The sequence below is a fragment of the Gymnoscopelus braueri genome (assembly GCF_963280865.1).
Source record: "Gymnoscopelus braueri genome assembly, chromosome: 20".
NCBI classification, from domain to species: Eukaryota; Metazoa; Chordata; class Actinopteri; order Myctophiformes; family Myctophidae; genus Gymnoscopelus; species Gymnoscopelus braueri.
Genome location: NC_137622.1, coordinates 25,625,335 through 25,740,044, shown reverse-complemented (window position 1 = coordinate 25,740,044; position 114,710 = coordinate 25,625,335). Strand labels below are relative to the sequence as shown.

The 114,710-nt window shown below is 41.1% G+C and overlaps 5 protein-coding genes across 10 annotated transcripts; 4 read left to right on the top strand and 1 right to left on the bottom strand.

Moving 5' to 3' along the window:
• Window positions 1-12,166: 12,166 nt before the first annotated feature.
• On the bottom strand, window positions 12,167-45,629 carry ctbp1 (C-terminal binding protein 1). 2 transcript variants are annotated; one of them, XM_080416310.1, is made up of 12 exons: window positions 45,600-45,629; window positions 27,797-27,951; window positions 24,600-24,744; window positions 22,726-22,829; window positions 21,977-22,079; window positions 21,098-21,222; window positions 20,440-20,529; window positions 20,007-20,137; window positions 18,732-18,859; window positions 17,368-17,482; window positions 14,745-16,912; window positions 12,167-14,102 (listed from the first exon to the last, which is right to left on the bottom strand). In XM_080416310.1, the coding sequence occupies exons 1-11, from the start codon at window positions 45,604-45,606 to the stop codon at window positions 16,717-16,719; spliced, it is 1,299 nt and encodes a 432-aa protein (XP_080272436.1). In that variant the 5' UTR covers window positions 45,607-45,629; the 3' UTR covers window positions 12,167-14,102; window positions 14,745-16,716. The 2 variants fall into 2 exon arrangements, with proteins under 2 accessions (XP_080272436.1, XP_080272435.1); XM_080416309.1 differs by lacking the exon at window positions 45,600-45,629 and adding an exon at window positions 40,228-40,681.
• Window positions 45,630-49,572: 3,943 nt separating this feature from the next.
• maea (macrophage erythroblast attacher, E3 ubiquitin ligase) lies at window positions 49,573-65,816 on the top strand. 3 transcript variants are annotated; one of them, XM_080416305.1, is made up of 9 exons: window positions 49,573-49,647; window positions 53,921-54,103; window positions 55,257-55,460; window positions 56,250-56,372; window positions 58,724-58,800; window positions 59,016-59,124; window positions 59,694-59,827; window positions 62,093-62,288; window positions 64,263-65,816. In XM_080416305.1, the coding sequence occupies exons 1-9, from the start codon at window positions 49,579-49,581 to the stop codon at window positions 64,356-64,358; spliced, it is 1,191 nt and encodes a 396-aa protein (XP_080272431.1). In that variant the 5' UTR covers window positions 49,573-49,578; the 3' UTR covers window positions 64,359-65,816. The 3 variants fall into 3 exon arrangements, with proteins under 3 accessions (XP_080272431.1, XP_080272433.1, XP_080272432.1); XM_080416307.1 differs by lacking the exon at window positions 49,573-49,647 and adding an exon at window positions 50,992-51,074; XM_080416306.1 differs by lacking the exon at window positions 49,573-49,647 and adding an exon at window positions 51,015-51,155.
• Window positions 65,817-72,548: 6,732 nt separating this feature from the next.
• Window positions 72,549-77,300, top strand: LOC308075531 (heterogeneous nuclear ribonucleoprotein A0-like). Of its 3 annotated transcripts, none has more exons than XM_080415468.1 (3): window positions 72,549-73,826; window positions 74,910-75,053; window positions 75,365-77,300. In XM_080415468.1, exon 1 carries the CDS (start codon window positions 72,626-72,628, stop codon window positions 73,607-73,609), a length of 984 nt encoding a protein of 327 aa, XP_080271594.1. In that variant the 5' UTR covers window positions 72,549-72,625; the 3' UTR covers window positions 73,610-73,826; window positions 74,910-75,053; window positions 75,365-77,300. The 3 variants fall into 3 exon arrangements, with proteins under 3 accessions (XP_080271594.1, XP_080271595.1, XP_080271593.1); XM_080415469.1 differs by lacking the exon at window positions 74,910-75,053 and having other exon boundaries at window positions 75,365-75,467; window positions 77,201-77,282; XM_080415467.1 differs by lacking the exon at window positions 74,910-75,053.
• An 894-nt stretch (window positions 77,301-78,194) lies between these two features.
• hnrnpa0a (heterogeneous nuclear ribonucleoprotein A0a) lies at window positions 78,195-79,782 on the top strand. Its single transcript, XM_080415980.1, has one exon. It carries the CDS (start codon window positions 78,254-78,256, stop codon window positions 79,166-79,168), a length of 915 nt encoding a protein of 304 aa, XP_080272106.1. The 5' UTR covers window positions 78,195-78,253; the 3' UTR covers window positions 79,169-79,782.
• A 2,312-nt stretch (window positions 79,783-82,094) lies between these two features.
• On the top strand, window positions 82,095-110,904 carry klhl3 (kelch-like family member 3). Its single transcript, XM_080416308.1, has 15 exons — window positions 82,095-82,166; window positions 86,009-86,170; window positions 86,931-87,037; window positions 87,443-87,564; window positions 90,577-90,739; window positions 90,853-90,962; window positions 93,040-93,156; window positions 94,458-94,607; window positions 96,635-96,752; window positions 98,809-99,006; window positions 102,278-102,379; window positions 102,938-103,066; window positions 104,403-104,543; window positions 105,221-105,364; window positions 105,694-110,904. Exons 1-15 carry the CDS (start codon window positions 82,114-82,116, stop codon window positions 105,720-105,722), a joined length of 1,845 nt encoding a protein of 614 aa, XP_080272434.1. The 5' UTR covers window positions 82,095-82,113; the 3' UTR covers window positions 105,723-110,904.
• Window positions 110,905-114,710: the final 3,806 nt, after the last annotated feature.

The window sequence follows — 114,710 nt, the reverse complement described above, 5'->3', positions numbered from 1 at the left end:
AGACCATGAAAGTCGATAGCAGAATCCTTGAACTTGACCAATCATGGAGCCCAAAACCAGAGCGGCGTTCTTCTCTGTGGCTGAACAGCAGCACTGCAGCAGCTCATGGAATCATACAAGGAAGTAAAATTTATAATAAGCAAGAGAGGAAACACAGCCGCAATAAATATAGATCCAGGGAGAAAGCGTGGCAAAGTATTGCAGACAAATTAAATGCACAAGTTGTCCAAAAATATGCAATGAATTTATATACAAATCCATAAATATATAATTCAGTTAGGCTTAAACATAAGGAGTTTAAGTGAATGTTGGAATTATAATTACACACTTAGAATAATTTTCTAATTTCTAATTTCTAAAATCGAAGATCTACAAGTGAAAAGCTTGCCTTTTGGCGGCCGGGGGTTCCCGGTCCACGGGGGACAACGGGGGGCCGGGGGTCAACGGGGGTCCGGGAGTACCCGCCCCCCGTGTACTCCCGGACCCCCGTTGACCCCCAACAGAGGTCCGGGGTATACGGGGGTCCGGGGGTCCACGGGGGCGGGGGTCCGGAGGTACACAGGGGGCCGGGGGTACACGGGGGTCCATGGGGGGCCGGGGACCCCCGGCCGCCATAAGACAAAAACATTTCGGGCTTGTAGATCTTCGATTTTCGCATAAGAATTGAATAAGTGTGGAAAAACTCATTGGTTTATGATTGGAGTCATTGGACTAACAGCTATTTCACAAAACTTGAAGAACGAGGCACTGGATTAATAAAGCTTGGCTGTTAGCCTGGTCCGGACCAGGCTAACTTCACAGCTAAATTGCCATGGTAACTAAGGCAGGATTGCTTCAATTTTCTTTTGTGAAACAGGATCATGGATAAACATATCCAGGTTTACTGGCTAAGTTAATCTGCCGAGCTAACTCAGCTTTCGTGAAACCGATTCCTGGATAATTTAAGCCAGGATAGCCGATTAAACCCGGTTTATCCCTAATCCAGGTTTCGTGGAATAGACCCCTGGTCAAGATAGCAGCGATATAAAACAATACTCACAAGTTCAACACACTAAAATATAATATGAGTATATATGTATATTATTCCACAATAAAAAAACATTAAGAAAGCTATTCAAACATTTGGCATCTCAAGAAAAACATTGACATTCCTCTTTCACAACATATTTTATGATGTCCTTAAATACATTAATGGAGATAAATGTGTCCAATTTGAGATCATTTTGTAGATTATTCCATGACCATGGTGCACAGTAGGAAAATGCAGTTTTCCCCAGATCTGCCCAAACCCGGGGAACATTAAAAATCAACCTGTGAGTTGAGAATTTGGCACCAAACCAGTTAGCTGTCCAGTTATGGAGTAGAATGCCCTGCTTCAATACAGGTATCATAGCCAAGTTCCTGTTTCTTCTTGAAAACAACAACATTGGAGTTTACCCTAAAGCGAATTTCGCCCACTTCTTTACATCTGTAAACCAGTGGTGATGTGATAATGAAGTTGATTCTGATTCTGATTCTAAATTAAGTGTTCAAAGAGTAATTCTGACTTTCGGAGTATTGATTGATTGACAGTTTGCAATTTGTACAGAGGTGCGGTTTACAATGATCGTTAAAAGGATAACACAAAAAGCCCTAGGCATTAGGGGCTTGTTTCCATTGTGGTCCTGAAATGCAAGGCAAGCAATGCCAGTTAGCAGCAACAAAAACGTTTTATTTATTTTATCTGTACACGCATTTATGATGCAAGTCACGTCAATAGGAGTGTCTCCCAAAACGGGCCTTCTGGAAAGATGGTCGGAAACCCGGCTGTTATTAATCAGTCTATGACGGAATCTTCCCTGCCATCTGTATTTGTCCTCCACTTATTCCCTGAGCAAAATAAAACTGGGTTTGATTTCTCAAGCACAATGCTGGTCACGTCTCCAGATTGTTTAATGTTTCTAGGAAAGAGCTGAGTCAGGGTCAAGTGGAGTTAAGAGTGCTGCTGTGGTTTTATCTTGGAAAGACAGAGAGTGTTAAAAGAAACACTGACTTCTGTTCTGCGATACAGCCGGTATGTAAACACTACATGACATGTGGCTCATTAATTATGAGTAACTACTAATGTCCTGGTTTGACTTGAGATAAACATCTCTACATGGCCTTAGAATTTGAACTTGTTTGTTAAATGGCAGACTTTGCACAATTGACCAAAGCTGAGACCCCCCCCCCCCCCCAAACACACACACACACGCACACACTTGTGTTTTTCAAACATGTTCACCACTTGGTCCATGTAGAAATACTCTGTTACAAGTAAAAGTCAGAAATTCTAAATGTACTTGAGTAAAAGTACAAAAGTATTGGCATCAAAATGTACTTAAAGTACCAAAAGTAGAAAGTACTCATTATGCAGAATGTCCCACTTCACAAGTTTTCAAATGTATAAAATGAACACACAGTATTACTATAGCAATAATACACTCGAGGCTGTGCTATACAGTGAGACATTGGCACTGGTGTACTGCAGGTGTACTGTAGGTATGAGGCCAAAAGGCAGAGCATCGTAGATAAGCACACCAGTGCCAATATCGAACACGTAAGCACGACCCGAGTGTATTATTGCGATTATACCACACTTTTCATTATTACCATAATATTTATATTTAGAAAGAGCGGTCAGGAGATATCAGGAGATATCGGCACACAGAATGTGAGCCTCTGAGGTCAGGGCTTACTGAAGTATAATATTCTGCAAAGCACCCATCTCTGTAGAAATATTTTGCCTTCAATATGTGCTAGATTCAGACTCACTGCTCACTGGGACAATATCATATGCTTTACTCATAATCTGAGTAATGCCTGGCAGTTGTACATGGGTGAAAATGTGATCATGGTAAGGATAAGTGGCCCAGCCTCGTGCGTGCGTGCATGCGTGCGTGCGTGCGTGCGTGTGTGTGTGTGTGTGTGTGTTTACATGTGCATGCCTGTGTATGTGCATGTTAATTTGTTAGTATGTGAGGGTTGATTGTTTGTGTGTGTGCGCCTGTTGTTGTACACCACATGGCATTCATCAGCTGTCAGCTCCTCCTAACCCAGACACTTGTGGGCAGACAAAACACACAAACACCCAGCAACCTGGAGCCTGAAACTGGGTCACCACCTCCACAGACTTGTGGGGGAAACACATGTCAAGGGAAAATGTGACTGTGACCCCAAATGAACAGCATAAACAGAAGAAAATGTGACTGTGTGACCCCAAATGAACAGCATAAACAGAAGAAAATGTGACTGTGTGACCCCAAATGAACAGCATAAACAGGAATTAAGAGATGATTTAAGTGGATGAAATCTCAACATTTCCTGCTTCCAGACTCACATCTAACAAAGGAAACAAATGACAGCCGCTGGTCCTTAGACCCTCAATGGAGCCAGGAAAAAAATCCCAAGAAAAATAGCCAGACCAATATTGGTTTGGCCGATATATCGGCCATTAGTAGACTTTTTATTTTTACAACATTGCTGTTGGCTATTATGCAGCCGATGTGTCCCGATTCCCCCCAAAAATGGTAGGGATGGGAGTGAACTGTACATGCATAGAAGAGAAAAACAAATATTTACACCCTGGCCTGTTTTCCTGGTGAAAGCTGGAGTAACGACTCTAAAAGCATGGCTGACCTCAAAATACAACTGGGCTTAGTTGAACACCTTGGTAATAGCACCCCCCGCCCCACCCCCACCCCTCCTTTTTCTGTAAATATACCTTTTGCTGCTGCTGTAGCTTTTACTGTTCTGTATTGTATGTATTTTACTAATGGAACACAATGCAACAAGCCCCCTGGGACTTTTTGTGTTATGCTTTTAGCATAACTTTTGATTGTACTACCTGTACTGTTAACTAACTAGAAAGTAATCAATCAATCAATCAATCAATCAATCAATCAACCAACCAATTAGTGGGGTCTGTTAAGTCCACAGGGATGTTGTCATATAACATAATGATGCAGTCTGATGCAGGTCAGTTGAGGACACAAAGTGACCTTCATTAGGAGAAAACTGCATGTAAAGTTGCCTGGGATGTAGAGTTGCACATGTCCTAACATTTACGTCTTAAGCCTAGTTCAGATCAAAGATTTGCGATGAGACAAGACCATTTTAAACCCGACTCGTACAACAGTGTCTCATGCTGAACATAGCCAATCTGCAAGCTCACAACGTGTCGCAACACCGTCGTACCACGGAGCATGAATTAGGCATTATAACATTGCAGAGAAAAATCTAAGCGGTCTGAATGACCCCTTACTCTGTCTCTACTCCATTCTCCATTCTCTCTCTCCCTCTCCATTTTCTAAACCTCTTTGTGTCCTATTGTCTCTCGTTCCCTTTCTTTCGTCTTTTCGTTCCTACAAATACTCACTCTCTTTCCAGTGGCCTGTTTAGTCTTCATATAAAATATCGCAGTCTCCTCCAACTTTATGTCTGATCTCAAATAAAGCCAGTAGGCCACAGATAACACCATAATCCATTTTACAGAGTCAGGTCAACAGTGAGAGTGAGTCTTGCTGCCTCGTTAAAGCTTTGACTATAGCACAAGGAATTCAAAGGCATGAAAGCAACAAAACCCAGACGGCCAGACCAAGGGGTGGTTGATGAATTTAAAGGATCAAGGTTTTTTTTTGTTGTGTCTTGTGTACAGGTGCATAAGAATAAAAGTCCTTTGTTCCTCAGGTATCGTGTATGCTGGTCCTTGTGCACTTAAGGTGCTTGAAGGTGCTTTGTTGCCAAGGCTGCCAGTGACCTTGGCATGTTTTTACACACAGGCTGCCTTTTACCGCAGACAGGCAGGGTGTTTCTCATGCTTATTTGACTTTTACCTGGCTTGTTCGTTCAGAAACCTGATTGTCTGGGAACAGTAGCTGCCTGGAAGTATCAGTATACTCTGCCTTTAGCTCTGTGGCTACGAAGCCAGCTGCCTCCTGGTAGCATCTGAAACATTCTGTGGTTGGGGCTGCAACTATCGATCATTGTCTTAAAAAATATTCTATCAATTACTTTTTCAATTAATTAAAACATTTTTATATCAACACATTGATTAACCACTTTATTCCATACTTTGTCGTGCAGAAATCTTAAAAATAGCAGATCTACAATCTCACAATGTGTCTCGATACGATGCATAGAGACGCTAATTGTTCAAATTTAGTGAAAATAACCGATCTACAAGCTCACATCTTGTAGATCAACTTTTTTCAAATGTTTTGCCCATAATGCCCAAAATAGGGATTGATTATTAATCGATAATTTTCTTAAATAATCTTTTATCGATTATTCTTTATAATATATTACATTGATTAGTTCAAACTGCTGCACCCCTAGTTGGGATGGCTTTGATCTTTGATAACGACCAGATGTCCTTCATAAAGGGAAGCTCACATCCACTGATGTGCTCGGCTGTCTGCATGATCTTCTGCAGTATTTAGCAGTTGAGGTCAGTGCATTTCCCATACCAGACAGTGATGCAACAAGTCAGGTTGCACCTTTTGATTTCAATAGTAAAAATACGTTTTGAAATATTACCCTCTTAACCACTTAACCAAATCCTCTATACTTAGTCAAATGGACCTGTAGTTGCACTGTACTTGGTCCGCAATTTCCCCCCAATTTCTTTTAACTTCAGTAGGTGTCCTACCCACCACCCGGGTCGAAATCTTTCAATGAAAGAGTAGAGAAACCATCTCTAACCACTGCATCTATGCTAGTTACTGAATATTAACATACTCTTACTGTATAATAACAATGTCTTATTCATTCAAAGAAGTCCCTAGCTTTAAATCTTTCAATGCTGTATTGACTCAGTTTGATTGTGTGATCTTCAAATTCTTTCTATAGTGTTAGAGCTAAGAATTATGAGCTCTAAGCTGCAGTACCGCAGCTCAAAAAATTGCTAATTTGAGGCACAAAGTAACAGTCGTTGGTGAGTTGCCACAGTTGTTGGTGACCTGCCACTGTGACTGCCGGGAGAGTTGGTACCTTTTAAAAAGCATCAGTCAAACTTTTACAGTGGATGTGGTTGGTGTTTATAAACCACCAGAGTTTTCTCCACTAGTCGTTTTTCTTGGAACAGGAGGAAAAAACAGCATGTAGGCCATTCCATCCTAAAAGTCTCCACTGAAATGGATACTGCACGGTCAAATATGGAGTGTTCATTTCACTCTGAGAGTGTGAAAATGCCCCATAACGGGTACATTTCGAACCTCTCAGAGTTAAATCAACATGCCGGATTTTGTTGTGTAGTAATTAACTTCTAGCAGGTGGGGGAGTATCACCCTCAGGCTGAGTGGCTCACCCACCCCTTTTTGTTTTAATAGTGTACTCAATGCTGCGGTGACCACTGGACCCTGCAGTCTGTCAGGGTGGTCACAGACATTGACAGCAGTCTGCTTCTTGTTGGGTTTATTTGGATGGTGAGGAGAGGAAAAAGGTCTGAAAGGAGCGGGATAGGGAGGAATAAAGAGTTGCTGTGATGTGAGAAGAGGAAAGGAAAGGAGAGAGAGGAGTTAAGGCGATCCAGAAGGGATGTCTGAAAATCTACTGGTTTCCTCCACGTCAATCACAACTGAACCCAACTGGACTCACCAGACACGCGCACACACACACACACACACACACACACACACACACACACACACACACACACACACACACACACACACACACACACCCCACCAACAGAGACTGAATACATCCATATGGTACCACCACCGCAGACGCACAGTAAAGCAGGAACATACATGACAAGACCGTGATTTAAGTATGGAAAGAAAAGGTATAGTGCAGACCTCCAATGTCATTGCTGTAATTGAGAATGCATTGTTTCACTTCCACCCAACCGACATGCCGCTTCCTGCACGCTACGGTCAGAAAACGCCCTCCAGCGACAGCCTAACAGCCTGGCCATCGCTCCAGTCCAAGTGTCCCAACCTTGTCTGGATCAGGGCCCACTTGAAAATCTTGAAAGCGTTCGCGTCCCACCCATCTGACCACTTAACACAGCAGCTGAAATCTGGTCAGATGGGTGCATTTTCAGAGAATTATCATTTATTTTAATGATCAATCAATCATTTGTGTTGGATCAATGGAACCATCGTAGTATACTTTTAAGTTCTTATTTATTGGTATCACTATGAAAACACATAATTGTCTTTAAATAATATTTTATTATCATTGAAACCTTAGTGTTGTGCCAATTGTTTTGGGGGGGGGGCCACTAGCAAAACCCTCCTGGCCCACCAGTGAGCCCCCTCCCACAGGTTGAGAATCTCTTCCCCCTCCTGGCTCTCCAGTAGTGGAATGACCTCCTTCGGTCAGTGACGACTGTCTGTCACTCCATTTTCCACTTCTCTTTAGATAGATGTTAGTAGTTTTGTTATTTAGAGCAGCAGTTCTCAAACGTTTTACAATTTACAATTTAGGCATTTAGTAGACGCTCTTAATTTACAATTTAGGCATTTAGCAGACACTCTTAATCCTGAGCGACTTACAGTAAGCAAGGTAAACATGAGGTAATACATGTATCACATGCATAGTAAATAGTATTCTAGGATCATAGGTAAACCAAGAACCTATCATCAGTCTAAAGTTTCTAAACAGTATAATATCAAACATTTTAATAATCTGTACATTGAAACTATACACACTATAGGATGCCAGGTCAACAAATGAACCTGCCATCTGTCTACATAACATTTTAACCTTTGCATAAGCCTGCAAGGTCGTCAAGGCTAGGGTCAGTGCTATGGGCTATAAGGTGGAGTCTGAAGAGGTGAGTCTTCAGATTACGACGGAAGCTTGGGAGTGAGTCTGCAGTTCTAATTGTTTTCACAATTTGGGAGCCAGAAGGGAGAAGAGTCTGGGACGTGTGGAGCGTTGTCCCGGATGTTTGAGGGAAGGCTCTTCCCTGTGTTAGCTGATCTGAGTGAGCGGGAGGGGTAGGGTTGTAAGGTTGGATCAGACTTTGGTTGCTTTGTAAGCCAGCAGTGTTTTGTACTCTGTGTGGGCAGTAACTGGGAGCCAATGGAGGGAGCGGAGAAGGGGCGAGACATGTCAAATTATGATGTTTTTGTCAGTGGACCCCCATCTGAAAAGAGTTTTTTCCAGGGAAGGGACCCCATAAGAGAAGATTTGTGTTGTTTAAAATGTTCAAAGTTATTTTCACAAATCTTCCAAATTGTAGCTGATCTACAAGCTTGTAGATCGGCTAATTTTGAATAGCCAAAGTATCAAATAGAGTTAAACCAATTGTGATTATTAACCACTTTGCTGTGGACCCCACTTTTAGAACCGCTGATATAGAGACTTTGCTAGGTTTGATGTGTAGACCTACAATTGGACTTGCTTTGTGGCATGTGCTTGTTTTCATAGAGTTCTAAGTCCTCGACTACTTACCCTTTCTGACCTTACACTTTATAAGTTGCTCTGGATAGAACATCTGTTAAATGCTTAAATTGTACATTTCCGATCACGTTTAATTTATTATTATCTAGGGCTATTTTAAAATACCTTCTGCTTTATGTTTGGCAGCACATTATGACATGACCTAGGACACTGCATTTAAAAGGGTAGTTCACTTTAAATCACTTCTGGAGTCATTTTAACATCTACTCTGGCTTTTGTCAATATTTAGATATTTGATTTCAGATACATCCCCTGCTATACTGTATAAGCCCATTATTTTAATCATGTTAAACTCATTAAAAATACACATCCCTGGTTCTGGTGTCCTTCTAATATGTGAGGGGGTCGGGACACAAAACAGGTTTTGTGTCCCGTTTGTAGGAGTGCAGGAGTGTAGGAGTGTTTGTAGGAGTGCTCCGTTTTGAACAAAATGCCTCAAATCATGAACACAGCAAGCAATTGCCGTAAAATTTGCACGCACATTCCCACTAGGCCGAGGAAGAAATGGCACTTGAACATTTTCAAATGTGGCGCTATAAAACTTTGTATGCACACTCCCTAGAGGCCAAGGAAAAACTTTTCACATCTTTTCACAAAACTTTTCACATCTGCCTTTTATAGCGCCACCAGGAGGCCGACTTATGTAAAACAACTTTTTTGATATTACTACTTCAGATTGTATCCAAATTTCACGCAAATTGGTACACATGATGTCTATAGTCATGTAATCAAGACAAATCTGTTAGATTTTTCACATTCCATCCTATTGGCTGAGATTGACATGAACACAGTGTCCGATTGCGGTGTAACCTTGCACGCACATTCGCTGCCTGTGTGCAGCCGCGCCCCCATGTGACTCACGCTCTCATTGGCTGCTGACAGATCTCAGAGTGGAGCTTACTATGAAACCAACCCGATCGCCCCCCAAACACGGTGAAATAGCACGGATTGACAAACGGCAATTCCGTGCATAGATGACTAGGAACTCTGAAACTCTGGGCATAGGAGAACCATATCCCCCCCCATTAACTTCAATACGAGGCGGAGGCAGTCACGTGACTTTCTTTCTACGCTCTCCCCATCACGGTGAAATAACACGGATTACAAGTCTGTAAATACACAATATTTTCGAGCTGCGTTCGCTTCCCGCGTTCGCGCGTCTTACTTGTTAATATTACTCCTACAAATGTATTCCAAACATCACGCAAATCGGTACACATTATCTCTATAGTCAAGTGATCAAGACTGATCCGTCAGATTTTTCATATTCCATCCTGATTGGCAAATTCCGAACATTGCTGGCCCACAATAACCTACATGACCTGGCGGAGAGCTGTGCTCCGAGGAGCGCTTTTACTTTTTTCTCTTTTCTTTTCATCTACAAGCTCACAACTCGTTTCGATGCAACACTTTCTGAGCTTGTCGATCTAGTCGGATATTTCCGAAAAAAAATCTCTAATCGTGGTCGGTCCCTGACAAAAAAAATATCAGATGGGGGTCCGTGGCCTAATACATATACATTTGGGGGTCCTTCACATGAACCAACGCCTTACTGCAAATCTCTTTTCCTAAAAGTTTCATCAAGCTTTAATGAAAATGTCCTTAGTTCCCTATCCTGCTCACTGGAACGCACCTTTAGGCCCTTTTCACTGCATCTGGTTCCCATCCTGTTGAAAGTTTTCAAGTTGAACTATCCTGGAGTTTCCAGCTGTCAGAGAGCCTGCTCCAATGATTGTAACTCTGAATGGAAGAACCAGAGGGTGGAGAGAGGGATGGACGGGGGAGGGAGAGCGAGAGAGCAGTTAGAGAATAGTGTGCAGGAAGGACGAGAGATGGAAAGACAAGAAGAAGGAGAGAGAGAGAGGGAGGTTGAAAGAAGGGAAGAGGAGCAGAGAGAGGTAGAGATGTCTTTCCGCCGTCTGTGCCAGCAGACGGGTACGGTCGGTCCAAGACGAGGTCTTGCATAATTGGGACGATACAGCCTAGCAGCCACTGCCGTGTCCCTTATACCAGCGGTTCCCAAACTCTTTAGCTCGAGACCCAAAAGAGAAATATGATCTCACCGGGACCCAAACTAGTGAAAATAGCTGATCTACAAGCTCACAACGCGTCACATCGCAATGGCTATTTCTTATTTCTTACCTCTCTACGTTTTTTTAATCGATTTTCTTAGATGGTTTTGAAAATGGAATACATTTTCTTGAAAATTATTTGAAATTCCCTTTTAATGTTTTTTAATTGATTTCTTAGTAATCGAAAAGAAATGGGATGTGTACTCATAACCCTTAAAATGGGTCTGCGTCCCCCAGTGTTTGGGAAACACTGCCTTAGACAAGAACATCACTGTGATATCCAGAGCACTGATACAGTACATCTAAACTGAGAACTGGATTACAATTTACAATTTAGTCATTTAGCAGATGCTCTTAATCCAGAGAGATTGACAGTAAGCAAGGAAAATACAAGGTAATACATCAAATGCATAGAAATAGTAATCTAGGATCGTAGGTAAACCAAGAACGTATCATCTAAACAGTAGAATATCCCAAAAATCTATAATCTGTACATTGAAACAATACACACTAGGATGCCAGGACTACAAATGACCTGGCATCTGTCTAATAACATGCATCTAGCCTTTGCATAAGCCTGCAAGGTCGTCGAGGCTATGGCAAGTCCAACGGCAAGTGCTTCGGGCTAAAGTGGAAGAGGTGAGTCTTCGGATCACGGCGTAAGATTGGGAGTGAGTCTGCTGTTCTAACTGCAATGGGGAGTTCATTCCACAGTTTGGTAGCCAGAAGGGAGAAGAGTCTGGGACGTGTGGAGCGTTGTCCCGGATGTTTTAGCGAAGGTTCTGACAGCCTCACTGTGTTAGCTGATCTGAGTGAGCGGGAGGGGTCGTAGGGTTGGATCAGACTTTGAAGATATGGGGGTGCCATACCTTTGGTTGCTTTGTAGGCCAACATCAGTGTTTTGCTCTCTGTGTGGGCTGCAACTGGGAGCCAATGATTTATGATATATCATAAAGATATAACATACTATATGTATCAATAGACAACCGTGACCAGTGACTACCTTTTTTTTAGGTCTCTCAGTGTTTTATAAGTGAGCGTCAGTCTTGGCATTAATGGAATATGATTAATATTTTACAATACACAAATATTCAGGGCAGAGATATACATTAGTTGCATGTGATTTATGTACCAACATGTACCTGTGTATAAATCTTTTCCGGTACTTTATTTCTAAGCCTGTAGAGTATGCCTGAGCAACATTTTGCAGTTGACTTGTGTACTCTCAGTATGGATCTGACAGCTGCACTTCTGACATCTAGTGGACAGAAACATAACTTCATATTCAGAACAGGAGGGTGACAAATGTTTCCTTTCAAAATGTTCTGTCAGTTACAAAGTACAATTATTTCTAGTAAGTATTTCTTTATACCCAGTTTTTACTGTAATCCTCATAAATGATGAAACAATGCAGATCTTAGAGCTGGAGTAGAGTGATACAACCCCACCGCCATTTTTACACTCTTGAAGTATTTTATTTTATATAAGTTGCAAGGAGTTGCATTGGTGTGGACTGGCCTTAAGAATGTAATGTTATGTATGTGAATAATATAACTCTAATTTATATGTGCAGAACAATCCCAGGTTGGGCGTTAAGATATTTAGACCTGATAATAACAAACGTGTGTTATACATGGGGTCTGAACCAAGACAAACTCCACTACCTTTCCACAGTTTATTTCTTTTTAAAATAATTCATACAAATGCATACAGTCACAAACATATCTTTGTCAGGTTGTCAGTTTTTTGACCAAAAATAATGATATTTACCTTAGAATATAGAATATGTATACTGTATATTGCTACGCCTACTACTTTACCGTAAAGGGGACCAAGATAGGTAACAGTGGACAGTTTATTACTACCAGGGATGGAACCTCAACACAAACTGGAACATTGTGAATCCTATACTCTGCTGATTTGTCTTGTAGCTACAGTAGCAGTTGCCATTGGTTCCAATAGCAAATGTTGGAACGCTAACAAGCTGTTTTTGTTTTTTCAGTAAATCAGTAAAACATGACAGTGTCTAGGAAAAATAACAGACTATAATTCAGAAATATCCCAGCAAACAATCAAATCTTCAGTGTTAATTCCATTTGTATACTCTCAGAGGTAAATTAACACTCACTGGATTTTACAGTGCATTCTTTCGAGGACTTAGGAGCACTATAGCCTAGTAGCAATGTTTGGCTATTACTTAAGTACCATGTCCAGACACCATTCAAAAGAACTTAACATTTCTTTCCGTTTCCATCCCTGGTTGCTACGGTACGTCTACTATTTTACCATGAAGGAGCTGGTAGTCAACAGGGTCCTGTTTGGACTACTCAGCAGTTGGCAGGACTGACCCAAAAGCACCACCACCGAACTAGCCTGCTCACCTCAACGACACTTATTCAGGAATTCGGTTTAAAAAATAAAATGAAAAAAACAAAACAATTTATTTGTTTTGTTTTCAGATGTTCCTACTGGTTTCTTGACCTTGCCCAATTAAATAATCAATTTTACGAGGGGTACTCTTGGTGGCAAAGTTCCTTCAAAACATGCATGAGTTATTAAGACCCTTTTCAAGGTCTGAACACGAAAAGTGTGGTTCAACACAATTTTGGGACTTTGTGTAATTCTTTTTAGTTGTATATTTAGCTGGCAGTGTTTGTAATGGTGCTTTGTAGAGCGTCCCCCCAAGACACAGATACAACCAAGTCACATTGACACAGGCAGGCAGAACACCATATTTACACATAGACACAGAGGCCACGAGGGTGGCTCGACGGCATACTGACGGACCCATCACTCTCTAATGCTTCATTTAAACTCTGTTGTACGACGGTGTCCCATGCCGAAAATAGAAACTATTTTCGTAGTTGGACGCCATCGTACGACTGAGTATTAATCAAGCTTAGCAGAGATCAGTGAAATGTTAAAGGGATGCTACATACTAGAACCACGTGGTTCAGATCCAAGTCAGTACATTTTGGCCATGCTATAATGAAAGACAACAATCCTGGTCAAAAGGAAAATCAAAACAAAAAAAATCATTGTGCATATTTGACTTTTGTTATTTTTGTATTCAACCATTGCTTGTTGCTCTCACTAGTGGTTCGTTACTCCCTTTTTTTGAAAAATTGATGAAATTGAGCTTTTGACAGCCAGTTCTTTTTTACAGCCTGATGTCATAGATTAAAAAATTAAACGAAACTTTTGAGGTCGGTTTGGCAGCAGACCAAAATATACAACATATGTTTGGCTTAACCACACACACACAAGCACACAAACGCACGCTCGCTCGCACACACACAACGGCCCAAAGCTCACCCTATTATAAACCTAATGCCTCAACTTTTTTCCTGTACCTACTCCTGATGTCACTGCTCCATTGTGACTATTACACTGATGACTTTGCATCCCTCTGTGTAACATATCCACTCAACCACTTAAACCCTAGACTTAGTTCACTGAAGTCCCCCTCTATACTCGGCGCCCTTCTGTTTTCGCTCTACACTAAATATATTCTCAGAAAATAGCCGATCCACAAACTGTGCATTTTGCGCTTGTAGAACGGCTATTTTTCACTGAATGTTCACCCGAGAATAAGGACTCTTAGTCAGGGGATATTAGCAGAATATTTTCCAATCTTGGAATAAATTCCTTACCAAAAAAAATCTTCGCCAATGTGTTTGTCTAGTAACACATCTCACAAAGACTGAAATGCAGTTTCCCTAGGAGAATTTTTGACAGCTCCTTAAAGTTGGGGTACCCACCATAACCTTGGTTAAAAAAACAAATCAAAATTTAATTCTGTTTTAAGTAGCATGTGAGGGGTCAAACTAGGGTGTTTTTATGATTCTGAATCCATTGCAAGCATTTGTTTTGCACCAAAACGACTCCTTGGGCTAAAAACGGCCATAGCCATCCTTTTCCAGGTATACTTTTTGTGTAAAAAGCCCATTGAGATTGGGCCGTTTTTAGCCCAAGGAGTGGTTTTGGTGCAAAACAAATGCTTGCAATGGATTCAGAATCATAAAAACACCCTAGTTTGACACCTCACATGCTACTTAAAACAGAATTAAATTTAGATTTTTTTTTAACCAAGGTTATGGTGGGTACCCCAACTTTAAGGAGCTGTCAAAAATTCTCCTAGGGGGACTGCATTTCAGTCTTTGTGAGATGTGTTACTAGACACCTTTACAAACACATTGGTGAGGAATTTATTCCAAGATTTTTTTAATATCCCCTGACTATCTAGGGTTCAAGTGGTTAATTAAACTGGGGATGCAAAATGCTGTATGTGAAAAGTAGCAAATTTGGTCTTTGAAATGCATTCAGATTTCCCCCATGTCTGTCAGACGGTTCTATTATGTCCATAGCTAGAAGGATTAATCTAGTAACAAACAAAGCAGCATGAAGCTAAAAGCTCAGTTGAGTTTCTCGGCTGCTGTCCACCATTTGTATAGTTCAGTATATTCTTTATGCATGTGCTATCCTTGGAAGTTATTGTGTTCTTGAAGTGGACAGTAATAGTTTTGTAAGAAGTGGTTAAACTTCTGTCAGAGATAGGCAGAGGGCAAGTAAAGATACTACACTCTAAGGGAGCAAACTGAGTGTTTTAGTCACCAACATAATAGCATTGTCTGTCTGAGAAACCAAGCTAATACTTTATACCAGTGGTTCTCAAACTTTTTCATGTCGAGGACCCCCAAATTAACATGTATTTGGCCATGGACCCCCATCTGAAAATATTTTGTGCCATACAAGATTTGTGCATGATTTTTTTTTGGGGGGGGGGAAATAGTAGATCTACAAGCACACAACGCGTCACATCGCAACACGCTGTGAGCTTGTAGATCGGCTATTTTCAAATAGCCAATGTGTAGGGTTAAAGTGGTTCATTGATTTTGATGCTATATTAACTAGTTTTGGTCCCCCAACCCCACTTTGAGAACCACTGCTATAACATAATTTATGCTTTTAGGATAAAGTTGTAAAGGGTTTAGGATAAAGTTGTCCCAGACGAGCATACCATTTTGCCACCACCCTTAAGCCATCCAACAAACCCTTTAGTTTGGGTCAACCTCAGAAAGGTTTACAGTACACAGTCTGAAGAGCACATTCATATGCTCTTTATTCAACATAACAAACAAAGTCAAAATTTGAATCAACTTTAGCTCTTTTTTTATGTAACGGGACACGAAAAGGCAAGCAGGTAGAAAAGAAAACAATGCACTAATTGGCATAGAGAGGACTCTAAAATCAATTTGAAATAAAAAGTAAACACGGGAAACTTAATTTCCTGAGAAGGTGTGCAAAAAGCTGCCTCTTTTTTGGGGGGGAGGGGCGTGTTAATTTATGGAGACACACAAACAAAAAGAAAATATACTTTTCTAACCAGTTTGGCTACATTGAGAGATCACATCACTCATGTTTTTTTAAGACTGCATACAAACATCAGTTTTCTTTTTTTTAAGTCTAAAAACTGTACATAGACAGGTTACATTCGTTTCATAACCCACTACTTTTGCTTGTACATCAAACTAAGGGAAGGACACAGAAAATAGATAAAGAAAGACATGAAACCCGCCCTCCTAACTTTGGACAAACTACAGTCTAAGGACAGCAGGATTTATATATCTCTTTTCATTTATTTCCCCAGATTGACAGGTTATTATTTTATCTTGTTTGGGTAAAACTACTTTGGGTGAACTACTGCTGTAGTAACCGTAGGTGCAGAATAACGGTGAACTTTGATCCCACAAGTGGGTGTGTCTCAGGGTTTCTGGTCGTGTCAGAGGACAACTGCCTTGCTCCCTCGTTGGGGCACATGACAGCTATCCCATCATCCTCTTCTCTTCCTCATCTTTGGGGTCTGAACTGGCCACTTATGAACTGGTCGCCGCTCGACCCGTGAGTTGTAAAATCGCTACTCGGAACTCAAGCTGTCAATCTATCACTCTACCAATCCTGCCTCTAAATTACTTGTTGCTAGGGAACTTAATCGCAAACACACTGGTTGCTGTGGAAACCACCGGTTACCAGGCAACATGGACACGTGTGTGTGTGTGTGTGTGTGTGTGTGTGTGTGTGTGTGTGTGTGTGTGTGTGTGTGTGTGTGTGTGTGTGTGTGTGTGTGTGTGTGTGTGTGTGTGTGTGTGTGTGTGTGTGTGTGTGTGTGTGTGTGTGTGTGTGTGTGTGTGTGTGCGTTTTTCGTGTATGGCTACAGTTGGTCGTTGAGGTGCTGCTCTCTGTCACCCTCTGGTGGTTTGACGGTGTTCTGGCCAGGCGACGGGGCGTGGGGAGGGTGTGAGGCTGCGGGAGGCAGGGCGTGTGCCATTGGCACGGCACTGGGCATGATGCCCTCCACGGACGGGGGGAGGCCGCCCGAGGCCAGGCTTACTACCCCTGGAGGGTACCTGGAGAAACAGAGAGAGGAATTTAAGTAAGGAGGGACAGAGAGAGATAGAGTAAGTTATATTCTTTTGTTAAAATAAGAGGGCTTTTCCACTACGGTTTTGTGTTCAGTGTTAAATAGCTCTGTATTCTGATTCTGAGTACTCTTTACTGTGGTGTTTGTTCAGTAACAGGGATCTCCCTGTCTCTCCAGCTCTTTAGTAAACACAAAATGCATTTTCAGTTCGGGATACCAATTGTATCCAATCAGGTGAGAGAACTCACACAGGATACAGATTAAACTTGAAATTGGAAGCGATGACACTAAGAAATGAATAAATCGGCAACCCACCTGAAAATGTATTTTCTGTATATTCTGTATATATTAAACTTGTGCTGTTTTGCATTTTTGTTTAATAAAATATTCAATTCAAGGCGTGTTTAGAAGCCTGTAGTGTAGATGGTTGGCTGTGCGTACCTGTAAGCCCCATTGAGTTCAGGGTGAACGGTGGCAGGGTCAACTCCTGCCCAGTGGTTGGTCTGTGTTAGAAACTCCTTATTCACACAATTCTTTAGACTATCTGGGATACGACCTGAGAGAGAGAGAGAGAGAGAGAGGACAGAGGGACAGACCAAGAGAGTGCAAGAGTCGAGACAAAGGAAGAGAGCCAGAGACGGGGAGATAATTAGACATTATTTTAACCAAACATGGCAAGTATAGCCACTACAGTACTGTCCTTAAATTACTTTAATTAATAATTATATTATAATATTATACTTCATTATGGAATTTCACAGTGAAGGTCATTGAATACAAGACTCAATATCCTGTTACCATTACCATAGTATCCAATACATATAAAGTGTGTGTGTGTGTGTGTGTGTGTGTGTGTGTGTGTGTGTGTGTGTGTGTGTGTGTGTGTGTGTGTGTGTGTGTGTGTGTGTGTGTGTGTGTGTGTGTGTGTGTGTGTGTGTGTGTGTGTGTGTGTGTGTGTGTGTGTGTACTGTAATGCAATGCAGTGGTTCTCAAACATATTCATGTCAGCACCCCAAAATCCATGACATGGGCACCCATTTGAAATTATTTTACGCCAAGGAACCCACATAAGAGACGTTTTTGTTAGATTAATAGTTGTACAACTTTCTTTTAATCTCAAAACAAATTGGTTGTATGTATCGTCTATTAATATGCGGTGTCCTGTCAAAATAAAAGTAAAGTATGTACAGTACGTATTGCAATGTGCCATATTGTGAGGTTGTGGATCAGCAATGCTAGGTAAATTAAACTAGTGTTCATTTTACTGGGGACCCCCCCAGAACCCAGAACAACTTTGAGAACCACCGTTGAGGCTCTGTACACGTAAGAGGGGCACAGGCGTACAGCAGTGGTTTTCAACCCTTTTTATATCAAGGTCCATTATTTATTTGGCATTTGAGCCACGGACGACCGTTTGATGAGATTTAGCCTCTCAGAAACCAAGACTTTTGCAGAATATTTTGTTATCGTTGGATAAGATTTTGTCCACAATTCCATGCTGTATTGATGTTGGTACCATAGGAGAGATAACAGGCAAACGATGATCAAAATAAAAATTATTCTACGTTCTCTAATTGTGTTAGACTTCTTGTAAATTAAGTAATGCAGATGTTTAACAATAATGTAACTCTTGAGAGCATAAAATTTTACGATCTCAAGAGTTAAAGATCTAGAAGGGTCCATTTGGTTGCCAACTCTCCATCATTTTGCTGGGGACCACCTGGAACCCCCTCAAGGACCACTGGTGGTCCCCGGACCACTGGTTGAGAACCACCGGTCGTACAGTGTACGAGTGTGTATGTTACCGGTGATGGCTCGTCGGATCTCCCTGGCGGCCTCTTCCCTCATCTCCAGAGAGGCCTGTTCGCTGTACCAGGCAGCATGCGGCGTGCAGATCAGGTTAGGGGCGTCCTTCAGTGGGCCCTGGCTGAAACTGAAGATGCATATTACACATGCTTAACCCATTCAATCTGGGAAAGCATCTGTGTCATTTTAGATGTCTTTGGCTATTTTTAAAGAAATCGTCAAAATGTGTGCGAAAATTGTAATATATACATTTTTAACTCAAATCTTTGCTTCTGGGGGTCCCTGGAACAAAACATTTTGAGATAAGGGGTCCGCGGTCAAATACAAATCATTTTGGGTGGTCCTTGACATGAAAAGGTTTGAGAACCACTGATTATAGCAACAAAAGTTGTTTTAAAAAAAGAAAATGTTAGGATTAGAAGACATTTGTAGAATCCCCAGAAGCAAAGATTTGAGTTACAAATGTTCGCTTTAAATATATATATATCTTCAAAAGAAAATAGCAGTTTTATCTACTTAGGCATATTGGTCGGTCCAGTCGTTTGATAGAGTCAACAAGACAACATTAAATAGAGCTTACATTGATTAGAGCTTTACATTTCAAAGATTTTCACATTCATATACAGAGTTCTAGCTTATTCTGACTATTGTAAACGCGATACCTGTTGTTGTTGGTGATGTACACTAGTTCTTGTCATCTCTGTCGGGTGTAAACCTCATATGTCCAAAACTGTTACTTCAAATTCAAAAACGGCAAAAGTAGCTGATCTGCAAGCTCGATACGCTGCGTGAAGCGACGCGTTTTGAGCTTGAAGATCTGCTACTTTTGCTATACTTTTGATGCTTTCGTGTGACACTGTACTATGATCAAGTAGGGCATTCATTTATGGAAAAAAAAGGCACCTAGGCTCCTAAGTAGCCTGACGGTGCATCGCGGGTTCGAGTCCCGTTCCCGACGATCTTTACTGCATGTCTCTCCCCATCTCTCTCTCCCTGTTTCCTGTCCATCTACACTGTAAACTATCAATTAAAGGCAGAAAAGCCACAACAAAAACATCTTAAAAAAAGTTTAAATAAGGAGATAAGAGGTTTCTGCCCGACAGCAAGGTTATGCAAAATGCAGTGGATTCGGTGATGTATGATGAATAATAGGAAGCCTGCCTCATCCAGAATGTTATATCTGTGTGTGTGTGTGTGTGTGTGTGTGTGTGTGTGTGTGTGTGTGTGTGTGTGTGTGTGTGTGTGTGTGTGTGTGTGTGTGCGCACAGTGTTACCTGAAGGGCTCTGTCTCGTGCACGTCCAGAGCAGCTCCACGTATCCTGCCCTCCTTCAGAGCTTGGGCCAGGGCCTTCTCATCCACCAGGCCTCCCCTGGCTGTGTTCACCAGGAACGCACCCTGACGCATCTATCACACACACACACACACACACACACACGACACACACACACACACACACACACACACACACACACACACACACACACACACACACACACACACACACACACACACACACACACACACACACATATATATATATGTATTTGGCTGCGGACCTCCATCTCAAAAATATTTTGTGCCACTATATTGTGATGCTATATTAATTAATTTAGCTGGGTACCCCCTTTGGTGGAAAGGACTCCTGGGGGTCCCCGGACCCCACTTTGAGAACCAGTGACATAGAACACATAAACCAACACACACACCTGTTTGATAGTGAAGTCATTGATGAGGTGGTGGTTGTGTTCATTCAGGCTGCAGTGTAGAGACACGCAGTCGGAGTGGAAGAGCAGGTCCTAAAGAGAGAAGAGTTCATGTACTCACTCAGACTGGACATCGCCGCACCACCGGCCCACTTGAAAATCTTGAAAGCGTTTGCGCGGCCCACCCACCTGACCACTTAACACGGCAGCCAATAGGCACGTGCATATTCAGAGCATCTTTATTTTAATGATCAATCGATTGTGTTCCGGCGCAGATCAATGGAACTAACGTAGTATACTTTAAGCATCAGATGTTCCTCTATTTAATCTCTCAAGACAGATTCTGCTAACAGCAGAATCTGTCTTCAGACATTATATAGAGGTGTCAGTGTCAGCACCACTGCCCTAAACATGTAGTGTTGTTGTTATCTATATTACATATAGTCTATGGTGCCATTTCCGTCATAACTTCTGTGGTGGAAAGTAAACAGTAAAACCTGAGTGTTAATGCTCTGAAAGCGTGTGTGTGTGTGTGTGTGTGTGTGTGTGTGTGTGTGTGTGTGTGTGTGTGTGTGTGTGTGTGTGTGTGTGTGTGTGTGTGTGTGTGTGTGTGTGTGTGTGTGTGTGTGTGTGTGTGTGTGTGTGTGTGTTTGTGTTTTACCTGTAGCGTTGTGACCCTCTGTAGTCCCAGGGACTTATCTACTCCGTCAGCCAAATATGGGTCATAGAAAATCACATTGAAGCCGAATGCTTTGGCTCGCAGGGCTACCGCCTGGCCCACACGACCTACACACACACATATGACACATGCACACAGCATCCCTGATTAGTGAATACCAAGTGTTTTATAGAGACTAAATGCATCCTATGCCCTCATTACATTTAGTCTCCCACATGTATTACATAATGAGAATATGCCCGAGCATTTATTAGTGAAAAAGCTCTGAGTCGTGAAAGGAGGAGGTTTGCATTCTGGTCCTGCTTCTCTCTCACTGCCGACAACTCTCAGGAAATTCAAACCCTGATTTATACTTGATTATGCACCAGTGTCGCGCTCCGGAAACAGCTGATTTACAAGCTCACAACACGTCACACATCGTGAGGTTGTAGATCAGCTATTGTCCGCAAGCGACACCACCCGCAACGAAGTATACCAAGTATATCAAGCCTAACCCTGTGCCCAGAATAAATGAAAATAGAAAGGTCTGAAATGCATGCACTGACACTTGCTTTCCAAACTTAATATATTATATCGTTGCTGTCCGGCAGAAACCTTGTATCGCCATTTTTCAACATTTTATTTTTTAGTAAATTAATGCCCTAATTCGTAGCAGATCTACAAGTTCACAATGTGTCCCATTGCGATGCACTGTGAGCTAGTAGATCTGCTGTTCTTTTTGTTTGTTGGTGGGTTTTATAAACCAATGAAAAGTATCAACTTTTACACGGGTGATAGCAACGATATGTAACTATTATAGTTAGAAGTTCAATGCCAATACTGTTCTGGTTCTCTGCATATCTTAAAACGTAATGTACCCACCGAGGCCTATGAGTCCCAGTGTTTCTCCTCTGATTCTTGCGGCTCCCGATGCGACCTCTCGTATCTGTTCCACACTCTGGACCCGCGTGCCCTCCCGGAGAGCCTGGTGCACAGAGCGGATGATTAACACTGCGCACCATAAAACATGATACACAGTGAGGATGCTCAGTAGGAAGAGCAGGGCAATAAATACCCTGCGAGGGTTGAGGTCACCATTCCCTGTGTGGGTTCAGTGGGTAGTTAACCACACTTTTTTTTTAATGGTTTAAATTTGTTTGTTTTTTTAATTGCAGATCTATAAGCTCAGAACACATTGCGATGCAACGCATTGTGCGCTTGAATATCTTGAAGTATATAGGGGTTAATGGGTTCTGTTCCTCCTGATGCCTTCCATGCTAAAAGTGTATGCACTCATGTTTGTTTCAAACGTTGGATAAAAGTGCTGACCAAAATGGCATATAGTTTGCTATCCCTGTATAACTATACAGAAGGTAGTATCTGTATGAAATTAACATATTTAGTGTCAAACTTGTCAAATCAGCCAATAACTAAAATGGCTGATTTGGCATATTACGATGACCATCTATAAGTTCAAATACCTCCCATTTGCTTTGCAGTGAGGGTGAAGGTTAGGTGAAGGCTTTTTCTTTCCACGAAAGACTGAACCTATCATTGTTCTTTCATTGAAGGTTGCTCTAAATGTGAACATTCGCTAAAGTTCAGATCAAGTGTAACCACCCCCCCCTTACCTGGTGTAGCCAGGTGGTCCGCCGATACAAGGTCAGGATGTGGCACAACGTCGAATCAGCTGTTTCCTCTACAGAGGCCGCTGGCATGTTACACACAGCGATGCCTGTTGGACCAGAGCAGAGGTGAGCAAGACTGCTGGCTATTGTGTGAGGGAGGACAGCATGTACTGTCCTATTTCAAAGATTCAAAGACCTTATTTGTCTCATACTTATGCACAGTTAAATGTCAGTACGGCAGCAACCGAGTAAATACATGATGCACATAGCAGTAAGTATTACAGAATGTGGTGAACTATAACAGTTCTGCCCTCTATACAGTATGTAACAGCGTACAGCTTATGCAAGGGGATTTTGCGAGATAATGTCCAAAAATGCTGTACTTGATGAGCGGGTATTTACAGGGTAAAGACAGTTGCCCTGGCAGTTGGGTCGTTGTTCAGAGCTGATAGTCTGAGGGAAAAACCTCTTTCTGTGTCTCTCTGTAGTGGCACTGTATTTAGACTGGTGGAGAGAGACATGGTGAGGCTGTGAGTCAGTGGCTCTTTGAACTGATACTGCTGGCATTTGAGAAAGTATTGCCACCTATTGGCAGAAACATTCATGGAAAAATAGCTTAAGTTTGTGTGAGCTATCCTGATTGGTAGAGGTACAGGGATCATGCACTGATGTAACGTGAGCAGCTTCCTTTCATAGGTATTAGGTCTCATACTGCTGTTTATAATAACCAAGAGGAGAGTGTTAGTAGATAGGGCTGTGCTCCAAAAAATCGATAAGGCAATATATCGGATATCGTATTCATTTCCGTTACGCGTTTTGATGCAGAGGCTATACCGTATCGCTACGGTACTTTGTGTGCCGCGGCTTTGAAAAAAAAAACAAAGTACTCTGATACTTTGTTTTTTGGGAGTACAAACTGGGAGTACAAACATAATCTTTTATTTTAATTGATCCGTGAGGGCCTGAAGTATAATGTAAGTGTTTTAATTTGTGCAATACGTAAAGCTTTGACTTTGCTGTTATAGAGAATAATAAAGAAGAGCTCTTAAAGGGATATTTCACTTTCAAAAAAACTTTGGGTCATTTTAAGTTGCTTGATTCAGTATTTAGATATTTGATAATCATTTTATCAGACACGCCCCCTTCCTATACAAACCCATTATAACTCAATTTTTAACATAATTTTTTTATTTATTCTTTTTATTGTATTTTTTTTTTTTCATTTTCCAAAAAAATATTAAAAATAAATGAAAAAAGTTATCGAAAAAACACGGCCCCCTCGCGTATTAGGAGGGCAGGGTGAGTCACCAGAACCAAGGACGGGTGTTTTTGATGAATCTAACATGTTAAAAATGGAGTTTGAAGTTATAATGGGTTTGTATAGGAAGGGGGCGTGTCTGATAAAATGTATATCAAATATCTAAATACTGAATCAAGCAACTTAAAAACGATCTGGGGGGCTCACAAAAGCCTAAGTAGACGATAAAATGACCCAAAGTTTTTTTGAAAGTGAAATATCCCTTTAAATAAAGTAAATTCAGTAGGACATGGTCCTACTGAATTTACTGTTGATTTATTCAAAATCAATGGGTATCGCGATACATATCGTATCGTGGCCTCTGTATCGCGATACGTATCGCATTGTGAGGTTGTAGGCAATACCCAGCCCTATGTTGTAGACTAATAGAGGTCAGAATTCGAATACTACCCAATCTCCACATTTCGTACCTTTAAGCAGTTTACTGCTGATGGGAATTGGTCAGAGGTATAAAAAACGGAGGAAAGGGGGACCTTAATGTAAGCAGTACAGAAACGAAAGCTTCAGTGTGTGCGTGTGTGTGTGCGTGCGTGCGTGCGTGCGTGCGTGTCTGTCTCACCCAGGTCCCCAGCTGACTTGATGTCTATGTTGTCGTAGCCGCTGCCGATGCGAACGATGATGCGCAGAGCTTTAAACTTCTCCAGGTCCTCTCTCATTAGGGTGATGGTGTGGTACATCAATGCCCCTACTGCTTCATTCAATACCTGAACACACAAACGGAAGACAAAAAACATAAACCAAAACAAGGCACACTCGGGTGGCGCAGTGGTAAAGTCCCAGCCCACCACCACGGAGATTGTGGGTTCAAATCCACCGTGGTGCATGTGGCTTTGTCGAGGGTCTATGCGAACACAATTGGCCCGTGGGACAGGGAGGGGTGATATTGGTCATTGCATGTACTCCTACGGGGTGGGGCGGCACCTGTCAGCAGGGAGTGTTGGGCGGGAGGAGTAGGACGAAAGGCCCTACGTCCTCCCAGTGGGGCCTCCTCACTGGTAGCCTGGTAAACCCTCCCTCCGGAAATCTCATTTGTAATTTATTTCAGGAGTGAGTCTGGCATGATCGCCCATTCTGCAATATTGGCTGTGGGCTGGAGTCGGGCGGGAGTAATACCGTTGACTGACAACCCCTTCAGCCAATGATCGTTGTTCCCCTTCAGCCAATCAGCAGTGCATTTTTACCACCTCCAGACTAATGTGAGCAACGGGACTTTTGAGACGGCCATGCCCAAAATAGGTTGCCTTATTCGGATACATGCGTGTCACTGCCCGCCCCTGCCGGTTCTCTGAATTTTTATTTTCAAATAGGCTCTGTCATGATTAATTGACCACATATATGAAGTTAAACAACTAAATTCTATCTATTATTATTATTCAAATGTTTTTATTGATTTTTCAAGACATACACGTAACATATAACAAACTACACAACACCACAGACACTAGTACACAATATCAAATGAAACAAATATTCATATCCACCATTAATCAATTGACCGAAAATGCAAGGACATTTTTAGTGCAATATATTTTCATGACAAACGGTATTAATACCACAAAAATTACAGTCAATAAGAGAATGAAAAAAAAAAAAAAAAGAAAGAAAGATGAAAGAAAAGTCAGTAAAACAGCAAAATCAAATAACTGGGAAGAAAGGGGGAAGGGAGGGGGGGAAGAAAGGCAAACTAAATTCTATCTAAGCGATATCTTAAAAGTAAATTCCGTGCCTCAAAAAAGAAGTTTGAGAGCGTTTTAAAACCGAAAGTAAAAAGTTGTACTGCCCACAGAAAACAATGGCGGCTCGTTCCATTTTTGTCGGCTGCATTCGGGCTCACTCGAACTCGCCACCTGATTGGCCAACCTTCGCTGTCAATCACAGAACGATGAGCGCCGACGACACTGATAGGCTCGTTTTTTTGGTAATGCGCTAGAAACGCCCATACAAGCCTTCATGCCAGACTCCTTCCTGAAATCAAATGGAAATGAGTTTTTCCGGAGGGAGGGGCTTTACCAGGCTACCTCACTGGCAGGTGAGTCAGTAGGATACAACAGCAGTGACAACACAGAAATGTGTGTGGTGAGGAATTAATTGGAATAAATCGGGAGAAAAAGGGGGTAATTTTTTTGGGGGGGGGGTTAATTTTTTTTTTTAAAGAACACAAAAACATACTGAAGCAAACAACATTTCAGAACAGCAGTTTTATGAATGCCATTTTTATGATATTCTTTGCCATTTTTAGCCCTAACCCTAAAGGCGGTTACACACCGGCGAATGTGCGAATATACGCAAAATTCGGACTCGTTCCGAATAATTAAAAGACGCTTTTTTCGCTCCGCGAAACTGGTGTGGAAGCTTGCATTGACTTTATAAGGTTTTTAAAAAAAACGTATTATTCGCATGAAAGAAATCGCCCCGGTGTGTAAGGACCTTTAAGCCGACACAAGTTTAAATCAGACATAATTTGACCCCAACCCATAAACCAAACCTCTAATTGTGTAATCCTACCTCTAACCCCAACCTGAATCTCTGACTTATAAGCCGAACTCTCAAATTCCCTTTAACCATGAAACAACCAAAATTATGCTCATAGTAATTGTCAGTAATAAAAGTATTTTTTCAAATTATACTATACTTGCGGGGACATTTGGCCCTCACAAGTGTAGTAATGCAAGAACACACACACACACACACACACACACACACACACACACACACACACACACACACACACACACACACACACACACACACACAGACACACACAGATGTGTGTGTGCGTGCATTGTTGCACTATCTGCCCCTATGTCACTTGTGTGAGGCATATGATGTGAAAGCTGACACAGAGCACTTGATAAAACAACAGAAATAAACATGAGGCAGAATCATGTCTCCCTATTTCAGCTGACATCAGTGCTGCATATCTGATGTATTTTTACAATGACAGCTTTTTGTGGTTGGTTATTATTAGAAAGGAGATATTATCCTAAAAATGTGCATGTGTTCTCATCACACGTGCGCTGACCTTTCAACTAATATTCAGCACACCAGAAAATCATCTTCTGCTCTGTCACCTCTGTGTGTGTGCGTGCAAAAGCAACATGCGTTTCAATTACAATTAAAGAGCTTTTATTTAGGCAATGAGGAGGGAGAGAGAGAGAGAGAGAGAGAGAGAGAGAGGAGAGAGAGAGAGAGAGAAAGAGAGAGAGAGAGAGAGAGAGAGAGAGAGAGAGAGAGACGAGAGAGAGAGAGAGAGAGAGAGAGAGAGAGAGAGAGAGAGAGAGAGAGAGAGAGAGAGAGAGAGAGAGACAAAGCAGGGGGGAGAGAGCCGGTACCATCTGTTTGTACCACCCTGTGGCCCAGGCAGTATGCTCACAGAGGGAGTGTGTCTGGCAGTCACCCAGAATGAGACCCAATGAAACCCACCAGATACGCAGACAGTCCACAGTGGCTGGGAGCTATGCTGTGACCGCTGCTGGAAGTCACTTCATTTGTCCTGTCATTTGTTATTGTGTTTGTTATGTTGTTGTTTTTTCTTCTTAATTTTTTTGTTCATGTACTCTTTGTTATTATGTCAACTTTAAAATGTTGACCAGTTCAACCACATAAGCCCTTTAAAAGCTATTTGTCATAATGAGGAATAGCTAAAATATCCAGTCTACAAGCTCAAAACGTGGGGCATTGTGAGCTTCCAGATTGTCTATTTTCACTATTTTGGACATTTCTTGTAGTGTGTGTGTGTGTGTGTGTGCGTGCTACCTTTTCGTGGATCTCCTGTGTGGACTGGGCATCACAGAAGGCCACAGTTGCCACGTCTTTCAGGATGGGCATCTCCACCGTGCAGTCGCGCCCATCCAGCAACGCCACCAGGGGGCGCGGGTGCATGGGCCCGTTCATGATGGGCGGCCTGATGCCTAAACACACATGCACGCACATACACACACACACACACACAAGACAGTCATACAAGCACACACGTGAACATGAGATCTAGAGTGAGTGAGATAAAGGTGTGTGTGTGTGTGTGTGTGTGTGTGTGTGTGTGTGTGTGTGTGTGTGTGTGTGTGTGTGTGTGTGTGTGTGTGTGTGTGTGTGTGTGTGTGTGTGTGTGTGTGTGTGTGTGTGTGCGTGACAAATGGTGAGAGAAGGAGAGATCAAGAAGCGCAGGCCAAAAGAAAATGAGACAAACAGATGGAGAGATGAGAGTACAAGGGGAAGCTCAAAAGACAACAAGAGGAAATTATAAAGACGGAGACAAACAAGACTAGGTGAAAACCTATCATGCGGATGGACCTGGACCTTGTATGAAACGCAGGAGAGCTTTTAATTTGAAATAACGGTTATAGGCATTGGCATCACTCCGAGGCGAGTGATTAAGTTACACCATTGCTCGCTTTCTGAAGATGCTGAGGACGAAATAGAAGACTCTTGTCGGGTAACTGAAGACTGTAGAGCTTCTTTTTTGCGCTGAATCATTTTGGAAGAGTAATGGCCAAATGGGGGAAACTCCAGCAGTCTGTCAGCCGAACAATAGTGTAACTTCATCAGTGACTCAGTCAGAAATATTCACGTTGTTAAGGTCCAGCCGAAGGAGGAGGTGAGAATAATCAGAATAATAGCAGTGTCTGAGGCAGTGCAGGCTTGACAGGAATTCAGAATGACAGCTTCATATCATTGAGATGATGACACATTCATTCACATGACACTGTTACACATTCACCTCCTACAGAGGAGGTGAGACATCATACACTCTCAGAGCTACAGACCTGTAGGGATTTTAACCACTTGAACCCTATTCTGGGCACTCCTTAACAGATGACCATTTGGCAAAAATAGCTGATTTTACAAGCTTAGCTATTTTCTGCATTTGGTGTCGAGGGAAAGAAGGAGTGGGCCAAGGACAGAGGCCTGGGAGACCCCGGTCAGTGAAGAATATGGGTGGTTAAGGCGAGATAAGGGCAGATGTGTGTTTCTGCTTCTGTATGTGTTGCTAATTTCTGATGGCATACGTTGACCACATGATTAAATAGCCATTACCCCTAGAATACTCAAATTATTCTTGGAGACCGAAACAAAACCATGACATGTCGCAATGCGACGCATTGTGAGCTTGTAGATCTGCTATTTTCAAAAGATCTGTATACATTTGAAAACTTGAAATGGGACATTTTGCATAATGAGTACTTTTACTTTTGGTACTTTAAGTACATATATATATATATACATATACTTTTACACTTTTACTCAAGTACATTTTGAATTCAGAACTTTTACTTGTAACAGAGTATTTCTACATTGCAGTATTGATACTTTTACTTAAAGGAGGAGTTCACCCAAAAAATGATTTATTTTCTATCAATTGCACACCCTATGAAGCCTTGAATCCATGGATTCTTTTTTGTTTTTGTCGCATTCCTAAGCTAATAATTTGATTCCCGTCTCCTACCGGCTAATGTATCCGGTAGGAGACACAAAGTAGATTATTTGTGTCTCCTACCGGAAATACACACGGTCATCAAATTATTGTCTTAGGAATGCCACAAAAGCAAAAATAAATCCATGAAATCAAGGCTTCATGGGGTGTGTAAATGATAGAAAATAAGTAATTTTTTGGGTGAACTCCTCCTTTAAGTAAAAAATGTGAGTACTTTTTCCACCACTGGTAGTCACTGCATGAGTCATTGTCAGGCTCAGTCTAGAGAGCCTCTCAGAAACGCCAGGTGGTGGTGATCGCTTCAAGGTTTGCCTTGTGACAAAGAGGCTGGCAGTTTGACCAGAAAGTGAGTGAATGCTCTCTCCTCCCTAAACGACTGCTGTGGAGACGTGTGCTCCGGTGGAGCTGCTCAGTGACAGTGGCTGACCATACTGTACACTGTATGTGGTTGACCTGGTTAGCTCCCAGGTCTGAATGTAAGTATGTGATGCGTGAATGAATTTATGAATGAATGAATGGTTTATTTTTAGTCATACAATATGAATTACATACATTTTGTGTCCATGACAGGAGATCCCACAAAGCTAGTCCATTTCACACAGTTTTTTTTTTGTTTACTTTCATTTATCAATAAATCGATAAATGAAAGTAAAAAAATAAGAAAAAGTTGATTGAAGCTCTCATTCTCTGTATCTCTCACTCTCACAAGTGTCCGCAAACAAGCAATAGAAATGACTAATTGGTGTATTTAAACTTGTGATCAGTGCGTACAGAAAATGATATAAGGCGTACAGAAACATCTGGCCAGTGGCCACACACATTACCCCCCCCCCTCACTAACAATACGCTCATCATAGACATGTCGACAGGTTATTGTAATTCTGAAGTCCCGTGACCTATGCCATTACGGTGAAATTCCAGTCCTGTTCACTGGCCCAGTGGAGCCTCGTAAAACATTAGCTATAATGTAACACGATCAGCCCAGAGGCACTTCCATCTGCACATCAGTACAAATCAATGGTGACTGAGAAAACTGAGATCTGATGTCGGTACATGATACGGGCTGCAAGACAGACCGACACAAAAAGACAATCAAACTACAACTATGAGCCTTATTTGCGTTTTAACCACTTGAACCCCAGCATCCATATTCTGGGGGGAACATTATCCCAAAATAGCCGATCTACAAGCCGGTCTACAAGCTTATAGATCGGCTATTTTTGGTGAAGAGATTTTGTGTCGACAGAAAAAAAAACGGTCCACGCACAGAGCCAACTCAGATCCAGGTTACCAAGTCTAGAGGGTTTAAAGTATATGGCCAAGTACACAATAATGCTGTGTTAGTAGGCCTACTGTATTTGCACAACCAGCTCCATTCCTGTCCAAGGCTCTGCCACAATTATATGACATTTCATCAGGTACCCACAGTGTTATTGGATGCTTATACCACTTACTAGCAATGCACAGTTCAATACTAGCAATGCACAGTTCAGTACTAGCAATGCACAGTTCAATACTAGCAATGCACAGTTCAATACTAGCAATGCACAGTTCAATACAGTGTAAAAAGGCCATGGTGAAATGTCGCCCAATTTTGGTTATCCTTTTCGTCAAAGCAACTACAGATAACAAGCTTGGCTGTACTTAGCTACGGTATGTGCCTTACAAGTTACAAGTCATATATGTAAGAGTATTGGGAATGATTCAGGAGAGTAACAGGGATTCCAGACATTTCTAAGCCACACACAGTGAAAGCGAGAGAGAGGGAGGGAGGGAGAGCGAGACTGAGAGAGAGAGAGGAAATAGCTCTCATTCCAGAACCAAGCCTGACCTTGGGAGGGCCAGCGCTACTGAGTGCTGCTGAGTGGTACTGTGTTCTAAAATACTCATCCATTCACTTTCTCCATCTCTCACAGACTCTCATGGCAATGTAGTCTATTGCAATTCATTCTGTCTCTCTGTCACTACTGTAAATTCACTGCTCATTTATTTTCTCTCTCATCACATTCTCTTGGGTTTCTCTCCAGCTGGTGCTAAAAACAACTAACATGGCCAATCCTCTCTCTCTCTCTCTCTCTCTCTCTCTCTCTCTCTCTCTATGCCATATTGTAAATACCCATCCGCCCCCCTCTTCCCTCTATTCTTTTCTCTGCTTAGTTCTAAAAAAGAAATCCCCCATCGTTCTCTCTCACCAGTACCATACCAGTGTCATCACCACCCCCGGTTATATCTGACACTCACCCCCCCTCCACCTCCCACCCCCCGAGGGTTGTGTTACACTCACCCTTTGATTCACATTGCAGTTAAAGATATACATGGGCAACAACAATGCAGAGAGGGACAGTATTGCACGCAAAAGTCCAAGAGGTGGTGGCAGTGAAGATAATGGTTGAATTCTGTCTTTGTTTTTGACATACAGTCTAGCTTAGTTTATTTAAATTGTTTTTTTGTTATCGGAAATTGTGAACTACAGCTGAGTCAGATATGTCCACTTGGCCAATCATACGGCTCACTGCAGCTCAACAGTCAATATGAGGGGTGGTCTGGTCAGGAGATGTCTATGAATGAACTCATGCATTTAACGGCCTGAAGACCATTATCTACAGGCTCTGGAGGGCTGTTCCACACACAGGCAAATCTATAAGGTGTCTGTCTGTTCAGGGATATGCTGTAGATAGTGTGCCATTGGATGTCTTTATTTGTTCCTTACTAATTACTGAGACTAGAGGTTCGGGCCGCTACACGGACCTCACACCTATGTTGCACTGCCGATCCGACTGATAAGGACATTTATGGAGATCTCTGTATCTGTCAGTCCTTGTCACTTTTATGGGCATAAATCGAGATCCCTGATGTCATTAGTATATTGCCATATATGGGCATGGCCTCTTTTGTGGCCATGTATGGAGCTGAGGGATTTGTTTGTGTCTGATGCCATGATGACACATTGAGGTTAGACAACACACTCCATATTTGAGCGTGGCTGCTTTAAGAACTCCTTAGTATATGGTTATGGCTGAGTCATGGTGACATGAGTGATGGCGTGGTCCAACCGCCGTTTAATAATTTAAACTTTATGTTTTATCAACTGTCATTGTCATTGAGATTCTTCTTTAAGAAGATTAGTTAACATTCTTTGAAATGTTAAGATTTTTTGTGAAGCGACAGACTGCCTTCCAAAGTTTGCGGGCCCTGGGTAGACAACCCGGCCTGGCGGAGATTGGTGGAGATCTGCACTCTGAGGACATCGCAGGCAACACACTTGTGCTCAAATACGATCGGTTTGGCACTTTGTAACGTGGTTCTAGAACGCTGTTACATTTAAACTCGGCGTTCTCCACCACGGAAAAGGCGAGTCGCATGTCACCCAACTTCGCTCTCGGTGTGTGTGTGTGTGTGTGTGTGTGTGTGTGTGTGTGTGTGTGTGTGTGTGTGTGTGTGTGTGTGTGTGTGTGTGTGTGTGTGTGTGTGTGTGTGTGTGTGTGTGTGTGTGTGTGTGTGTGTGTGTGTGTGTGTGTGTGTGCGTGCGTGTGCGTGCGTGCAACGGCTGTCTCTTATTCGTGTCCACGCATGCGCTGTGTAACTGGAAAAATTTGCGCATATCGTGTAAGAGCACTAATAAGTATTGCACAATACTTATTGTGCAATAATGTAGTTTCATACAAATACAAAGTGTACGGTAAATATGAAAGTTGCAAGCATGAAATGTAGTTTTGGATTTCCCATGCATTATTATTTGTGTGTGTGTGTGTGTGTGTGTGTGTGTGTGTGTGTGTGTGTGTGTGTGTGTGTGTGCGTGTGCGTGCGTGCGTGCGTGCGTGCGTGCGCGCGCGCTCTGATTTGACAACGTTTGACAAGGTGAAATGTTTTTTTTCGTGTTGAAAAGAAGAGTAATCTATAAACAATCAATTATTTGTGGTGTATGTTACACTTTGTTATGGACCGTGAGGATAATGTTGCAACATTAGCTAAAAGAAATGTAGGAGTTCTGCCAGGAGGGTTTAGTGTGTGTGAATGGTGAGGGTCATTGCCTTATCCCATTAACACCTGAGGCCGATTCTAATGTCTTCTAAATCTTAACAGTATTCTGAAAAACTTATGTTGCTATATCAGTGGTGCTCAAACGTTTTCATGTCAAGGACCCCCAAAATGATATGTATTTGGCCGTGGACCCCCATCTCAAAATATTTTGTTCCAGGGACCCCCAGAAGCAAAGATTTGAGTTAAACATGTTCACTTTAAGATTTGTCACACATTTTAATGATTCTATCAAAAATAGCATAGATATTTTTGAATAGCCAAAGTACAAAATAATAGTTAAAGTGGTTAAAGTCTAAAATCTAAAATGACACATGATGCTTTCCCAGTTTGAATGGATTAAGTGCACCATTATACAGTATGTCCACGATATAGATGAGCCCATCTGTGTAAGTAATGTTATCAACGAGGACGTGTGTCAGTCATCTACTATCATTTAAGAAGACATGATCACTATGTAAGAGTAGGTGGCAGATGTCTCATTTTACATTGAAATAACTGCAAATGTACTGAGTACTGTTGATTGTAATTGTTGCAGTGGTGGAAAAAGGACTATTTTTTTTTTAGTAAAAGTATCAATACTACAATGGAGAAATACTCTGTTACAAGTAAAAGTCCGGTATTCACTTAAAAAGTACAAAAGCACAAAATATACTTAAAGTACCAAAAGTAAAAGTACTCATTATGCAGAATGGCCCGTTTCACAAGGTATCATAAGATATTTTGAAAATAGCAGACCTATAATTCAAGTAACCAGTAAAAAGGTTTTTAATTATTGTAGGGAAGTAAAAGTACAATATTTGTCTCGTGATTTATGTATTTATGTATTTATTTATCTATCTATTTATCAATCAGAGACAGTGCACATTAATCAACATGTCAGTTTTCACATCCATGTAAATGGGCCAGAATTAGAAGTAAAAGTACTGGAATTGGAAATACTCAAGTAAAGTAAAAGTACCTCAAAACTGTACCTAACAGTACATTTACTTGAGTAAATGTAATTAGTTACTTTCCACCACTGAATTGTTGCCAACATCAGAATGCTGCTTGTACATCATGTCAGACATGCCTTTCTCAACTAGAGTCTAGAACACCAGATGGGATCCACCGACATGATACAGAGTTCCCTGGAAAACTGTCCAGTGCTGTTAAAATGACATTGACAACATCTGAACACTTAACAGCATCAGATTGACAGTTGAAGATGAAAAACGACTGATAAGGGCTATTTAACTGTCTGCCAGCCACTGTCAAAGGAAGGCCTTGTAGCCTGCCTGTTTATCGCTGTCCTTCAGCAGCTTTAGGAGGCCAGAGAATGTATTTTTGTCCCCAATGAGACATGAGCCCTTACAGTACATGTTTTTGCTAGTACTGTACATGCACAAACAGTAAACACTGTACACACAGGCAGTATTAAAGATGAATCATTTCCATGTGTTTTAAATGTTACAGGGGTTACAGGGCATTTACGCTACCTCGGTAGCAGGTGAACTTCCAAAGAAATTAGAGGCCAATTGGTTTAGACATAGACCTGTTAAGTGTACTGTACTGTGTCATCACAGTCCAGAGTCAAACATGTGCACATGTACAGTAGCTTATATTTCTTACCAGGAATGAGTGCAAACGGTAGAAACTTAGCCAGGTAAGCATGAAGCCTCCTACAATATGTAATATTATATTAACAGTGGTAGCATTCACTGTCAATACAATTGGATATATTCAATATATCTCATACACACACACACACACACACACATGCGCGCTCACACACACACAGAGAGAGACACAAACAGTAGCCAAAAAAGGTTGATGCCAATATACATAAACCTGAAAGGAGGCATCCAGAACCGTCAATACAATTGAATATCTCTCTCTCTCTCTCTCTCACACACACACACACACACACACACACACACACACACACACACACACACACACACACACACACACACACACACACACACACACACACACACACACACACCTTTCACCCCTATTTCACAGCCAAATGACAGACTATACTCAGCAGCCCAATCATAATTAACACAGCATGTATGAGCTAGTAAATGTATTCAACTATTGATTTAGTACATCACAGATTACATAGACTATCTGTCTGTGTAATTATTCGTACTTATTTCCAAATATCTTAGATCTCTATTGTAGGATGAAACGACTTGTGAGAATCCTGCTTCACGGCAAACACATTTCAGATTTTGAATTCGGAAGATCAACTTCTTCCTCAGATAGAAGGAATAATTGTTTCCATATATTGTAAATAACATGTTACTATAACATGTATATGGTATCTACTGTACTTTGCCTGGCCTACTTGTTGTTAACTAGTTGTACGAACGCTTGTTTTATTGTTGTATTGTTTTATTGGATCTTGTGTAGTCGATACAATTATTTGTTTTAGCTCCTGCTCATTTGATTTAGCTATTTTGTCTCATCTGTTTAAGGAAATAGGTAGCTGATATATTGCACTTTTACCTTAGCGCTAGGTATACCCTTGGTTGCTTGTTTTTGCAGAAAATGCACTTAAGACTTCTGGTGATTAGTAGTTTTCATTCCCTACCTATGTTGAATGCACTTATTGTAAGTCGCTTTGGATAAAAGCGTCTGCTAAATGACTGTAATGTAATGTATATTTTACTGAAAATGGGCACCTTTTCCTCTTGCCTGTCTTTGCTTTAAAGCTGCTGCTTTATTATTTTTTGTGTATTTGGGGTTATTGGAAGTGAGACTCCACTTCCTGGTTCTCACTCTCTTGTGTCTCTCTTCCTTACTAAACTGTCAGAGAATGAAAGCCAGCAGACTACAAACCCGCATTCCACATCCACTATGACAGAGAGGAGAGGATAGGAGGAGAGGAGAGGGGAGGGGAGGGGAGTAGATGAGGGGAGGAGGAGAGGAGCACTGCTGTCAACACCTGTGATCAGTTGACAGCCTGCTACAACACACAGCAACAGGCCAGCCACAGAACGACTGCCTGTGATTTATGATGGTCCTGGCTACTGTGGCACACACACACTACTCCCATCGCGTGAGGGTGTCTTTAACAAAACATAACTGATCTACAAACCAACAACGCATTGCACCACGGCGCATTGTTAACTTGTAGATCAGCTATTTTTGGCAATCATTGGCATATAACAGAGAATAAATTAGGCTTTGCATGGTGTGGCACAGCCTATCTCTGTCTGCCTGCATCTCTGCCTTCCTCCTTTACAGTTCTCTCTCTCTCTCTCTCTCTCTCTCTCTCTCTCTCTCTCTCTCTCTCTCTCTCTCTCTCTCTCTCTCTCTCTCTCTCTCTCTCTCTCTCTCTCTCTCTCTCTCTCTCTCTCTCTCTCTCTCTCTCTCTCGGTTTGCAATATCATCCTATCTCCTATTCTCAGGCACACACCGGTTCTAGCCTGCTGACAACCAAGTACGTTAGATGCTGTTCTTGTTTTTTATTTTATTTTTGGTAACAGATAAGTCTTGACAATGTCTACAGTGTCTTTCCCTTTCCCCCTCTCTCCTCACGGATCATTTCCCATGGAGGAAAGAGGGAGCAAGCAGGCACACCTCCCTCTGCCACTCCTCCCTCCTTCATGTAACCACACACACACACACACACACGCACACGCACACGCACACACACACACACACACACACACACACACACACACACACACACACATACAGACTTTCAATGTACCCATCCATCCGTGCACACACAACTGCAGCTGTGCATTCAACACGTACCCATATCTGCAGTTTACCCCCACACCTACTGTATACAGGGCCTGTGTGCAGGCACCCGCAAGGACAGACTTCTAGTGTTAATTCAACCATTTAAATGTTTTTATACTCTCAGAGTTGACCGCTTTTACTGTGTTGCACACACACACACACACACACACACACACACACACACACACACACACACACACACACACACACACACACACACACACACACACACACACACGTTATGACCCTCTCTCACTCATTCCCACACACATACACATACACATGCACATGCACATGCACGACATGGACGCACACACAATTCGCCAAGCTCTTGATCTGCAGGTACTGTATCAGTAAGCCATTTCAGGTTTGGCAGCTTTTTGTTCCCATTACGTATGACAGCAGTAGCATATGATACAAAACAAAAACAAAACTGTTAATCTAGACATATGAGAGAATGTTACACAATGACCTACCTGTAAACAAAACGAATGAATGCCTTTTTTTTAAAGTATAGTGGGCAATGCAAGTCCTTTCTAAAGCGCTTACATATTGTAACAAATACCGCATGTTATATGTTTTTACGTTATTTTTGTATTCAATTTTTATTTTTCTAAAATGGAACCTGTACCCTTTCCTTAGAAACAGCAGAGGTACAGGTACAGCTTTCTAGTAGTTCCATTTTATGTGTTGACTGAATTGATTTGGGGGGTGGTGCAGCTGACTACTGAATGTACAGTACTATATGTTCTGCAATGCCCTGTACGTATGTCCATGTACTGCATTGATTTCTCATTGTTTTATGTTTAGCCTTCACTACTGCATGTGCCAGCTGCAGGTGGAATAAGAGTACATTTGTCCTACTGTTATTAGACTGATACAAGCATTATAAAGCAGTCGTATAGAGCAAGGGTTCCCAGACTTTTTCACATCGAGACCCAAAAGAGAAATGTGGGATCTCCCCGGGGCCCAAACATACAAAATACAATATGAATTTAGATCATGTGCATTCATAAACTACTGGCGGTGTTATACCTGGAAATACATCCTTCAAAGGAGAACATTTCATAACCCATATAAAAATGTCATTACCCAGATCTGATTGAAAATAACGTTGATCTATTGTCTTTTCTTTTATAATAGAATGCCGCAGAGATTAATCCTTCCATGGAATTACATTGAGTGTTCATTTTTCAATGTAACGGTGTGACCAAGTTTTAAGCCAGTCAAAACTCAGTGCCTGTCAAACCCCACAAATACAGTGCCACAGCTTTTAATCAGCCAATCATTCTTAAGGTTCAAAAAGACCAATCAAATTACCCAAAAGGTTTTTAAACTGACCAATGAGGTTCTACGCCAATGAGGTCTTTTATCTAGCCAAACCAGATCTCTGCAGGGGGTGACTGACATGCATCTGTGTCACTAGGCGGGCCTTGATAATCCGATCAGACATGAGTCAATGCTCACAGATCAAAGAACCCCTGCCAGTCCAGACAAGAGCCACCAACAGGCATCAATCACCAGGCACAAGCTAACAATTACCAAACAGTTGAAACGTTTCAATGACCTCCGTGGCGAGCTTAAATAGATCTAAAGATGATATCAGTGTCCTGGCATTGGCAGTTAAAGTGATTCATGTTGCCATAGCACTTTGAAAGGGAAAATCTTGATTTTATTCTTTCTGATTACTATTAGACCCTGACCGATGCCAATTTATTTTTGTTCAATGCCGATGTCCAATGTTATTTTTGAAAATCTTTCATAATTTTTACCTTTTTTGACATGCCCAAAATAGGGATGCCAAAGTGGTTAAAATTGGAACACATTGGCTATAAAACTGATGTCGTCAAAAATGTAACTAATGGCCAATTTATCAGCCAGACCGATATATCAATAGGGCTCTAGTTACATTCCTTATGCTATTCTTGTGACCGTGGACTGTTCAGTTGTTATTTGTGAACATAAAGTAATCTAAGTCTGATGTCACCGAGAGATAAAGTCTGGAGCCTGTTGATGACATCACAGATTTGACTCTACACAATGTCTGGTCTCTAGTATTCTGGAGAGACTTTTTCATGTTCACATATAATGACTGAAATATCTAACATTAGAAGAGCATCATTGTGTAAATACTCTTTTCTTTAATTCTCAATGATCTTTTTGTGGTTTTGAATTCCTCCTGGAAAATGTATTTCAGTTTCCCTGTTTTCTGTATTTTTCAAAGGCTATACCTTATTCCAATGCTTAGATTGTTCCAGAATACTCTCATCTCCCCTTCCCTACCCTCTCCCTGTACCTGTACCATAGATCTCTGTATGTGTGTGTGTGTGTGTGTGTGTGTGTGTGTGTGTGTGTGTGTGTGTGTGTGTGTGTGTGTGTGTGTGTGTGTGTGTGTGTGTGTGTGTGTGTGTGTGTGTGTGTGTGTGTGTGTCCATACAGAAGCACAATGAGAGGGAAATATGTGTCATGTCCTTGCTAGCCCTCGAAGGAGAGACAGAGAGAACGAGAGATCTATTTCTGTCTCCACAAACGGAGGTGTTCAGGCGGTCTTCAATGGAAGAGATTTGCTCCTACACACATGCACTTACACGCATGTACACACACACACACACACACACACACACAGCTAAGAAAAAAGGAAAGCCTTTCCAGTGTGTCGGTCGGGGGTGCATTTAATGCACAGATGAAGAAGATAATGGAGGGGGAGACAGAGAGAGAAGGAGGGAGGAGGAGATGAAAGGGAGGGGAAGAAAGTAAGGGAGGAAGGAAGGAAGAGAGGGAGAGAAGGGGGAGGGGAAGGAGAGACGGCATAATGTACACTGAGCTCACAAATATCTGCGCGCGCACGCACGCACACACACACACACACACACACACACACAGGGGGCATCCACATGCACGCACGTGCGCTCACACACACACACACACACTCACACATGCGCTGCTCCGACATAAAAGGCAATTGCTGGTTGTTTACCTAGAGGCATGCCTTTGTTGAGGAGATGTGAGCTTCCCATGGCGTGTTCCCAGCACACAGCGCAGAACCTACAGTCCTCCCAGAGCAGACAGACATGGACAGGAATCCACTCAGCATATGGCGGCTGTGGCTAGCTACCTCGCTTCCTTCACTCCGTCTCCCAGCCCCTTAGTGACAAGCATACACATGTGCTCCCCCTCTCTCTTTTCTCTCTCTTTTCTCTGTCTCTCTCTCTCTCTCTCTCCCCCTCCCTTCGCCTCCGTCCCCTTCTGCTCGCTTATACTTGCTCTCCCTCACTCCCTCTGCTCTCTAACCTACCTCCTTTCACTGACTTTCCCTCCCTCTCTCTCTCTCTCTGTGTGTCAGTAACACATGCACTCACAGAATGCTAGTGTCACTGCATTTATGGGAGCCAGATTGAAAGAAAAAAAAAGAGAATGATTGTGTGTGCGTGTGGGAGAGAGAGAGCGAGAGAGAGAGAGGGGTGGCTGCAAGATGGAAAGGAGAAAAAAGAGAAAGCAGGAATAGGGAGGAGCTAAATCTGGCCAAAATTAATCTTTTGTTTCCTGAAAGACGGCGGAAAAGGAGTTATGCAATGACAGGCTGAAATTAGAAACCTTGTAGTGAACCGAAATAAAGTATTATATGTTGTACGCTCTGTTATCCGGATGTGGTGGACTTAAATAAAGAACGATATGGTATTCAAGTTCTTGCACTAAGAAATATTATCTGTTCATATGAAGTTCAAGTTTATCAAAGTCTTTGAACAATTCTTAAATAGTCAAACTTCTGGTCTTATATCAGTGTAATTACGCTTGAAATTACTAAATGGCAACTCAAATGAATTAATTACAAGCATCAACAAGATTACACAAATTAATGAGCTGTAACTGTACTGTATCCACACTGATTTTCCAGAATTAATGACAATGTCAACTATCTGCCAATAATTTCATTTTACCATAATGGTTTGGAAGCATTTAAATATACATATATTTAGCTCGGAATGTGGTAATTTAAGCACCAACTCTCTTTGCCCCTTATTGTGTTTGGTGTAGTGTCATAGATCAAGCATATATAACTACTGTACTATGAGATTGTATAATCCACCACAGAGGACTTAAATGGGTTTTCTTAAAATGCCTAAAGGTGTGTCTGAAAAAATAACTGTTTAAACTGCGGTTTTTATGGTGGGGGGGAAAGTCCAACTTTATCTGTTGATGATTCAAAACCACAGATGATGCTATTCTTAAAAAAGGAACTAGAAATAAAAAGGTTGACTCATAATGACTCATAATGTGTTACTTTAATGTGAGGATTCATTTTTGTAGAATTTAATGTCATGTGAATTCTGAATTCAAATATAATAGTAAAATCATATTCAAAATGTGGTCTGAAACTGATCCTTGATTACCTGCTGACATTTTTTTATTGTTAAATATTTTAGTAATTAGTTAGTAGCAGAGTCCTAGAGTCATGCATGGAATGATGAGTCGGATATGTGATGCACATGAATGAAGAATGAATAGTGGAGAAGAGATGACTGGAGAGGAAATGAAATGAGAGGAGAGCCGGGTACAGTGGTTCTCAACCTGTGGGTTGGGACCGGGGTCCCCACGTGATTTTTTTTTGGGGGGGGGGGTCTTCAGATAACAGTGCTGTGACAATTTAAGGACTTTTAAGACCTTTTTTTTTTTTAAGGAAAAAAATGACCATTACTGCATCAAAAGTAACCAACAAACTACAGTCAAACATTGGCCTAATTTAAGAAAGAGGAAAACATTTTGAAAATAGCCGATCTACAAACTCACAACGCCTCGCGTTGCGAGGCGTTGTGAGCTTGTAGATCGGCTATTTTCACAGAATGTATCTGTGGAACCGAGTCAAACAAAACGTAATGCCTCAACTCTTACCATTCCAAGTGCTTGTCAGGGTGGGGGGTCCCCAGTTCAAATAAAAGCCTGAAAAGGCTGAGAACCCCTGCAGTAGAGGGGTTGGAGGAAATGAGGGAATGGGTAGAGAGGATGTAGATATAAGAGGAGAGGAGAAGGTGTTTTTCTCAAAACAGCTGATTTTAAAGATGAAGAGAATGTGTGTCAAATACTTGGGGTCACAGCGGGGAATGTTCACAACCTCCATAGCAGGTCCTCTGCCAGAAGAGAGTGGGTTGAAGCCCCCCCAGCCTTGCTCCACTCCGCTGCTCCCCTCCCTCTTTTGTCTGCCGTCTTTCTTTCCCCCTCTCCCTCCCTTGCACACTGTTCCCTCTCCATATCTCTCTCTCTCTCTCGACCCCTATTCTCTCCCATCTGTCTCCCCGTCTCACCTCTTTCTCCTTCCCACTTCACCCTCTCTGCCCCCCACTCCAACACACACACACACGATCCTCTCGCTCTCTCCATCTCTCTTAACGCTGCACAAGTGCACATCATCTTTCACACCTCTACCGCCCATCTTATCTTCTTCTCTTTCTCTCTCTCTCTCTCTCTCTCTCTCTCTCTCTCTCTCTCTCTCTCTCTCTCTCTCTCTCTCTCTCTCTCTCTCGTCACTGCAGCGTGTCCAATGGTTCAGCCTGCTCCTCAGCAGATACACCAAGCAGAGGGAGACCAGAGACGACCGTCCCCGACTAGTGGCTTCCCATCGCTGGCCTTATCAAGACAGTCAGCCTGCTGCTGGCCCCCACCCCGACCCTGTGTGCACACGCACACGCGCACTGTACAGTACGCAAATAGATGCATGCACTAGTGAGGCTGCATAAACAAAACATGCACGCTCAAAGATACATGACACACCTGAATGCAGACACAGCTACAGCAGGCATGCATGAACACACACACTTAATAATTCAAATTTATGTCCACATAAGTGTTACAATACAAGGACACAAAATATTTACAAGGTGCTGTAAAAATGTACAGTCAGCAAATCTTGGACAATTACCCAAACACCCCTCAGAGTGTTACAAGTAACAGTAACAGCTACTTTTGCAAGCCGTTTAGCTGCTTTTTCTGGCATCCCAAGTTGTTAGAAGCCTCTTACAACCAACCTATGTATGTCCTAGGCTGCCAAAGATAAACACAAGTAGATTTAACCTATAACCTAGCTCTGTGATGGTGTGGAGGAGCGGCTGGTATTTAATGACTTTAGTCATAAAAGTGTCCTCCAAGCTGGAGTCACACACGCACGCACGCGCGCGCGCGCGCACACACACACACACACACACACACACACACACACACACACACACACACACACACACACACACACACACACACACACACACACACACACACACACACACACCAAATGTATACATTATGTATGTATACAGTACACAAACAACTACAATGCAGACACAGCTATATCAGACATGCATGAACACACACACACACACACACACACACACACACACACACACACACACACACACACACACACACACACACACACACACACACACACATCACCAGCTACAAATGAACACATACTGTATGGATACACAAACAACTAAAAATAAACTAAATTAAATGCAAGATTTTAGCAATATATACAGCACATTGGTTCTCAATGGAGGGGGGGGTATCAGGGGGTCCCCAGCAAAAGTAGTTAATATAGCGTCAAAATCATTTTAACCACTTTAACCATATTTTATACTTTGGCTATTCAAAAATCTTGAAATGTGAGCAAATCTTTGCTTCTGAGGGTCCCTGGAACAAAATATTTTGAGATGGGGGTCCGCGGCCAAATGGGGCCAAATTTTGGGGGTCCTTGACATGAAAGGTTTTGAGCACCACTGATATAGCAACATACGTTTTTCAGAAAGCTTTTTTTTTTTAATCGGCCTCAGGTCTTAATAGGTTAAATATACATGAGAGGCATGATAATAAGTCTTTATTACTATGTCCAAGATAAGCAGGTGAAGCGGAGACATATACTGTAGATCCAAGTTACATTATGATTACTGCTAGGAATGCTATAGGAGAAGGGAGACCAGAATAAAGGAATGAGTTAAAAAAATTAAAGGAAGCAGGGCAGGTGAGATGAGAGGAGCAGGCAGTAAAGGACCCCCATGAGTTCTTGAGGGGGTTCTGGGGGCTTCCCAGCTAAATGATTGATAGTAAGGAACCAAATGGGCCCCTATGGGTCTGTAACGCTGAGTGTGTATAAATGGAACCAAATGGATCCTTGTGGGTTCATTGAATGGACCCCATTCGTTCACTCTCAGAGTTAAAATAATTATACCGTAATTAATTAAAGTGAGTGGCAGCTACTGAACAAATGCGGTTGGTGTATATAATATACCAAGATCATATGCACGCGTACATATGCTGATGTTCTCTTTTTCTCTTTTTTTACTATTATTATTATTATTACCTATGCTGCTGTATTGTCTGAAGGAAGCCGAACAAAAATAAGATTTACTCTTATGTAGCCTACCTGTACACAATCGTTCATAATTTTACAGTGTAGATTGCGGTCCCAGAGATAAAAAATCATATTAAATGGGGACCCATGGCCTTTACATTAAAAAGAAAGAGAATTTTTATTTTTATTTTTTTAAAACAAATTGTTAAATTTGTCGAATAACAAAGTATGTAGCACTTAAGTGTTTAAACAAGGCACTTAATCAACTTATCTGTTACAGTGATGTTGCTAAATAGCCAACAGTAGCAGACTGTACATCTCCCATACGGAGTTGTGAACATATAACTCAAAGAGAGTACTGTAAAAGTAGCCACTTCATACAATTTAACAAATGTAGTTTATTTTCTTTCTGGGTGATTCATTCAGAGTAAGCTCACACAGTAAAAAGAAAATAGTTAACTACTTTATTATACATTGATTACCTAATTATAATTGTTTTGCATGTTTCAGTTGAAAATCTGGTACTTTCATTGAGAGACAAAGTATAATTCAGGCTTAATGTTCCGGCTCCAGCATTTTACCTTACATGGTAAATATTTGGAAATGGTATGGCTGCATGACATAGCAAGCCTATTTTCATTCATGAAAATAGACTATTCTCACACAGTAATTAATCACTGCTGATCCATTAGCTCAATAATATTTCAGTCTCAAGCCTGGTCAAAAGGTGAGGTCATCAATAATAACAGACTGACACACATAAAGGCAAACATGCTCACCAACACACACACTCTTTTTCTCTTTCTCTCTCTCACACACACACTCCTATTTACACCTGATTTTGACTTGTCAGCATTGTCTATTCGTCACCTACACACGCACTGCGGAGGACCAGCTCTATTACACTCACACTCATACACGCGTACTACACGAACACACAAAACACACACACAACAGGAACGCACCACACACAGGAACCACTGAATACGGGGCAAAAATACAACACGAACCTTGCATCACCCTCCTCTGTTTGTGTCCACTGCTGCTCCACTATGTTCCAAGGCTAAGGAGGGGGGGGAAGCTTGCAGTAAAGAATTGGCCAATCATAGGAGCTTACTTTACACGCCAGCCTATCAGCCTGGGCTGCCTCTGGACAGCGGCCAATGGCAATATGTTCAGCAGGCCTGTGGGAGGGTTCTCTTGCTCTGTCACACAGGAAAAGAAATGCAGGCATGATACTGAAAGAGAAGAGGAAGGGGTGGGGGTGCTAGAAGGGGGGGGGGGAGTGGTGGGTGTTTGTCAGGTTGGAGAACTGGTTATCTATATCTACACACACACACACACAGACACTGCACAGTGCGCACATACACATATGGAAAATATGTTGAAGGACTCATACATTCATTCAAGCACACACTCATTCAAGCACCTCAAAAGTGTACTGTACTATGACGCTAATGTACATACTTAGCTTTTTTTTTGCATCTTAGCATCTTTATCTTACAAGTGTTGCTTTTCTTAATTATTCCTTTGTTATTGCTTATTAATGTTGAGGAACAAAAAAATAAAAATTTCACTCATGTGTACTCGTATACAAGTCCAAGTTTTACTTTTACTTTCCCTTGTGGATCTATGTGGATTTTACCTCAAGGAATCTTGAAAGTGAAAGATAATATTTTATAGCAAAGCTACAACTGTGCAGCCACTTTTCTGTTATTGCATGTTTTTTGTTCAAGTTAGCCTGCACCTTTTATGGCGATTTTTGGTGACATGACTCCTTGGAAAACAAACTACTTTTGCAATATAAATGGCAAATAAGTAGTCCTTTCTATAGTCAGGAAGTAGCGTTGGGAACCAATGGTTCCCGAGCCATATATATATCCCATATAGTACTTCTCCTGTTTCTGTAGCATGAGGTAACTTGATGTACAAGTACACCCCCTGGACATGACGCCAGCCTGTTGCAGGACTTACCTACTTATTTTTCAAACATTTTAGTACTTTTACTTTTGGTACTTTAAGTACATTTTGATACCAATACAATTGTACTATTAATCAAGTAAATTTTGAATTCCGGACTTTTACTTGTAACAGAGTACTTCTACATTGCAGTATTGATACTTTTACTTAAAGGTAGGGTAAGTGATATTTTTGGGTTAAAACAAAAAGTATTTTGTTAAAAGGTTAAAGCACTATATTCTGATAGTAATCATTGCTATAGAGTGTTTGTTCAGTAACAGGAGTCTCCCCGTCTCTCCTAAACAGAAAATACATTTTCCGGTATGTGTCAAAATCTCAGCCAATCAGGAGAAAGTACACATTTTTAAGCTTCATTTTTATAGTGTTCCAGTTCCAATTTTGCCTGCTCATTTCTTAGTGTCATCACTTCCAATTTCACTTGTTTAATCTATATCCTGATTGAGTTCTCTATCCTGATTGGATAAAATTGGAAATGAAACGAAAATGCATTTTCTGTTTTATAAAGAGCTGGAGAGACAAGGAGACTCCTTTTACTGAACAAACACTCTATAGCAATGAGTACTATCAGAATATAGAGCTATTTAACACTTATTTTAACCAAAGAAAATCACTTACCCTACCTTTAAGTAAAACATTTGAGTACTTTTTCCACCACTGGTCTTTGGTATGACTCGGCCAGGGATTGAACTCCAACCTCCCAGTCTCAGGGAGGACACTCTAACCACAGGGCCACTGAGCAAGTAGCGTGAGACAAATTGTGACTGAATCCTTGTAGAGACCAAATAAGTAGGCAAACGTTTTACATCAGACAAGCATCATCACAAGAGACAATCAAGGAGTGCTTCTCTTGATGTTGTGCATGCCGCGTCGGTGTGCTTCGGTTATCAAGGTTGTAATCACTATGACTTGAGAGACAAATAGGAATATATTGAGGCAAGCATGTGCATCATGTAGGAGTAGGACCTACCATATACACAACGTGTCGGTTGTTTGCCATTGTTTTCCATTCATTGTAGGTCATGACTCATTCACCTCAGTAAATGGGAATTGTACTCTCAAATCTTAGTGATTTTTTCTAAGTGCTTTCTTACTTTGTATCCTACAGAAAATGTATTGACAAAAATGTACACAGATATTTTATGGACAAGTTACTACTGCGCAGCCCTGAGGAGAAGTTTCTCCAAAGTTATTAAAGTGAGGTAGAATATTATGGGAAGTTTCACTCTCCTCATGCTATCAACCTACAATTAGAGTGTAATATGCGCTTCATGTCCACACTGCAGAAAGCCTGGTTTTTATTCCGAACTAACTAGTGTGATTCGGTCTAGGGCTAGGCCATATTTTCCCAACTTATTTTTGGGAGCACAGGCTATATCCGTACACGCTGATTCTCACTAGACCGGATCAAAAAACTGCAAAACATGTTGATCCCAGTCTAGGTGAGACATGTAGTACGGCAGTGAAAAAGTCAAATCCAGTATCTTGGATGCAACCCAGCCACCAGAGTAATGTTTGCATTGTATATTACTGGAAACCACTGATATGTTGAATGTACAGTTTTTGGAAGAAAAAATATATAATTATTGGGATTTGTAAGAGAGTAGTACCAAATGATCATTATTTAGGAGGAAATAGGCCAAATAGTTACGCTACAACTTGAATACAAAATGATTTGAATACACCAGATTTGCAACTTTTGTTGTGATTTGGTATTATATAGGCCTAAATAAAATGTATTTTACTTGACTATTGAGAGTATTTAGAAAATGTATTTGTGGTGGTTACACAAATAAATGTGTAATAAATACATGTATGTGTATCTATGGGTTGCTGTATTCATTATCACCAGAAAGCTGAATAATAAACTCACTATCATAAGATTGTATAGATAAGAGAAAACAGCCCTTTTAATTAGATCATTAAACTATATATCAATTACCAACTATCAATGACCAAAAACTCACCCCTGCTATGCTGTGATGATCAAAGACAGCAAACTTGAAAGATACAAGAAAAACGATTGATTGATTGATTGATTGATTGATTGATTGATTGATTGATTGAATAAACAAATAAAGATGTTCTCATCAATCAACTGATGATTTGATTGCATAATGGAGGTTTGACTGACTTAAATTGTGTCGAGATTGGATTAAAACCCTTAAAGATTGGGCTGGCACATGCACCATCTTGACATATTAAGCTAAAGATTGAGATGTTGGGACATCAGTTACTACAAAAAATGTAATTGGTACCTGGATGGGGGAAAAAATGAAATAGCATCGATGGAGTTTATTCTTAAACGCACTTACTTGCACATGTTTATGGCCGATTTACCGGCTGCAAACATTGATTTGTATACTGTCTTGTTTGCTGTGCTGTCAGTTCGAGTGTGGCTGGTCTTGTTCGTTCAATAATAAAAACACCAATACCTACACCATCCCACCGGGTGGCAGTAGTGAGCACCAACAATACCTATACTATCACACTGGTGGGGGGCAGTAGTGAGCACTACTTACACCATCCCACCGGGTGGCAGTAGTGAGCACCGAGGCCAAACCACACTGACAGAAAAAAAACAACCACAAGCAGTGTTGCCATGTCGGCCTAATATAAGCTACTTTGGGCTTGTTTTTCTGTGAAGTTGCTTGTAGAAATTGGCAGTTGCGGTTTTTTGGGCTTGTTTCTAAAGTGTACTTGCTTATTTTGGCTTACTTCCACAATTTCAACCAGTGGTTCTCAAATATTTTCATGAAAAAGTGTTGTGCCACATGAAGCATTTGTGTTGTTAGAACGTTTCTAAAATATTCCAAATATTCCACATTTTATTACAAGAGTTAAGCAGATCATGCGACACCGACACGTTGTGAGCTTGTAGATCGGCTATTTTCAAATAGCCATGTGGCCTGCCGTAGTTACTTCTTTTGGACTTGTTTTCCTAGACCTGGTTGCTTGTTTCTCTCACAAAGTATGGCAACGCTGCAACCACAAGAAAATCACAAAACCAAGATGGCGGTGCAAGAAACAGCTTCCCAACTCTCCATGGCTCTTAAAGTGCAAGAATATCCCACATTAAAGGTAAAAAAAAATAAGAAACTGGTGTCGTTCAGATAGTGATACGACCATGACTGTGTTATTAACAAACCTTAGGTTATGTTTTGCATCACTGGAGCAGTGATACATTATTATTATGTGTTAAAGCTAAACCAGGCCAGCGGTAGCTGACAGGGAGGCTAGTTGAGGTAGCTTTTAGCTGGGTACACAGTGGGTAGCAGAACGGATCGCCAAGGTGTCGACCGTGACGTCACAGCTGAGCGGACCGTAGCGGATGTTGCCTTTTTGTATGCCACAATAAAAGAAAGCATGATTTATATTTAGTGGTGTAAAGTAACTAAATACATGTACTCAAGTACTGTACTTAAGTGCAATTTTGAGGTACTTTTACTTTACTGGAGTATTTCCACATTTCAATACTTTTACTTCTACTCCACTACATCTCAGAGGCAAAACACTTTGATTGTCTGCGACGTCACTGTGCCATCCTTGACATTCCACGTAGCAGCCAGACCATGGCTACTAGCTCTTTAGAAAACAATAGCATAAAGATAAGCCGACTGGCTAAAGAAGACTAGCTTCTGTCTGATGGCTGGTGATCACTGATCAGCCTTTAAACCCACAGAGGAGACAGAGCTATGGCTGCTGCACACAAACTGTCATTTTAATACTGGGCGTTAGCCAGATGATCATTGCATTTTAATGTATACACTGAAATGGCAACTTGATTTGGATCCCATTAGTATTAATATACAGTTATTAGGAGTTAACGGATTCGTCGTCTGGCGACGAATGTTGAACCTGCTAAACATTATAGCCCCGTTTGGAACGAGAGAGGTTCCGATACGAGCTACTAAACATTGTGAATTCAGACAAGAGAAGAACATGCTATGATCATGGATGCCCGTAATGTTGATGATAATGATCAACCACCCAGGCATGAACGACGTCAAAGACAGACATGGATGTTGTGCAGACGATATGGTTGATGTAACGTTACCACTACACAAAAGATATAGCTATATATAAAGATGTAGAGATAAAGATATAACTATATATAAAGATCTAGCCATATGAGAGACATGCCCCCAACCGGGTTGGGGGCATGTCTGTCATATGGCTAGATCTTTATGATTTATTGTTATTATTATGAATCCACATGGGTTGGAAGTATAGTCAGCCTCGACTGTTTTTTGTTCTCCTTTTTTTTTTTACACACACATGGGTTGATTTAACCTGAGTTATGTAGGAATGCACATGGAAGCACTCCTCCATCCATGCCCAGTTAGCGCAGTGTCATCACATTGCAACTGACTGCCTCTTTCCACTTCAAAATGGTTCCTGTTCCACAGCCTGCTGCTGTCGCACATTACCCATTAATAATCACTTTGTGGTGATAGATCCGTGATTCTACCTACAGAGATATACTGCGACACGCCGTTTTTATAGGGGCGAGTGGAAATTATACCGTGTCTGCCTGTCTGTCTCCTTTTGTCAAGCATCAAAGAAGGCGTCGTGATATAAGCAGGGATGTGAGTAGCAAGGCAACATGGAATCTGGCTGGGTGGTTATTAATGCTGATGTAATAGTGGAATGGCTTGATGTGGTGTGTGTCAACTGTTGGTGTTCAGATCAGACGTTTCTGTTTAGGGTTATATATTATATAGCTGGCTAAAATTGTTAACTTGTAGCATTTCCTTCCTTTTTTGCCTGGATTTTGCTGTAAAGGTGGTGTTACTGGTGGGTTAGGAACCATTTTGAGGGAGTGATGATGGGGGAAATTGGCTCATGGTGGAGAAATGGGATCAAGCTAAAAAAGGGTTCACAGAAGGGCTATATCATGACAGTTGTTGGTTGATATTAATTACATTAAAATATGCCCTGTGTGTTGTGGCTCAATGATGGCCTTTCCCCAGGCATCAAGTTTAATGTCTACTGTAGGTAGTAGGCCTTACAATAATTCCGACGTTAGTCCTACAGTTTGGGGCATCTGAAATTGAACTGTTTTTGCTGACTTGGAAAAAGGCCAAGCATAGCCAAGCCTTTATTGAGGTCAATCAAGAGACAGCTAGAGTTCATCCATTTTTAGTACTTTAGAGGTGAAAAGTGAAGGCACAGTGATGGTGATTCCTGCAGTATTGACAACTCAGTTGACAGTGAATTGGAGAATGGGTGTGTGGAGCGGTGTAATGGTTGCCTTTAACCCTTTGAACAGAGTCCCTCGGGGCTCTATACTGGTGTATTGTCCGTTTTCTGTTATTGAGGGGGAAGCTTTTGCAGGAAAATAGCAGATTGTTGTGACGTGTTGAGACTGAGAGCTTGTCGATCTGCTATTTTCTGCTAAAGCTTTCCCCACAACACGGATGCTGGGGTTTAAGTGGTTAAGTTCACATTCAAATTTACTTTAATTAATTCTACTGCTAAGGAACCCAAAGAAGAAATATCTCCATCTTTCAAGTGAACATGGGTAGCATAGTCAGCCCTACTTTATGGGGCTGTGGCCTACTACTGTGTTATTACATCACAGAGTTTGGAGGCGTCTCGGCCATCATCAATGGCAGACTGATCTCCAATCTAAGTGCATCATCTGGGTTTTCAAAGTCAGATTATTTCTTATATTGTGTGTGCTCTGCCGAATGCTTGCATAATATACATTTAAAAATGTAGTAACCCCTGAATTACTATACTTAGTTCACAACACCATATTCCCAAGGGCTTTATACTAGGTCCCCTCCTGTTTTCACTCTACAAATATCTTTACCGAAAATAGCTCACAGTGTGAGCTTGTAGATCTGCTATTTCTACCAAATGTTAGACCAGAATAAGAATGCTAGGTTTCAAGTTGGTAATACATTTCTTGGGGCTTAGCCTGGCCTAGATGATCATTCTATGGTCATAGAAATGTTGGAGGGTTCTCTGGCTCTGACCTTTGTACTCCTTACTATGTAGGATTGCATTCTAGGTAGCCTCGATCTCCAGGCTTTTATTGCTTAGTTTTGCTAAAAAATAAAAGCCTGGCCCAACTATAGCCTGTACTGGGTATGAGGAAGTGTTTCATTTCCCAACCAACCAGAGTGCAGTGGGCGTCGCTCGTAATGTTGTGTTAACGGGGCGGGGGTTGACGGACAGATCGGTGAACCAATGGGATCAGGCGCCGTCTCTCGCCGGCTCTATACACACGCCCCTTTATACACGAAATCAGGAGGGTTGCAGCAGGCTACATTCTAGGAAATGAAGCTTATTCCGCAGCTGTTGCACTCTTTGTACGTTGGTTTGAACAAGAGCATTGGTTAAATGCCTAGTTATAAAATGTATAGACTTTTTCAATACAACGTTTGGCAGGATCAATTGAGATTAGGGATGGACAATTAATTGGTCATCATATCGGTATCGGCCGATGTTGGCCGTAAAATGCAATATCGGTATCGAACCGATATCAAAATAACATATCGTTTTTTTAGCCAATATTTTATAATAATGTTTGAATGTGAAGCTGAAAAAGCCTTTTGTGATGACGATCAAGGCTGCAGATTCAATCAGTGTTTTCTTAGGAAGCTTTCAAAAGGGTCAACATGTTGGAACATTTTAAAATAAAAATACTACATTCAAGCTGTGTTTATGTTGAAATATGGGCCAACATTTCAACAACGGTGCATCCCTAGTTTTGGAATAAAGAGGCATTGCTTTTTCAAATTCAGTGTTCATATGCCTTTTTCCAGAAAAGACAAAATTTTAATACAGATATTCGACATCGGTAAATATCGGTTATCGACTATGACAGCAATGTTGACATCGATTATCGGTATCGGCTATCGGAGACCCTGTTGATTGAGTGTGTAGGTGTCTGGCCTATTGTCCCTTAAAATTATCGTGTAAGTACTAGTAGTGGTTTGAGTTGTAGATCATAGATATTGATCCTTGGAGTTCCCTCTTATGTCATGTATATCGACATGCCTATATATGGGCATATCGGTCGGATCGGCGGTTCTGTCCTAACTACTCGACACCGGGCACCGCACTCCTTCGAGTCCTCACCGATGCGCGTGCCGAGTTTGACATCGGTCGGTACCGTATATGGGCATATTGGTAGGATAGGTGGTTCGGGACATCCGGATCTCCATATATGTATATATATATAATCATTTTTCTTTGTGTTTGGCTCAATTACATCTCTCATCAGGATTATCCAGACATTTTGCTATGGAAAACCTGTTGAACTAGTTGAGACTATATTATGCTGAGCAATATTCTGCCCTCCACCTAATTCAATCTCCCATGGATCCTTTGTGTGTTTCAGGTCCCGTACGAGACCCTGAACAAGCGCTTCCGGGCGGCCCAGAAGAACATAGACCGGGAGACAAGTCACGTGACCATGGTGGTCGCTGAGCTGGAAAAGACCCTGAGCAGCTTCCCAGTGGTGGATTCGGTGGTGTCGCTGCTCGACGGCGTGGTGGAGAAACTGAGCGCCCTCAAGAGGAAGGTCTGTTACAGGCAGAGACATACACACATCGACACATGCACTAATAATAACAATACATTTTATTTATATTGCACTTAAGTGCTACAGTACAGAATAAAAACATTTGAAATGGTGCATCTCATGATGATGCACACATGCACTTTACAGAAACCTGAAAGACACAACCGTAGTGTCAAATATAAGGCATCACAACCTAATCAGAGAGCATTCCGTGGACTGGTGATTTTAGGCACCTTTAAAAAGAAGAGAAAAGTGTCTAGTTTACGCAGAGCCATTCCCTGTGGCCTGTGCTGCTGCTAGCTGCTTCCTGCCTCCGCACTAATCTTTTTCAAGAATTAGTATACATATAAAGCAATGGGAGAACGGCTTGCCAATTCTTATCTTTCAATAGATCATTAAAAATAAACTGTTGGCATGCTGCCTGAGTGTTCAAAGCATGCGTTCAAAGTTCTGGAGATAAAGCTATATTGGAAGGTATCATTTCTCATTTCATTCAAAAAGAAAAACATACCTGCCCCTGCAGCTACAGACATGCCTTGTTCTCCACTAGTGAATACAGCGCTTGTATTGTGGCTTCCAGCTTATGTCTTCGCTGCAGCCTTGGATGTTTGGTGTCTGTCTGCAGTGGAATGCTGCAGGGCACGTTGTTGTGTTAGCCAACACCTCCTAAGAAAATGGAATCAGGGACACTGGTTATGTCAGCAATTCTCTATATTGCAAGTGGATGCAATTTTATTTTGTACAGGTAAAATAAAATAAATGATGAATGATGATTCCTGGTTTGAAAGGGTCTATACATACAATACATATTTGCAGTAACTGCAATTAGACACAACGTTCATTCGAACTTAGACCCATTGGGGTCGCCACAGCGGATCATCAAGTTTCCATCTGGTTCTGTTTTCTGCGTCTTCCTCGGTCACTCCTGTCACCTGCCTGTCGTCCCTCAGCGCATCCATAAAGCTCCTATTTGGCCTCTTTTCCTCTTAGTTGGCAGTTACATTTTCAGCATCCTTCTCATCCCTCCTTATACCAAATACTACAATTACAGTATTTGGCTAAATAAGTATGATATGACTGTCTTGTTGACAATATTGTGCAGCCCTGATCTTGAATGTTTGCTTGCATGTCCATCTGTGTGTCTCGCCTGCAGGCTGCCGAGTCCATCCAGGCTGAAGATGAGAGTGCCAAGCTGTGTAAGCGTCGTATTGAGCACCTAAAGGAGCACAGCAGTGACCAGCCGGCCTCCGTTAGCCTGTGGAAGAAGAAACGTATGGACCGCATGATGGTGGAGCACCTGCTTCGTTGTGGATACTACAACACAGCTGTCAAACTGGCCAGACAGAGTGGCATAGAGGTAGGACTGCACTGTCTGTATCTGTCTGTAATCCATTAACACATTGCATGCCAATCGCGTAGATCTACGTAAACCTAAATAAAGGAAAAGTGCACCTGGGGCCATCTCAATGGGAATCGGCGGTTCGCGTAGATCTACGCGACTGGCACGCTGCGGCTTTAAATAGGTTCGCGTAGATCTACGCGACTGGCATTCAATGTGTTAAAGGATGGCGTTCTTTTAGGACTATTTTAATTCATAAGCATAATCTTTTAAATGCCATTATAAAAACTAAATCCTATTTCACACATATGTGGCAGCGCTACAAGTTGAACACGCGATCATAAGGTATTTAGCGAGGTCTGTGGCGAGGTGAAAAAAACAAAAAAATTAAATAAATCGCTGGCAGTGGTGAGTACATTATGATATTAAACTCTTGCATGGAATGTGTTAACACCTGAGGCAGACAAATGCCTTCTAAATCAGTAGTTCTTCCACTTTCAAGATTTTTCTATTTTGTTGTGTGCATGTACTGTATGTGAGAGAGATGGATTGTGTGTTTGTGTAGCTGGATCTCTCCAACGCTACCCTTGATGAAGGCTACGTTTGACAAAATGTGATTGGTTTCACTGTTTGGTTATGTTTGTTTGTTTTCATTGTCATGGTTATGGATTTGCCTCATGGACTTTCACATGAAACTTTACTGTTTATCGGACAGTGTCTCTCTGATTCTTCATGCGTTGTAGACAGACTTCGGTCCTTCATATCCGCTCTCTCCTGTGTGTGTGTGTGTGTGTGTTTGTGTGGTAGGACCTGGTGAATATTGAGATGTTCCTGACTGCCAAGGAAGTGGAGGAGTCTCTGGAGAGACAGGAAACGGCCACTTGCCTGGCTTGGTGCCATGACAATAAGTCCCGTCTCCGCAAGATGAAAGTCAGTGAAAGTCTAATCAATTCTAATAAAAAAGAAAATGTACACGCCCAGTTTATGAGCCTGAGAAACCGTAACGTCCACTGAGCGGCAGGGGCTGCATTTCAGGATGGCTGCCAAGAAGTGTTGTGCAATTGTTGTCCCCACTTTGTGCATGCAGCCTTGTGTGTGCGGGTTATTCAAAATTGAGCCATGCCGTGACAGGGTTGTTGCATGTGAGAATCAGTAGAGTAGTTCTGTCTGTGGTGGTTGGACTGGGCAGTTCTCAAGTAATGTTAATGTTTCTAGCTGTATGAATGTAAAGCTGGGTGCACTGTTTGAGACAGAATTAATTTAGAACACCTTCAACTCGAGTTACGTCAACAGGGATCCCACACATCATGGGAAATCATTGAAACGTATTCTGCCATGGAAAACCATGACGTTGAAATTAGCAATACCAATGTGATTTTTAGAAAACAATGTTTTTGTGTCTGTTCCCCGGCCACCATCCACACTAACTAGTGTAACATGTCCCTCTGTTGTTGTCACTCGCATAGTCTTCGCTGTCCCGGAGTCATCTGATCTAGTATCAGTTTGTCAATTTACCTAATTACTGGGGGTTGGGAAAACCTCATCCTAGATCAGCTTTCATTCCTAAGTCAGCTCATTTATTTTACAAGTAATAAATTGGTTAGCCACTGGTAGGTAATGTTAAGTGATTGTGTTGCATTTTACCAGAACACGAGCCATTAATAGTTTTGTATGTGCAGTGATAGTGTAACTCTTAACTGTGCCATGTTCATCTGATGATGAGTCCACATATTTGTCTTGGTTGGGTAGTTCAATAGCCTGGTTTAGCTGACATTGTTGATTGAACTAGTAATACAAACATGTGTCCAGCTGTAGCCATAAAGGCCCATTTATACTCCTGTTCATAACAGTTACTGTATGTGCCCATACGTGCCAAACTCAATCATATTTATTCACACACTCTCCTCTGTATATTGTCTATAATATAGACAATATATCAGTTGGGGATATCAATTAAGTAAGTAATAATTGGCAAAACAGTGGTTTTTATGATAATATAATAGCAAGAATATAAAAACAATGTACAAAACAATTACATGGCATTTTTTTCTTTAAAACCTTGAAAATATTGTTTTCATTGTGATACTGATAAATACAAATTTAAAGTACTGCATACTATTCCATACCCATTACCCGGGCATGCGCGCCCAAACTATATGCAGACTTTGGGTAAATGCACTTGTTATGCATAGTTTAACTTTTGGAGAAAAGCGCTGCTCATTTGATACTGCTGGCTGTGACTGACAACCCGGCCATTTACGACCTGACATTGACCCTTTCTGTGGATTCGGCCCTCTAAATCAAACTTCTTTATAACTTTGTAGTGCTGAGCCAGGTCTGTCTGTGCTGCCGTTCTCTGTGTGGCGGTGTGTGTGTGTGTATACTGTAGTTCCACCCACCGGATACAGATCCTATAGCCTGTGGGGACCGTAACAACATAGCCCGTGGCCGCATGTGCAAAGTAACCCTGCTGCTTACAGTATGAGAGTTCACAAAAACACTAATAAACATCTTAAATTTGGGAAAAGTTAAAAGCTGTCTTGGTCACTCCCTTCATATGCTAATGGTCAATGGTTGTGTGTAAATTCAGATCGATTGGTCAACCCACTGAGGAAGAAAAGTGGATGGAAGGACAGGTTTCCTCATTTTTTAGTAGGACTACAGTACGTTGGTTCCATTGATCCAAACTGGAGCACAACCGATTGATTGATCATTAAAATATATGTGGCCCACCCATGTCAAGTGGTCGTGGTTACTAGTTAGGGTTAGATGAGTGGGCCATGTACACTTTCTTTTTAGGATTTTCAAGGGGGACCTGATCCAGAAAAGGTTAGGAACCACTGGTCTATATTTAGTTTATGAGGTTCAACCATTTCATCCACTAGAGGGCAGTATGATTCAACTAACTCAGAGCCATAGCATTGTGCCAGCCAACTTCAGCTAATGATCATGTTTTCCCAAAATGGAATAAATATTAACCATAGAAAAACAAAACATGTCTTTTTAATGGACAGATTTAGAAATTATGTCTGTAAAGAAATGTATTTTATTTTTTTCCTAAGAAAGTGGGAGGCCATTTGGGCCATGCATAAAATTCTAGCGGGTCATTTAGGATTTTTAGATCGCCACTAATATGGTGCTTAAGAAAATGTGTTCTGTCCACTTTATTGAATGAATAACATTAAAATATTTAACAGAGATACAACACAAGCAGAATCAAATGTTTTGTGCATGACACTGGTAACACAAAGTATATGACAAAGTGTGCCTTTGCTTTGCAGAGTTGTCTGGAATTCAGTCTGAGAATTCAGGAGTTCATTGAGCTCATCAGACAGAACAAACGCATGGATGCTGTAAGGTAGGGGGTCATAGAACACACACTTCTATTATGTGAATGAGGCTATTCCCTTGATACGCAACTAGTAAATATTCTCAATTCTCAAAGTACAATCAAGTGGTTGTCAGATAAACATATTTTCAAACTGTGTGTGTGTGTGTGTGTGTGTGTGTGTGTGTGTGTGTGTGTGTGTGTGTGTGTGTGTGTGTGTGTGTGTGTGTGTGTGTCCACACCAGACATGCAAGGAAACACTTCAGCCAAGCAGAGGGAGGACAGCTGGATGAGGTTCGGCAGGTGATGGGCATGCTGGCCTTCCCCTCAGACACACATATCTCCCCTTATAAGGTACGAATATGCACGTGGAAATATTTGGGAACATTGTTCCACTATACTTAGTCCACTCTGAAGGTTAACCCAGGCCATAACCTGAAATGTTCCAGAACTCGTGAAGTTCTGTGATGTTTTTTTTGTTTACGTTTCCATTATAATCAGAACCGCCCCTGAAGGGAGAGGTACGCCATAAAAACTACAATTTATGTCGCACTGTGATGTGTTACAAGCTTGTAATTTGCTATTCGCTATTTTCTTCTAATTTCTGGATTCCCAGAACTCTGGGTTAGCACCGCATCCTGAGTAGGGCCCAAATTAGGTTCTGACAACCTTATCTGAAACCGAGAAGTAGTGTATGGAAACAAGTCCTGAACCCGTGAAATACCTTTCACTGGCACGGCATGGTTCACTTACTGCAGTTCTTGCAGTCGAAAAGAACTTGTGGAGCCGCTTTCTCCCTCTTTTACCTTCTTTCCCATTCAGTCTACAATCATCGTCTTGTGTTTTCTTGTGTCTATCCATTTGTATCATGCCACACTTTCCTGTGACTCTCTTTCTCTCTCTCTGTCTGTTAATATATCCAGGACCTTTTGGACCCAGCCCGCTGGAAGATGTTGATCCAACAGTTTCGATATGACAACTATAGGCTGCATCAGCTGGGCAACAACTCAGTCTTCACCATAACCCTACAGGCTGGCCTCTCTGCCATCAAGACACCGTAAGTCACCAGTAGATGACAGATTTGCTGCACACAGGACATTATATTTATTATCTAATTTGAGATATGCAGTAGGGAGCAGGGATGCACAATATTGAAATTCTGGCCGATAACTGATTTTTGCCATACCGGCAGATACCGATATTGCAATATATATATATATATATTGCTTATAGTTTCCATAAGTCGGTTTTACCGTACCCTTTTCCGTACACTTTTTATACTATAACTGTGACGCTGCGTACAGAGGCAGGTAAAAAAGTCTTTGTTATGACCTGATTTATTAGGCTTATTGTATAAAACACTCTGTTTCCAACGGCCGGATTTAAAAATGAGCTTCAATATAGAAATGGGGTATCTCAGATATGATCACAACGTGATGCGAGAGTGTGAACTAGCCAACACCAACTCGGGACCAACTGAATCGTTGTCTTTGACACCCTTCTGTCTAGCATGAGTTTCTTGAGCTCTGCAGTGTGGTATGTACATAGGTGGTGCGCCTCTTTCCTTTCCTGGCTGTGCCCTGGGTTGGCTCTCACAGTGTCAGTTATATGATCGCAATATGCTTTTGTGATTATAATCTCCAAAATATAGTGCTCCTCTGCACTACGGATGTGTGGAGGAGTGCTGTATTTTGGGATGTCAGATCTTCAGGTAGCTTGTTAAGTTCTGTATTAATCAACTGTTTCTGGCTCCCTCGTCTTATTATCTGTGTAGGTAGGTTAACATGAGCTGTTGTTCCACCAATGCATCACAGATAATCTGTCATCAATCATATTGGTACAGCATATCGGGATTGTTTTTCATATCTGTCCGATACAGATAATGTATTTTATGTAATGATTGTCCGATTCTCATGACCGACATATTATCATGGATGTCTAATGCATATTATTCCTTGGCAACTGTTAATTGTCACCACAGGATGAGTTTGTATCATGTTCCTCTCTTTGTGAAATCAAAGAGAATGAACATCAGTTATTTTTATTATAATTAATTCTTTTTTATAATCGATTAACTACACCCTTTGAATCCACACCACAGTGTTATGACAAACAGGCTCAGAGAATGGGTTGGTGTCAAAAGGAGTGCCTTTGACTGGTTTAAGTCCTATCTCACAGGTAGATGTTTTTCAGCTGCAGTGGGCGTCTGTCCCCCTTTCCCCCTTTCCTGCAGTCCTCGGTACTTGGTCCGATTTTATTTGCACTGTATTTGCTCCCACTAGGACACATTATTAACTCCTACCACCTTTATGCGGATGATATCCAACTTTTAACTCTGACTGCCCTGATGATTTTAATTCTACTGTTTTAAATGAGTGTCTGTCTACCATTAAGGCCTGGTTGGCAAGCAACTTCCTTCAATTGAATGAGGCTAAAACCAAGGTCCTCATTGTGGCCTCTGATAGCGTTGCATTGGGTCCTTCAAAAATAATGTGAGCCCCAACCTCATGAGCCTTGGGATCAACTTTGATCAGGCCATACACCTCAACACGCACATCAAGTCTTGATGACCTTGGTGACCTGTACCTTCTTTTTCCACCTATATATTGCAAAGCTCAGGTTGATTGTTTCACATTCTGACCTAGAAATGATTATCCATGCCTTCGTTTCCTCTCGCCTTGATTACTGCAATTCGGTTTTCACATGCCTCAATAAAACGTCCATAGACCGCCACCAATTAATTCAAAATGCTGCTCCAAGACTGTTAACTAGGTCCAGCAGAAGGTGTCACAGTCCTGGCCTCTTTGCATTGACTTCCTGTTATTTTTAGGGTTCAGTTCAAGGTCCTGGTGCTCACTTTTAGAGCTCTGCATGGTCAGGCACCTGAATGATTAACTGACCTGCTAGAACCATATGTGCCCAGCAGGACCCTAAGGTCAGCTGACCAGGGTCTATTGGTCATTCCTCGTACCAGGTTAATCACCAAGTTGACAGAGCCTTTCAGTCTGTAGGGCCCAGACTCTGGAATGTCCTTCCTCATGGCTTGAGAGCTGCAGCGTCTGTGGATATTTTTAAGAACCACCTAAAAACACTACTGTTTCAACATGCATTTGGGGAATGTCATTGAGCTTCTCCTCCAGGCGTGAAATGTGTCTGCTGTTTTGTTTTTCCTGAGATGCATTTTACAGTTTGTGTTTTTGTTGTTTCTGATCATTTGAATGTTTCTTGCTGTTTTTATTTCTGTTGTATGTAAAGCACTTTGTGTGTTATCTGTGAAAAGTGCTATAACATTTACTTACTCACCTACTTACTCTACTTCCAGTCAGTGTTACAAGGAGGACGGGACCTCTAAGAACCCAGACTGCCCAGTGTGCAGCAAGTCCCTGAATAAGCTGGCACAGCCTCTGCCCATGGCCCACTGTGCCAACTCCAGACTGGTGTGTAAGATCTCTGGGGAGGTCATGAATGAGAACAACCCCCCCATGATGCTGCCCAACGGATATGTCTACGGCTACAATGTGAGTCTTTACAGTGGAAGCTTCTGTAGTTCTGACAATAACTGTGTTAGTGGTCAAATAAGTCAATCCTTACATTTGTAGCCAAACTTTGAGCGTGTAGGTTACTCATAAAATGTATTGTTTTAGTGATGGTTTTACAATAGGGAAACGTTTATGGCATGTAGTCATGTGATTATTCTGTCCCTATTGAGAAAAAATGGAAGAAATCCACATGAAATTATAACATTTTAAGGAAGTCCTTCAATTCATTTCAGTACCACTTTTAATAATCCCTGTGGGGCAATTAGCTTTTGGGGTATTCATAAAAACAACAGATGCATTCAAATTAGGAACGCTATATTTGGAACTGAAAATGTTAATACATACATAAGGGATTACAGAGTTATGTAAGCATGTTCGCCTCCTTGCTTCCTTTCCTGTTTTATTTTAATGCATTGATTAAAATGTCCTCCCTCTGTCCCATATCTGTATGTATGTCCCATAAACTTGCACTGTATGCACAAGAAACACTTGTACATACATTTAAAATAGCTGAATGCTGCGTTAGTGTGTGCTCTGGAGCAATGTTCAGTGCCGGCCCATTTGCTTTGTGATACACTCCTTAAAACCCATTTTAGACCTGAGGCCGATTCTACTAATGCCTTCTAAATCAGTAGTTCTCACACTTTAGAGATTTTTAAAAATCGCTGTGAGCTTGTATATCTGCTATTTTTGAATATCCAACGCAAAAAAATCTAAAATGACACAGGCGCTTTCCCAGTTTTAATGGGTTATTAACACATCCACCGCCAGAGGTTAATCTCATAATGTACTCACCAGTGCCAAGGTGTTTTTGTTGTTTTTTTGTTTTTTTCATGTCGCCATAGATCTTGTTAAAATCCTTAAGATTGAGCCGTGAACGGTCTGTTTACATCCGCGAGATCTCCCTGTATCTCCCAGTGAAGACCGCATGTCAAACGGACTTCCATGACTGTAGTTAGAGCGGATTACGTTAAACAGTGAAATGCGAGGAGAAAAAACTACAGGAAGAGAATTGAGTTTCAGTTTCGTCTGTAGAATGGGAGCGGGCGTGATCGTCGAAACCGGATCCCAAATAATTCTATTTCCTGTCATCAAACCGGAAACGGAAGTGGATCAAAAAAAATCCGAAAGTGCACCCGGACCGCGCATGCGGGAAAAGACCGCAGCCCGTAGGACTACGGGCTCGGCGCTTAACCGTTGGATTTAACGGCCCGTAGAACTACGGGCCCGGCGGTAAAGGTGTTAAAGTCCAGCTGAAATGAAAAATATGTTTCTCACAGCCATAATGGGGACATGGTTAACAATATATATGCCAGGGAAAAAAACTTGATTACTTCCTCTCAAACACCGCCATGCACGTGTTTCATGATGTCATCCACATGTCAATCTTCCACACAGTTGTAATTCATTATGCTAGACACTAGAGGGCGGTGTTGCATGTGGAATGTAAACAGAGATGCTGCCCCCCCATTTCAAAGATAAACAGTACACTGAAATATATTTCTGAAAACATTTGGGGTGAGAAATAAGAAGTTACAGAAACTTGATTCAGCACTGCCTTGTTTGATATTGACAAGACAATACTGTGTAGGCACTTAGACAATGTGTTTTGTAATGCTGTTCATTAATTTAGTGCTTTGCCCTAGACACATGGAATAGTGAACAACTGTATATCCATTAGGGCTTCTGGCCTGTGACATTTGCATTGTGACTCATTTTGGGGTTGCTCATAGCCGGGTAAAAGATGTGGATCTTTCTGCACAATTCCAAATCCCAATCCAATGAACGAAGCTTCAGACCTCAAAACCATTCGGCTCACAACTATTAAGAATTATAGTCCACATGCCAGATTGACATTTAGACATTTGGGTACCATCATTGCCATGCTACGTATTTGTTTTCATTACTTAAACAATGTGGCCAAAGACAACTACTTTCTTTCTTTCCCTCCAGTCACTTCTATCCATCCGCCAAGATGACAAGGTGATCTGCCCCAGAACCAAAGAGGTTTTTAACTTCTCTCAGGCTGAGAAGGTCTACATCATGTGATGGGTCAGATTGCCCTCCAGCTGAGCATCAACACGATTAGATATTGCCCCTTGTTCGTCACCTGTGACCTGGTCTTGTCAAAAAGCCGCCTGTGAAACCTCGATTCAATGGCCCTGCTCTCTGCCTTCTATCCACCCCCTTCCGAGGACATTAATGAGCTGAAGTACCCAGACCACCTACCAATCCCATTTCCTCCCCACACTATTTTCTACTGTACTGAAACTGGCCTCTTCCTCGCTCAATCTTTGTCTTAGCTGCAGATTGAAAGATCTATTTCATCTTGCCCTGTCCATTGAAGCACATCATCTCTGTTGGGCAGAAACCTTGTATGTCCAAAACCGTGAAAATGGCAAAAGTAGCAGATCTATAAGCTCACACAGCATGTTGTGAGCTTGTAGATTGACTACTTTTGTGACAGGATGTCACAGGATGAAGTATAAAACAGAGCATTGATTTGTGAAGAAAAAATACGTAAAAAGATGACATTTTGAGGTACAAGGTTTCTGCCCAATAGCGACGATAAATTTCAATCGGCATCGCCATGATTCTTCAGGCCCTCAACCTCTGAAGGCAAGCTACTACAGGAAAAGACTGAGGGGGCAAATTAAGCAAAGTAGAACGTTTGATTTCATTAAAGCAAAGCATTGATGCTACTTTGACCCCTTTGATTTTAACCAATAGAGTACATTCCATTCATTGACTAAAATAACTAAATTTGGGGTTGGACAATTTTGTCTTTTATTTGTCAAAAATCTTGGCTGACTGTTCACATGGTGGCATCTCATTGTATGATGCACTACCATGTTGACTGACTTCCTTTGTTGTGTAGCCATCTTGTGTGTTGTTTTGGGGGGAGGGTGGGATATGGGGAATTCACCCTGAAACCGGTGGCCATTTTGCATCTTGTCCTCCTCCTCTGGCTGAAGCCAGGTGAAGAGTGCTGAAGGCTCCCCTTTTAATGTAAATACTAGAAAATAATCGTCAAAAATTGACGTGTTGAGACGACAAGGACAAACCTTTCAAGGAGATTCCTCTGAACTGAACAAGTCTTGATGTTTTGTGACCTAAGACCCAGTTTAAAATATCCTGAAGTTAATAACAAAGTATTCAGTTCTCTTCTCGAGGGAAATTGTTAGGTTTGCTGACGAACTTGGTAATGTCTGAACAGTGTACTTAGTACCATAACAAAGATGCTTACGCAATATAATAGACTACCATCTCTGATGTTGTTGTTTTTTAAAGAACAAGTGGTCTTCCTTGGTTGTGTGTGAGGTTTGACTTTGTTATTTCTCTCCCTCAACCAACAGAAAAGAGTGGGTTCATTTAGTGAACTTTTGATATTTATTCAGTTTAAAAATCTGACTGAGTTGTTGAAGTCAGTCCAACATTACCTGTCTTTTAATTTCATACATATTTTTTCAACAATGAACATGACAATAAAGAGAAGGATTGTGCCGAGTTGTTCCCTCAATTTTGTATTTTTGCTTATTCTTAAGGCAGCTTTGTCACAACAGTCCTCTACATGGTTTAATCATTAAGGGATCTAACACGCTATAGTCAGCTATTCAATCTCACCTAGGTTCCAATCCTTGCACACTACTGTTTTAATACCCAACAAAATACAATCGAGGGCTGCTTGTCTATTTACTATTTTTTTTATATATATTTTTGACTATTGAGTGACTATTGAGTTTGAGTATTAAATACATCAATACAATGTTGTATGGTGTTGGGCTAAAGAGAATGTAGGGGATATGCCTTTGTTTTCAAGTTTGTTTTCAGGGGACAAAAAGGCGTTTGCGTGTGGACACCACCCACCCCACCCCCGGTACTTAATCAGTCATCATTTACACATACTCTAAGGAGGTGTGATCACATGGGCCTGACCTGTTCATTCATGCACATTTAGTTGATATGGAAATGTCCTCAAGTGTTTTGTTTTCCACCAGAAACCACTGCTCCTCTTTGTGAAATGGTGGGACATTCTGAACTGGTATCAGATGCAAATATGAAGTGATAAAAATATCAACCCATTCAAATTAACTTTCTTTTGAAAGTATGCCAAAAAGAAAACCTAATTGAATAAGGACCCTACAGCAAATTGTCCATGGTGGTGTATGCCAATAACTACTTACACTAGCATAATATTCAATTCAAAGGAGTGTTACATTTTCTCAGGTTTAGGGGGCGTCACTGGAAGTGAAAATCTGAGTGAAATATTAACTAATCCTCAGTGTCTAGACTTCTGCTTTTTTTTGGTTGAATTGTTCAAGTCTTTGCTTTTATTTCAGTTATCAAATACAAAATAAGACATTTGTGGATCATTTCTGACTGCGTACCTCAATATGAAATGTAGTGGGAAAATGGGTCACTTCTTACATGTAACTCCTGCACTGGGCAGTAAGCAGTGTTCCAGTAACAGTTCAACTTCTCCTTGAGGCTGAAAAAGCTCTGCTATGGTTTATCTTATTGTAGAGATTGAAGACATTTAAGTCCCTGCTTTTCTTTCTTCTCTTCCCTGCTCATCACTTGTTACCTCACATACATTCAAAAAGACATCTTCCTGAGAGTTTAACTGGAGTAAATGGATTCACAAATACACTTTTCTCATAGACTTAATAACCAGATGCAAAATATGTGACTTGCATCCTATCTGTAATGTGGGTGTAGGTTTTAGCTGCATATGAGTGATGATGAAAAAAAGAACCCTTTTTACCGATACCCGACTCCAGACACAAAGCTCTAATTCTAAAACACATCTGTCCCAAGTGAGGACCTTGCATACCATTTGTATACAAATCAATCGGCACAGCAGGGGTTGGTGGTACAGCCATTGTCCCATGGGCCAGATGCAGTCACACTGACTCATGTTGATAGCTACTGTGACAATTCCACAGTTTCAGACCCACCACCCCCTTCACATTATATGAGAATGCATTGGAACTTGTCTTAAATGTGACCCTGGCACAAACTAACTTACTAATTAATTACATCAACTAAATAATTAAATACATTTTGTGTCAGGAAAATTATTAATGAGAATACAAGCTCACTTAATTTGGAGAGATATGTAACTAAGTTTAAAGTTTCATTTGGTTTAACCAATAGTCTAGTCTAGAGAGCACTGTTTCGCGGGCCAATTTCTATGGGTCGCAAGTAAATATCCCCTTTTTTCTATTTCCTACATTTAAAAGAAATATATTATTTCAAAAGATTTAAAAAAAAAGTTAAGTATTTATTTTAAAAAATAGTGAAAATAGCAGATCTACAAGCTTGTAGATCTGCTATTTTCACTAGTTTGGGTCCCGGGCGAACTTCTAATTTATCTTTTGGGTCTTGAGCTAAAAAGTTTGGGAACCACTGGTCTAGAGAGGGATTGGACCATTTTTACTTGTATTTTTCAAAAATCATGGCTGACTGGTCGCATGGTTTGATTGATTGATTGAATACTTTATTAACAGTTTGCAAAAAGTACAGAGGTACAGTTATACAATGATGCTAAAAGGTGGCATCTCATCCTATGATGCACCCTGTTGACATCCTTTTGTTGTGTAGCCATCTTGTGTGTCATTTTGGGGGGAGGGTGGGATATGAGGAATTAACCATGAAATTGGCTGCCATTTTGCATCCTGTCCCCCTCTCCTCTCCTCTGACTGAAGCCAGGGACTGGTGGTGAAGAGTGCTGAAGGCTCCACTTTTAATGTAAATACTAGAAAATAATACAAATTCAGGGTTAGTTCCTGTTGACATGTTGAGATGACAAGGGCAAACTTTTCAAGGAGATTGCTCTGTGAGCTGAACAAGTCTTAATATTTAGTGACCTATGACCCTAGACAAAGTAGGGTCACAGTATAAGTATAACATGCACAGTATACAATACATTGCTGCTATGCTCAGGCACCTTAGTTTAGTTTTTTAGTTTTTTTATTATCTCAGGTAATTTGTAAATATGTAGATAACTTGTCTGGCCTTCTGTTGCTCTCTTGTTTTTGATCTCCTTCCCACCTGCCCCCCACCCTCTTCTTCTCCCCCCCCCCCCCCTCTTCTTTCTATGGAAACTAACGTTGCGATGGGAACGATGTACAAAAAAGAATTTCACCCACTTTTTTACCTTGTAAACCTGTGATGTGACAATAAAACTGATTCTGATTCTGATTCTGAAAACCAGATTAATCTGCCAGTGCAAAAATAAATTAAAAAAATAGCCCTCGGCAGCAGGCTACTATGACCCAGCTCAAAATATGCTGAAGTTAACTCAGTATTCAGTGTATTCATTTCACAAATGTTTTATACTATTCACAAATATTTAACTTACATTTTGTCAATGGGGGTCTCTAATCATGCTGAAACCGTGCCCAAATTTGGGGTCATACATCATAGATATGTCATTGGTGACATGGTAGATGACTGATGTCAAAGGTGAAGTCCAAGATCCACATTGGAGCCACGCCGTTCTCATGTGGATCTCGAGATCCACATGATACGTTTTTTTAAGTACAAGTCATTGTGGACTTCCTTGGTTGTGTGTGAGGTTTGAATTTGTTATTTCTCTCCCTCAACCAACAGAAAAGAGTGGGTTAATTTAGTGAACTTTTGATATTTGTTCAGTTTAACAATCCGACTGGTTGAAGTCAGTCCAATTTTACCCGTTAATTTCATACATATTTTTTCAACAATGAACATGGCAATGGCAATCTTGTCACTAGCCATCCCCTGCAGGGTTCAGTCATTATGCGAGCTAGAAACCTGCAGGCTGCAGTCGGCGAGCACAATGGCTGCTATACATTCCCCCCATGGTTCCAATTCTTACACCCTATCATCCTACTGCCATTGACTCTGTTCTGTAGTTATTTAATCAGTCAACATTGTCATGTTCCAGGGTGGTGTGATCCCGTTTATTTGACATGGAAATGTCCCCGAGTGTCACCAGAAACCACTGTTCTTCTTTGTTACAGGTATCACATGCAAATATGAAGTGTGAAAAATAATCAACCAACTCAAGCCCTTTGAATGTATGCGAAAATCTCTGATTGGAAAAACTACCCTACAGCAAATTGTCCTTGGTAGAGTGTATGCCGATACCTATGTCATAGACGAATGTCAAATAATGTCAAAATGTTAAGTCAGGAGAATGATGCCGATTTAAAAAGTGTAGTTTTCGCACTTTATACACATTTTTGGGTGTCTTATGGGCTTGACTGGGGGTGAAAACCCCAGGTAAATGAGTGAGATATTAACTAATCCTATGGTAAACAAACAATATGGCCTCAGTGTCTAGACTGTTAGTGGATACTGTTTTGCTGCATACTTAGTATTTATTGTGGGGAAAATGTGTCCCGCTTCATAAACTTAACCTAGGTGTGCAAAACCTTATCCTGTAGATTGGAGACATTTTATGCCCCATGTTACTTTCTTAACTTCCCTCCACATCACTTGTTACATCACAGACATTCAAGCGTTGAACTGGAATGAATGAATTCACAAATATTTGTATTTATTTATATACACACTTTATTGATTTCAGTAACAAATAGTACGTAATTATTCATGAAATAAAGTTCCAACAAATACTTTTCTCATAGACTATATAACCACTTGCACATTTGTGACTATCTGTACACAAATCCTATATGTATCCTATGTAATGGGTTATTTTAGTTGCATAAGGGTGACTATGATGAAGGAAGATGAAGGTTACCCTTTGTCAATTGCCTTGATACCGATGCCCTCTTCCAGACACACAATTCTACATATCAAATGCTAACACACATCTGTCCCAGGTGAGGGAGGACCTTGCATACCATTCATATACAAATTAGCCAGCACAGTAGGAGTTGGTACAACCATTGTCCCGTGGGCCAGATGCAATCTCAGGTTCTGATGTTGTGTAAATAGCTACTATCATAAACAAGAATTCCACAGTTTCAGACCCCCCCCCCCGACAAAAGTAGGCCAGAAGGCCAGTCTCTTGAAGGATATATTCTTTCATGTAAATTCTCAACCTTTTCTGAGCACTGAACCCCATCTGTCTCAATGTCTCAAAGGTTCAACTGAAGCACCCCTTATGATTTTTGCACATTAAGAATAAAAATGTTTTCATTAAAAAAAGGTATTATACCCATGTAGTGAACAATTACAACTTTCAGTCTGACTTCAGACTCGGGGCCCTATCTTGCCGTATCCCTAATCATATTAGACATCAGAGGTGGAAAGTAACTAAGTACATTTACTTAAGTACTGTACTTAAGTACAATTTTGAGGTATTTGTACTTTACTTGAGTATTTCCAATTTCCAATACTTTTACTTCTACTCCACTACATCTCAGAGGCAAATATTGTACTTTTACTCCACTACAATGATTTGAAAATTTTAGCTACTAGTTACTTTTCAGATATAAATTATGATATTATAAAACATACATTAACCACACTTTAGCCCTATTTTATACGTAGGCTATTTGAAAATAGCCGATCTACAAGCTCACAACGCGTGTAGATCTGCTATTTTAAAACATTTTAGTACTTTTACTTTTGGTACTTTAAGTACATTTTGATGCCAATACTTTTGTACTTTTACTCAAGTGAATTTTGAATTCCGGCTTTTACTTGTAACAGAGTACTTCTACATTGTAGTATTGATACTTTTACTTAAGTAAAAAATGTGAGTACTTTTTGCACCACTGTTAGACATGTTTTAGTATTTTGAAAAACATTTTAATATAGTGAAAATAGCTGATCGACACGCTCTGAGCTTGTAGATTGGCTATTTTCACTATTTCAAAATGTTTTCCAAAGTAACAAAAAATGCCTAATAAGATTAGGCATAAGGGATAAGGTAAGACCGCCAAGATAGGGCCCTCAGTCTTATATTTTATATTGACATTCTACTGTGTATATAATGTATTTATTAAATCCTATGTTCCTCACAAATGTATTAAAGCAGCACTATGTAACATTTTTTAATTAATAAAATAAAATGTTGTCCCATCTGTATGGTAGAGTACGTTAATACAATATAACTTATACAATTGGGGTGGTTGTATTTAGTCTCCGTGCTCTTCTATTGAGACATTTAGATCATGTCAAAGGTCATCATGGCTCACCTAGACACAGGATCTGACAAAAAATTTGACCAGATGGTAAAGATTCAATTTACCCCCTGAGCAAGCAGGCCGGCTCCATTAGCTCAATGGTAAAAATGTCTGCACTTTCGCAGGAAACCGGGTTCAAATCCCGGGTAGAAGAGGAAAGTTACAGTGCAGCTTTAACTATATCAAAACTAAATGTAGTGTCAGGAAAATAGAACGAAAGAAAAATCTCATTGTTTGTAGCCTACATGTTTAGCCTACATGTTAGTCCAGACATATGCCCAGGAGGTTATGATATAATGAAATCTACTGTAACTTCTGCATTTCAAATGAACGAAACAACACACAGTCGTCTTTATCAGAGTTAATTATGTAACTATGTTTACAGGTTGTTGCGGGTTTACACATCACTGTTTTCTGACTGCCTGCTGCACGTGCACACACATACATCAATATAAGTGTTGGGTACCTGTGTGGGATGTGTTTAAATAATATAATAGTGTAGTGTGTGTAAGGTGCTGTGTATATGTCCCGCTGCCTGATTGTGTGTGTACACAGTTATATTTATATAATAAATATAAAACAATAATATAACTGTACACACACAGTACATACAGGCAGACAGACAGATAATTTAGATAGATAGATAGATAGATAGATAGATAGATAGATAGATAGATAGATAGATAGATAGATAGATAGATAGATAGATAGATAATAAAATAAAACAGACAGACAGATAACAAAGGCACGCTAATGTTATTGTACTGTAATATTTATTTTCATTTAGCTTTCATATAACTATCAAAAATGGTATACCTAAAATCTTGAAAATACTTTATGGTTGTACAAAAATAATACTGTAATGCATGTGCTTACGACGGTGACGTGCGTTGAAAATAGCCAGTCTACAAGTTCACAAGTACTCGCATCCATAGCTCATTGTGAGCTTATAGATCTGTCATTTTCGCCGCGGGGCACCGTCGTACGACGAAGTATATAAACCAGGGCTTTATTCTGCGCAAAAGGAAGAGGCGTTGACGTGTTTAATATATTCTGACGTCACAAGACAGTGGGTGTATAAATAAGCGCTGCACTCCTCCCCCACCACCTTCAAGCTCAGCAGACTCTTGCTTACAGTCATTCTGCGGTCAACAAGTCTTTAGCTAAAATACGAAAATGACTGACCAACTTTGTAAACTCTTTGTCGGTGGACTTAACGTCGACACCGACGACGATGGGCTCCGCAAGCATTTCGAGCAGTTCGGCACACTCGTGGACTGCGTCGTCGTGGTGAACAAGCAGCTGCAGCGGTCTCGTTGTTTCGGCTTTGTAACCTACTCGACGGCCGAGGAGGCCGACGCTGCAATGGCGGCGAGGCCACATGTCGTCGATGGCACCACGGTCGAGCTGAAGAGGGCCGTGGCGAGGGAAGAGGCCAACAAGCCCGAGGCCATTGCCAAAGTTAAGAAGATATTCGTCGGGGGGCTTAAAGACGACATCGAGGAGGAGCACCTAATCGAATATTTCGGTCAGTTTGGCGAAATCGAGAAGGCCGAGGTGATCTCGGAGAAGGAGACCAACAGGAAGAGGGGCTTCGGCTTTGTCTACTTCACGGACAACGACTCAGCGGACAAAGCGGTCGTCATGAAGTTCCACAACGTCAATGGACACAAGGTCGAGGTGAAGAAAGCCCTCACCCGGCAAGAGATGCAGGCTTCGCAAGGGGGCCGCGGTGGCATGATGAGGGGAGGAAGAGGAGGGGGGATGAGAGGCATGAGAGGAAATCAAAATGGCTTCGGCGGTGGCAGAGGAGGCTACAACAGCTACGGGGGTGGTGATGGCGGCGGCTATGGCGGAGGCTACGGAGGGGGATATGGAGGAGGTGGATATGGCGGCGGCGCCGGCGGCGGATACGGAGCTGCCGGAGGCTACGGGGGAGGCTATGGAGGTGGTTATGGCGACCAGATGGGAGGTTATGGCGGAGGAAACGGCTACAGTGACTTTGGTGGCGGCTACGGGCAGCAGCCCTCCGGCTACGGCCCCATGAAGAGTGCCGCTCCCGGGGGCTACGGCGCTCAGCGCAGCGCGGCACCATACACCCGAGGCGGCGGTGGCGGCGGCGGCTACCAGAGAGGAGGAGGCTATGGTGGCGGCTACTAGACCACCTCCTTCACCCTCCGTAACGACAGACTGTTCTCAGAAAAAAAAACTCCACAAACCCCCCTCCGCCATACCTCCAGATTTGGACGAGAAACAAAACATGAAATAAAATAATTAATGATGGGGCGTCTGCCGTAAAGTCCAAACCACGGCAGAACTATCGGACACTGTGACCCCCTCCCCTAATCAAAACGAAGACCTCAAAACCCCCAAACAGGTAGGAAGATCCCTTCCCAGAAAACCTGGTTTGCACGAGCAGAGCTGTTGCCGTACTCCTAGGACACATTGATTCGATTATTACGAATTTCAGAGTATTCCTTTATGTTCCCACGTTGTAGCTGTCGTTTATACATTTGGAATCTGCTTCATGCGTACATTTTTTTGGAACCTCTTTAGTCGATGTAGGACTGTTTTGTTGGAAAATATTCTATATATGATTCATTTCATTTTAAAGCAAATGGTTTCGTTTATTTTCATTCTAAAAAATTTAGTGTGTTTCCAATGTATGGGGGTGAGGACGCATGTGATATGGTTTGCTTTTTTTTCTCTTTTTTTTTTATAGTTATGTATTTGGTAACACATTTGTGTAACTACTGCTTAGTGCTTGTAGCTCTTAGCTCATTTAGTAAAGGCGGGAAATGGTGCTGCAGTATCCAGGCAGCGTCCCTGTTCTTATCCAACCATGTTGTGTATAAAAGTCAACGTCAGTAATTTCCCATCGCACATACACTAAGGGTGCGTTCGGATATTGCACACCGGAGCGCACTCGCCTATTAGTTTGTATTGGCCAGTGCGCTCAGTGCTGTATTTCCGAACGCACCCATAGTGTCCAGTTATCACCATCCTTCCTAAATATTGTTCCTTTTCCATTCACTTGCAGCAATATCTCATGTATATTGTATTTTGGTATTTTGGTTGAATTTTGGTATGCATATTATTAATGTATGTTCATTTTAAATAAAAAGTTAAACAAACTTAGCTTAGTTTATTTACTCATTTAACCAGGTTGCCCTTAAGTTCCACAGGTTTATTGAAGTGATTATGACTTCCATCTCGTTGCACATTAGTTACATGGCATCTTTCCCTCCGTTTAGGCGTACTCCCAGGTGGGTGAAATGGATAAAAACGGTTGTAGTCTACCCACAGCCAATGCATGTAGGCTTTGTAGGGTTTGCCTTGTACATTTAAAAGTTATTTATGGTTATTTCATCTAACCCTTGACTTTTGAATATCACTGACTTTAATCTATTGTGGACATGGGGGCGTTGATGTTCATATCTTTGATTATTCCTATATTTAGGTGTTCTTACTCGTATCCCACTATCCCAGCAAAAATAGCACCGTAGCGGTTTGTTTATAGGCTACATCAGGACCCTGTTGATTACCTGGGGTCGATATAGGACTCTGAAATATCTCTTTAGGATATCCTCATCCAGCAACCTAGGTATGTAAATCAACCTGTCTTCACTATGTGTTGGTCAACCATGTATGGAATTTGCCTTTTTGAGATGGTGTGCAAATGCACCATTTTCTTAATATAACTTTTACTCATAGTTTCTTACTTAATATGCGTCTTATTGATTCTTTAATGAAACTGGGCGGGGTCTGCTCAATTCGGTCCTAAATCAAGATTATATGGGTGGAAGGAGACCCACGTTTTGTTCCTCATTTACTGAAGTAATGGAACGATATTGGTGTCTCTTGAGGAAGTCGTCCCATGTCTTGGTTCTCATTTTACCTCTTTTGTCTCTCCAGGTTGCTATGGTAACCTGGGTTCCAGGGCATCACCCCAATAATGGAATGGGGTGTCTCCATGCCAACCAGGGACCAGAGAGGTGGCTGTTCCTTTTTTCTACAGGTGACTCCAGAAAGGATTTGGTCCATTTGCAGTGTTTTTCCAATGCAAGCTCAGTCATCAATTCATTTGACCGATGGTCTTTTTTGCCTTTTTATCCATTCATTAAGATTAAATGGTGTCACCTATTTAAATTTCTATGGAAATTAGAAAAGGTTCAAATCAGAATTCCTGACAATTGCTGTTTTAAGCATATTGCTGAGTTTTTAAGGGTTGTTTTTACCTGTATCAATTTTAGAAATGCTGAATAGATGATTGATGGCCACACTTGCATTTTGCTGCTTGTACCTGTATGAGTTGTGACAAATGAGCCTTCTGGATTCAATAAATATATAGATGTATAATTTTGTGCAAGTAATTCCAACAGTACTATCCATCCACACAACCTGTTATTAAATCTAGAATATGAGGGTATGTGGATGTAGCAATATTATACTTGAATATGCATGTGCAACCTTATCATTTAATAAAACTTATAAAGGTCCAGGACACTGAATTCAGGTGTTATTAGTTACTCTGAGTACACCTCTTCTGGCTGTGGGCATGCACAATTGGGTTTGATTGACATCTTCCTCACACTTAACTTCAACCTTGACCTAAAATTGTCAGCATAGCTTCAACCTGACTTAGAAGTGTAATCAGCGAGTAACTGAAAAGGTCTTCAACACAGGTTCCGGGACCTCTGAGGGGGTCCTCAGTTACTACAGGTGGCTGCCAAATTTCTCTTGATAGGAACTTTTTGTTTAGTCAAAATGTCAGTAATTCACATCAACCTGAATCCAACATGTTGTTTGCAAAGATGTGTAAACATAAAATATTTAATTTACACAACATTGATGGTGCTGTTGGCTTGATCTATGAAGCCATCAAAGATGCACCACTTGGAGGCAACCCCCCCCTAGTCACTTACCTGTGTACCTTCAAGCTAATTTCAAATGGGTAGCAGGATCGGTGAGCACTAGGGACATCTGGGCACCTTGACATAAAATTGGCTGGTTTGTCAAATGCAAAAAAGAATAGAATATTTAAAAAATGGTCTAAAGTATACCTAATTAGAATTTGCTTTGAACATTCAACAATTAATGTCTAATCTTTCTACAATTGCTACAAAACCTGTATATACAGTCCTTTTCGGGCATCAACAAGAATTCGTTGGATAAAATTAAGTAAGACAATGATGTACCGTGCATGTTCCCATCCTGTATATACTTTACATTACTTAGACCATTTTTCAAACATTTTGTTTTTACATTTTGGACAAAATAGCCAATTTTACATAGAGGTGCACAGATGTCCCTAGTGCCCATTTATCATGTATCCTTCAGTTCAAATGTCTCAGACATTGAAAACCTTTTCAAGTTGCATGGAAGGCTTTCTCAAACAAAAGTTTATGTAGTGGGGGGTCCCTGCTTTGCCTTGCCTCTCTCAGCTAAGGGGTCCTTGATCTGAAAAATGTTGACCACTGTTCTACAGTGTTCAGGGCCTTAAAGAGAATCCCCTATGAAATTAAGATGATGGTATTTATTGCTCACAATTTGGTGTGAATTTGGACTGGAACTAAAAGTTGTGAAGATGTGTCATTGATGTAATGAAATTTAAGGTCTTGCATGTTTGTTGAATACTGAGCCATACTCAATTTGTTATACAGATGACCTGGTTCATGATAGATGTTTACATTGCAGGTTATATACATGGCAGCTAAATGAATTTTACTGTTCTCTTTACCTCTTTTGTAGGATAGAAGTGCTTGGAGAAAGGAGCCTTGTCAAATGTACAATTTGTACAAAAAAATGATAACTTATTTTTTTTATTGGAATCAAAAATAAATATATTTAAACAAAATTGTACTGATGTATTTCTGTATTTAGATATGTGCCAATATGTATTTTTATTTTCCAATTCTACAGTGTAGGTGATTTCCCACATTACCTGTGGGTTGTTAGTCATGTTGATTATGATTTATATGGTCAGGATATTTAAATTAATGTTTTTAATGGCATAAAGTAGATTGGATATGTTTACAGGACCAGTTTGGTTGCGATGTCCTTGTCTAACTTTTAAATAAGTCTTTGTATTGTGTATGATCAAGAAAGTTAACATAGCATTTTGAAAAGTAGTATGTCACATTACTGCACAGGGAGGAGTATTCCAACTGGCAAGAGAGGGAAGTGATATTGTGCCCACAATAATGTATAAGGGATAGAGCCACTTGGGCTGGACAAACATTAAATGCCTTAAAGGGATTATGAGGTCTGCTTGGATCAACAAAGTTGGTCTTCAACGTCATATCACAGGTTTAGTGTAAAGAAAATTGGTGAAATGTTTGGTCATCATACAAGCACCTTCAGTGCAGTTTTATATTTGCAAAGTGGGAAAGAAAGAAAATCAGTATGAGGCAGTTAAAATAGATGTAATACCATTATTTATATAAAGTAAGGTGCATGGTTTAGTAACTGCCATGCAGAGCTGTGCTTTTAGCAACCTTGTTAAGAACTCCAGTACCATTTTATTTGAGCTGCTTAAATTAAAAAAATTAATCCCCCGAAAATAGCAGATCTACAAGCTCACAGCGCTTTGCATCCGCCACGCAGTCTGAGCTTGTAAATCGGCTATTTCCGCCAAGTGGTTAACGTCAGTGGGGGTGGGCGGAGACGCACTCGAGCCCACCAATCAGCGTCAAGTACGTAGTACAACGCACGGCGCGGCTCAGGAAGCCCCGCCCTACGTCGTTCCATTGAAGAAGGAGACCATCTGAGCTAGCAGGTCCCACATTCAATTCAGACTCAATCATGACGAATCAACTTTGCAAGCTTTTTGTCGGAGGATTGAACATAGAGACCACGGACGATGGCCTCCGAAAGCACTTCGAGCAGTTCGGTACGCTAACCGACTGCGTGGTGGTGCTGAACCAGCAGCTTCAGCGATCCCGCTGTTTCGGCTTCGTAACCTACTCCAACACCGACGAGGCCGACGCAGCAATGGCCGCTAGGCCACATGTCGTAGATGGCAACACCGTGGAGGTGAAGAGGGCCGTGTCCCGAGAAGACGCCAACAAACCAGAAGCGCTCGCCAAAGTGAAGAAGATTTTCATCGGCGGGTTAAAGGACGACATCTGCGAGGAGCACCTCCAAGATTACTTCGCCCAGTACGGCATGATCGAGAAGGTCGAGGTGATCTCCGACAAAGAGACCGGTAGGAAGCGAGGCTTCGGCTTTGTCTACTTCGAAGACACCGACTCCGCCGACAAGGCCGTGGTGATGAAGTTCCACAACATCAACGAGCACAAGGTAGAGGTGAAGAAAGCCCTGTCCAAGCAGGAGATGCAGGCGTCCGGCGGCGGCAGAGGAAGAGGAGGGCGAGGAGGAAGAGGCATGTCGTACAACGGCTATGGCGGCGGAAGAGGCGGCTACGGAGGCTATGGCGGGGGTTACAACGAAGGCGGCTATGGTGGTGGTGGCGGCGGTTATGGTAACGGGGGCTACGGCCAGCAGGGAGGATACGGGGGAGGCTACGGCCAGCAGATGGGGGGTGGATACGGGAACGGTTACAGTGACTTTGGCGGTGACTATGGACAGCAGTCCTCCGGTTATGGTGCCATGAAGGGGGGTAGCTATTCAAACAGGAGCGCCGGCGCTGCGCCTTACGCTCGAGGGGGCGGAAGTGGCGGCGGCCGGGGTGGATATGGTGGATATGGCGGCTATTAAAATGTCTTAGTATTGCAATGTTCATAGGGAAAATCTGAAAAAAACAACCGAATTTCCACACAAACCCAAGCGCGGGTCGAGAGGCACCGTTTTCTTTGTGTCTCTCAATGAGGGAGCAGTGCCCATCACCCACACCGAATGATATAAGAACTGCCCCTCCCCCCTGGACCCCATCTGCCACCATTCTGCAGAGAACAGACATTGTGGACTTTAACTACCAAGAACTAAATTCTTTTTTTTGTTAAGTGTTGAGATGTAATTTATTCCACTGGGGAAATTGCTTTCTGTTTTGAGGGATGTGTAAATCTTGTCACTGCTTCAGAAACCTTAGAATGGAAGCTGTTTGTCTTACAAACCAGCCAGATACGTTTATTTTTTGGCATCCTGAACTCAGGGTATCGGTGTGTGGCAGTGTAGCTTGAGTCTTGAAAAGTCACTTTTTTTGATCATGCCGTTTTGTTTGTAAATTGACACGATGCCCATTTCTTCATGTTTTTTTTCTTTTTTCATATGTTGCATTTTGGAGAATGTTTGAAACTCATATGTGTTCAGTTTTACCCCTATGTTTTACTGTTCTTGCTTTCATTAAAATTTTTAATGTTTTTTAAAGGCCATTATCTCTCCTTGTACTTTAATTCCAGTGGTACTGCATCTGTGTTTAGCATGGTTAAGGTTTTTTGGCGGGTTTGTGCTCTTAAAGGGAAAGGTATGCACAAGGTATAATGGAGGTGGTTGGTGAAAGGTAAATGGACAGAAGGTAGTCTGAACTCTGAAGGCGTGGATCTGTGGCCTAGGCTGTGTTGCAATAATGACCTGATTTTACTTCTCAAGATGTAGACTACTAAGATCACAGTTAGCCACCAGGTGGGAGTATTTTCTTTCTAATCCTGAGTTGATCCCACAGTTGATCCCCATCCATTCATCGGCCATTTTACTTAACTCAACCACAATTATGACATGTTAGTTTGTGTCGGGAAAATCAATAAAACAAAGTATTACCAGCACCCCATGTGATTTACTTATTTTGGGTATTTAGTGCAAGGATCAATGTAATCTACTGATCTACACCACTCTTTCCAGCTGGAGACGGATGCAGGATAGGTGGGCGCTAGGGACATCTGGGCAAAATATTTGAAAAATGCTCTTAAAGTATATATGACTGCACGGTATTTATCCTTCAACTTTTTATGCCCCAAAATGACTGGATATACAGGTTGTAGAAATTAGACATTGTTTAAGCATGTTCTCGTGTGTGTGTGTGTGTGTGTGTGTGTATGTATATATATATATATATATATATATACTTGAGACCATTTTTCAATTTTAACATTTTGGACAAAATAGCCACTTTTACATTGAGGTGCCCAGATATCCTCTTACCCTGGAGACCTGTGTTGTATGCACCTCGTGCACACACAAAAGTATATTGCAAAAATAGTGGTAACTAAAGGGTTAATGGTGGTTCAAGAAGTTAGTGCCAATGTAGCAGGCTTCTGTGAGTTCACCCAGGCCTTATAGGCTATATAATGTGAATTGTTCGGTGGTCTTTTTTTATTTTACGATGATGGCACTACACAGCCAGCCGAGTGGTACATTTAAACGTCGACAGTTTAATTGCTAAAATAACCGCAGGATATATCGGGTTTTATTTTGGGTGTCCTGGCTGATATACCACCTGTAACTCACCGGTCAGATGTGACCATGATATGGTTGTAAGTTGTAACCTATTGTTCTTAATCTCTTCAACGTTGTGATTAAATCACTCACCAGGTCCATCATTTCTTTATAGGGTTGGTTATTGCAGTGGTTCTCCACCTGTGGGTCCCCACATGATTTTGGAGACCTTTTAAGACCTTTTTAATAGCTTTTACAGCATAAAAAGTAATCAACAAACTACTATAAAAACTGGTCAAACATTGGCCAAATTGTCAAATAATATAAGAAAGAGGCAAAACATTTGAAAATTGCTATTTTCACTATTTATCTTGGGGAGTCCTCAGTTCAAATATGATTATTTTGGGGGTCACGGCCTGGAAAGGTTGAGAACCACTGGGTTATTGGGTATTGCAGTCATCTAACGTTAAAACGCTATCCCCAGAAATAATGGAGCCTTGTTCTCTTTGACGAGCGAGTGAAACCGGGATTTGTTTTTTTATGTGAAGATATAACAAAAATAAAATGGAAAGCAGTAAATAGTAATAATTTTATTACGATTCTACTGTGTGAAGAATTACGGTTGGGTTTCAAAATACACAATAAACTTCTCGGTGTCAATGTGTCCACAGACTCCACACTTAATTGTAACTTTTTACATTTTCTTTCTGTGGAGGGCAGTAGCACACAAGGGATGCATGTCAGTGGTGTAAAGTACATGTACTCAAGTACTGTAGCCTACTATTTACAAGTACAATTTTGAGGTATTTTGACTTTAGTGGAGTATTTCCAAATGTCAGTACTTTTACTTCTACTCCACTACATCTCATCTCAGAGGTAAAAACTGTACTTTTATTCCACTACAATTATTTAAAAACTTTAGTTACTAGTTACTTTGTGATTATTATTACAAAACATACATTAACCACTTCAGCCCTATATATACATTTCGGCCATTTGAAAATAGCTCACAATGCTATGCATGCATTGTGAGCTTGTAGATCTGCTATTTTCAAAATATTTAAATACATGCATACATTAAAAACTTGTGAAACGGGACATTCTGCAATAATGAGTACTTTCTACTTTAAGTACATTTTAATGACAATATTTTGTAAATTTACTCAAGTAACATTTTGCACACAAGCCTTTTACTTGGAACAGAGTATTTCTATAATAGGGTGTTGATACTTTTACTTAAGTAAAACATGCGAGTGAGTACTTCTTCCATCACTGGCGTGCAGCAGTAGTAGTTAGTTAGACAAGAGGAGGAACAGAACAGACCGGGCTGGATGCATCAGCACCATTCTGTGTGTGTTGTGGACATGGAGAGTGTATCGTTGGGGTGAGTTGATGATAAGCGGCAGCGGGGATTACATTACACTAAAGATTACCAGGCTGTGATTCCACGGCCATGTGTGATTCATGTTGCTACTACAGCGGTCGGATCGTGACTTAACTGTTGGGTTGGAATTAAGCAACCAGCTAAACTGTGGAGCCCACCGATGGAGCCCACTAGCCTAACGTTAGCATTGTTGGCTAACTGTAAGTTGCTAAATAAACTAGGCGAGCTAATCGTAACCGGAAGTCTCGCCTCAAAACACGCTCGCCCCCATTTTTGTTTCGTGGACCAGCGGTTCTTGTATTCTTGTTTTTCTTTATTATTTTATTGAGGATAAAGTTAGAAATAAGTCTAGGGTTAGCCATAGGTTTACTGAGGTTACGTTTAGGAATAAGGTTAGGTTTTAGGCATATTTTACTGAGGTTACGTTTTAGGAATACCAGGTGAATACCGCCGGATTTGCCCCGGGGTGACTGTGTTTTGGGGCGAGCGTTTTGGCATTCGAGCTAATCATATACATGTACCTTGCGTGAAAGAGCTCTCTCTCTCGAAAAGTGTTTGGTTCATTGTTAGGGCAGACTACTTTATACGTTGATCAGTGTTTTGTGACGATAACGACTTGAGTTCTTTGAATGTTGACAGTAAAGTTAGCCTGTTAGCGACGTTAATAGGTAAACGTTAGCCAGCTGAGCAGCTCGTCACAATAACGGACCCCAAGACAAGGATATACAATGAAACTGAACAATATTACCACACACACACACACACACACACACACACACACACACACACACACAGGAGAATTATGTTTGATTGTCGTGAATCAGATCAGGATTTATGGCTCTGGTGGCAGGTGGCTGACAGTCGATGACCCATATGGTGACAGCATCCTTCTTCCTCCCACCCTGAATAGCAGTGGTGGGAAAAGTACTCACATTTGTTACTTAAGTAAAAGTATCAATACAGCAATGTAGAAATACGCGGTTACAAGTAAAAGTCTGGAATTAAACATTTACTTAATAAAAGTACTAAAGTATTGGTATCAAAATGTACTTAGAGTACCAAAAGTAGAAAGTACTCATTATGCAGAATGTCCCATTTCACAAGTTTTCAAATGCATAAAATAATTGTAGTGGAGTAAAAGTACAATATTTGCCTCTGAGATGTAGTGGAGGAGAAGTAAAAGTACAGAAAAGTATAAGTAAAAAATACCTCAATTGTACTTAAGTAAATGTACTTAGTTACTTTACACCACTGCCGAATAGTGTGAGGAGGAGAGACGCTGTGCTCCATGAAGCATAGTGATGCACATCATGTTTGAATGATCTCAGAGTTGTTTGTATTAGTTTAGAGGCATATTTTACAGAGAATCGCAAAGTTTTTTATGTGTTCACAAATACTTTGAGTCCTGACGAAGTTGACATGTCCAGATGTGCATGGTCAAGGCTCCCAAGGTTTGTCATGTCTGTGTATTCCTTTGACTTATTGTGGAACTATGGAACGGATGGTGGCGTGTAGAGTTTATTCGAAAGTAAACCCCACTCATACTAGCGTTCTGTTCTGGATGATGTATTTTGCAGCCACTTACACAAAAACTCTTCAGGGACATGAATAAACTGAGCTTTTTTAATTATTGTTTGTTATTTTTCAGTCATTGTTTATCATCTAATCCAGCCAGCCATGTTCTCTCTCTCTCTCTATCTCTCTATCTCTCTATCTCTATCTCTATATCTATCTATCATGATTAAAGAGGTCCTCTTCTTATGATTGAAAAGGCCTTTATACTAGGCTACTTGGTGCCACACACATTGTCTCAGTCATCTTTTGTATGAGTGACTCAAGATAAAACTGCCAGAAGTACTATCCATCATTATTTAGCATGGACTAGAACATAAACTTGGATTTTGATGTACATCTTAATATATACAGGACAAAAATATTGGCACTCAATATTTTGTAGCACATCCTTTTGGAGGCATTAATTGTAATCAAAAGCTTAGTGTAACTGAATATGATTTCTACATTACCCCACGGGTAGGTTGTTGCACTCGTCTTGATCAAACTGCTCCAATTCTCTCAGTTGTTATACAGTAGGTTCAGCTATTTCTACAGATATTAAATGGGATTCATAGCAGTTTGTGGCTTGCTTTTTTTTGTTAACCCGAGACCTCAAGTCCCCAGGACTTTGTTGTGTTACCATTTTAGCCTTAATGTCTGACTGTACCACGTGCTGTTTACATTTCTGACTAATAAAGTATTCAATCAATCAATCGATCAATCAAAACGTTTCGGGTCAGAACAAGGCCATCCTGCTGGAAGACTCGTGACCTGCAACTAAGGCACATCTTTCTGACACTGGGTTCCAGAATGCCTTGACAGTCTTCTGATTTCACTGTGCCCTGCACAGATTCAAGGCACCTAGTGCCTGAGGCAGCAGAGCATCCCCAAAACATCACTCTAGAGTCTCCTCTATGTTTCACTGTATGCATGGTGTTAGTTTTTTTCAAAAGCTTCGTTTTGTATTCTATGAACACAGAGATGGTGCAAAGAACATTCTCCCAGAAGGAATGTTGCTTTTCAACATGCATTTTGGTAAATTTTCATCCAGTTTGTTGTTGTTTGTCAGACATCAGATAATGCAGGTGGAAACTGTTGTATCTTGAGGTTGAAGATCAGCTTGGATCTGTTTTGACGTTTTTCTCGACCATTCATACTATCTTTCTGTGCAATCGTGGGCCAATTTTCCTCTTGTGACCATGTGCAGAGATGTTTGCTACAGTCCCATGGGCTTATCTTATTAACAATATTAGCAACAGTGGTCACATGAACATCCAGCTCTATGGAGATAGTCTTGTAACCTTTTATGTTGACCATAGTAAGTAGCGAGCCTTGCCGAGCCATGTGGCCCATAAGAGCCTATCTTTTGTTTCTGTAGCGTGAGGCAGCTTGATGTACTACATTCCCTGGGCATAGTATGTTGACGCTGAGTGCCAAGCAGGGTGGTATTGGGTCCCATTTTATAGTCTTTTGTATGACCCCGGTCGTGGATCGAGCCCCAGCCTCCCAGTCTCAGGGCGGACACTCTAACCACAAGGCCACTGAGCTGGTTTGTGTTTGACCATGCTTGGCTATTATTACCCTTTCCTAATCTCCACCACTCTCTGCTTTTCCTTCCACGTTCAATGTGATACACCCAGTGGCACAAAACAGCAGATTGAGTGAATTATTATGTATCACTCACTACAGTACAATTATTTCATACAATTTCTAAAGCAGGGGTCTTCAATGTTTTTCAGGCCAAGGACCCCCTAGCTGAGAGAGAGATGAAGCAGGGGACCCCCTCTATATTGTATAAAATTGTGTTGCAGATTAAACTTTTTTTTTTACTTGGTCTGCTCTTTTTTCCGTCTACACCTATACCTCTTTGCCAAAAATAGACGATCTTTTGGCTTTGGAGTTCTCCTCAGAAAAGGAATACTAGGGTTCAAGTGGTTAATGTAAAAAAAAAAATCCTATCACACAAAGATTTGCTGGACCCCCTATAGTAGCTCTGAGGACCCCCTAGGGGTCTGTTGAAGACCCCTGTTCTAAAGGGTACCAATAATTTTGGTCAAGCTATTTTAGAATGTCTTCAAGAATAATCAAGAATTCAGTCATTTTTCACAACATCTTTGTTTTGTTATGTTGCAAACCAGAGACAGACTTTTTTGTATATGAATAATAAAATATATTTTAATGACAACATTTATCAGAGAAAAGTGTGATTTATTTTAATAAATGCAAGGGTACATATGCTTTTGTACGTTTTTCTAATTCTAAGCTCATTATTTTCCTCAATGATCCAGACACTGCCTGTCCTGTCTGACCAGCCGCATGGCCACTGCAGGCTCACCGCGGCCAAACTCAACTACTGGGGATTCAGAGGAGGACGCTGTGGATGGAGGGATGCACACTTTCAACCAGACACACACCAGAAAGGCATTCCAGCTCATGAATGACCTGAGGAGGTGTGTGTGTGTGTGTGTGTGTGTGTGTGTGTGTGTGTGTGTGTGTGTGTACGCACTTGTATTGCTTGTGAGGGTTAATGGTCTTTACAAGTATAGTAGAATTTGAGAAATGCATTGGCCACATTAAGCCTGTCACAGTTATTACATAATCACCTATTCTCAATTATTTGAGATAATCGCTTCCATATTAAGAAAGGTTTATACATTTTGAAACATTTTCAAAACTTGTGGAAATGGCAGATCCACAAGCTCACAACGCCTCGTAAGCTTGTAGATTGGCTATTTCCACTATTTTGTAACATATGCGCATAAAATATAAAGTTTGCTGTATTTTGGCCATAATACATTATTTATTTGGCTTATTGGTCATTGTCAGTCATTTCTTTGCGTATTTAAGTTTTTGTCATATCTGCCCCGTGCAACTTTGGTTTACAAGGCCTAAAAGCCACACGTTAATCACAATTATTTGTATGACAATTAATCATCAAGTAAAATAATCGTGACAGCCCTAGCCCTCATTTAGCCATACGGTCATCTCAAAGCAACTGTCTGCATTTATCAATCCGTCGTCAATTTTACTGTTTATTTCTATTTGTTGACTGCATATAAATAAGGCTTACTGTCTCATTATTCTTTCTCCATCCATTTTTCTTCTCCTATTCCACCTCTCTTCTATCCACTTTGATTATTTGTCTCCTTCATTGTTCTTGCTATTACTGTTTTTTTCTTTCCTCCTCCCTCTCTCCCTGTCTCTTTGCAGTAAAAACCTTTTATGTGATGTCCAGCTGGTAGCGGGCAGTGTGGAGGTGCCAGCTCACCGGGTGGTCCTAGCCTCCTGTAGTCCCTACTTCTGTGCCATGTTCACAGGTACACTTAGTTTGTAGTCAGGCCACTGCTGCTCATTACCATACACTACAGGATGTCTGTTCAAGGGGAAAAGTGTCAGATGATCCGTGACGGCGTGTCATCACAATGTTATGCCTGATTCGTACTTGGTTGCGTGCCGGGAATGGTGCGTTAGTGAGCTTGTGTACCTGCTATTTTTGGCACGCCACTAAGTAAATAAATAAATAAATCAGGCTTCAAAGATGGCCAGTCTGGCATGAAATTGATATATTGTTGCACAGTAGTTACTTTTTTCTTTAAATGTAAAATGTAATTCGGTCTTTTTGTAGTCCGACGTCACTTCCGGGTCGGCGCATACGTCACAGCTTAATAACAGAATTGTGTGTGTGCGTGCGTGCGTGCGTGCGTGCGCACTGCGGTGCATAGGTGATATGAGTGAAAGTAAAGCCCAGCAGGTGGAGATCAGAGAGGTGGATGGTGGAACGCTGAGGACGCTGGTGGACTACATCTATACGGCTGAGATAGAGGTCACAGAGCACAACGTACAGGTCAGTTTAAGTGTTAAGGAGACGGGACAATTCTTGTTGATTCATGGCTTCCAGGCATCTACTGTACTTGTGAGTGTTTATGAAACACTTGTCCAACACAGCTTTGAATCGTACTTTTAACGTTTGTTGTTATTTATTTACAGCTTCTAATTGTCATACCCTCCAGCAGGGCTCTCCTAAGTTCCCATATCCTCATGTGGTCTTTCTCTTTCTGAAGCACTTCCTGTCTTGTCCTCTCTCAACCTGAAAGGGAATTTCCGTTGAATTTACAGTGGGACTGACTTTAAGTTGCACTTTCTTAAAGTGTGTTGAACTGTTGTTGAAATTGGGTTGTGTAGCTACCATGGCCATGATATAACACTAAATATTGTCTTGCATCTTTATCTGTCGCTCTTGTGAGTGGGAAATAGAAATGACATTTTCTCTCTCTCTCCATACGTACACTCACTGAAGGAAGTAACTCATCTCAAAATCAACTCTTTTAGCTCATACACAAATGCATGCAAAGAGAGTTCTGCCAATATATATATATATATATATAAAAAAAAGACTTTTGAGGAAATAGCTCTTTTCCTGTTAATCCTAATCTTCGATCTCTAACATCACAGAATGTGACTGGTCACACATTTCTCTGACCTTTTTGGTCTGTAAACCAGGCTGGTTGGTCTCAGGATAAAAGTGACTATGATAGTGTCGTAGTTATAGAACATCCATGTTCTAAACCACTACACTAGACCTATTGTTATCCTTTAATCTTTGATATGTTTTAAATCAAGTTAGATATGATCCGAAAAGTGACACAGATTTTTACATCACAAGCCTGTCAGGCAAGGTTTTTTCCAAACCTAGTGTGAACCGCAAAGGTGTAGTAGTTAGCCGTTGGCTTCAGCCTAGACTTGTATTGGCTGTTTAGGACCAAACGTTGCCTGCGAGGGACATAAGAACGCTGCCTCAAGGGGCCCATAGTGAACGCACTGGGTTAGGTTGTTATGGATTTGGGTGGCATGAAAATATTTGTAGACCAATGGCTGTAGCCAGTGTCCATGGCAGCAGGCAGGATACTTCCTGTCATTATTAGTACAGGAAGTGTGCATGGAGAGAAACAGGAAATCCTCTCACTGTTAACAGTGGGCTTGTGTGTGTGTGTGTGTGTGTTGGTACAACTTTCAGTAAGACAGCTCATTTTCGCTCATTTTCTTTCAATCATGTCTTGACTGCTTGTGTATGTGCTGCTTGCATGTATGCAAACCATATTATGGAAGAATATTATGCATTCCTCCAATCACAGTGATAGCACCAGGGCGGATCATAGAACATTTCTATTGTTTTGTGATCGTTCTTCAATCTTTAATTTTGTAGTCATTCTAATGCAGTGATAAATAAAAATGGTAATGCCATCGGTTGATACCGTCGGGGGTGATCCTAGAACTCTTATATGTTTTTGTTATCGTTCTTCAATCGCAGTGATACCATCAGGGCTCTAGAACTGTTCTATTTGTCGCTTGCCATTTTATATTGGACCTGAAGCACGTTCTACTTGCATCAACCACTGTGACCACCATGTGCTGCACCCAGAAGCACGCATGTGTGTGTCACAGCTGCTGAAAGCAGAGTCCCAGTTGTTGTTACCTCTGCGACCCGATTCCAGATAAGTGGTAGAAGATGGATGAACGAAAACCTATTGGCTCACATATCAGGACGCATTGTGAGCTTGTAGATCTGCTATTTTGAAAGGAAAAAAAAGAAGAGTGTGTGTGCACACATGCGTGCATGCAAGAATGTGTAAGCGTGTCACAGCTGCTGAAAGCAGAGTCCCAGTCATGTCCATGCTCTCTGTTAGGACAGAAGGCCCCAGGGCAGAAAATGTCAGAGAGAGACACACACACACACACACACACACACACACACACACACACACACACACACACACACACACACACACACACACACACACACACACACACACACACACACACACACACACACACAGACAGGGTGAGTGAAAGCGATAAAGCTGTGTGTTAGAGAGAGAGAGAGAGAGAGAGAAAGAGGGTGTGGGGCAGTGTATGAGAGAGGGAAAAACACAAGGTAAGACTGTGTGAGAGAGAGAGCTCTGTGTGAGAGAATGCAGGGCTTTTCAGAGCAGAGCCTCTTCTCTGTCTTTCTCTGACCTAGTTAAGTAGCCTGTATATAGATGTATCAAATGGCAGCACTGCACCATCAACAGTACACTGACTGGTTGACTAATATTGACTGTCTGACTGACTATTGATGGACTGATGATTGAATGGCTGACTGATTTCAGGCTAGACTCAGTCTAGCCTGAAACTGCCGCTGGCAGCGTCATTGGCAGGGTTAAGCCTGCGCCAGTGTCGAGCACCAAAAATATTAGATCTACAAGCTTTATTCATTAGTGGAATGTCTGGCTGAACGATAAAGGAATAGTTGTAGTTTTACACAAGGTGGTATGACTTGTGTAAAAACAATGACTAGTAGTGATATCGATGCATGGACATTAGCTTATGGAGAGAGTCCCGCGTTCAGATGTACATTTGACAACTTGTTCCAGTGATTCGGCAGTCAAAAATTAATGGCAGCAAACGTGGTGTGTTAACAAAAAAATTACATGACAAAGCACCACACTAAAAACGTTGAACCAATCATAAAAAAACGTTCATGTTATGACAGCCTGACGCTATATCTCTGAAAATATAACCTGTCTTGTGAGGGGAAAGAGACATGACACATGCAGTTGTATTTTGTTGTGGATGGTTACAACATTTTTGTATTGTTTATTGAAACTTTCCTGATTGACTCCCTGGCTGGCCGGCCGGCCGGTAGATCAGTTAAGTGACCAGGATACTGGATTGGAAGATACGTTATTGGTCACGTCAGAGGAGTTCATAGCCAACTGCCTGCTTTGCCAAATTGATAAACGTCATATTATAATAAAGTCAATTGATAAACGTCATATTATAATAAAGTCATACTTTGGACTTAAATGTTTGCCAGGTTCTTCTGCCAGCAGCCAGTCTGCTCCAGTTGATGGATGTTCGCCAGGTGTGCTGCGAGTTCCTCCAGTCTCAGCTCCACCCCACAAACTGTCTCGGCATCAGGGCATTCGCCGACTTGCACGCCTGTACACTGCTTCTCAACCAGGCTCATTCATATGCTGGTCAGTGACTCTGTGTGTGTGGGTCATTATGCAGAGTTTGTCAGGAAAATGTCGAAGTAGCCCTTATCATGCATGTATTTGTGTATGTTAATTGTTTGTACGTGTGTCTACAGAGCAGCATTTTGTGGAGGTTGTACAGGGAGAGGAGTTCCTTGGTCTGTCCCTTCTGCATGTCTGCAGCCTCATCTCCAGTGACAAACTGACAGTCTCCACTGAGGAGAAGGTAGGTGTAAATGCACACCCAGGCATGTGCACACACACACCCAGGCACGTGCAAACACACCTAGGTACGTGCAGGAGCCAACTGGTGCCTGGGCACCTGCCTGATTGAAGTCACATTGATTTATGAAGCTCTTTCAACCAAGAGGTTTTTAGTTTTTCCAAAAGATCGTCTAAACCTGAAAGTACAAATATATCACACATCGGGTAGATATGACAACTGTGTGTGCACGCAGGAACATACATGTGTGTGTGTGTGCATGCGTCATGCACAGAGAGTTGAGTTGAGACAGATTGTAAGCTGTCATGAGTTTTGAGTCTTCACTCCCCCTCCTACTGTCTGATTTCCTGACACTGGCGAGAAGCTCGTTCCAAGCAGTGACACATCTTGTCTGCTGTGTTCACTGGTCAACAGGAAGAGAGTGATTGAGGGGAGCAGCTGTGTTGACACCCTACTGGTCACAGCAGACTATAGCAACATCTGCCAAGATGTGACGGCAGGCTCAAGCCTCAGTTATTGTCACTGAAGTATAAAAGGGGCTTTGACAGACAAACAAACAGACAGACAGGCCTCGCAATGTGTCTGAATTAAATAGAACAGTGGTTCTCAAACGTTTTGATGTAAAAGACCCCCATGACTCTGAGAGTGTACAAATGGAACCAAAGGTTTTGGTTCCATTTGCGCACTCTCACAGTTACAGCCCCGTGTAAGGGTCCATTTGGAACTCCCTCAAGGAACCCAGACGTTCCCTGGACACCACTTTGAGAACCACTGAAATAGAATGATCAAATGATTTGATAGAAGCTTCTATAAAGATTTGATTTGGTATCCTTGAAACTGAAGGGAAGTCCATGGGTTGGAATGTGCACTGATTTGTACAGGGAACGTCCCAGGAGTGAATGTGACTGTACGAAGGTCCAAAATAACTTTTGGCCTTCTGTCTGAATTGAGCATAGTTTAACTCCCTGAACACCTTGGTAGTAGCATCCTCTGCCCCCGCCCCAACCCTCCTTTCTCTGTATATATCTTATGATGCTACTGAGTTTTCTTCAAGATGTATTGTATGTATTATATGTGTTACTGATTAATTGAGTACAATGGCCCACAATGGAGCTTTTTGTCTTATCCTTTTAGCATAACCTTTGACTGCACTACCTGTACTGTTATCAAGCTTGTTGATAAAGTATTCAATCAATCAATCCTTTGGGACATAGAGAAATGGCAAACATTTCATGTTGAAACAATACACCAAATTCATGTTTATAAATAAAATCCAAAATGGCAGAGCCTGGATCTGATGTTCAACTTGGCAGTCACAGTGCAAGTGTCCTGGAGTCTAGATGATGGGATTGGTCTAATCTCTTTCATCCAAATTCCGTTAAAGCCTACAATTTTGATCTTCATCCTCAAAATGCATCTTTTTGTCTATATGGTCTGTGGTGTCTCTTGGAATCACTGGGACAAATTAAACATGGAAAACCCTTAAAGGACGACTTCACCCCTTTTCAACCTGTCTTCATATAATTGGTCCTCCTCACTAATACTCATGATAAAATGGTACAATGTTTTTCTACTCTGTCTGTGTCTCAGAGGAGGGCTGTGGACAGTTCAGAGTCCCGTCTACCAGTGACATCATCAATGGGGAATCCAAGCCAATAGAAACTGCAGGCTTTCTATTCCTGGAAAGTTGCAATGCAATAAAAGAAGCCATTGTTCTCGTGTTAATAAAAATCTAAATAAAAAATGTGAAATCTTGTTGGGAAAAAAAATCATGCCTAACGATGATGTCACTGGTAGACGGGTTTCTGGACTGTCCACAGCCCTCCTATGAGACACAGACCAAGTAGAATTGTTTTTTATAATTTTATCATGAGCATTAGTGAGGACCTATTATATGAAGATAGGTTGAAAAGGGGTGAAGTCGTCCTTTAAGAAATACTAGAGGGGCTATTGAATTTGGATTCAATAATCTGTTTTAACACCATAGCCTCTCTTCTGTCCATTTCTCTCCATTTCATTGTTTCCATCTTTCTGTATTTCCCTCTATCTGTCTGTCTATAATGTTGGATCCATCTCTCAGGTGTTTGAGGCGATGATAGCGTGGATAAAAAATGACGAAGAGCCTCGTCTGGAGCACATGCCCAAACTGATGGAGCACGTCAGACTGCCTCTGCTGTCCAGGGACTACCTGGTACAGGTAAACATAATGGGCTCTTCTCCTCTACAAGAACTAGTCCAGGGACTACCTGGTACAGGTAAACATTATGGGCTCTTCTCCTCTACGAGATCTAAGTCTGTGATTCTCAACCTGTGGGCCGTGAGGATACTGCAAGTGGGCCCTCAAATAATTAGCAAAGCATGAAGATTTTGATGATGATATAACATTAATTATTTAAAAGAATTATGGAGAAAAAAAAAGTCATACTATGTTTTCTTTGAAACCTTGACCATTTTGTTTTCAGTATTATACCAATAAATAGGAACTTATATAATACATATATTGTATAGTATGTTAGTTCCATTGATCTAAGGCGGAACGCAATTAATTGATTGATCGTTAAAATAGACATGCTCTGAAATTGCAAGTGGCCCACCCATCTGACCACTTAACACCACTTGGCAGATCTACAAGCTCTCAACGCACCATGTTGCGTCACGCTGTGAGCTTGTAGATCTGCTATTTTTGTCTTTTTCCGAGTCTTGTTTATGACGTACCTCCCCGGTTCTGGTTATAATGGAAGCTTAAACAAAAAAAACATCATAGAACTACACAGATTCTGTTAAGTTTCAGGTTCAGGAAGGTCTTGGGTTACCCTTTGTAGTGGAAAAGAGCCAATACTCTCCTCCTCCCACTCTCCTCTGCTTTTGATCTAATCATCTCTCCTCAATCTCCTTCCTTTGTCCTCTGGTATCGTCTCTGTTGAGACGTATAGTCTGAGGCCTGTAGTTTTATTGAGACTGCCCCAGAGTTGATCTGTTCACCAGGCCATTATGTCTTTTTGTCACAGTGTCCCTCTGATCCCCTGCCTGTTTTCATTCATTGTATGTTTTTCTGACCTTGGGAAGGGCTGAGCGAAATTACTTCAAATCATTGTCACGATTATTTCAAACTTTTGCCTCGATTATGATAATAAAAAAAGATTTACGAAGTGGAAATAGCAGATCTGCACCGTGAGCTTGTAGATCTATTGTCACTATTTTTGCACACCACCATTGTACAACAAAGTATAATACAGGGTTACGTTGTTAATCAGAATCATCGATTTAGTTGATTATAAAAAGATCTATTCACATTTTTTCATGTCGACTGGTTGATGTATAAAAAAAGAAATGAAAAAAATATTATTCGAATAACCTACATGAGCAAGATTAAGTTGGTTATTGCTTATATAAATTGGTATATCATTATATATATTGATATATTTCCTGTTAATTGCCCAGCCCTAACTTCTACCATCATAAGTCGAGTGTAAATGTATTGTTTGTTTGGGTTGTCAGATCGTGGAGGAGGAAGCTCTGATCAAGAACAACAACACCTGCAAGGATTTCCTCATAGAGGCCATGAAATACCACCTACTGCCAGCAGACCAGAGGCACCTTATAAAGACCGATAGGACACGACCACGCACACCTATCAGTATACCAAAGGTACGGTACACACACCGTTTAGGGCTAGCCATTATTTTCTCATCCCTTTTTCTTACCTTTCACGTTACATACGTGAAACCATAAAACGTTTGATTCTGTGAAAAAACATTTTTGAAAACGGCAAAACAAAGGGTATTTATTAAATATAGTATATCATATAATTAAATATAAACTTTAAAAAAATCACAGAAAATAATATTTTATGGTCATGATTCACCAGGACCCTGGATGGCTTGATTCTGGGCTTAAATGAATTGATATAAATATTTTTGGAAATGTCAATGGGAAAAATGCATTGAGTATTTTGAAGTGGAACCAGAAAATGGCCGCCACTGCTATGCCCTATAAGCTACATTTGCTCGCTGCGTACTGCGTAGCGCTCTGGCTGTCTGTGGCTGACTGTACTCTGCACTCAGGCTGCTGGCTGGCCCGTGCCAGCAACGTTACTATTGTTTTACTTGACCAGCTAGTTCAGCTTGGACCACCCAAACTAAACTTTATGTTTGATTATTGGACCTATCGCATACGTGCGTCCAATAATACGCGTTATGAGCTTATACCCAGGTTGGCTATTTTTTTTCCAAATCTTGAAAGGGTGTCGCAAATCCTCACAAACACAAAACTGCAAACAATTCTGTACCCAAATGACATCAGAATTTGACAGAAGTTTTGTATCAAACCCTTCAATCAATCAATAGTCATTGAACTGTGAAACTCAGTATTAGCATTGAAGAGAAGATCTGTAGGCTTAATAGCCTATCAATTTATTTCATGTCCCTTTTGAGTTTTAATTTGTTTTATTTAAAAATACAAAACAGTGTACACTTAATTTTGTTGTATTTTTTTTAATATTTTGGCATTGATTACACAGCTATCCATGTTTATTCTTATTTAGACTACTATCCTTAATGTGGATGTATGTTGCCACATACTGCCTGTCAGAAATTGCAAACGTAAATATAATAATGTCTTGGTAAGTGTTTTTTGGCCCATCATTTGTAGTGGTAGATCTCGGCTCACACATTGGAATAAAAAGTGGGCTTGAAAAGGTTGGTTACCACTGCTATAGTATTTTGTTCAGTAACAGGAATGTCTCTCCAGCTAAGATGAAAATGAAAATGCATGTTCAGGTCGGGATACCAATTTTATCCAATCAGGATAGTGAAAAGTGAAATTGGAAGTAACGACACAAAGAAATGAGCAGACAAAATTGGATCTGGAACTTTATAAAAATGCTGATAAATGGGTACTCAACCCTGATTGGCAGAAATGTTGTCACCTACCTGAAAATGTATTTTCTGTTTATTAAAGGGTTGGAGGAGAAACGGGGTAGACCCCTGTTACTGAACAAACACTCTATAGTAATGATCTTTAACCTTTTTAACCCAAAAAAAACAAAAACGTTTTGTTTTAACCCAAAAATATCACGTACCCTATCGTGTATAGTGTATTTCTTTTAATATATTTGTTTATGTTTTTATATACCGTATCAATTAATCGATTAACCACTTAATACTTTGTTGTTATACTTTGTCGCACAACAGTGTCGTGCAAAAATAGTGAAAGTAGCCGATCTACAAGCTCACAGCGCTTCGTGAAGCATTGAGAGCTTGTAATTGGCTATTTTCTTTATTTTTATTCCCTTTATATAATAGTCCCTGACACAGAATGTTTTCTTGGTCTGCGGCCAAATAAATGCGTATCACTTTAGGGGTCCTAGATATGAAAACGTTTGAGGACCTCTACACTAGCGGAAGCGTCTCTGACGAGTGGAAACCTCATATGTCCAAAAACTATTACTTATCAAGATTCAAATTCAAAAATGGCAAAAGTAGCAGATCTGCTCAAGGCTCAAAAGTTTCGAGCTTGTGGATCTGCTACTTTTGATGTGTGACGCTGTAGTATGATCAAGTAGGGCGTTCATTTACAACAACAAAAAAAGTTAGAATATGGAGATAGGATGTTTCTGCTTTGATCAAGTGTGTGTGTGTGTGTTTGTGTGTGTGTGTGTGTGTGTGTGTGTGTAGGTGATGATTGTGGTCGGGGGTCAGGCTCCTAAGGCCATCCGCAGTGTGGAGTGTTATGACTTCCAAGAAGACCGCTGGTACCAGGTAGCAGACCTCCCGTCCAGACGCTGTCGTGCAGGTCAGTGTCCTCACAAGGATAGAAAGTAGGGTTGGGAACCGGATCCAACATTGAGGCAATCGGTTCCATCACCATTTGGAACCGTTTCCAGAACCGTCTTAACTCTGAGAGTGTGCAAACGGGTCCATTTGGTTCCATTTGTACACTCTCTGAGTTGCAGTCCTGTAAGGTTTCATTTGGAACCCCCAAAAAAAATCCGTAATAGAAAGTAGGGCTGCAACTATCCATTATTTTCTTAGTGATTATTCGATCAATTACTTTTTAGATTAATCGAATAATTGACATGATATTGAAATGTTTTGAAAACTTTTCACCTATGAGGAAGAATTTAGGCCTGATGGCTATTGTTTTGGTACAGCCTGTCTTGTTATGGTGCAGCTTGTCCTTGTAGCAACAAGTATAACTATGTCTGATCCCTGAGTTCGTTGGCAGAACTGACCTGAGTGGTTGCCAGAGTGTTATTGTACTTCGCCTCATGATCTCATGTATATTAAACCATGTCCATCACCACCTACTGTAGAACAGTGGTTCTCAAACTTTTCCATGTCAAGGACCCCCAAAATGATATGTATTTGGCCGCGGACCCCCATCTCAAAATATTCTGTTCCAGGGAGAAGCAAAGATTTGAGAATCAAATCTACAAGCTCACAATGTGACGCATTGTGAGCTTGCAGATCTGCTATTGTTGGCTAATGTTTGATGCCGGAGTTCAAGTGGTTAATATTTAATTAAATTATCGATTATCGATCATCTTTTATTATCGACTATATCGGTCGGTTTGAGTAACTGTTGAACCCCTACTAGTTTGTGTTGTATGTAGAATGACGTGACAATGGCCTTGTGGTTAACTCTTTAACTGCCAGATCAATAGTGTAATAGTGTACCACTGCTGCCAGCAAAAACAGCGATTTTACTGTACCTTTGAAAAATCATGGAATATTCTCTGCTGTGACCGCCGTCCTCACGGAGATCAGCTCATTACACGCACGGTGTTAGAGGAAAGTAGAGGAAAAAATATATAGTCCGGTCGCGATCCTCCATTCAAGAGCTATGGCCGTTTCAATGAGGGTTGTTTTGCCGTAAAGCAGGAGGAACGGAGATCTAGCAGAGATATAGCCATTTCACTGCAGGAAATAAACAGAAGGTAAACAAGCTTTTATTTTTTTTAATTATGTCATTTCGGAGTCTGTCAGTGAAAGCATCATCCATAGGAGAGGTAACAGCGCCATCTAGTGGAAAACCACTGAATACAAAAACTCCTCCAAACTCATCATTGGCAGGGAAAGCCATGGCACAATTCGACACGTTAACGCGTCCATGTCAGGCAAAGAGTTAAGGTGCATACATCAGGCTCTGATGCAGCCTGACGGTGAGAAGAAGGTTTGATCCCCGAGCCCGACGAACGTTGCTGCGTGTCACTTCCCGTCTCTCTCCCCGTTTCTTGTTACTCTACACTTAACCTAAGACACCAAAAAAAGAAAGGCATGCCTTCTCCGGTTTACTTCCCGTATCTGCGTGAAGTAGGTGGATGCCTTTTTAGGAGACCGGAAGCAGGACAGGTTGGAGTCTATTATTTCCAATGGAAGCGTGAACGTGATCACAGCTTCTGAACCATTCTTCAGCCCCATGGTCACTGAACTAAATATTGGACCCAATCGTCACAAGCCACACAATCTTCCCAAGATTTTCATATTAAAAAAAAAAAATTCAGAGACAAAGAAAATTTTGCAGAAAATCTACTTTATTCTCAACCTTTCTCTGTCCCAGCAACACACTCTCGTGGGATCCAGCACCAGTAAACATATACGTTCGTGAGATCTCCCGCCAGACGGCGCCCACTTAGGAGACCATTTGTAGGATTTGTGTATAATTTTGCCTCTAGTGGCTCCAATTGGGATGGTCTATCTTTCTAAATCAACCATCTTTGACTTTACTATCCAAATAAATGCAAAAAAAAGCCCCAAAGATATATATATATATATATAAAAAAAGAATGATGTGAACAATGTCCTTCCTTCTCTCCCTCCGTGTGTTCCCCTCACCATCCTCCTTTCAGGTGTGGTGTCCATGGGGGGTCAGGTGTATGGCGTCGGGGGCTTCAACAGCTCGTTGCGGGAGCGCACGGTGGACGTGTACGACGGGGTCAGGGACCAGTGGAGCGCAGTGGCCAGCATGCAGGAGAGACGCAGCACACTGGGAGCCGCAGTGCTGGGGGACCTGCTGTACGCTGTGGGCGGCTTCAATGGAAGCATAGGTAGTGTACTGTGTGTGTGTGTGTGTGTGTGTGTGTGTCTGCCATGCATGTTTTTGTTGCTTGATCCATGATTCACTGCCAATCACGTAGATCTACGCGAACCTATTTAAAGCCGCCACGTGCCAATCGCGTAGATCTACGTGAAGTGAAGATTTTCTTTTTATTTTATTTTTTTTTCTCCAATTTGACCCAAAGACCAAGGAGATATGATTTGTCAAAGATCTAGACTCCTATCCACTTCCTTGTTAACTTAAAACTTAAAAATTCTGTATCTCGGCTCCTGAGTACTTTTTTTTTTTTTCAATGAAAAACTCTGGCACTGGCTAAAAAAATATGAAAATACCTCTGGCAGTTAATGGGTTAAAGGAGAGATCCGGACATTTTAAGTGTTATCTTTGATGTGTCGCTAATCACTCACCATCATTGAAAGGGACGTTGAGTTATTCCAGAGAGTCCCGTGTCGTTCAGTCTGTCGACCCCCTCCGTTGGCATAATGGGAGCCCGTGTAAGAGTGAAAATTGTCTATTATAAGCGATACAAAGTTAGGACTCTCTGAAATAACTCAACGTCCCTTTCAATGATGGTGAGTGATTAGCGACACATCAAAGATAACACTTAAAATGGGCGGATCTCTCCTTTAAGACCGGGAACGCATCTGTGTAATTTTAAGATTTCTTTGGCTATTCAATAATAGCAGATGTACAAGCTCATAGCGCGGCACAGAGTGCTTTCAAAAATATATATTCAAAGATTTGCACACATTTTGAGCACGCACTATGAGCTTGTATATCTGCTATTTTTGATTAGCCAAAGAAATCTAAAATGATAGAGATGCGTTCCCGGTCTTAATGGGTTAAGCTTGTTTTTCTTGACCACAATGTTACATTGTTGATTATTTAGAAAAGATGCTATTTTTATACATTTCAGACATTTGAAAACGTGTGAAATGGGACATTCTGCATATTGAGTAGGGTACTTTTACTTTTGGTACTTTTAAGTATATTTTGATGCCAATACTACTCTTTATAGTATATTGTTTAGACTGATGGTAGGTTTGTGGTTTACTTGTGATCCTAGTTTACTGAAGTACAGCAGAGTCTGGGTATTTAGCAGACGCTCTTAACCATACAGCAGAGAGACAGTGTAGTGACTACACTGTCTACGCTGTATGGTTAAGAGCGTCTGCTAAATGCCCAAAGTGTGAGTGTGGGTTGTTGTCAGGCTTGTATTGTAGACCTTGTAATTCATTTTTTTAAACTTTTTATTACGTTTTTAGTTTGTAAATGAATGCCCTGCTTTGTTACTTATTTAAATAGATGGGATGGGAGTTATGTTACCCAGTAGTCAATGTTATCCAGTAGTACTGTATGTTGTTTACTTCTTCACATAATGCTATGTACACTATTTAAATAGATGTGTGCAGTTTGCTTGTCCACAGATGCACAGTATTTCTTTTTTATTTTGTATGTTATTTAGGCAGATGCTATGTGATTATGTCTATCTGCCATCCTATTTACTTTGTGCCACTTACTTGTTTTCTTGGCACTCTTATTTACCCCCGTTTTTGGTCGACTAGGGTTCATGCCGCTTGCTCTGATATTGCACTTTGTCTCTATGGATAAGAGCATCTGCTAAATGTCTCTAAATTGTCATTTAAAAATGTCAAAACGAAAGACGTGTAAGGATCCTGACCAGATTTTTTAAATCATTGATTACCTTCCTTCACACTCATTCATTTATGCACATTGACCACTGGGAGCTGCCCTATGCTCGACTAATGCTGGCCAGCTGAGCATTAAATGACTTGTTCAATGTCACCTCGACCGTAGCTGCTTGTTTCCACCCTATGTACGGACGGCCTAGTGGGTGTGGGGACTTGAACTTATGACCTTCCAGTCACATGCTGGCTTCTCTCACCTTGAGGCTACTGCTGCTCCCGTCAGGGATGCAAAAAGTAGGGCAGCAGTAATGTGTGTGTGTGTGTGTGTGTGTGTGCAGAGGTAGTAGCAGGTTTATTGTACTAAATGTTTTGACACACTCCATGTGCAGTGTGTTATCCTTGTTCTTTCATTGCCACTAGACCAGGGTTTCTTAAAGTGAGTGCCGTGGGGCGGCAGTGGCTCAGGAGGTAGAGCGGCCGCTTGGGTTCGATCCCGGGCTCCCCCAGAGTTGGTGTCGAAGTGTCCTTGAGCAAGACGCTGAACCCCTAATTGCTCCCGATGAGCAGATTGGTGCCTTGCATGGTTTCCTCCGCCATCGATGTGTGTGTGTGTGTGAATGGGTGAATGTAATGCACAATCATTGTAAAGCGCCTTGGATAAAGCCGCTATATAAATGCACCATTTTATATATAAATGCACCATTTACCCAAGGGTGCCTTGACGCAAGTCCAGGGGTGCCGCAGAATACTTGGATAATATTTGGAATTCATCAATATCACTATCACCCCTACCTGGGTTGCACTGTAACTACTTGATGCGTTCTTTTTTGACCTACACCAAATCTCTTTCTTTGCCAGAAATAGCAGATCTACAAGCTCACAATGCATCGTGTTGCGACGCGTTGTAGATCGGCTGTTTTTGGCAAATGTTCCCCCCAGAATAGAGATGCTGGTTCAAGTGGTTAGATGTCAAGTATAGTAAGTAAGTATAGTAATAAGTTATTTTCTGTCCTAATGGAAACTGATGTTCTGACGTACCGTATCTTAGGGGGAAATATTTACATATTTACGCACCATAATGTGACATAAATCTAAGGTTCTGTAATTGAGGGGTTCTGTGGATGAAAAAATGTATTGACAGGGGTGCCCTGAGCCCAAAGCGTTTGAGAACCCTTGCACTAGAGCACAATGAAGGCTGAATACAGCAGGAGGGTGGATTGCTCATACACTCTTCTTCTTTGCCTTCGTATGTCCATCCCTGTATTGTTGTCTTGGTGTTTCTGTTTCACTCACTCTTTCCTTTCCCTCTCCCTCCTTCTCCATCAGGCATCAGCCCCTCTTCTGCATAACTACTGTCATGGCCTGGCATATCTGTTCCTGTTCATTTTCCCATAACTTATTTAAATTGGCTCGGCAGCAGATTTGATCCCGGAAACACATATGACGCCTTCACGTTTGTTTAAGGTCAATCTGCTGCAGAACCAATCAAAGCGGTGGGGAAAATGAACAGGAAACGGGTATGCCACCTTCTGGAAACCTGGGACTACAGTTACAGTTTGCACAGAGCCTATTTCTCCCTTTTCATCCGTGGTGTCTCTCCCAATCTCTTAGGCCTGTCTACAGTGGAGTCCTACAGTTCTAAGACCAATGAGTGGCTGTATGTCACTCCCATGAACACGCGGCGCAGCAGTGTCGGGGTGGGGGTGGTCGACGGTAAGACAAAATAAAACTTATCTCTGCATTTGTTTTCATCTGGAATACCAGATTATTGCATCTGAAGTTCAGAACATATCAGAGTAACAGTTTAGCTGCTAGTTTTTCATCTCAGAAAAGGCATGTAAACTGGCTTTGAATTTACTTTGCTGTTGGATAATATTGCCAGTCTTTCATACTGTGAAATACCTCACCTGTCTGGCACGCCAAACAAGTCAAAGCAAATGCTGAGAAATTATCTTCTTTATTTTCTTTTGCAAATTTTATGTGTGGAGCGCAAAGCAACAGTCTAGTGACAGCTGTGTGTGTGTGCTCACAGTGTTGTAAAGTAACATTTTAGACATTTGAAAACGTGTGAAATGGAACATTCTGCATATTGAGTACTTTTACTTTTGGTACTTGATGCCAATACTTTTGTACTTTTACTCAGGTACATTATGAGGAGTATTTCTACATTGTGGTATTGATGTAAGATGTAAGTAACTAGCACACACTGTGTGTGTGTGTGTGTGTGTGTGTGTGTGTGTGTGTGTGTATGTGTTTGTGTCTTGGTCACAGGCAAGCTGTATGCAGTAGGAGGATATGACGGTGCCTCCCGTCAGTGTCTGAGTACAGTGGAGGAGTATGACCCCGTCACGGACCAATGGTGCTACGTAGCTGACATGGGCACACGACGCAGTGGGGCAGGTAGAGACACACATACACACACACAGATTCACATTAAATCTCTCTCTCTACAGTACATTAACATGATGAAATATAATGTAATGTTGAAATTTTGCTATGCAGCACCATCTTGTGGTGTGTGGACATATTACATGGATTCTGTACTATATCAAGTCAGTATGTTTTTTGTCCTGGGTGTAGTAGATAAGTTGATTGGCCAGATAAAGGACGGGAAAACTACTCATACATTTACCACAAGTATTATTACATCTATCCCACAATTTTGTGTGTTTGTGTTGTTTTTTATGTTGTTCCTTTCCATATTATGTGTGTACAGTACATGCGGTTGTGCTGTATGACAACTAGAACATAATGAAGTTATCTATACGTGTGTGTGTGTGTGTGTACGCGCGTATCAGTGGTGGAAAAAGTACTCAAATTTTTTACTTAAGTAAAAGTATCAATACTGCAATGCAGAAATACTGTTGCAAGTAAAAGTCCAGAATAAAAAATGTACTTGAGTAAAAATACAAAAGTACTGCTATCAAAGTTTTCAAATGTAGAAAAATCTTTTGAAAATAGCAGATCCCACAATTTTGTGTGTTTGTGTTGTTTTTTATGTTGTTCCTTTCCATATTATGTGTGTACAGTAAATGCGGTTGTGCTGTATGACAACTAGAACATAATGAAGTTATCTATACGTGTGTGTGTGTGTGTGTGTGTGCATGCGCGTATCAGTGGTGGAAAAAGTACTCAAATTTTTTACTTAAGTAAAAGTATCAATACTGCAATGCAGAAATACTGTTGCAAGTAAAAGTCCAGAATAAAAAATGTACTTGAGTAAAAATACAAAAGTACTGCTATCAAAGTTTTCAAATGTAGAAAAATCTTTTGAAAATAGCAGATCTACAAGCTCACAATATGTCGCACCGTGACGCATTGTGAGCTTGTAGATCGGCTATTTTTAAATGGCCGAAATGTATATATGGTTGAAGTGGTTAAAGTATGTTTTGTAATAATAATAATAAAAGAAGTAACTACCGCAGTAACTAAAGTTTCCAAATAATTGTAGTGGAGTAAAATTATCATATTTGCCTCTGAGATGTAGTGGAGTAGAAGTAAAAGTACTGAAATTTTAAAATACCTCAAAATTGTATTTAAGTACATTACTTGAGTAAATGCACTTTCTTTTTGTAGTTTTTTTTATCCTTGTTTTATCCTTGTGTGTAGGATAAGAAAATGACATGTATAGATATTACAATAATTTGTATGTCTTTGCTTACTCGTGTACGTGCGTGTGTGTGTGTGTGTGTGTGTGTGTGTGTGTGTGTATGCGCATGTGCGTGCGTGCGTATAGGTGTGGGTGTGCTGGGTGGTCAGCTCTATGCAGCAGGGGGTCACGATGGACCCCTGGTCAGGAAGAGTGTGGAGGTGTACGACCCCCAGTCCAACACATGGAGGCTGGTGTGTGACATGAACATGTGTCGCCGCAACGCAGGTCAGAGGTCACGCAATGTACATGCAGACTAGGTTAACCCATTAAGACCTGAGGCCGATTCTACTAATGTCTTCTAAATCAGTTTTCTGAAAAACGTATGCTGCTATATCATTGGTTCTAAAAACATTTTCATGTCAAGGACCCCCACAATTATATGCATTTGGCCTCCGACCCTCGTCTCAAAATATTTTGTTCCAGGGACCCCGAGATTTGAGTTAAATGTTCACTTTAAAAAATATATATATATTCAAAGATTGGCACAAATTTTCCTGATTTATCAAAAATCTACACGCTATGAGCTTGTATATCTGCTATTTTTGAATAGCCTAATGTGCTATATAAATGATATAGCTCAAATAAAAAAATTACACGGATGCCTTCCTGGATTAAATGGGTTAACTGATTATGATATCGTTTACGACTATCGTTGCCGTTTTAGTTGTGGTGTGGACTGCCTTCCACTTGAGGTAGAACAATTTTGCTTTTTAACTCAAATCAAAAAGTGACACAGATGCACACAGGTTCCAGGTCTTAATGGGTTAAGCCTGGTTTCCCTATTTTTGGCAAAATGGTCAATCTGTCAAAATGTTTAACAGGTGCAACAGGTTTATTTATTTTTACAAATTGAGCCTTTCTCATAACCACTTACAAGTTGTTATGATGGTGATTATGTGCAGGCGTGTGTGCCATCGGCGGCCTGCTGTATGTGATTGGAGGAGACGACGGGTCCTGTAACTTGTCCTCGGTAGAGTTCTACAACCCGGCCACGGACAAGTGGAGCTTGGTCCCCACCAACATGAGCAATGGACGCAGCTATGCAGGTGACTCAAACCTCCAGCAAAAAACACTGAGCCGCACTGATCTTTCTAAAATGCAGAAAGTGTTATACACAACAGACTATGATGACTATGTTGACTATGACTGACCTGACCTAACAGTTTATGGCATAATGATCCTGTATCTGTATTTCGTTGTTGATGCTGCTATATGATTTTAAGTGGGTGTACTAAACCAAATTTCGTTGTATGTTCCATACAGTGACCATAAACATCTTATCTTATCACAAGTCCTTTCTTTGTGTCGCTCTCTCTCTCTCTCTTTCTCTCTCTCTCTCTCTCTCTCTCTCTCTCTCTCCCCCCCCCCCCTGCAGGAGTGGCAGTGATTGACAAGCCATTATGACTAAGGGACCCCTGGGCCACTGATGGACGGCCCCCCCAGAACACCAACACTATGGCAACAGAACTCAGATTCTCTGAGGTTTGAGGCACAAACTGCCAAATGGACAAGTACTGTCAGACATGCACACTGGCCAAACGGAGAGTGCCAACAGGACTTGAGGATGGGGTACTGCCCCCGAGGTTGGGTACTGCCCCATGCGATAATTTTGCTGCTTTCCCCGGAGATTCTGGCAGAAGAGGGACATGTTTTTGCTCTGGTTCTGAATTTTGAAGTACTGGCTACACGATAGCAGCTCTGTGAAATCTTCATCCTCCGATAGAAGGTTCTTCAAATGCCAAAAAGGTGTATGTACAATCTGTCAGGGTCCCATAGTGCTTTGTTCCTGTCTCTTACCTGACCCTGACAGGTCACAGGTCCAGTTTGAGATGCCGAACCCTCATTTTTGAACTGCTGTTGCAAAGATTTTGATTGGCTGGAGGGAAATGACTTCCTTAAGCTAAATGGCACAGAACATTTCCATAATGCAGAGGACAAAGTGACCAACTCTGTCAACTGATGGAAGGACCACCAGTTCTCTCCGGTGCTCACACACTGACAACAATTGTCTTTGTTAACAGAAACAAATGCCAACAACCGACAACCGAAATGATGACCTCCATCTGCCAGCTATTTTAAAAAACGTCATTCTGCATTCATGCACAGCTTCTGGCTTTTCTCCTTTTACAGCCGTTCTGTGGGACAGTTTGAGCTAATTGACTGCTTGCTGTGGCGTCGGTGGTGTTGCCAAACGGTGGACCAAACTGTTTTAATGGTCATCTGAATGAATTGGAGTTGTGGCCTAACATTATTGTAGAACACTGTTCTTAACTTTTGGGGACTTGAACTTTCTAGAGTTTTTCTGATATAATACTAGGGGTTATTAAGAGTATTTAAAGAATGTAGAGAAACTCTGATATGCAAATCTAGTGTCATATTTAATTATTTTTTTTGTCTTGTGAAATAATTATTTGCATCAACTTCCTCTGGGGGGAAAAACAAAAAACAACTACGTAAAAGTTCTGAAAAGGGAATGTCTAAATAATCTACTAGAGATCGACTACAACATTCTGCACACATCATGGGTGTGATGGGTGTATTCAGTATGTCCTCACTGTCATGTACAGCACTGGTTCTCAAGGTCAGGTACGGGGACCACTAGGGGTCCAAGATGGACCCTAACAGGTCTGTAACTCTGAGAGGGCATTTGGTTCCACTTGTACATTCGGTTAATCCAGTATCTCATTAAGACCGGGAACGCATCTGTGTTTTCTTTTTTTCTTTGGCTATAAAAAATAGCAGATATAAAAGCTCGTAGATCTGCTATTTTTTTTTATTATCGTGAATATTTTTGGGAAATCTTTGAATATATACTTTTTAAAGCAAACATTTGTAATGCGAATCTTTGCCTCTGGGGGTCCCTGGAACAAAATATTTTTTTAAATGTTCACGATTTAAAAAAAAACAACTTCTACAAGCTATACATAGCGCTATGAGCTTGTATATCGCCTATTTTTGAATAGCCAAAGAAATCTTGAAATGACACAGATGCATTCTTAAAGGAGAATTTTGTACCATTCATCCTAAGATATCATAACATCATAGAAAAATTCTCCTTTTTTGGATACCGGAAATGCCGTCTAAATCAGTAGTTCTCACACTTTTTGAAATTTTTTTTTTAGAAATAGCAGATGTACAAGCTTGCAGCACGGCACGAAGTGACTCGCTGGGATCTTGTATATTCTTAAATAGCCAAATGCAAAAATCTAAAGTGACACTGACGATGTTTTCCCGGTTTTAATGGGGTAAATGAACACTGTGGATTTTTACAGTGTTTACAGGTCTCATACGTAAACCACTGTACACTCTCGGGAGTTACAGACTCTGAAGGGTCCAATTGGTCCCACTGGTTGGCCCTCGGACCTGACTTTGAGAACCAGTGATGCACGGAGATGCAAGCAAAGGTCACTACTACTAATGCACTGGAGACGTACGCTGACTGTCGAGCCTATGTTATGCTTAGTTGCACCCGGGTGTCACGCATCCAAAATGTCAAATCTACAAGCTGGCAACACGCCGCGCTTACATACGACACGTGGTCTTGTAGAGCTGCTACGTTTGATGCGCCGACACCTGTGTGCAAAACAAAAGTATGAATCCCCTTCTAGGCACTGGCAGGTAGGCTGGTTGATCGGACGGATGTTAGGGCTGGGCGATATGACAATATCATGATTATTTCAAACTTTAGCCGTGATCATACGATTAATGAGTGATTTATACAAAAAAATCTACAAGCTCACAACGCATCACTACCGCTATTTTCGCTATTGATTTAGTCGATAAATATTTGAACTTTTTTCCGTGTCGGTCCATTGATATGTAAGAAATTAAAAAACTTTTTATATAAAGAAAACCTTGATTTATCTGTTAACGTACGTGAGCAAGATTAAGTGGGTTATTGGTTCTAAATGTTGGTTTGGATGTATTTTCGGTTAATTGCCTAGCCCTAATGTGCACCCATCTCCATTTGGCTATCTCACTGATGGCTTTACATCTGCCAGTCTGTCAACATGACTGACTTTCTGATTGTCTTGTCTATTGGATGGCACTGACCTATCGCCTTCCAATCCTCATCTGTAATGGAATGGACTGAATGTATAGGACAACAAACCAACAGACTTTTTAATCATCTTGGAATTGGCCAGTAGAGTCATTAGCCATAAAATGGACCAATAAGCAGGTGAGATAGAAGGACCATGCAATACTATGCTCATAATGCTAACTTTTAACATCACTGAGGTAATACTGATTTTATTATCTCTACAATTATCTACAATTATGATACTATTTCTAATCTTAGAACTGTGGCAGATATACTGTAGAAACTACTGCAAAATGTATACTGCAAAACTTATGAAGGATCCATAATGGCAAATATTTAGACATCACAACTCTTATGTATAATGGGGTTTTTTGAGCTACTTCTGCACAGCTCAACAGTACATTGTTCAACACATTGTTGTCTTGAACACCTTTCCCTCAAAAGGAAGAACAAAAATCAGCCTCTTCTAGAAATTACAATAGTTAGTAATTTGGGAAATTTGATTTCAAAGTATTGACCTGAAAACACTTGGGTTTTGAGTGTAGGGTAGCCTTGCAAACACATTAACCTGGTTCATGAATGGATGATTTCGCATGTAGAGGTCCGTAGTTGTCATAGTTGAGGGGTGTTTAATGTCACTAACATTCGTGTTTTGAATTGATTTGTGTGGACTGTGCAGTTTCTTGGTCTCCAAAAACGCTCACATTATGCATTTAGCACTTTGGAAATGTTATCTTCAGAAAATGAAAATGGCTTCTTGTCTCATGGCCGACAGACTACTTAAAGCGATAGAATGATCTAATGTAGAACGCAGCTTGATCTTTGACACTTGAGCAGCATATCCTCTGGCAGGGTTGTGAACAACATATCTCAACTTAGTTTAATGGACGTGATGTGAACTAAACATGTGCAGTACAGTTGGGTATTTGTTCTTCTGGTGGCATGAGGGACACGAAGGGTTGTAGAACTGGAGACCACCCTATGTTACGCTTTTATAATATCGTTGCTGTTGGCCAGAAACCTTATCTCCATATTTTAACCTTTTGTGTTTTTTTTGGTAAATTAACGCCCTACTTGATCATACTACAGCGTCACACAAAAGTATTAACCTTGTGTCAGCAGGCTTACAAAAGTATAGAAAGAAGCGGATCTGCAAGCTCGAAACACGGTGCAAAGCGGCACGTTTTCAGCTTGTAGATCTGCTACTCTTTTTTTTTTTTTAAGTAACAGTTTTAGACATAAGGTTTCCACCCGACAGAGACGATATGCCTAATATATAACGTTCAGGAAAAAATAACCTTTTTCAAAGTTGAACAATCCTGTGTTCTGTGTGTCATTGGTACAGGGAAATTGGAGAACCAGGGAAATTGGAGAAGGCGCGCTCGTTTTTACCACCCACCAAGGCAATTCTGTAGAACCAACACTAGAGGGAGCCACGAATGCAAGCCACGAGCCAGGCTTCCCAACTAAAGTGCACAAACATATATGGCCGCGACCACACACACACAGACACGCACGCACACGCTCATGCTTTCAATTTGGTTTATTGAAAGCATGACTGTTAAGATTGTGACTTTTATTGTGTTCTGGGTTTTAACATCTGTTTTAGTTTATCCCTCACACACACACACATACGGATAGTGATCCATGAAAATATCTATTCTGTCCCTATCGGTTCACAACTCGGACGGCGCTGATTCGACTAGCAGGGCATCGGCCGGTTGGCGCGGGCACGCGCGCGCGTGCCTCTTCGGCCTCAAGCTCTGCTGAGTCGGCGCGCCTCCGTCATGGACAATAACTATCACGTGTGCGTGTGAACGCGTGTTCAGCGTTCCCCTAGCGTAGCTTCCTGGTTGCTATGTGGGGGAGAACAACAAAAGCCAGGTCCGTGTCGCATCAAAGCCCCGCCTCGCGGCGCTGTCTCCTCCTCCTCCTCATCACGCCACCTCGCATCAAAGCCCTGCCTCGCGGCGCTGCGTCCTCCTTCTCCTCCTCGCGAGCCTCGCGTAATAAACCCTGTCTCGAAAAGCTCCGCCTCGCCCCGAAGCCCCACGCCTAAAAACGAGCGTGCCTTCTCCAATTTCCCTGGTTCTCCAATTTCCCTGTGACATCATCATTGCTGAACAAGCACTTAGTATTGCCAAAAATAATTTCTTCACTTACTGGTTTCTGAGTACTGGAGTTACTTGATAGTTTTATTGAATGAAATTGCATTTTTATCAGGTGTCTTTGGCTCAAGGAGGCAAGTTAAGTTTATTTGTATAGCACATTTCAACAAGGCAATTCAAAGTGCCTTACACAAAAGTATTAAGAAACTCATATAAAGCCTTTGAAATACACAAGAGTTAGGATAATAGAAAATGTACAAGTACAAGAAATGAATCACAATGTAGAAGTTTCTATGGTTAATGTTAATTGTGATAATGAGATGTGTACTATGAGCAATGGACTACAATTCCCATGAGCCTGTTCACCCAAGCCTGCAGCTGTTGTCTTACCACCACACCCACTGAAATAAACTGATTGATTCATCCTACCTGTTCCACTGGGTTTTTTGGTTAGTAATCATATATTCCTGTTATGCACTTGAATAAATGTGAAAGCATTTAAGTGGACTCTCTCACTCAACTATTTTGTCTATGGTTTGTTGTTCTGTTGCTTGTCTAGATGTTTGAATGTTTAATGAACCCCAATGGAAACAAGCCTTTGGCTTTTCTGTCATTATGTAATTGGCCTTCAATTTTGGAATAGCACATTGGCCCACTGGATAAAGAGCCTGCCTGAGAAACAGAAGGTTATGAGTTCGATTCTTAACCCTGACATTGTGTGAAAACAAACACATTTGGAATACATATACATATTCTTTTTAAGTTTTAAATATAAATCTTTCTCATGGGGGGCCCTGACACGTGACACTACATCTTTCACATGGGGGTCCACTGCCAAATACATGTCAATTTGGGGGGTCCTTGACAGTGGCGTTCCCAGGAATTAATTTTTTTCCCAGGGGGGGGTGTAATTGACCCCCAGTGTGGTCAAGAGCTTTCTCCCTGGATCTACTTATTGCGGCCATATTTCCTTTCTCGCTTATTATACATTTTGCTTCCTCGTATGATTCCGGGGAGACATCAAATTTCTCTTTTGGGTCTTTAGTCAAGACAGAGGATCCCGGGGAGACATCAAATTTCTCTTTTGGGTCTTAAGTCCCAAGACTCAAGACCCAAAAGAGAAATTTGATGTCTCCCCGGGATCCTCTGTCTTGACTCAAGACTCAAGGCCCTAAATGTAATTCCTGAGAACGCCACTGTTCCATGAGCTGCTGCAGTGCTGCTGTTCAGCCACAGAGAAGAGCGCCGCTCTGGTTTTGGCCTCCATGATTGGTGAAGTTCAACGATTCTGCTATCGACTTTCATGGTCTTTTATAGGAATACATGAAGCCTGGCTTTACCATCCTGGCTCGACACAGCCTGGCTTGACAAGGTCTAGCTCGACAAAGTCGCTCCTTTTCAGCCTGGCTTGGCGTTCATGGAATGGAATAAACCAGGCTGTACGGACCAGACTTTGTCAAACCTGGATTTGACTTAAATCCAGGCTTATTTAATTCTCCTTTCGTGTAATAGGCCCCGGGGCAGGGACATTAGCTGGTATTGTTATTATTTTTAGATAAATGCATTTGACTACAAAAGGCAAAAAGTCACGTGACTATCAAGTATTTTGGTCTCATGTTGTTGCCACGACACCTGCTGGCTGAAAAAAATCAATGCAGGAACTGACAACATAATTATTCATAGCATATTTTTATTGGGTATATACATTATGTAGATACATTACTGATAGCATTCTTTCTATGCTGGTGGGGAAATGTAAGGTTTGTGCGTGATGAATCTAAAACTTGCCGTACATTTATAGGAAGGGGGAAACAATAATTGACAATTATGAATTATGAATTCCACTTAATAAACTTACAATATCACTGGTGTTCACCGTTCACTTAGGCTACGGGGTTGGGAAAAGCCATCTAAAACTTGCAATCAAAAATCCATAATTCAAGTTGCACAAAGACGTGTCTTTTCAACACATAAAATGTCCATTGCCATTGACAATGCATTGGGCGCTTAAAGTTAAATATTTCAAAAACTACAAATCATCTCAAGGATGCATGTCCACAGTAAGGTGGACTTTTTGAACTGTGAATGGAGTTTCTAGGTCAAAGTGTTTTTTTGAGGTCCCAAAATCTTCCATCGGCCTCCGTTATATATCTCTGAACTTTTAAAGGAGTACAATTCTAAAAGTATGAAACATTTAAAAGATTCCTTTTCAGGCAAACATGTCCAAATTAAGATGAACATTTTAAAGTTTGAATGGGGGTTCTAGGCGTAAGTATGTAGGACTAGTAGCCTGCCAAAGTTTGTACTTTTTCCCCTTTAACCAACCTTATATCATTTAGATGGAGAGTTATAAATGTCTTTCAGGAGATTTGAAACCTAATGTTTAGGTTTATAAACTCCTGATTTAACGCTTAAAGGTTCAAAACTCCTAAAGAACTTTTTTCACTCTCCATCTAAATTCTAAAAGGTGGGTTAAGTATCACATTCTTAGTTAATTATTACATTCTCAATTCCATCTTCCATGCCAGCTAGCATGTGAGATAAATCAGTGATTTATAAACTGGTTATAAATCACATAAACTGGTATAAACTGGGTTCAAAACTCCTAAAGAACCTTTTCACTCTCCATCTAAATTGTGAAAGGTGAGTTAACTATTACATGCCCGATTGCTTCTTCCATGCCAGCATGGCTCATATGATAAATCAGGGGTTTATAATCCAAAGGTTCTGGGTTCAAAGATCCCAAAGAGCATTTTCCACTTTCCATCTAAATTGTAAAAGGTGAGTCAACTATTACATTTCCAATTTCATCTCCTATACCAGCGTGGCTCAATAGATGAATCTGGGGTTAATAAACCAAAGGTTCTTGGTTCAAAACTCCCAAAGAGCATTTTTCACTTTCCATCTAAATTGTAAAAGGTGAGTCAACTATTACATTTCCAATTTCATCTCCTATACCAGTGTGGCTCAATAGATGAATCAGGGGTTAATAAACCAAAGGTTCTGGGTTCAAAACTCCCAAAGAGCATTTTTCACTTTCCATCTAAATTGTAAAAGGTGAGTTAACTATTACATTCCCAATTGCAGCTTGTATGCCAGCGTGGCTCAATAGATGAATCAGGGGTTTACAAGCCAAAGGTTCAGGGTTCAAAGCTAAACTAATACAAAAGACAACTCCAACAACTAATATAAAATATCTCAAACAACCAAAACAACAATCAATACAAAACTTCAAAGTGCCTCAATAAAAAAACATAAAATAGTGGTCAAAGAAATAACAAATAAGTCAGCTATAACACTAATAATGTCAATGACATACAACAACAATTGCTTTGCTTAGTATGTAAATTTATTAAGCTCCTCCCACTGGAGGTGGGCTTTACCCATGCTCCTCCCCCTCCTACCGGAGCTAAAAGAGGGCGTGAGGAGGGAGGCGGGCTGATTCCACACTCCTCGCCTTAAAAAGAGCAAAGATAGAGATTTACCAGGACCAAGATTCAAACCCCCAACCTTCCACCTGCGAGGCCTCTCCTTTTCTCTTGCGCCACCAGGCTTTTCACACTAATTAGAAACTCGAGGTAATATTTGAAGTTTAAGGGAGAGGTGACAGGTCAAAAGTTGAAAGTCTACAGCAAACACCTCTCCCCCTGACAGAATGACTGAATCTACTAGATTCACTGATGATCAGGGTTCATTATGACACAACTTTTTTGAGTTTTAGGTTATTGTTAAAAACCATCTGCTGAAAAAAAAAAAATGCAACAGGTGGTTGGAGTGCAAACAGAGGGATGTTTAATGTTAACAAAACACATATTCGTTATTGTCATATCTTAAAGTCATTTATCAATTTCAGAAGACCAAAACTAGCAGTTTTAGTCAAGAGTGTGAACCTGGCTCAGAGTTCAAACAAAATAAGAGCAATACACTTTAAACACAGAATTGATTATGAATATAAAGACAAAGGCTAATTAACTAATTGTTTATGAGTGAGTTAGTCTGCAGAATCTGTAGTGGATGTGTGTAAAGCAGTGGTTTTCAAAGTGGGGTCCAGGGGACCCTCATGGTTTCTTGAGGGGGTTCTAAATGTCCCCTTACATTTCTGTAACTCCCAAGAGTGTACAAAATGGAACCAAATGAACCCCTAATGGTCCATTTGTACACTCAGAGATATGGGGGTCATTGAAATTAAAATGTCTTAGAAGTAAGGAGTTGGATGATGGACGCAAACCAAAAGACAAACAA

Bases quoted from the DNA above. Each gene is read 5' to 3' on its own strand.
- hnrnpa0a (XM_080415980.1), top strand. From the start codon at position 78,254: ATGACGAATCAACTTTGCAAGCTTTTTGTCGGAGGATTGAACATAGAG.
- ctbp1 (XM_080416309.1), bottom strand. From the start codon at position 40,267: ATGGGAAGCTCACATCTCCTCAACAAAGGCATGCCTCTAG. The intron at 21,223-21,976 runs GTGGGTACATTA...GTGTGTGTGTAG, and splicing joins ACTGGGACTCATAGGCCTCG to GTCGTGTGGGCCAGGCGGTA. The intron at 18,860-20,006 runs GTAACACTGTGC...ATGCATCTTCAG, and splicing joins CACGAGACAGAGCCCTTCAG to TTTCAGCCAGGGCCCACTGA.
- klhl3 (XM_080416308.1), top strand. From the start codon at position 82,114: ATGCATCAGCACCATTCTGTGTGTGTTGTGGACATGGAGAGTGTATCG. The intron at 86,171-86,930 runs GTGTGTGTGTGT...GTCTCTTTGCAG, and splicing joins CTCATGAATGACCTGAGGAG to TAAAAACCTTTTATGTGATG. The intron at 87,565-90,576 runs GTCAGTTTAAGT...AATGTTTGCCAG, and splicing joins TCACAGAGCACAACGTACAG to GTTCTTCTGCCAGCAGCCAG.
- maea (XM_080416305.1), top strand. From the start codon at position 49,579: ATGGCGGTGCAAGAAACAGCTTCCCAACTCTCCATGGCTCTTAAAGTG. The intron at 49,648-53,920 runs GTAAAAAAAAAT...TGTGTGTTTCAG, and splicing joins AAGAATATCCCACATTAAAG to GTCCCGTACGAGACCCTGAA. The intron at 54,104-55,256 runs GTCTGTTACAGG...TCTCGCCTGCAG, and splicing joins TGAGCGCCCTCAAGAGGAAG to GCTGCCGAGTCCATCCAGGC.
- LOC308075531 (XM_080415467.1), top strand. From the start codon at position 72,626: ATGACTGACCAACTTTGTAAACTCTTTGTCGGTGGACTTAACGTCGAC.